The sequence below is a fragment of the Aquila chrysaetos genome, chromosome 2, assembly GCF_900496995.4.
Source record: "Aquila chrysaetos chrysaetos chromosome 2, bAquChr1.4, whole genome shotgun sequence".
Lineage (NCBI taxonomy): Eukaryota > Metazoa > Chordata > Aves > Accipitriformes > Accipitridae > Aquila > Aquila chrysaetos.
Genome location: NC_044005.1, coordinates 60861478 through 61005656, shown reverse-complemented (window position 1 = coordinate 61005656; position 144179 = coordinate 60861478). Strand labels below are relative to the sequence as shown.

Here is a 144179-nt window from a genome sequence, read left to right as displayed (position 1 = left end):
CCCTCTCACGACAGCGACTGCACCTACTACGGCATTATTTCTTTCAGCATGTTCTACTTTGTACTGAGGCACGCACTATCGTCTCCCTTAACCAGACCTGTGGATGACATCCATGTTACTGTTGAAGGCACCTTTAGGTCTTCAGTGGCCTGTACAAGGCCTTCTCTCCAGACAGTGTGGAGCAGTTTAATGGGTCAGTGCCTCTAAAGATGAGCCTTGAGCCTTCATTATGAAGTTAAACCAGTGACTTCAGTACTCAGAGGAACCATCTGTGAACCCTTACCAGAGGTACAGCTTCATAGTATTTTTCATTAAGTAGAAGTATTAAAAGATGTCCTGACCCAGCACTCACCATTTCTCTGTTTGCTGCCCCCCTAACTCACAACTGCACAGTCACCATATCCTCTGGCTGTGTCTGTGTTAGCAAGAACTTTGGCTCCACAGAGGACTGAAACAATTATTGGCCTCCAAATCTACACTGCATGCAGCCTGGGGGGGTTCCTTCACATAATATTTAGTCAGCTTCTCTGGACCAAACACCCCACCACACAAGTGGATGGGATGCTTGAAGCACGTTCGGTGGGCATCTGAGCTTCCCAACTAGCGTCCTCTGACAGGAGACGAGCTCATACGCACTACAGCTGCTCTGTCACTGAGCCAACCTGCAGCAAGTGGGGGTCATCATGGCATTAGCTTCAAAACTGCACTGCTGCTCCAAAGCAACCTGCTTATGCAGGCACCACCCCTGATGCACAGCAGCATTCACTGCCAAGGTTTTCCAGATCTCAAGGCACATCTTGGATCCTCCTCAGCTTTCTTTTACTAGCAGAGTACAGACTGTGTTACGACAGCTTCTTCTCCTATAAGCAACTCATGGCATACAGATCGGATACCTTCAGCTCATCTACTTCATCCATGCAACATCTGCAAGAGCAGCAGTCTAGACCCCACTGTTTGGAGACTGGCCTTTCATAACAAGCTGTGGAGCAGGCTGCATGGTCCCTACCATGCTCTCTCCTTGCTTCAGCCCACGTCCACGCAATGACTTGTATGCTCAGCTGGTGCCCACTATCCTCAGAGCTGGTAACCCCTCACACATTTGGCCACAGCCAATCCACCTGCTTAAGATGGCGAGGTCAGCAGCTCTGACCCTTGTACTTCCACACTTTGACTTTCAGATCAATAAGCTGCACCAGTTCTCCTTCAAAGCTGGGCAAGGGCTTTCACTGGCTACCACGAGTTACTCCATTTTGGCCACACTCCAGGCTATCCTTATTGTGGTATTTCCCTACCTGCCCCCTTAAATGAGCAGTTAACAGGGCTGCTTCCCTTAGCAACCATCTTCCTCATCACATAAACTTATCGTATCATTCCTTCTAATCACGCGGAAGAGCCATCAGGAGGATTCCCATCCCGTGTATCAGACTCTCACCCATACTCACCGTGTCCGCAGCGCTGAGCTCATGTCTCTCTCCTGCAGCGATGTCCCCTTTCAGTGTACAGCTGCACCCGAGCCCCACGGCAAATTCCAGCACCTCTCAGAACGGTTCTGGCCTCCTTTCGTTGATCTTTGCAGGCCAGGCCAAGTCCAGCTGAGTCCGTCTCAACTGGTCCATTGCCAAAGCATCTTGGCAGCCCTTACTGAAGGGGTGCCAGGAGGGAAGGCTTCTCAGGTTCCCCCTCAGCTTAGGTAGATTCTCCCCTTCTCTTGTCTGAGATCCCTGCTGAGCCCCGGTCTACCGGGCTGGTTTCTGGCTTCAGGCTGTGTGCCCTGGTTTGGAAATGGAGTGGACAACTGAGTCTTTTTTTGCTGCAGGTAGTGCTTCAGACCTGTTTGGTTCCTGGGAAGTGCTGTTGCTGTCCATCTTCTCCGACATAAAGGTTCTGGGCATACCTCCTCAGATCATTCACTGCAATTTTTTTGGCAGTTTCTTATATACTGGGACAGTTTGTTTGACTTCTTCCCTCCTGGTTTCTGCAGTTGTGACAGTGTTAGGTAAGGCTAGGCAATAGAAGTCCTCTGACAGCCTTAATTCCACATCAGGTTTCTGACTTTCGCAACTTTCTGATTTCCTTGTGCTGTTGGTATTTTTAGCTTTTTAAATGCTCACTGCCGTCCTGCTCAGTTAGTAACCTCCAAGCTTGCCAAAGATTCCTTGGCCTCCCCTGTCCCCGGAAAAGCTGCTGGTCCTCAGCCATCTGCTTTCTGGTTCCTTATTCATCTATTTTGAACTTGTTCCAGCTTCTGCTGCCCCCAAAAAAATTTACCTCCAGTCTCAGGCCATCTCCCAAGCCTTTCAGCAAAGCCTTCAGATGTTGCTTTAATCCCTTCTGCAAGGTCTCATGCTCTTTTCTCGGGTCTTTAGACCTTATTTTAGTCACTTGTGATAGCCTCCATTTCTGCAGGTTTTGTTCACAGAATTCCACAGGAAGTCTCAGTGCATGGCAGAGCACAGCATTCCTGTTTTCCTTTCTCTACTAGAAACAGCTCATTTGATATAAACTAGAATTGCATTTGCCTACTTGGCAACCCTATAACTTTAGTGTCTCATAGTCAAAGTGTGGTCAGTAATAGAAGGAGGTCTTTTTTTTTCCCTTTTGCATTTCTACGTAATGAACTTCTGGCTTCAAGCAGAAATCCTTCTGATTCATCCTTAAGGGCATTTTAAATGATTACAAATAATTTCCATTCTATTTGTAAACGCCATCAGCTCTTCCTGTTGGATATTCCTGCTCTTCTGTGTATAGCTGATGCTGCTATGTTTTGCATCCAGATATTTATTAAAAATATAAATCTTCTTGAGAAACTCCAGGAGTAATTTTCCTTGATCTGGAAGCTTGCCTTTCAGCATAGCCAACTGTCTCCTGTTCTCTAGCCAGCTCCTTTTCCACCTCATGGCTCTCCAGTGACCCTCCATTCCTCCCACAAGGTGTCATATGCTGGGCTCCCTTCACTAGAAAATGCTTCTGGTTTAGCTACAGGACTCAATTTCAAGGTTGATCCTAACTCAGATGAAGCTGTTGTCCAGAACCCCTTTACACTTCAAGGGGGGAGTAGGCATGCTGTGGGCACAGTTCATCTCGTCTTGACATGGGAGTCTGAAACAGGTCAAAAGAACAAGCGTTACAAGTGTTCCTCTGTCCCCCTTGAATAGAAAAAGACATTCAAGACACTAAAACAGGAGCAAATGCCTAAAGCTAGGTGGAATTATCTACCTTCTAGATATCTGGACTTCCCCAGAAATTCCTTCCATGATGCTTTTAGAGAAGATGGCAGGGGGAGAAACTGCACAAGCAGCCAAACCCAGGCTCCTGCACATCCAGAAAACCTCCTACAGTTTTGACTGGACTTCTTTTGCCTTGTCTCCTGTACTGATTGATTCCTTCCTGTGCCATTTTAGGAAATTTAAATTAAGTGGATTAAAAAAAGAAACCAAACCCACTTTCCCCCTTCTCTGTCTCTTATAAGTGCTGCTATATTGAACATAATTAAAAAGTAATACTAGTGTGCACCTTTTACCAGCCTTCTCAAAGCTGTATTAACAGTGAAATCACTGTGAAATTGCGTTTGCAATGATTTGTGTTTGCTTTGCTCCCAGTCACAGCCACCAAGAGAAAAAAAAATCACATGAAAAATCCAGTAAGGTTCCATACCAAGTACACAAATTTGGGCTGCAACTCCAGGAGCATCAGCTGAGAAAAAAACATCTGTAAGTCACCTTCTCATCCTTTGTATGCTTCTTATAGCTACGGATACAAGAATCTTCTCCCAGCCTTGAGATTTCATCCTGTCCATACTCTCGACAACATCTCCGTAAGTAAGTAATGCACTGCTTACCAGGGACTTTGTACAAATGCCGTTCAATATTGCCAGGAAATTCATTGCAGGAGTGCTGAAGTTAACACTGACACCAGCTCTCCACCCTCACATGCATTTTCATATGGAAGCTACAATGATACAAAAATATGTCTAAGCAATGGGGACCCTGTGTTCCCCTACCCAGAATGATTTCCAAAGCCTCCTAAAGATGCCACCTTAAATTTAGGAACCCTCCTCTAGTCGGAGACCAAAGCTCTCAAAGCCACAGGACTGCTACTAGAAGACAAAAGGCAGTAGGAAAACATATAAAAATCCACAGTAACTCTTGAACAGCCACTGCTGCTCCATAATAAAAGCATAATAGTGTGTGGCCCTCTTATAGCACTTTATCTGGGGATCTCAGTAGCTACACAATGGGTGAGTTAGTTTGTCTCTTAGCCTAAAAGAGAAAAAGGTCCAAAACAGAGCTGTGGGAACACAACGCCTCTCCAGGTCAAATCACAATTCTCTGGGAGCTCTTCAAAGCATGGAGAAAGCCCTACTCATGGAGTATACCTTGTTCCATCTCCCTTTTGACACAAGAAGGATGCAGAAAAGCTGAGGGTCACATGGAGCGCATCAGAAGCAGCTTGGCATTTCTTTGCTACTGTTTCTGTGCTGATACTTACTTTCAATATGACATATTTTGCATATTAAAAATATTAAGTAAGCTTGAATTATTTTATGGGAGAGCTTGAATTATAGGCTATATGTAAAAATAAAGTACCATCTATGCAATGTAGAGAAAGGTATAGGCAATAAGGCAGATGTGTGCCCTGTACATATTAAAACTTGTTTCTAAAATGTAGCCATTTTTTCTTGGTATTTCACATTTGAATTCTTTTTGGTAGAGAAATTCATGCTAACGTGAAGAAGCTTTTTACCAGAATATGAGGCGCAAGAATAAGTACAAGATTTTTTTAGCAGCTTGTTGGTGTTTAATGGCCTGGAACTGTGTATAGTTTATCCTGAAGAAGACCAGTCAATTAAAGTATTATTCACCCAATTGTTTTACTTTTAAATCTTTCTAAGGCATTTTGTACCACACGTTGCATAGGATATAGTCCTCTAGATATCCAAACAGCTCTTGATTCCGCATTTTTTAAAACTCTCAAACCAATGGCTCCAGGCAATAGGTTCTGCAACGTCAAAGCTGGGACAGCGTTGCTTTAACATAAACATCCTAGATTGCAGTAGCCCTTGTCTTTGCCTTCCTCCCCTGGAAGGTGATGACTTCCCATGTTCAAACAAAACATTTCTTCAATGCTAGGTCACTTTCTTGGTTACGACACTGAACGGGTTGGACTCGCTGTAATCACTGTCCTTGACATAGCTTACTCAATGTGTAGGGAAAAATGTCAAAACTAAACTGGTAAAGACATCCACCCAGCCAGTTCTCGCAGTAGGCTAAAAAATATACATGTTAAAATGCCAGGACCGTCTAGCGTTTCACTTGAAATTCTCCATAGCAACACCACTTTGGTACTGTAGTGGGAAAAAAGAGTATAAAAAAAAAAATCTAAGGTCTTCAAAAAGGCCCTTCAACTTTAAAGTGAATGTATTCGTGGAGAAATGAAGGGTCTGTTGTGCAGATGGCTGTTTGCTCTCATTGCTAGAAGCAGACAGTCTTCGGTTAGGAGGGAAGGGGAGTCCGGTAGCGTATTACCATGCAAAAGCAGCAAGCTCTGCCTATGATGACTGCAATATTAACTCCCAGGGCTTCCTGCGGCTGAGAGGCAGCAGCGGCAGCAGCAGCAGCGAGTTTCACTTGCCCCCTGCCCCCCCCCCCCCAGCTTCCAGGTTCAATAAAGATTACATCATGGAAAAAGTATGCCATGTAAGCCTGAGAATCAAAGCCGTCACAATTGGCGGCTGTTTAACTGTAATGTCGCTGAAACACATACTCCCCCTACGCGCACACACACTTTCCCCCTCACCCCTCCCATCCCACCCCGAACCCTCCGCGTCTCCTACGATTAAGGGTAGTATTATTGGGGAGAGGAAAATCTGATCAAAACTGTCGACCGCCAACTGCCGATTTTCTATGGATTCAATAAAGGCCACCTTAACGATTTCCCTAATTAATGGATGACATCTTTGGCTGGAGGAGAGGCGCTGTATTCTACTCTGCCTTAGTCTTTGTTAACCTTCTAATTAACTTTCGTAGGTCACCCAGGTCTCCCAAACCTAAAAGTGAAGAGAGCCATTGTGCTAGAAGCAGTAAACTTACTTTTTCTGCCTGGGTACTTAAAAGGGAGAACGATTATAGGCAGGGAAAAATAACTCCATTTAAACTCTTTGTGACTGCAGAGAATGCATAGGTCCCTGCCTTAGAAAATAATTGAAACACCTTTTATACCAATATTTGCATGCATAATAAACCAAATTAGCAAATATGCATCTAAATTCAGCTGCGGTTTCAAATTGATTAGGGATTTGGAGGGGGTTTTGGTCTTTTTTTTTTTTTTTTTTTTTTTGGAATGTGAACTTCAGTGGGTCAACAAAAGGAATTGGATTTCTTGAGCAAATTGCAACTGCAACAGCTACCAGCTTTTACACGGCATGAACTCTAGCAAAGAGTCTGGGCTAATGGTACACACACACACATTCTAATACTATAATATTAGGCCAGATTAATCCCTGTGGTAAGACCATTGAAGTCAATGGAATTGTATCAGAGATGAATTTGGTTCACTGCCTTTTGTGGAATCTAATATGAATTGACCATTGAGCTGGAGGCATCAAAGATGATAAATGCAGCCCTCTTTCAAACAGTCTGATGCAACCCAAAAAAGGGCAGGCAGAAGGCATTTAGGATGGGTGGCCTTTTCTTCTGTCTACAGCTTTCTCAGGGAAATTCTGCCCTCATTCACGCCCATTGACTGAAGTCAATTAAATTATTTTAATAAATTGTAATTAAAATTCACAGTGTACAATGAAAGATTGAAACTTCATAGCACAACTTGACTAATAAACCTGAAGTTAATTGCTTCTTGAAAGTAAAGATTGAGAGTGCTTCTTTGGCTTACGGAAGAGACATGAAATTAATTGTTCCTAGTTTTCTCTACTCAGCAGAGAACAGAGCAGAGTAGAAGAGAGTAATAATTGCTCCCCAATATAAACATACAGATGTACATCCCCGCACAAATATCTGACTGTGCAACCCATATTCCTGGACAGAATGTACTGAGCTTAAAATTTACATCGCAAAAAAAAAAGAAAAAAAATCTAGGACAGAATAGTTTGGAGAAATTTTTGGATTAACTGAGGAGGAAGTATGATATGGTGATTAAAAGATGCCTGAAAATCAGGCTACCTCCAGTCTTATCCCTCACTGCTATTGGCTCACAGTGGAAAATGGTCTCTTTGACCTTGATTCTGTTTCTCCATCTTTAGAGGAGTTACGTTTCACCAAAGCAACATTTAAAAAAAAAGCCTTGAACTGATCAGATACAAAAGCTGTAGACATGCAAAATGCAACATGCCAAACCAAAAGTCTGAGTTTTAGAATAGCCAAATTCTTTTTTTGATGGCTTTCTCCTGCCACCATGTACACATTTTCTAATGGAATAATTGGCATGTAAGAAGGCGTCTACTGCTTCTTTGCTCTATTGTCCAGTCAAGTGGTGCAAAGTATATTAATGATCCTCCCAAGTGTCCATTGTATGTCCTAGGAACAGCCTGTCAGTGGATATGTAACTCTGAGGAAATTTGAACTGTGCCACCTTTCAAAAATATCTTCAGTTAAACGTGCCTTCTACATTTCTGCCTGCAAGGGCCTGAAGGAGGTTTAGCATCATGTGGGTTTGATTGCATGTCATGGTTTAACCCCAGCCGGCAACTCAGCCCCACACAGCCACTTGCTCACTCCCCCCTGGTGGGATGGGGGAGAGAATTGGAAGGGTAGAAGTCAGAAAACTCGTGGGTTGAGCTAAGGACAATTTAACAGGTAAAGCAAAAGCTGTGTGTGCAAGCAAAGCAAAACGAGGAATTCATTCACCACTTCCCCTGGGCAGGCAGGTGTTCAGCCGTCCCCAGGACAGCAGGGCTCCATCACACCTAACGGGGACTTGGGAAGACAAACACCATCACTCTGAACATCCCCCCTTCCTTCTTCTTCCCCCAGCTTTATACGCTGCGCCTGATGTCATATGGTCTGGAATACCCCTTTGGTCAGTTGGGGTCAGCTGTCCCGGCTGTGTCCCCTCCCAACTCCTTGTGCCCCCCCAGCCTGCTCGCTGGTGGGGTGGGGTGAGAAGCAGCAAAGCCCTTGGCTCTGTGTAAGCACTGCTCAGCAGGAACGAAAACATCCCTGTGCTATCAACACTGTTTTCAGCACAAATCCAAAACATAGCCCCATACTAGCTACTGTGGAAAAAATTAACTCTATCCCAGTGTTATAGAAGAAATTTGATTAACTGTATTGTCTCTAAATAGTCTAATTTAGCATCAGTGGCTTGGCATTAGCAGCTAAAGTAGCTGAAGCCTTAGGCTGCAAGAGCTGAGCGAGAGTAAACTTTTTTGAGAAAATTACTGCTGCTAACAAAGAACTAGCTGAATTTAGCAGATATGAGCAGAATGAGGAAGATAAGGACCAAGGAGACAATTCCAAGAGAATGAAGTAACTTCAGAAGAAGGCCAGCCCAGCCACAGTGAAGACCAATAAGAAATCAAGAGACCACTGACCAGAATTAAGTGGTTGGACTTGGAGTTGGACTTGGGGATGAGGTGATGCGTGGTATGGGTATAACTGAGAGGCACGAATTGGGGAGGAAAGACATTGCCGAGGAAAGACAATCAAATTACATGTATGGGATCAAGATACAGAAAAGAAGCAGCACACCTTCCCTGCCTCTGGAAGTCACTGCCACCGGAGAGCTGGAGGACGAATGAAGGCCCAGGGCTCTACCCTGCTCCTACTGAACACCGCAACCGGGCAATGTTTTACCTGACCATTCAGAGGACAGACATTTTTGCAGACAAGTGATCCCGTAACAATGGTTAGGTATTGCCCTTTATAGCTTAATGAAAGCTTTCAGGGTCCCCAGTGTCAGGCTCTGCCTCAGAAGGAGTATTTGTACTAAAGCAAGGGGTTTTCAGAGAAAGGTGTCACGGTTAAGGTTCTCAGGGAAACTGGGTTCATTCTCAGGCACCAGCACAAACTTCCCATGTGACATGGAGCTGGGGGGATTCATCTCACCTGACTTTTAATATCCATGTGAAGATATCTGCATCTGAGCCTTATGGGACTGGATGCCTTGAGAGTCAGTGGAAGGAAAGACGTCATACAACTACTAACCCAGAAGTGCCTATTTTGGATGTCTGGTACGGGAAGGATGAACTGTGGCCCAGAAGAGTTTTCTCCCAATTGACTACGAAGAGTCCACATACCAAACTTGAACATTTGCAGTTAGTACTGCAGATGTCTGCTCTGTGGTCAGATGAATCCCACCTTCAGTCCCTCTGCACTTCTGTTCCCCATTTTTTAGAAGGAGATAATGATACCTCCGTCCTTCTATCTTTTGCCCTTTTTGCTCTCTTAAACAGTAAGGTCCTTAAAGACCTGTCTGGGATTCACCTGGTAGGAAGTAGACAGCTACTTTTAGGGTGTCTACTAAACTGGTACTTTTACAATGCAATTAATCTAATCCAAAATTCTAAAGCTAAAATAGATCTGAGGAATACATCATAAAAGTGTCTTTTTCTCAGCATAAAGCAAGATGGAGATAACCAATTCTGCAATTCAGATTTCTAAAGTCAAGTAAAATTAACCTCCTCTGTTAATACAATACCAAGCACAACAGAGGGATCTGATGAAAATAGTTTAGATATCTTGTAATACTGTTTTAACTGCCTTTGCATCCTAAATAATCCAATGACTAATTAATTGGGATAACCTTGTTAACACCCAGTAGAATAAAGTGTAAGACATTTTCCTCAGTAATGAACATAACAGACACTTTAAATCTTGTTATTTCAAACTAAATAAATGATCTGTGGAAATATTTCACAGCAATTGAGACATTCATTATCTCTCTTCTTGACACAACTCACAGGGTTGTGTGTACCCAGAACTGGACTTAACTTTCTGACTCTGACATTAAAGTCGTATTTCACAGTCTGTGAAAGAGGCAACAGCTAGAGGTTGATGCCTCCCTCCAGCTCAGCGTAACCTTTTCCAGAAGGAAACAATTATTTTTACCAGATAGCCTTGCAGAACCTGGTAGTGTGCAGTTAAATTAAACTATGCTCAGTTGTCATCCAGAAACAACAATTTCATGCAAATAACCGTAAAAAGAACTTACAAGCAGAGAGTGTAAACCTGGGCTCCTGAAATGCACTTAATTTGTCTTCTCACAACACAAAAATGATCTTTTTTAGGTCAAATTGGTAGTGAAGCCCTGGGCACATATCTCACTGAATCCAACTGCCTTGGCAAGACTGGAGTTGGACCTCAGGAACTGCAAATGTTCCAACTCCAGTATTATCGCCTGGACTAGAAATTCCACCTTGTCACCTTCTCAGCCCTGAGGGGTGTGATGAGCTGGCTTCCCAGCCCAGGAGGCTCATATGGGCTTTCTCCATCCTCTGAACTTTTCTGTGGAGGAGGAGCCCATGGTCTCAACAGAAACAGAGATGTCAGTCCTTGTCCTTAGCAACTTTAGAGTGAGCTCAACTCTCAAAAGTGACTTTATACAAAGCAGAGCAAGGCTGGTTTGTTGCCTCTTGGTGTTTCCATACCAATTGTGTTTAATTTACATGAAAAAAAAGATAGTTCCTCACCCTGCTTGGCACTCTGGCAGAGGCAGCCTGGGCTCTGAGAGGCAGGAGGCTTGATCACCTAGATGCTCTGCAGCAGTCTTGTCTTCACACTCAGCTGTCCCCCCACTGACGTTACACGTTCACCCAATGCACCTGAGCAGATGGACCTGCTTGGGGCAAGCACAGTGCAGCCCAGTGCAACTGGCATCCTGGTACGTACTACAGCACCTGCGTGTCTGGTAGACATGAAAAACCAACTCTACCCTGTCGCCTAACTTGTGCCAGCAAATACAGTGCCCAGTGCAAGGAACGCCTTAATAAAGTTTCGATGCAATAGGCCTGCTTCTCTTGGAAGGCAAGAGCCATCCATACAGTTCTTGTGGTATAAAAAAGCACAGCTCATATTCTTATTTCTCTACAGGCCCCTTTACATTGCCAGAGCTTTGTGGATGAGCTGGATTAGACTTACAAAGCAGTCTTAGACACAGAAAGGGTGACTGAGCTGCTCAGCATTGCCCAATAGCAGAGATGTAGGGAAAGCAAAGGCCTTATCTCCAAAATCAGGTATTTTAAGTGCCTCCAGGCTGATATAGGCACCTGTATGTTGATCTTGGGCACTGAAGAGAAAATCAGGAGTGAAAGGAAAGCACTTTGCTCAGCCCTAACAGGACAGCCTGTTGCTGAACACTAGACTTTCTAGGCAGGGAGCAACAACGACAGGCTCAGGAGGTAGGTCCATCTGTCCAAGATGCAAATCCTGATATCCGAGAAGTTTGGAGGATTCCAAAGGGTTTATATGGATGAAAAAGAAAAAAAGAGAATGCATAGATTCTTCCCTGGCTGTTTTATTTGAAGAGTCTCCTTTATATTTCCCAACTACACCAACTGAGGCAGGACTACAGGCTTTGGAAACCCTTATGGCCACACCTGAAACTAGAGTAATATGTCAAAATCCCTTGTATATAATGGCACTGCTATCTCCCCAGTTCTCTTTGCCTCACTGTGAACTGTTATGTCTGTCAGCTGTGGTGCCGGTCCCTTTCTCCCCTGTTTTCTTATCTGCTTCTTTATAGTGTGTTCCTGGTAACCCTTCTTCTCCTCACTGTTGCCAACTGCGTTTCTCTTGTTGATTTTTGCAGCTCGAGTCCTATTTTAAGAGCTTCAGGTTTCAGCTGCCAGCTCAACAGAGAGTCACTGACCTCACTGCCTAGCTGTTTCTGCCTTTTACACCTTGTGCACTCTCCAGTTACCTTTTGGCTGCTCTGATTTCTTTGTCTTTCTTTGTCCTCCCTTTAGCCTATCAATCTGGTGATAGTTACCCATAACTCTCCTCTCAGCTTGCCTTGTTGCCCTTCCACACCCACTAACTACTAACTCTGCCAGCCTCTACACTGCCTTATTTCATTCAGGCACATGGTCTGGTGAATGCCTCTGGAGCCTTGCATTCATCCTCTGCATCTTTGCATTTATCCTTGGAAAAAAGCCCTTTCTTCATCCACTCCCTGCAAGGGTCCCTTCAGCCTCCTCCCATCCCTAGTCATTCTTTGATTAGCACTTTCCTTCTCCAGATTCACCAGCATACTCTTTCTATGGATTGCCCTCTTCGTCTGTTTTCAAATAAGCCTCTGAAGTCTCTGCAAAAACAACCCTCCTCTACATACCATTATGCCTTTCTCATCTCCTTTACCTCTTATCCTTTCAAATGACTAGTTTACTCCCATTCTCTTGAACTCACCTCTCTGACACTCAGCAGTCTGGTTTTCAGCCACTTCACTCTGCAGGAATTGCTCTCTCTAAAATCACTAATGATGTCCTTCTAGTCAATTCTAACCGCCTCTTCTCCAGCCTCTTTCCCTTTGATTTTTCCAACACCTTTGACATATCAGACCATTCCTTCCCTTGGAGTTCCCCACAACTCAGCTGCTCTGCTGAAAATTGCCATCTTTAGTTTTAGGAGAGCTTGGTAGCTGACAGCCAGAAGCGTAAGAATAGGGGTACAGTGAAAAGGATAATTCTTTGTATTGTTTTCTGCACACTAATGAAGCTCTTCTTAGGAAACCATGAAAATTTTAAGGGCATATCCAACAGCAAGGAAAACCCCAGCACAAGATCTCTTTGCTTCCTATAGACCTCTATGGCAGACAATGTATAATATGAGAGATTTCATCTTTCGTATCATCTTCATCGTTTCCTTGATGGATTCTTGTAAGGAGGAAGAAAAGGGAGAATAATGAAACCAATAATTTCACCTTTCTACAGATTTGTTGTTTCATGTCTCTCTCTGTTTACTGATAAAAACAGATATGGATTAATTCTGAACTATATACAGATACACAATACAGACAGAAAGAGGATCAGCCTGGGAAGATAGCGGAGTCTTTCCAGTGTCAGGTTAGCCGAAAGCCAAAGAACATCGTACGCAGTGGCGTAGTGAAGGTCACAGTCAAAGGTTCGGGGCTGGGGGGTTAAATCCTACAGCTCAGCAATGAAGCCAGAGGCTCTTTTCAAGCTAGGCTATACTTGCAGAGCTACATGGATAACGTGAACAGATGTTCCTACTGTTTGGCTCTCACTGTACCCATTTTTACAAAGATAGTTCTACCTGAAAAGTGGACAGAATAAAATCTGTGATCACTTTATGTGGACCTTAAAAAATCAGAAGTTTATGCGCAGAGTGCACAGAGGCGTAACACATGAGAATTATGAACTTCAGATCAAACTGCCGCACTCTGTACCCTTCTACCCTAGTTTCAAGCTCTGTTTGCCTGCCATATAGTCTGCAGCAAAGCTGTGGATGATAAAACACACTGTGTTTCCCATTAAAGTAAGAATAGGTTGCAGAAAATGATGTTTAAAAAATCAGGGGAATTAACTTTAACTGTTGGATGGCCTACTCCCTCCCCTGTGTGTCAAAGCAATTAGTGAGAGTCAGATCAAAGGATCCACTCTGCGGAAAAGGGAGAAATAGAATCCAATGTGAAATGTCCCCCTGCAAAGACAAAATATATGCAAATAAATTGCAGGTAACTAGGAGATCTGATACTATACCACCGCCAGGAGGAGAGGGTCAGCAGTTACATCTGATAATAGCCTCTCTCTTTTATTTGGGGATTACCATTTTCCAAAAGAAAAGCTAAATATTGATTAAGTGATATCTCAAATACCACAAGATTATCAAAGCAATTACAGGGATTAACTTCCCGAAATGCTCCAGTATAACCTCAGCTGCAGAAACTGTGCCAACTTGGTAATGGCTATTAACAGCTGTATGCACAAGAGTAATCCCCTGGTTTTCTTTTGTCCTCCCTCTCTCTCTGATTGCTCCTATATATATTATAGTTTTTCTGAGTGCACGGGATGTACCACTTGGGAACCTCCTTCTGCATCCCCTGGTGGGACCTGCTTAGAGTCAGAGGAAGTCAAAGGTTATTCAAGGAGGACACAAGACATCTAGTTGTGTTGCCCACTTTCACATGAGAAAACCTTCCCTGCTAGAAGATGGCAGGAGACTTTGCCAGTCATGAAGTCCTGTATGGATATGCTGACTTCGATCACACTAACTAACTCAGTCTTGTTCCCTGACAGCGCTATCTACCTAAGGATTGAATGTGGTGCAGACACCTTTGAGAACAGCATCAGATGGCTGGAGATGTTTATCCCCACTAAATAAGAGCTCTAGCTTGGTCCCCAGCATGGTCACAGAGCCCAAGCTGCTTGGTAGCTTTCCATCCCCAGAGCCCACTCTCACGTTCATGCTGATGGGGACGGCTCGCTTTTGCTTCCATTTTCCTCCCCTCACTCTTCTCTTAGGGGGAGAAGCAACTTTAAAGCATGGGAGAGACAGACAGAGAGAGCATGACGCCCTATAATCCAACAAGTCAACTTCCCGAGCTCAAACATGAACTGATTTTTTTTTTCTTCCCTCGCCTTATAAAAAAGAAATTGACTTTTGTTTGGAGTTTGTGAAAAGTGGGACTCGGGGCCCAGTCAATGGGGCTCCCCGCAGCGCGGGCTGAGTGGAGCCATCTCGAACCAGTCAGCCGCGGCACCAATTAATCCGCTCTTTGTCACAGCCCCGGCCTCAGCAGCAGTGGCAGCAGTAGCAGCAACACATTTGGCCATTGTTCAGACCTTCATGCAACGGGATTTACCCTTTCAAAGAGGCAGTTTTGTCCCAAAGAGTTCGAGCGGAAGTTTCTCACTGACAATTTGCCCCAAATAGATAGATTTGTCAGCAGCAACCTTTAAAAGCAAAAAGCCATGGAGGAAAAAGGGGAGAAAAAGAAGTGTGTGGGGAAGAGCAAGTGCATCCTTGTCTGTCTGGGGGTCTGTCCTGAGCAGGTGGGGTGGGCGCAGGGCCTGAGGTACAGAAGGGCGAAATGGCATTGATGGGGGCTCTTGTTCACCTCAAGGCAGATGTAGCAAGGGAGCTAACAAGCTCCCAGGCTGTTGTATAGCTGCTCTGACTTCTAAAAGCCTTTCAGGGAACTTCTTTTACATGGCATTGTCATGCCTGCTACACAGCACTGTGCTAGGCTGGCCACGGTTTCCCAGCCTCAAATACTCCACCAGCAGCTCAACTCTGAGAGCAGCAGGCATCATTCTCCATGGTCTTGCCACCAAAATCTACATTTAAACCAATACAAGGAGTTTTCTGTAAACAGGCTGGTGTAGCTTTTCCTATGCTAGGTGCACTGGGGCCCATATCCCAGGCAGAAAAGCTGAAACAAACCCAAAGTTATTTCTTGCCCCCACACCAATGCCGCTGTGCCCCTTACGGGCATACTCCCCTTTGGACTTCAAGGACTGTTTGCATGAATGGAGGGTCGCTCTGTTGCAAACTGCAGCTGTTCACATGCACTGCTGTTGCTCCCACCCTCAGATCGCAGCACATCACAACATTCCTGGCTCACACGTGGGACCTGCCCTTCCCCACAACACCTCCCCACGTACTCCAAAACCAGAAAGGGAAAAGCGCAGGAATCTCTCTCCCCAGCTTGGGCTCCTGCAGATCCAGGTCCATGTACACACAGCCTCTCCCGGCAGCATGGAGACACCTGCTCTCACATTGGAAGGCAGCAGCTGGGAAGTTCCCAACCGTGTCAGATTAATCTCTCTTAATAACACAAATTTTGGGAAAAATGGAAGAAATATGCCTAATCTCACCTGTGATTGCACCTTCTGTTACGCCCAGTCAGGTGGCGAGGAGGTGGCTAGCAGGTTTCTGCGACCACCATGGTGCTGAAAACTAGAGTCCTGCTTTTTCCTAGGAAAGGCTGGAAGAGGTTGTTCAGCCTGACATACGTTGCCCTTTGCATACAAGAAACTATCATCTCATCACCTAGACATAAAGTATAGCCTGCCCTGCCCCACCCCAGAGGCCTCTGCACAGCCAAATTCGCAGGAGAACAAGTAGTTCTGCTGTAGTCACAGTGTTTATCTACTGCTATTCAGGCAGTTTGGCTTCCCAAACAAAGTTAAAGAAACCCAGTTCACTGAAGTAGATCTGCTGCAGCTATCTGATCAAAAGGAGAGGCATGAGAAATGGATGCAAGGCAGCTATACAGCCCTAAAACTTCACAATGAACGCTGGAAACTCCATTGCTGGGTGACAGTCGGTCCAGCTTTTCTGTCAGAGTACTTTGTCTCACTGTATCTTAAATGAGTTTGATCTACATTACTCAAAGAAAGAACCTCATTGTTTGAGTATTGCCCAACCCACTGGTGTTTATTTGATGGCCTTCCCAAGGCAATTCCTGAAAGACACAAGAAAAATGAAGGCCAAGTTCAAACTGACATAAAAAATGTCACCAGCCTGCTTTATACCCACCAAGTTCCCCTAAGCCTGCTTACACCTGCTCTTGGAAAGGGAAAAGGGTACAAGTGGCTGCAACCTAATTATAAACCAGCCAGAAGCAGGCATTGTTTACAATTAGGTTAGGGCCATTGCAAGTGAATTGGTTTACAGCAAAACTAGAACACACTAAGCTGAAACTGAAACATCAGGCTCCACACCTGAAGACACCAGTGGGTGTCGCATGTTCTAGGTGGCCTTCAACACAGGGGACAAAGAGTTCAACAAACAGTTGCAGAGCAGCAGTGTCCTCAGTTGCAGCAGATGGGTGTAAGACCTAAGACCTTCCCCATCTGCAGAGGAGCTTTAAAATACCACAAGGGCAAGGAAGTAAGGATGGACACACCTGGCAATGCTGCAAGGCACTGAGATGGGGTAAAAGTCGAGCAGTACAATTGCAAATATGTTCAAATACAGTTTTCTCCAGGAAGCCCAGCAGAGAGAGATGCCTATGTGGCATGTCTCCTATGGAGGCGTCACTCATTCAACTCTTCTGGAAATGCACGAGTAAATTAACACTGTTCTTCCCTGGCATGGGAAGAACACTGGTACGAGGGACAATGGTATTCCCTAGGAAGTTTAGCCGTCCCACCCTTTATTCCCTTAGCATGACTGGCCCTGGTCATCAACCAAATCAGCGAGGTTCCCAAGACCAAAACTTTTCTTCATCCTCAAGTAGTGATTTTGCCTGTGACTTCCAATAGAAGAAAAATCTAGCTACTGGATATGACAGAAAATATTCTACCAGCTACAGTGTGTTTACCATGTGCACAGAAAAATGAACAGAAGAATAACCTATTTCCTCTGTTTGTCTGTCAGGTGCTGAATCATGTCAACCTCATGCCAGCAAAAGTGCTAGGTGGATTTGAGCAGCATCAGCCAACACTGACTGCAATGATAATATACAGAAAATGTCAATAATAATCAGATGCTCCTGACAGTACAAAACCGGTTAATCAACCATACAGTAGATTTTTTAAAACTTCCTGTGTGTATTTGCAGCTAAATTACAGTATTTGGATCACTCTTGGGGTTTCCTAAACATCATGATTTAATATGCAGTACAGTCTCTGCACTTGTATTTGGAATAAAAGCATTGTTGAGCAATAATCTGCGCATTGGAATTCTACCGCTTTAACTAAGTGATCTCCACACAACTTTGCTTACCAGTATCAGCACTGCCATGGAACAGAGTAATTATGAAAAGCAGTTAATGTAAGCATTACTAGTTGTTATTACTCCACACGCACCGTTCCATGCTGAATTGCCATCCATGCCAATCCTCAGAGTTTTAGATTCAATGCTTCAGTGCTTTGTGGTCTGTATTGCAGCACAAAGAGCTAAGTCACAAGATAAAGCTCTGTCCTGGGATTCCCACCACACATTCCCCTTTATATTTCTTTATAAGAGCCATTCCTCATGGAAAAGAGGGACATACAGTTACTGGATCACATCTCAACAAAGAGATATTCTCTCCCATATCCAAGCACCTGTGATTCCCTAGTATTTACAGTGACAAAATGTTCTTGTGACAACTACAGCAAAGTTGCGTCTCACAAAATCACGTGAGGACATGAGTAAAAATATCTGAAGTCTCTTTTAAGAGCACTTAGACCTTGGAATCCTTGGGTCAGTAGCATGCAGTTGCCCCACACTGCAGAAAGCACTCCAGGCACCAGGGTTTGTGAACCAGCAAAATACATTGCAAGTTCAAGGACGTCCATTGTATTTGAATGGTGAAATCTTAGCTGAGGACTGACAGGACTCTTCAGGTCAGATAGGCTGCCTAAAACTTTGATTGTTCATGCCAAATTCTGCAGATCTTGTTGCACACCAGCAATCCTGTCGAAGCCCATTAAACTACTGCCTATTTCATATTTATGATGGAAGACCGCAGGATCAGAATCTGCCTCAGTGTATGTTTTCATTGGACTGCATTTCCTGTTCAGGTAGAACAAGTGCAAATAGCTGCAGGAGTTAAATCATTTTACAGAGGAACACAGCAGAGCTCTGCTTTCCTCTTTTCTTAGAGGTAAGAGTGCTAGATTTTGTTACACAGGCTGACGCCACTGGTTTTTCAAGCTCACCATCCTGGCCTCATCAATGTCTGAAAACTCAAAAGGTAGAAAACCCCAACCAACCTCATAATACATCTAGCTGGTTGCACAGTGACGCATACCGTGCTCTTCTCTGCTTGGACTTGCCAGTAATTGCTCTACCTGCAAATATATTCTGTGACCCATACTTTATGAAGCAAGAGATAAAGCAAGCATGTCTATAAATATCATAGACAGTCATAAAACTACTAAACTCTTCTTAAAAATCTATCTGCACCAACTGACTCAATACTTTCAAGCAGCACTGAATGCGATATGCTGACTCAATGCTGCATCTGGAAGTATTTATTTTTGTTGGTTCTAAATTCGTTTCCTGAAATAGATATCACAGATCTGGTAGCCAGCCAATATCAAGAGATATAGCTAAATTGAAGTCAATGGAGCTGAGCCATTACATTGCCAGCCAGAAATATGGCCCTTCCTGAGAGCATTCCTTGCTGCCACTACACAGTATTTTGTGCAATTGCCTCAAAGGTCAGCTTGTTAATAGGCTTCTACAGCAAAATTTGGGAGGCCAATCTACCATAGAAATGATTATGCTCAAAGTGCGATCAATCAGGATCATAGCTGAGGCAACTCTGTCCTACACACACACACACACAAGTGCTTAGGATGTAACCAGAGCTATTTGTTTAATACATGGGTAAAATGATTTTTAAATGTCACAGCATAGCTCCAAGATGTATTTATTCCTGGTAGTCAGCATTCTTTTGTTGGCAATTTAAACCTGTTAAAGGATAGACCCAATCTTATTTTAAGTTTTCTTTTACTGAGTTAATAATATATTTGCCCTCGTATTTGGACCTTTCACTAGTTTTATACAGCTGTGTCTCTACCGGCTTCAGTATTGATACTGTCTTTTGTGTTCATGTCAGGAAAACTAAAATGAGGCTGTTTCTCTCTAAATTAGATTGCAGCTGCTGCTACATCATTGGCTTATTACGACACTTTGATTTATATCTAACTAGCAAACTAACAAATAAGTCAAGTTACTAACTAGAGCCGCTTTGTTAAGTGCTTGTCTGGCATTGTCTAGATGGGATCAGGTACCAATGTAGGCGTATAAGCCAAGCCTGACATATCCCTTTCAAAGGCATACGTGATTAATGGGGCATTTCATTGCTGCAAGTGAACTCAGGCTTGTTCCACCCCTGAATACGAGTATTGAGAGGAAGTGCCGTGGCTTACGGAGATACTCTTTTCTCAGCTATCTTCCTTAGGTATAATTTTCCCCGCTGTTCTGCGCAAGGTGGCTTTGCTAACATACGCTCATCAGATGCACGTGTGGAAATAGAGCTATATAGTCACTGTTTCATGCAGTCATTAACTTATTTAACTGAGCACGCACACGCACAAGGGAGAAACTCGCCACTTTTTCACTGGCATCTGTGGGGAACGCAGGTCTTCCCCAACTTTTTGCCGGATGGATTACTCAAGATGGAGGATGGGCTGAGAGCTACTCAAGCCCAAAATCCACCAGAGGTAACTGGTATGTTCACTGGGACACCTCAGCACGCGGAGATCAAACACAGGGCACCACCGCCAGCTCAGGGAAAGTCATCCCCGGCTGCAGCAGGGAGGCAGCTTCGCTTTATGGAGGATACGTAAACATGATGAAATCCCCGTGCGCCAGGAGAGAGGGAGCATTCACAGGACAGTCTTTTCACTGGGTCATCTTTCTGTACCTTGGATTTTCACATTTTGGAAAAAAGCCTTTTCTTGCCCAGCCTGCAGAAAACTCACAGCATGAAGCTGTGGTGTTTTGGTTTTTTTTTTAATTAGCCACGGCTCTCAGCATGTCCCTGCAGCCCTGGAAGGCACACAGCTCCAGGGCATCCATGAGGTGGCACCAAGATGGCCGCCAGGGCAGTTGCCACGCAGCGTCCTCAGCCCCCGGGGTCAGCCATGTTGGGTGCGACAGCCCAGGCAGGGCACGGGGAAGGCCAGCGACGCCATCGCTGGGTGTACGGTGCGGGGCCCTCCAGGGAAGGCGTCTGTGAGGCGGGGGCTTCGCAAGGAAGACTCAATACCGCAAAAGAGCTCGTCAGGTGCATTTCCACCACCCGCCTGAGGAGCAGCCCGAGCTGGGCATCAAGCACAGCCATGTCACAGGCCAGGAGCGTGGCAGGGCAGCTGAGGAGCAGCACGGTCCCTACAGCGGCCTTCGTGGTGCCACTGCCCGTCCACCTGCCTGCAGGTGGATGCAGAAAGGGATTTGTGGTGGTGCTGCAAAAACACAGACCGTGACCTGCAAAGAAGGGAAGGCGCCTCAGACTTCAGGGGGGATTGAGCAACCCAGAAGAACCAAACCCGGCAGGTATTTACACTGCGAGGGTGCTGCCGTGCTCACCTCCCTGCACGGGGCTGCCTGAGGCGCCGAGGGACGTCCCTGGCTCTTCCCTGGCACGTGCACCAAAGGAGGAGAGTGGAGATAGCTTCTCGAGCGCCGCAAAGCAACAGCAGCTCCTCCTCCCAGGAGAAAATAGCTCTATCCTCTCCTTCCTTATCTCCTTTCCAAGAAAACGGGTATGTTAGATTTGCCTGATCTTACCCACCTGCTTCCCATCAAGAGAAATGGATGAAAACAGCACATCCGTATATTCTGCTGCTACATCCATACACCTCTGGCAGCTTAAATTTTTCCCTGCCTGACCTCCTTCACTTTTTTCTTTTTCCTTTTTTTTTGTTCACTGAAGATCTTTTGGCTCCCCATCCAAAGAGCAGAGAAGAGGAGCCAGGTAAAGGCAGAAAGAGCAGTGTACTTGAAGATGGGTTGCCTGTTGGATTTTTCTTGCTGCTAAGACTCCAACAGAAGAAAAGATACCTGGCAAGAGACCAAGGCACAACGCTGAGAAATATCACCATGTAATTGTAGTCATAGTCCAGAGTCCTGAAGGAGATATAGTGAAAAGGGAATACACGCCAGCTTCTGTGGCAGGACTGATAACTATTTGTACTTCCAAGGCATTACGAGGAGACAGCAAATTTCATTACTTTATTAGCATCTTCTGTATAGGTAGGACTGCCTAATAAACAAAATGCTAAATGTAATTGTTGCAGTTTAACCCAGTAGGCAGCTAAACACCACACAGCTGTTCACTCACTCCCCCCCCCCCAGCAGGATGGGGGAGAGAATTGGAAAAAAGGTAAAACTTGTGGGTTGAAATAAAGACAGTTTAATAGGACAGAAAAGGAAGGAAAATAATAATAATAGTAATTATAAAAGAATATACAAAACAAGTGATGCACAATGCAATTGCTCACCACCTGCTGACTGATGCCAGCCAGTTCCCGAGCAGGGGGCTGCCACCCCCTGCCCAACTCCCCCCGGTTTTATTGTTCAGCATGATGTCATATGGTATGGAATACCCCTTTGGCCAGTTTAGGTCAGCTGTCCCAGCTGTGTCCCCTCCCAGCTTCTTGTGCCCCCCCCCAGCCTACTTGCTGGCAGGGCAGTGTGAGAAGCTGAAAAGTCCTTGACTTTGTGTAAGCACTGCTCAGCAACAACGAAAACATCAGTGTGTTATCAACACTATTCTCATCCTAAATCCAAAACACAGCACCATACCAGCTACTAGGAAGAACATTAACTTTATCCCAGCCGAAACCAGGACAATAATCATAAATGCTAAATGGTAATAATGATAAATAGTAAATGTTAACTATAATTTCCAGCCTTGTTGGAGCTGGACTACTTTTTCACCCAATGATCGTGGAAACAGCTTTGATAGAAGCTGTAGTGAAAAGCTGGAGTGGGGAGAGAGCTCTTCCCTGTACTCTTTGAGGATGCATCCTGCCTTCACATTCAGGGCTGAGATATCTCTGTCCACCACAGAAACCACAGGAACAGCTCTGAAGAGACAGAGGACACACCTCATCTGATGCAGGATTGCAAAGCAACACCAGGCACAGCCCAGGGGACAGGGAAGGGCTGATGGTTTGCTCCCTCCTCAGTGAGGCGCAGCCCCAGCCCAAGTGCAGAGCCAGCTTTGGGTGTCTGGGTTATGTTAGTGGAGCTTTGGGCGGAGAGGTGGGTAGTCTGAGCTCTTCTTTTTTTTCCCTCGGCGGAGCCTGATGCTGTACATGGGAGGGAAAGCCCTGCTCATGCTCAGAGCAGCCCGTCTCTGGTGTGGCTGGAACCTGTGGATGCAGCTTGACCAGCCTTTCCAATGTTTTTCAGGTGGCTTTGAGTTTACAGGGCAAAGAATTGTGGCTGCTGTAGGGCCAGAGATCTGCCTTGCTAGTGCAGGGGGTGCCCAGGGCCAGGTTTGGGCCCTGCTGCCATTTAATCCCCTCTCTTTGTTTTGGCCTCCAGGCCCTGCTAATGTAGCAAGGTCACCTCCTTCCCTGTTGCTCTGAACATTGCTCAAGAAGGTGAACTTTTCCCTGCCTCCCTGGCAGCAGATTTGGAGTGAAAATCTGTCCGCATTCCCTGATCCACCAGTTTCTTTGCTTTCTGGGATCTCCCTGAGCAACTTCCCAGCCCTCTGGACAGTGTCCCTCAGTGTTAGGCAGGACCAGGCTTGTCCAGATTGAAGGCTTTGATCTGTGCCACGGATGCGCTGGTCCCATGGGGAGCGAAGAGCAGAAAGTCAGTGGGATCCCAGTGCTGTCCAGAGCCATCCAGCCCTGTGACACAGGTATGAGACAGGCGCAAGAGTGATCACCCATGACCTGGGACAGAAGGACAAAAGATGACAGGCAGAAGAACAGGGACAGCGTGTTTGGTGCTGGGCTGAACCACAACCAGCAAGGGAGAAGTCAGTTGTGGCACATTAACATATTGCGCCAGTGGCAGGGATGAGAAAGCAGCGACCGAGGGACATCCGAGGGCTTCACAAGCTCCTCAGCAACCGCTGGCCCTGCTCTCTGGTGCCGTTGCACGCCCTAGCTCGCATCCGCAGGAGAGATGCTCTTTCCTCCCTTCCCAGATGCGCACCTCTCCCCCACCCTTGGGCTGCTCTACCAGCTCCCACCTCACAGAGAGTTTCCAACAGGAATGCGAGAGCTCGGCAGCCTCTCGGCGAAACCAGAGCTGCTGATTTGGGACGGGGTCCCACCTCTGGCCCCTCGCCGCCCCCCTGCACCCCGGCCCCGGCAGCGCTGCTGGGACACTCGGGGGTGGGGGGCTGCAGAGGCGCGGCGAGCTCGGCGGTGCCCGGGGGTCAGAGCAACCCTGCGGGGCAGGCGGGGCCCTCTTCAATCCCCCGGGGGCCGGGAGCCCGCCCGCCGAGCCCGGTGTGGGGGGCAGGAGGAGTGACCCCCGGCCGCGGGCGGGCTCCTTTGCACGGCCGCCGTGCAACAGGTCCCGGCGCCGGGGAGCGGGGAGCCGCCGGCCGCGGGGCTGAGCTCGGCGGTTCCCCCCGCGGCCGCGGGGAGCAGGCGGAGGCGACCCCGGCTCCGGGCACGGGGAGACGCGGAGTTTTTGCGGGCTGGGGCAGGGCAGAGCGCTCCCCGCTCCTCCCGAGGGGGAAAACAACCCTCCCGCCCTGCTCCCCCCGCACACCCCGCCGTGCGCCTCCAGGAGCCAGCCCGCCCCCGCTTCCCCCGTGCCAGCCTCCGGCTCCCGCGGCAGGACGGAGGTCCGGCCGCCCGCCGGGAAGGCTGGCGGCCCGGCCCGGCCCGGCTCGGCCCGGCTCGGCTCGGCTCACAGCCCCGGCCCGCTCCCCGCCGGCCTCCAGCACAGCCGCTGCCCGGGCCGAGCCGGGGCAAGGGCAAGGGCAGGGGCGAACCGCAGGCGGGCCCCACCTCGCCACGGGAAAATGCAAAAGAAACGGGATCTTGATCCGTTCTTTCTGCTTTTCTTTTGTCTCCTCTTTTTTCTTTTTTCCCCCCCTTGTTTTTTTTCTTCTTTTTTTTGGGGGGGGGTGTCCCTTTTTATGACAGCGAGGGCACAAGGCGAGTGAGGAGGCGGAATCATCTCGGCAGCCGCTGCATTTTGTGTGGAAGCCGCTCGGGGGTTCATTAATATCATTAGCATTTAACCCCCTCCCTGCCCCCTCCCCTTCCCAGCGCAGGGTGACGTCACGCGGCGGCAGGAGTTGGGGGGAAAGCAAGGGAAGCTCAGTGGGCAAGGGGCGTCCCTCTCCCCTCCCCGCCGCTGCCTGTCACAGCCTCTCTGCCGATATTATAGGGGCCGAAGCCTGGAGCTCAAAGCGCAAAGTCAGCCAGTGTAATGAACTTCTGGAAACCTTTCCCTTTTTATACCATTCAGTTTCTGAGAGGCAGAGACAGCCTCCTCTGACGCCTTTTCCCCCCTTCCATTATTTTTCCAGGCTCTGATCTCCCTGCTCGCTGCACCGAGGCGCTCGGCGCAGAGCCCCGCTCCCCATCCTACCTTCTCCTTCGCCTCATTGTTGTCCTGGCTGCTGTGGCTCTCGCTTGCCTTCCAGGAGCGCGGTGGCGAGCCCACTCGCACCCCCCTGCACCCTCCCGGGGTCCCGAGAGCATCTGCTCGCAGGGGGGCAGCGAGCGGCCGCCGACTTTGGGTCATTTCGTTTCTTTTCTTTTTCTTTTTTTTTTCTTTTTTCCTTTTTTTTTTTCCTTTTTTCTCTTTTTTTTTTTTTTTTCCCTCCCCCCTTGCCGCGTCCCCGCAGCGTGTCCCCGTCCCTCGGGAGGACATCGCTGGGGAGCTGGGCAGCGGCGAGGATGTGCCGGCCCCCGCGGCGGAGCCAGCAGTGAAGCGCCCGAGGGAGGCACCTGCCCCGCGGAGCCGCCGCGCCGGCGCGGGGGGGGGGGCGGGCGGGGGGCGCACCGCCTCGCCCCGGCGCCGACACTTCGCCCCGAGTTTAACGACTCCCGGGGGCTTCGAGCATGAGCAAGCCGGCGGGATCAACAAGTGGGTAATAACGCGGTGGAGGCTTCGAGCAGCCTTCCCGAAACCGGCTGCAGTCCGGCCGGGGGGGGCGGGAGGTGGAGGGGAGGGAGAGGAAGGGGAGGGGGGGGTTGTGGTTTGGGTTTGCACTCCCCACCCCCCCGCCCCGAATTAAAAAAGAAGTGTACATTTCCATCCGGAGTGGCAACGAATATATAGGCTCGGAGTTGCCCCGACGGAGTTTGGGCCCGGGGCTTACAAAAAGCCGCTTTCCAGCTGCCCGGCCCGGCTCTCCGCGCCCCGAACCGGGGCAGGAGCCCGGGGGCAGCCAGCCCCGGGAAAGGCAGCTCCGCCGGCGGCGGGGAGGGGGCTGCTCCCGCCGGGGCGCGGGCGGGCGGTTGTCCGCGGGTCTGCGGTACCGGGGCGGAGAGGGGGGGAAGGTTTGGGTTTAAAGGGCATTGCGGAGTTGAAACGTGCTGTTTTTTCTCACGGACTTTATGCAATCTCCTGCGACATAATAATTTCTTTTTAAGAGTTTGAAACTCCGGTCACTCAGTTACACGGAATCGCGTAAGCAACTCGGTTGAAGGAGGATTTAAATGCAATACTTTGCACACCGTTTCCAGTTACAACAAATAATCCTGCAACGAGGAAAGCAGAAACAACTTAAAAGTCACATTTTCCTTAATCCTAAATCCATGCACCTCATAACTGGGGAATTTAAAGCATGACTAACAGCTCTTACAGAATGGCTCAATCCGTATAATCCCAATGGGACTTTCGGAGTTGGTAATATGCACGGAGTCAGTAACAAAGGGGGGCAAAAATACCCAATCCAATTTAATGTCTGACAAGTGATGGATCGGACAGTTATTTCCTCTGCGCTCCGGCGGGCTCCCGGGGTTGCGGAGCGGCGGAAAAAGGGCGGCAGAGCCGGGAGGGACCCGCCGCCGTACCTGCCACCGGCCGCCCCCCGCCAGCCCCGCGGCCTTCTCCTTGCCGCTGCCCTCCATTATTTTGACCCGGGTCCGCCCTTTGTCCGCGGGGACCGTGAAACCCCGGGGGTGGTGGTGGTGGTGGTGGTAGTGTGTGTGGGGGGGGTGCCGCGGCGCGGAAGTCGCGCGTGGAGGAGGCGGGGGGCGCGGAGCCCCGGCGCTGCGGCCGAGCTGCTGCCGGTTCGGCGTGTGTTGGTTTGCCTTCTTCCCCCGTGGGGCTGAGCGCGGCGTTTTTCCGCGCCAGCCCCCCCGGGGTGGGGGGGGGATGGAATAAATAAATAAAATAGTAGCGGGTCCGCCGTGGAGGTGATAACCGGCGGAGGGGAAGGGGGCAGCGGCAAAAAAAAAAAAAAAATGCGCCGCCCGAGCTGCCCGGTAAGTGCGAGGGGAGCCGGAGCGGGATCGGGCCCGTGGGCAGCCGCGCCGGGACGTTGTCGGGGCTCCTGGCAGATTTCTGAGTGTCGGGGAAGGGGCAGGAGGGGCCGGGCAGCCTCGTCCTCAAAGGACGGCGGAGCTTCTGCCGGAGACATTTTGCGGAGGAGAAAACCCGCCCGGCTGGACCTCTCCTGCGGCCGCACGGCGCTGGGCGACCCCCGGGCACGGCCGCCGCTTCGGCTGCTGACTCCGACACCCCCCCCCCCGGCCCCCGGGGACCGCCCGAAAGGGACCCCCAGGCCCGACGCGGCCAGGCCCCGCGGGGACGGGGACAGGCGGGGACTGCTCCGGGCCGGGGCCCGAGCCCAGTGGGCCTCGGCAGCGCATTTAGAAGCCCGACCCGCTGTCCCGGGGCCTGGGCGCCCGTCCCGGGGGTCCCGGGGGGCTCCCGGGCAAGGGGGCTCCGGCCTGGCTTTTCCGCCCGCCGGTGGGCGTCTAGCGATGTCAGCGGCGATGTCTGCCTGGGTGGTAACAAGACCCCATCCCGCCGTCCCCCGAGCCCAGACTAACTTCTTTCAACAGCCTCTGATGGTAATTACAGTAATCGGGGCTGCCATATATCCTTTAAGCAATTATGACACACAAAAAAAGCCCCCAAGGACCCCCTGTCGTGGGATGTTCAAAACGGTTTCCCAGCTGAACAGAAATCCCATTTTCTTAGCGCTAAACTTCTGAGACGAAGCGGTACCTCGGGGAACCGGAGCGCTTTTAAACAGAGTTAATCAGTTATCTCATGACCCCGTGTCAAGCTTACATTTTTCTCTTCCCACCCCCCGGCCTGCCTCTTCCCCGTCTACTTATTTCATATTTTGCCCTGCACGAAAGTTTTCTCGTAACAGCCTCCGCGGGCGCGGGGATGAGGGGGGGGGGTCGGGGGGACAGAGAGCGGCCGGGATTGCGGGGCGGGCGGCGGGACGGGGCGGGGGGCTCCAGCCTCTCCCTCCGCCGTGACCCCCCTCCCCGTCCTCCGCCTCGGCGGGGGCCGCGGAGTTGATCGGACCGGCCGCGCCGCTCCGACGGCTGGAAACGGGGTTATTTGGGTTTGGCGAGATGCTCCAGGTGCTCGGGCTTTATAGACGGAGTGTGTGGAGGTGTAAAGAATATATGGAACAACGTGTGTTTACATGCGTGGTGTGGATATGCACGTATATAGTGCGTATGATTTTTTTAAAGCGGCTCCCAGACTTGAAAATCCGCCTGGGGAAAAATGTTGTGTAAAACTAAACCCAAGAAGTTTCTTCCCTCTCCGCCGCCCGCTTTTAGCGCCGACGAAGCCGAGCCGGCTGCCCGGCTCCGCAGGCCGGCCGGGGAATCGGGGATCCCCGCGGCTGCCCGGTGTCCCGGGCGGCGGCCCCACGGCGGGGCCGGGTGCGCGGCCGCTGCCGAGGGAAGGGGGAGCCGGGGGGGGGTGTCGGGGGGGTGCCGGCGCCGGGAGCGGCGGCGGGCCGGGGTGCGCGGGGGCAGCGCGGCGGTGCCGGGCTCTGCACCGGGATGCACCACCGCCGCACGTACCGCTTCAGTGTCTCTCCCCCCACCCCCAGCCTGCCCCTCCTCCTCCTCCTCCTCCTCCTCCTCCTCCTTCTTTGTGTGCGTGCGTGTGGACCCTCTCCCTCCCCGTGGATGCTGAGGGCTGGAGAGGGAAGTCGAGCGCTTTCCCCCGTTGGCATTGTGCGATATCCGAATTCCCATGCTACACTTTTTGACGGGTCACTGGTGCCCCAATAGGCAGGTGGCAAGGAGGGCTTGTAATTACACACTCCCAGAAACCGTGCCTTGGCCTCAGCCCTCCTCACGGGCGCCTACCTGCAGCTCCAAAGCCGCGGCTTGCTCGCAGGCGGTGGGGCGGGGGGGCTTCCTTTAGCGGCGCTCCTTATTAATTGCGCAAAAGTTTTCTATTCTTTAACCTCTCTCCCTGCCTCCCTCCCTCCCACCTTCCCTGCCTCCGCCACCCCTCCCGCTCGCAGTCCCTAACCTAATCCCCGTCCCTCTCGCCGTGTTGTGTATAGCAGCTGTCGGGTTTCATTTAGGGGAGAAGCTGGCAGCTTGTGCTCATTGGAGGCAGTCAAACGAGTTTCAATGGGCAAAATCATTAAGTTAACACTTTATCTAATGTCCCTATTGTCTGCCAGCAGGCATTGTCTTAGAGCCTTAGCGCAGACATGTCTGAAAGTATCTCGGGCTCCTAAATTCTCCAGGGAGCGAGAGGAGCCCCTGGGGCCTGTTTCCATTCCCCCCCCTCACCGCCCCCCCAGCAGAGCTCCGCACCGCACCGCATGCTGCCGCCTTCCCCCTTCCAGCCCTCACCCCCACCCACCCGCAGCCGGGGCTCTCCCTGAACTACTTCAAAAAAAAAAAGATAGCGGCCCCGAGCGCTCTCCCTCGGAGTTTGGAGACCAAGTTTTGGTGAGAGGGACTGAATCTCCAGCTTAAGTTCTGGTAGAAGGGAAGAAGGCTGTTTGAGGCAGAAGAAAAAAAATAAAAAAGAGAAAAGAAAAGAAAAGAGAAAAAAGAAAAAAGAAAAGAAAAAAGGAAGAAAGAAAAGGGAAAGGAAAAGAAAAGCGAAGAGAAAGAAAAGAGAAAAGGAAAAGGAGAAAACAGAAGAGAGAAGCCGGAGAAAAGGCAGAAGCCGAGCGGGGTTTTGGCGGGTTTCTTGAACCGGGCTGCAATAATCTCTGTACCAGTTTTTACACCACCCTCCGAGCATCTGCAGTTCTAGTCAAAGCCTGTGCGAAGGCAGCGCCCGGCGGAGCGGGGGCTGCGGGCGAGGCGGAGCGGAGGGGAGCGGAGGGGAGCGGAGGGGAGCGGAGGGGAGCGGAGGGGTGCTGCCCGCCCCCCCCGCCCGCAGCCGCCTCCGCGCACAAAGGCGAGGCGGAAAGTTTTGCTGCAGGTTTTGGGGTGAAGAAAATGGCACGCCTCGTCTGCGGCAGGAGCCAGCCCCCTTTCGCTGGGGTTGCTGGGGGGGAGAGGAGGTTACTTGGCTTCCCGGTCGTTTTATTTTGTTTTGGTTTGTTCTGTGCCTCGGTCTCCTGACCGCTCTCCGTCCTCCGTTTGCCGAGCGCCAGAAAGCGAGGGAAACGCCTCCCCAGTCCCCCCCCAGTGCCCCCTCCCTCCGCATCCCCACTTCTAGCAGGCAAGTCTGCTGCTCCCGCGGCTGTAATCTTCCCTTCCAAAATGGGTCTCGGCGATTATAGAAGATCCAAATAAACGTAGCGGGGCATGAATAATGCTCATTGTAGAAAACTGACACTTGCTCAAGGAAAAGAAAGTTGGCTATAAAATCACTTCATTATTTGCTTGTACTGCGGCTCTGGGGCTAATCCCTCCGGAGGTCAGATTGCTGAGCGCTCGCTCTCTCCCTCTCTCCCTTCTCTGCTTTCAGGTCGCATTTTAGACATCCCTTGCAAAGTGTGTGGGGACCGCAGCTCCGGGAAGCACTATGGGGTTTACGCCTGCGATGGGTGCTCGGGATTTTTCAAGCGGAGCATCAGGAGGAATAGGACCTATGTTTGCAAATCGGGAAATCAGGTACCGGCCGCAGCGCAGTCCCCTCACCGCCTGCACCTCTTACCCTGCATTTCCCCGGGGCCCCCTGTTGCCCCCCCCCCGCCAACAGAAGCACCCGCAGCACCGAGACCCAGCTGCCACGCAGCCTCACCCCCCCCCTTCCCACGGGGTCCCGGGCCGAGGCCGGGCGCCGGGTGCCCCAGCCCGCCTCCCCCCCCCCCCCCCCCGGGACGTCCCCCCACCTCGGGCCCTGCGGCCGCAGCCCTGCGGGGAGGATGGGGCGGGGGGGGGGGAACGACGGCGGGGGGGGGGACACCGGGGCGCCCCGAGGGGGCGGCGCCGCCGTCGCTGTCTCGGGTGCTGAAGGCGGCCCGCCCCGCCCCGCCGCGGGGCCAAGCACCCCGGACCGGCCCGGCCCCCCCCCACCCCCCCCCCCCCCCCGCGGCCCGGCCCGGCCCGTCCTCCCACCCCGGCGCACCCAGGGGCGGCCCCCTCCGTGCCTCCCGCCGCCGCGGGCAGGGCGCCGGGGGCCGGCGGGGTGAGCGCGGTGGTCCCCCCGCCCCCGGCCCGACGGCTGGCTGTGTTTGCAGGGAGGCTGCCCGGTGGACAAGACGCACAGGAACCAGTGCCGGGCCTGCCGGCTGAAGAAGTGCTTGGAAGTCAACATGAACAAAGACGGTACCTGCTCCCCCTCTCCCGGCGCCGGGGCGGCGGGGCGGCTCTGAGCCGGGGAGCGGCGTGTCACCGCAGGGTCTCCCCCACCCGGGCCCCTAATGACCCCCCCCCCCCCCATCCCGCGGCAGCCTCGCCCGTTTCTCCCCAGACACCCCCCCCCCCCCCCCCGGGCTGGGGACGCGGGAGCGGCCCCCCCCCCCAAAAATTGCAGGGAGGAGGGAAGGCCGGCCGAGCGGCGTGGGGTACCCGGTGCGGGACCCCGCGGTGACCCCCTGGCCTCTCCTTGGTGCCCCCGCAGCGGTGCAGCACGAGCGGGGCCCGCGGACGTCGACGATACGGAAGCAGGTGGCCCTCTACTTCCGCGGGCACAAGGAGGAGAGCGGCGGTGCCCCGCACTTCCCCGCCGCCGCCCTGCCGGCGCCCGCCTTCTTCACCGCCGTCTCCCAGCTGGAGCCCCACGGCCTGGAGCTGGCCGCCGTCGCCGGCACCCCGGAGAGGCAGGCTCTGGTGGGCCTGGCGCAGCCTACCCCAAAGGTCAGCCACCGCCCCGGCCCCCGGCGGGCCTGCAGACCCCGCTCGCTGGGGCGCCTGCGACCCGCCGGCTCCTTCCTGCCTCTGGGGTAGTAGACGTGGTAAAGAGCAAGGCTTGAGGCCTTGCGGGTTGTGGTGGGGACTCTGTCGTTACGCCCCTAAAAGCTCTGAAGGTACGAGGTGCAAGGGGTAAGAGGCCCTCTGCAGACGGGACATGCAGAAGGACCGACGGATAACCTGCTCTGTACAAACCCCGTCTCTCCTACACCCTTACACCCTCACGGTTGCAGAGGGGCTCCTCCTGCCTGGAGCCCATCCACAAGTCAATTTTAAACCTTGTTTCAACGAGGATGAGCTGCAATCGCTGCGTTTTCTTCAGCAAAATGCCCATCTCCATAGTGGTGTAGTCCAGAAAGTGCTATCTGTACTGACCAAAGCCTGCAGCTCGTCCACGCAGGCACAAACGTGTCTAAGCTGGCTCTGCGCTTCTTGGCGGTGGCATTTCCTAAGCAGCCCAGTGGAAGCGCTGCTGTGGCCTCAACTGCACAAGAATTAGCCATCAGGTGATGATGTTTTTCATTAACCCCTTTGCAATGGCATTTTGCATATTTACAGCACCTAGAAAATCAAAGAAGAGACAACTTAAATAGTTCTCCGTTTCCAGAGTTGGCAGCTTGGGAGAATCCGTCATGAACATGATCACAACATATAGTTTTATATTATAATTTTGGAAAATACTGAATCAGAAATTATTTAGCAAGAAAACATAGCACATGCTTAAAATGTAGCTCCATTCCAGTCCTACTCACCCTTCAGGTAGTTACGCTTAGCTCTACGCATCTGCTTACAGCCTGTTGCAGTCAGGGAGCTAGATGAAGGTTAAGGCTAAACGAGTACTTACTGCTTTGCTGAGCAAGGCTGGAGTGCTCAATTGGCTTCTGAAGCACAGGTTACAAAACACAAATTCTTAATCGAATTTGTATTCTTCTAACTCTGCTACCAGAGGTGTGCTATTGTGTAACAGGGTAAAGGATGACACTGCATTTTGGTAAATTTTTTCCCCTCATGTAATAATTTCATTCTCTCTTCAACCTCCTCCGGAGAACTGTTTCTGTAGTACAGTTCATCCACATGGATGAGCAGCAGAGAGCAGTTTGGAGTGAGCCCACTGAAAGCAATGCCCTCTGCTTGCAGAATAAGAGAGTGCACACTGTATTGGGCATGAGCATGATGCACTGAATGGCAGCTGTAGGGGAGAGGAAGACGAGGCTGCCTTAGTGACATTGTATGAAGTTGCTTTATTTTCTTTTTGACATTAGTACCCGCATGAAGTCAACGGTACCCCCATGTATCTCTACGAAGTAGCCACCGAATCCGTCTGTGAGTCAGCAGCCAGACTTCTGTTCATGAGCATCAAGTGGGCCAAGAGTGTCCCAGCCTTCTCCACCTTGTCCTTACAAGACCAGGTAAGGCACCTGCTGTGGCTCAGAGCTCAGATTAGGTCCTGAACCTTTGAATCTGTAATGGACTTCAGCAGTTCTGAAGTTCAGGGCAGAGTTTTGGTCTGTCCCTGAAAACCACGCAGTGATTTAGAAACTGCTTTCCTTCAACTTTTATTTCATGAAGCAAGTGAAAATCAAGCCAGAAAAAAATCGAATATAAAGCGAGTATTATGGGAGGACAAGTTCTAGAGGAAAAGTCACCAGGCTGCAGACCAAGCTCAGTGTGCCAAAACTGCTTCTCTGCTTGTGGGGCAACTTTCTCCTCCATAAAATGGGGAATAGCACCTTACTTTGCTATTTTGGGATGAGCAGTGCTTAGTTAAGCACATGGCCTCAGGATATGACTGAGGTGATTTCTGAAGACCATTCCTCCTCTCCTCTCCTCTCCTCTCCTCTCCTCTCCTCTCCTCTCCTCTCCTCTCCTCTCCTCTCTCTCTCTCCTCTCCTCTCCTCTCCTCTCCCCTCCTCTCCTCTCCTCTCCTCTCCTCTCCTCTCTCTCTCCCCTCTCCTCTCCTCTCCTCTCCTCTCCTCTCCTCTCCTCTCCTCTCCTCTCCTCTCCTCTCCTCTCCTCTCCTCTCCTCTCCTCTCCTCTCCTCTCCTCTCCTCTCTCCTCTCCTCTCCTCTCCTCTCTCCTCTCCTCTCCTCTCCTCTCCTCTCTCCTCTCCTCTCTCCTCCTCTCTCTTTTCCTCTTTTCCCTCTCCTCTCTCCTCTCCTCTCCTCTCCTCTCCTCTCCTCTCCTCTCCTCTCCTCTCCTCTCCTCTCCTCTCCATTTACACAGCCAACATTTTTTCCTTATTCATGTTGGCTTCAGTGAACTTACTTACAATTACACCAATATGGTGGAAGCAGAATTTGGCCAGCCCCCAATATTTTTCACCATTAATTAAAATCTTCCCTAATTTGCCTTGTTTTCCTCTATGACAATTTGCCTTTGCCTCAAGTAAATCATATGTGAACCATACGAGCTGAAGCAATTTCTTAATGACTTGATTCTTGATGAGGACTCGGTGTGCTTTGTATAATGCACTAGTTTAAAAAAAAGTAATCAGATAATTATAAAGTGGAAGGGGGGAAATCTACGCAAAGCTCTAATCATAAAAGACGTCTAATACTTTGATATGATTGAGCTAATTTTCCAAAATGGTAACTAGAAACCTTGTGCCTTAGATGTTAGGTAGCAGTCATCAGAGGAACTAGTTCCCTTCCCTGGATGCATGTTGCAAGTGTTGCAGTTGATATGCAAATACGTATTTTGAACTGAAAGAAAAGAGCTTTGTAGGAAAGGAATAGTGTTTCCTACCTAAAGGTAAATCATGATGGTCACAATGTGATACAAAGCTAAGGTACATCGAAATGTTCCTTTTCTAGCACCAGACTCATGTTTTGAAATCCTTGTCCTGAAATTAGACACGGGGGGGGCCACTGCTCAGCTCTGGCTGCAGTACTGCTACGTAGTAAGCATGAGAGGAGCAATGAGATAGAGCCCGGGGGTTATACACTCCGTTAGGAAGACAGCAGTCCCAGTGCGGCATGCTGCTCTCCAGTGTTGTCTTCTGCTGCCGCTACTCCTGTGGAGCACTGGGTCTGTCGTGCCGAGCAACCAAAGAAACAGGCCCAAATATCAGGGACAAGCAGCAAGTATCCTGCTTCAGCAGTATCCTCAGTGCACAAGAAGACGCTGGGTCCATCTCTACAGCAGTGATGTCCACAGGAGGCTCCTTAGGTGAAGGCTTTATTTGACATCATACAGATGCATTTTCCCAGTCATCTCTGTTAGTGTGTGGAGGAGGGGGCAGCAGGATTTAGGAACAAGGGAGGTCTCCATTGCACATGACCAAGCGTGCCTCAAACAGCAAGGCCTGCTTATCTACCATAGATACCAGAGTGTTCCCATCATCTTTATATAACCCACTGCCTCTTTCATTTTCATATCAGGGACTAATGTTAGTGAATTACAGATTAAAATCCCAGCCTTTCCTTAACATCACCTTGACTCGCTGTACTTCATTGCAAGTCAGCTTCCTCAAAACTCAGAGCTGCTCAGCTCTAAAGCTTTGACCTGGGCCTCTTTCTGCATGATTCCCCTGTCATATTCAGGAGAGCTGGAGAAGAAATAACTCCGATTTTCATCACCTTATGTCATGAATAATCAGACGGTTGATTTTTATAATAGTGCCATTGCATTATTTAATTTGACAATGGCCCAGCTGTAAATGTCTGTATTTCTCTTCTTGTATCCCCAACATCTCTCCAAGAAGAGTCTAAAACCTTTTCTTGGATTTTACTTTTGTTTGTTTGTGCTCTTCCAAAAAGGAAGCACATTGGGATTCCAGGACTCTGTGACAGTTTCATCTCAAAGGCAAGGGGATAAGTAGAAACCAATTTGCTGACAAAACATAAGTCCAAGGATTGCTGTGTCACTACCCTCGGTAAAAGAGAGGCTGTGTCCCTTCCCCAGCTCCATGCAGCTAATCCCATCGTGGATTAGAGGCCACACAACAAAAATGCCATGCTTCAAGTTCTGCTGGCCTGCACACCTGCCCACCTTGTCCATAAGACAGATTGGCCCAATGCAGGTCACCAACAAAAGGTTGTACTTACAGGATGCGGTTGATTAAGAAGCAAAAACCAGTCCTTCAGAAAGCCTGGTATTTCTTGTTTCTATGAAGAAGGAGGGATGAGTATGGCTTCAGCATGAATTATTTTAATTGGTGGTTTTACAGACTTATGCATAGGCATGAAGAAAGCTTCAGCTATTAGAATAGTCTCTTATTTCTGAAGTCTTCTGACTTTAAAGACTTAGTAGGAAAGAACATATGAAATTGATATCTTCCAGGAACTACCATTCATTACCATTGTATCTGCATGAATGAATGACAAAAAAAGTTTTACAAAAGCAAATGAAAGGCTGGCGAATCATTTCCTATGTCATACAGAAACCTGCACATCCATCAGGCAGGATTATCAGGAGGAGGGGCTGGGTTCGCAGGCTGCAGCAGTTAGGATACTTACGAGCAGGTTCAGCTGCTCTCAGAACAGAGCTGAGATGGGCACTGCACCCTAGACGCTGCCTGCCCCCCATTTCATACAATAATCTGGGCAGCTTCCAGTGCTGTAAAATCCAACGTAATTACTTCAAACAGTAATTGTATGCAAACAGAGACAGAAATACTTTCCTGTCATGATTTCCTTAATCAGGTTATGTAGAAGTTCTGCAAAGCACGTAGCACAAAAAGGCACAAAATGGGCATAAGCCTGCAGTGACAAGCTGAGAGCAGAGACTCTGAGAGCTCTTCCTCCCATTCTGATTGGAACAGGGTGGTTTAAAACTTAGAATACTGTTAAGAGTTAGCACATTGTTGTGGTTTAACCCCAGCCAGCAACTAAGTACCACGCAGCCGCTCACTCACTCCCCACCCCCACCTCCCAGTTCCTATACTAGATGGGATGTCCCACGGTATGGAATACCCCGTTGGCCAGTTTGGGTCAGCTGCCCTGGCTGTGTGCTGTGCCAACTTCTTGTGCCCCTCCAGCTTTCTCGCTGGCTGGGCATGAGAACCTGAAAAATCCTTGACATTAGTCTAAACACTACTAGCAACAACTGAAAACATCAGTGTTATCAACATTCTTCACATACTGAACTCAAAACATAGCACCGTACCAGCTACTAGGAAGACAGTTAACTCTATCCCAGCTGAAACTAGGACACACATCGATAAAGGATTCACTTTTACTGCATGCTTCCTGTATCATCTATTACTTTCACATATATCTGATTCCAAGGAAATCATCATTCATTTGGTACAACATATTTTTTTACTTTATTCTTCCTTACAGACTCTTCATAGACTTAACATACCCTCCTTCCTATTTTCCTAAGAAGCTAAACTACTGATACTTTCAGGGACCGTAGCAATATTAATGCTTGCGGTTTGGGTTTTTTTCTGCATGAGTTTTGGGCGATCTGTTTTCACTGCATGGAGCCACCAGCCGATACCTCCTGAGTCCACTACAGTTCTGACCCCTCCAAATCTCTCCCACCCTCTTGACAGACATGAGGTCCCAGCAATGTGTACGCACCACAGCATGTCCTTTAGGCCATGAACTTCAGCTGAACTGGGGGCCATCCAGACCCCTCTTAAGAAGTGGTCTGGGCCAACAATCCATAGATGCCCTCAAGACTAAACACGTCTGTTCTAGCTTTGCCAGTCTGCATTACCAGGAGTCTTGTCTCCTCCTCAGATGCACCACTGCCTCTCCACGGAAATCAAAGGCATTGCCTCCAAACAGAGGAAAATGTGTCCTCCACACAACCGGACAATGTACAAAAATTGCAGAGAACTAGCAATGCTGTCAGCCTAGGTGCTTGGAAGCTCAGTTCTCTGAAAGGAAACAGCTCTTAGTGCCTGGAATTTCTGAATGATTTTAAGCAAAAAGCAGGAAAACAGGTGACACTGAGAAACCGTATGTGTGTCCAGATGCTGCGCTTGAAAGAGCTAAAGACTTGCTTAGTAAGGAAGGGGTTAAAGATACATATGTGCTCTAAAGCAGTGTTCCCTACAGAGTGATGTAATTTCAGGACGTTGTCCAGGCTTTTCTTCACAAATCCTGCCTTCCCGAGGGAAAAGAGGGTAATCCCTAGAGAGCAATAGGAGAGCACTCATCCAACTTGTCCTAGGACAGCTATATGTGCCGAGGGAGGGGAGGAGAGAGCCCACACTGTGCTGAGAAACACAGGCGAGTGTTCATGTTGTGAGCAAGCTCTCTGGGGCAGGAGTTCTCACTCTCCTTTCTCTTTCTCCTCTCTTTTGGTCCACAACATGGTGCGCAGTGAGCCAACCCTGTGTTTTTCTACAAGGCATAGACTTATTTCTAGACACCTTCTCAAAAAGCTAAGAGAAGAGCTAACAAATGCTGTGGGGAAAATACCATGACAGGCATTTAAAGTAGTTTTTAAAATAACAGAAATTTACATATTTAAATTGTTTATAAATCTATAAATTATACACTATGTTATATTGTACATCTATTGTATGACAGCTGATGCTTTTGGAAGATGCTTGGAGAGAACTGTTTGTTCTAGGAATAGCACAATGGGCCATTCCAGTTGATGCTAACACTCTACTGGCTGTATCTGGTAAGAATTGCACAATTTAATGACTTTGTTACAAAAATTACCATAAAAATACATTACTGAAAAAAGAACAACATGTAAAGAATAACAAATTCCTACTGAACAATAGAGCATACCTGTCATTTATAAATCTATATTTAAATGCAAATAATGTTGTTTTGTTGTATTCATGACTGCTTGCATTGTCATTTAAATGCAAATTACTGTGTTTGTTATCATCCAAGAGAAGATTTTATATTAACTTTCATACAATACAGTCAGTTTACATGGAACCAGATAGACAAGTGTGACAATAGAGTAGATATTGATACAGAGGATTTTGTCAGAAATCAATATAAAATAAAGCAAATGCCTTTAATATTATTCATTTCATCTGTTTCTGTTTTAGGCATGAACGGTGACAATACAGATTCTCAGAAGCTGAATAAAATTATTTCAGAAATACAGGCTTTACAGGAGGTTGTGGCTAGATTTAGACAACTTCGGCTAGATGCTACCGAATTTGCCTGTCTCAAATGCATTGTCACTTTCAAAGCTGGTAAGCGGAAAGAATCTCTTGCTCGCCTGGTCTGATAACTATGAGGTTGCTACTTTAAAGCAAAAATGATGTTTTAAACCAGACATAGCTTTGTATCATCCAACAGGTTTCCCGGTATTGAATTCCAATAGTCAGTGTTGCATTTTGAAAGGCTGAGAGCGGAGTGCTGGGGAACTAACGGGAACATTTAATTTCCATTGATAGCACTAGCTGAACTGTTTTGACCCACCCAAGAGTCAAGCTGATCTAGTAACTGATCTGCTTTCCAGTGCCTACACACAGTGGTTCCGAACTGAGGAGTTTCCGAAACGCTGCCGCCATAGCAGCCCTTCAAGATGAAGCCCAGCTCACTCTGAACAGCTACATTCATACCAGGTGAGCGGTGTCTTCTCTGAATATTTCTTGCAGGTGTAGGGGTAAAATCCTGCTCTCACTGTAGTGAAGGTGACATTTCCACTGACTGAAATGGTGACAGGGCTGTTATAGCACGTATACATTGGCTGTCAGCCTGCTGGGATTTGGCATTTCCTGATGAAACAGAATCATAGAAAAGGTTGGAGAAGACCCTTAAAATCATCCAGTCCAACCATTAACCTAACATTGTCAAGTCCACCACTAACCCACGTCCCTAAGTGCCACATCTGCACGTCTTTTAAATACCTCCAGGGATGGAGGCTCAACCACTTCCCTGGGCAGCCTGTTCCAATGCTTGACAACCCTTTTGGTGAAGAAATTTTTCTGAAGGTCCAATCCAAACCTCCCCTGGTGCAACTTGAGGCCATTTCCTCTTGTCCTATCGCTTGTTACTTGGGAGAAGAGACTGACCCCCACCTCACTACAACCTCCTTTCAGGCAGTTGTAGAGAGCAATAAGGTCTCCCTGCAGCCTCCTCTTCTCCAGGCTGAACAACCCCAGTTCCTTCAGCTGCTCCTCAGAAGACTAGTGCTCCAGGCCCTTCACCAGCTTCATTGCTGTTCTTTGGACACGCTCCAGCACCTCAATTTATTCAGACAAATGGAAAACCGCTAAAAGGAGAGATCTTCCCCTGGGAAGTGATACCTGCTCTGGAACACTTTGGAGTTCAGAAGGCTACATTTTCCTCTACATTTTATTCAATACCTCTATTAGTGGTGCTCAAAACATCACATCCCACAGCAGTATGAGTGCTTTTCCCTCCAATCCCCATATCATTTCCCCCATTTTGCAGACATAGAAATTGGGACAGAAGGAAGTTAAATGGCTCTTCCAAGACACTACCCTGAGTCTGTTCTCAGGTTGAAATGAAAAACCCAGAACTTGTGAATCCCATTTTAGTGCTGCAGCAGAGTGATGAGAATCATTGTTTGGGAAGAAAATCTTCCCCTTGTCTCATTCAGTATAAGTCCTGTGGGATACAGAAATCTTAAAACCGTGCTGTAAAAGCTGTAGGTGTCATCCCATAAAGCGTACCGGGGTGAGCCCAGGAATGCACAAAACGTACTACACAAAGTACAACCCCACAGTCTAGAACAGCTGGCTGTGAATAGGTCATTAGCCTCCTCCTATGGACCACTTCAGAGTGGTGGGACAGGGGAGAAGCCTGAAGAGTGCACCTAACATCTTCTGCAACAGCTGCTCTGGTTGGTTCAGGACTTCTGGAGAGCTGTGACAGGTCATGTGAAGTCCATGTCTAAGTCCTTTAGCTGCAGTGGAGGTCCATGAGACTAGCACAGTGGGAAATTGAGCAGTGGAAGAGAAACTTCTATACCATTTTTTCCTTCTGAATCTTTGATCTGCTCTCTTAATAGCTCTGCCTAGCAGAAGTCCACTCACTATCAGAGATCAGATGGCAGCAGTCTCTGAAGCACTTCTATTTAGTCTAAAGGGCATGGCATGGCCTGCCCTGGGGATGGGAACAAAAATGCAAATACTATCCAGTTATGGCTAGGTCAGAGCAAAAAGAATAACAGCTGCGTAGTAACCTCTTCTTGTTCTTACGGAAGGCCTTTCCCATGAAGATTGCTCCCTGGAGACTCTGAGTGAGACAGGGCCTGTTGGAGAGAGAAGCCAGGGAGGAATGGTTTTATATAGCCACACTTTCCATTCCAGGCATGGTGACTTTTCCGTTGCATTTCTGCGTTGCTGGAAATATTTAGCTACCGGGCTAAACAGTATCTGTTGTAAAAGATACCCTTTTACAAGGAAAAAAGTGCAGTCCACTGACAGACTTGTCACATTGACTCCAGTGGGATAGGGCTTTCGGCTTGCGTTTCATCCTCAGGCTTGAATTTACCTTTCTGCCAGTGTTACTGCATTATCAGCCCTTTGATCTCAGTGGAGTCCCTCTCAACAGGACGCAAGGGAAGGCAGACTGGAGAAGCAGAGTGTTTCTCCAAACAACCTACTCCTTCTTGTAGGGAGGCCACTGTAAGCAGAGGTTTGAGAATCACTGCTGTAAAGTCAGCATAAGCACAGCTAGAATACATATCCTATGTTGTGTTGGCTTCAAAAACTGGGAGAAAGGATGGAAAATATCCTATTACATGAACACATTACCTGGGGTTAAAACACAGCTTCCTTAACACAAAAATTTCTTTCCAAATGTCAATTGGTATTCAATGTATATGGCAACCAAAAGGGGGCAAAATTATTACCATGACAGTCCAGGTAGGTTTAAATTGCACTTTAAATGACAGGGTATTTATTATAGGTCAAGCTCTTCCCTGAACTGCATCAAGAACATAGATGTTGTATGAGGGACAAGTCAGAGCAGATCCTGTCTCTGTATTGCTACTGCTCTGAGGGAATAAACAAAGGAGCTAATCAAAACTCAGAGACATTGGTCTATATTCTGCTAACCTCCATTAAGAGAGTTTTCCTTGGGGTCAACCTTCTTGCTCACATGAGTACAAAACACAGGGTTTTAGCACACGTAGCACTCATCTGTACAATTTGTTGAATATTGGTCTTTTCTATAAAGTAAAAGACTTTCTTTGAAAAAATACTTAAAAACTTCAATAACATTTTTTCTCTCTCTGTCTCCCAGGTATCCCACACAACCCTGTCGTTTTGGAAAACTTTTATTGCTTTTACCAGCTTTACGTTCAATTAGTCCATCTACAATAGAAGAAGTGTTTTTCAAAAAGACCATTGGGAATGTACCAATTACAAGACTGCTTTCAGATATGTACAAATCCAGTGACATATAAATTACCTTAAAATAAACAATCAGGACGGACAGTTTGAGAAGAACTTTTACCTATGGAGAATAAGCCTCAACTAACAAAATCTACAGGAAGCATAAGCCTGGGAATGTTTAGCCTTTAAACCCATTGACAAAAAATACCCCAGTAGATATGATTCTGCTGCTCTGAACAGAATGATTTAGATCATGGAGAGAATGCTTTGTTCTACAGAAAAACTGAAAGTGGTTGGAATTTGGCTGCTATTCCTGTTACTACAGGATGGAGGCAATTCAGATGCCAGTCATAGTTAACAAAGACTCTGCTATTCTCTCATTTAACTGGCAGATCTGAGACAAAATGTGAAAGAAGGTACTTTAGCTTGTTCAGTATTTGGAACTGGGTGACCAAACTTGGCTTCTGTTGTAACATGAGATGCGGTGGCCTTCAGAACTGTTTTAAAAGTAGCCTATGTTGGGAAAATGGTTTTAATACGATAGGCAACATTTAAGACCAGGTTACCAAAACATTGCTTCTGCTATAATACATCATGAAGTGGCCTTCAGAACTGATTAAAAAGTAGCTTATGACAGCACCTGCATTCTTCCTGCAAAATGAACTGGTGATCTTTGATGCGGATGTCACCACAATTTGTTCAGTTAACATCTCAAAGACAGAAGAGCTTTATACACTTCCTCCCTGACCTTCCCTCCTTTTCTTCCACCCACAGACACACATTCACACACACACCCCCCCACCTGAAAAGGTACAAGTCAAGAAAGGAAGACTAAAACAGCAAAACCAAATACAATGGAGATGACCGCTTCAGTGACCTGCTGGCTGTCCCGTTGGCACAGTGCTGAAACCAAAGGCAACGGTGGCCAAACTCTTTGTCAATGAGATGTGCAGAGAAGTGAAATGACTATTAAAAAAAAAAAAAAAAATCAATGGAAGGAATTTTATTTCAAAGAAATAAAGGTTGTTGACTGATACAATGCTAACAATTTCCAAAAGTCTCCAATGCCTTTTTAGAAAACTCCAGGTTCTAATGTTGAAGCCTTGTTCGCCTACACCCTCTCACACACAAAAATGTTATAAGCTGCTTATTTGATGTATGAAAAATGTAGAAAAAAACATTTAAAGATAGCTGCTGTACTTTTCAAAATTTGATTTGTTATTAGGAACTAGCACTGAGAAAAATCAGCACTTGGACTATCATAGAATGAGTAAAACTTTTCCTGTACAAAGTGGATTAACTGATTTGTGAAGTTAAAAAGTTGTACTCATTGTATTTACAAAGAATAAAAATATATTGAATTTAAATTACTTGTCACTGTTCTTTTAATGCTGGTCCTTCTATTTCTGGATTAGTTTCTTCCTCTGTACCCTACTTACCAGGGAACAGAAATACCCTCTACTCAGATGGATTGCCTTGGATGCTGTGGAGTCTCCATCAGTGGTTTTAAAAAACAGGTTAGACAAGCATTAAAGCAACAGCTTAGGTGATTCTGCCTTGGGACAAAGGGACCTTGAGGTCCTGCATAGAGCTGTCTTCTGTAATCCAAATATACACCTGCTGCAAGGTTTCCTTCTCAAGGAGCTGACACAGAGCTTTTTCTAGGACACAATACCAAACAGATCAGAGGTCTAACCTAGTATAAGTCTTCTGTTTCATGTTATTACAATTTTTAATATTGGTGAATTGTGCAGCTAACAAAGGGTGATGAGTAGAAAAACACTGCTTCAGTTAAAAAGATTCTGAAGTTTTATTGAGGTGTCCAATTGTGTAATCACACCAAAGAAAGAGGTAAGCAACTCCCAATGCACAGAACAAGTTGGCAATAGGAGAAGGGAAATACAACATAATGTTCATATGGCAATGAGTGACGGAAGAGCCATGCACACTAAAATGACAGATGGAGATGTACAGTGTATATCAATGGCTCATTGGTTTTCAGTGTCAAGGTATACAGATCACCAGTGAAATCCTAGCTCCCTTGACTCCAAGCACAAAAATCTCACGCATTTCAGAGGTCAAAGTTTTCACCCCAACTCTCCTCCATTTGCACAGTCTGCTAGGTCTCACATTCTATCCTTTCCAAGACAGCCAGAACAAAGTATACAAGACCAGTCTTTGATGAGTCAGGTGAGACAAAGCATGGACTACAGGACTTTAAAACATCTTCTATACAAACTAGGATGGAGCACTTGGGAATGCATTTACCACAGGGCATAGCACATTGTTAGAAAGAAACCAACAAACACTTTACAGGTGCAGGAAGAACACTTCATAATAACCTTCAACCATTTTCTGCTCTCTACACTAAAAAGACCTGGACAGGGCAGAAAAATCAATTGTGGTTCCCCACTCTGTGACAATTCAGTTTATGAGCTAAGGAAGTTGAACCTAGTGCTGTGCAGAACCTGTAACAGAACACTCAATCAGATTCATGCTGCTGTCCCAGAGCAGCAATAAACATGAACCGCAACCATGCTGCAAGGCTACCACACTCTGCAGTGTGCTGTAGTCCCAGTCCCTAGATCACCCAGGCTAGAAGATGCAACAGAGCATACTGGCTTTCTCCCAGTTGCAAAGCAGGCAGGGCAATGGGTGCACTCCGGTCTCACATCCCCTTACCTGCAGGACCTAGCCCAGCTGCAGAGCAGACTCACAAACTGGGAACAATGCCCAGATCTCTGTGGTTCAGGCACAGCTAATCTCAGACCATGTCTTCCTCCCAGTACTGCAGATTGCACAGAAGCAGAACTAGTTACACTACACTAGAATTAGGGTCTCTAGTTAGCCTGGAAAGACTGAAGGCCAGGTGAAAGCCCAGAGTCCAGTGCAGATGTCCTGTCATCCTCAGAGGTTAACACTCCAAAGTCCTCACTTTGGAAATAGCAATACTTTGACATCAAGCATGCAGCTTTTCCCTCTTCAGCTGAATTCTTTCCCCCCCGCAGCAGATGATACAGATTGTGTCATCATCTTTTAGAGGTAAGATGGGGCATTTACTTTGATTTCTGAAAGAAGCTTCTCTCAGAAAAGATTTGAGAAAAACACTTTACTACATATCTAAACCTAAATAATAAAACTTCATATACATTTAGTCCTTCTTTCCCCATTTCCAAGAATAACTCAACTTTTAAATGTGATTCAACAACACAGGGAATTTTAGAATTGATTTTACATTATCAAGAACTTACTGAAAAGCTAGACTGTGTTGAAAAGCTAGACATCTCTGGGCTACAAGTGGGCTCTGTCAGTTTTGGTCCCTGGTTTCATTAATAGGACTGTTGGAGAGATTTAACACAGTCTTTGTTAAGTATGAGGGGGACAGAGCAATTTTTTTCAGCATCTAACTATTCAGTGTAACTAGTCACTAGTACTACATAAAATCCTCATTTGTCAGTTCAGTCTTTTACATCCAGATTTCCATAAATTAGGTTAATGGTCTTAGTTCAAAGAAACTAATAACTTCACCAGTAAGCTTGTAGGATGTTCTCTACAGTGATAAGAAGTATAAGAAGGAAAAAAGCAGCAGAGTCAAGTCTAAGCCAATGTGTACTGTTACCAAATAGCACAAAACACTGGATCAGATTGCTACTAGTGTTCTTGAATCTGTTTTCAAGAACATCTGGATAGGTAACTCCCATGTCACATTTGGATGCACTAAGGAAGCTTCTCCAGCCATAGAAGCATCTAGTGAGAAAGACAACTTCAGCAGTGTTGCCTGTGAACTGCAGTTCAGGCATCAACAACCTGTATTTCACCAGTGGTCATACAAACACAATACTACAGCTTCCCCTTCCTTTAATATTCAGGGAAGTGGTCCACAATCACCTCTTACAGCAGGCTTGTATGACTTCATGTCTCTAATTGTATTTGTAGAGCAGAGCTACTTTAATCTAGGACTGAAGTTATATATTACAGGTTATGTCAACATTCCTTTCTCTGTAGGATGGTATAATTTTCACTTGCTAGTTGAAGCTAGATTGATGCTTGTCATGCCAAGTAGAAAGGTACTCTTTTTCCAAACTTATTGAAGCCACAGGTCTGTTGACTGCCTACCATGAATAGGGTTCCAGCCTTGGCTCCACAACACAGGAATAGTCTTCAATACTTTTGTATGTTCTTTAACACTTAAGCAGTGACTGCCAGCATCAAAGGGTATTTAGTGCTGGCTGATAGTAACACAAGACTACATTGCAGAAGAGCATCACAGAAAGGCTGAAACACCAGGTCACTTATAGTCAAGTCCCTGCTTCTCAGAAAGCACGAGATACCCCACACTCAAGGTCAAGAGTGACAAAACATTTGAAGTGCATTTTCACTTTTATTTCAAAACTTTAGACAAGTTACTTTAGTATATAAATTTGATTTTTTCCTCTTACAGAATATAAAGATAATTCCCTCATTACTTCAGTATAAAGTGTTTTACAAGCTTGAAGACAATTGCATAAGTGTTTCTCACACAGGGTATCAGAAATAAAGCAGTCTTCCTACAGAAGTTCAGACAGATGACTACCTCAGAAACAGCATAGCAGTTTAGTCAAATACAAGTGAACACGTGACACTACAACTGTGCAAGTTCAAGTAAGGCCAAGTCAGTAAACATTGTTAAGTCATTGCAAATAAGAGTGGAAAGGTTTGTGAGACATTGCAAGGGGTGGATGGTCTCATAGTATAATACTCTTAAATCAAGGATTGAGAGGGATTTAGCTAGAAGACAAGTGAGTTCTTTTATGGTATAAAGCATACGCAAAGACCGAGCAGTGTACTGATGTTAGTGGAAACTTCGTGCCTGTTTATCCTCAGCATGCTAAGACAAACTACAACCTCTTAAAACCAAGCATAAGAACCACTAATGTTTCAGAAGATGTTTTCAGAACTCAAGTATGTCTTATTTTGGATGGTGTGTAGTTTTTGTCTATTACTTCATCTTGTAAGAACATGTGAAGACAGCGCTCATTCTGTGCCAGTGGGTGGCCTGCAACCCTAGAGAGGAAAAAACAAGCATTAGTACTAACAAATCAAGTCTACTTGCAGCTAGTCAGCAGAGCAAAGTTTTATACCAATAACCCATGGTTCTGCACTTAGGTGTAGACCCACTTCCAGTTCACTGCTGGCGACTAGAATGATGTCTGGCAGCAAGACTTGTCATTCTCCCCCAGATGAAGTTAACCCATAGGAACCCCGAGCTACCTCTGATCATCTGGAAGCATGTTACATTATCATCTGTCACCTGCAATTGAGGGGACTATCAAAGTGCCCATCCTAGCATTAGGAAATGTAGAGTTAAGCAAGCCAAGCAGCTTTTTACAGGTCTTGATGCCTTTGACACAGGACACCTTTCTAAAGGCTGCTTAACCCCTCAGTTCTCCACCTAATTCCATAGCAGCTAGCCCAGGCAGAGTTAAAGGCTTACTCCACCAGGGGGTGTGAAGGTCTTCTGAAGGCTCTGACACTGTTCAGAGCAGTGACTTACCATGGTCACTATTCCTAGCACTACAAGCAGCACTGATGCCCAGCCAGAGGGTACTGGCCATTCTGTTAATTGCAGGTGCCTTGAGATATGAAACGTAAGAGACACAGAGCTTGTCTGCCCTAGACTAGACCAGCATCTCTACTGTAGATTTAGTTTTGTTCCACATATAGACTGAGCCACCAGCCTTTTAACAGTAAAGGAACTGAAACTGTATTAGAAGACACTCCCAAGCTTGGAAGAAAACAACAAGGTATTGCATTTAAACCCTTAAAATACCATGCAGCCTTCTGTGTAGGTAAAAATCCAAGAGAATCGGAATCCCTGGAAGTTGATCACTTATGCATATGAAAACCTAAAGCAGTTTGTTTTGAAAAAAGTTACATCCAGTTTGGTCCACCAAGACAGGTTGCTTCCTCTAAGACAGAAAGCCCCCCATCCTCCCTAGGACAGCTTGTGTCAGCCTTATGGCCTCCATATCTGTCAGACATTTCTACTCTAAATGGAAGTTACCTAGTGGAACAGGTGTAATACATAGTTAACTCCAGTGGCTCAGCATCAGTACTTCCAAGCACTTCTGTGCATCTTCTCCAAGTGTATCTATTAGTGCTTATTTCACCACAGGACAGATTCACTTGTCACTACTTACTTGTCATTGAAGGTGTCCTTTAATGAGGAAGCTGAGCTCTCCTATTCAGCTTTGATAGATTATTTCAAGTGCAGTCATAAAACCTATCAATCTTGCCAGGTTTTACTAAATAGGCAGCAGTCCAAAACACTAGTTCAGAAGGAAGAAAGTCTGGAATAACTAGTTGGAGTTTCTTAGTTTGAGTTTCTTACCCCCATCAGACTGAAGTTGCTGGCCTTGAACTTCAAGAGAAAGATATACAGGAGAAGATGATGAGGCAGCAGCATATTTCTTCTCCCTTTCAGGAAGGCTTGCAATTTGGTGGCTGAATTACAAGACTAGCTCCGATCTCTCAGATTCAGCTCTTGGTTTCACATGAATACCTCACTCTGCATTGGCTTTTCCTTAGAGCTCTTCACTAAGGTGACCTTTACACATAGCAGCTGCTACTTCAAGAATTTTCATGTATCCCACAGTCGGGTTCAGGCAGACAAGAATGCTGCAACATAGCCACCCCTGTGAATGTCATTCTATGTAGTATTGATGGTAGTGCCAGCAAGCTGGCTCAAGAGAGCTCACTCAAGTAAGCTGCACTGCTGTGATTTAGTCCCTCTTAGATTTTAGATCTAGAGAGATAAAGCTTCTCAACAACATCTATCTTAACACTCCTGGGTATCAAGAACTGGCATTGGTACACCAAGATCTTTTTTGGATATAGTGGTATCAGTTATCTGAGGGACTCTTCTCTAGTTCTAGAGGTAAAGACTAGCTTTGAGAATGCAGCAATATGAATGTATTATGCAAATTACCTTCAGGTCTAAGTTCACTAGTACCCAGAGTACTTGGTAGAAGCCTTAAAGCTTCTACATAGTACAAAACTTTAATTAGTAATATTTGCTTGATGAGTTGGTCATGCCATTAGAATAAATTGATGAGGTTGAATAGCTAGGAGTTGTGCCTGAAGAGCCTTGTTCCAGCTGTACTCAAGTCTGCCACTACATCAATATCTTCATTAACAGTCTGCTTTTATGTTTCAAAGGAGGAAAAATTGACTAAGAAGTTTTGCAATTCCACAAGATCAACCTATTACTTGCTGTAGGACTAAACAAGTGATACCAGTAAACTGGCCACTCCCTTTCTGTCAGCTATACTGAGTTTTTCAGATTCCATTTAAGACAACTGTTGTACTATCAGCTGCTTCAGAACATAAACAGCCCTCTTCCCCCACATATTGCTAGACTCAGCATACAAAACTTTCAGTAAGTGCACTTCGGCATTTAGAGTCCCAAGCCTGTGTGGATAAAAGTTGTACTTTACAGTCATGACCTTGATTGTACAGCCTTAACCCCCCCCCACCATTCCATCTTACTATAAGCATATCTGCCTTCATGTAGTGTAAATGCAGAACTAGATGCCTTGGAAATTGATTCCACTTGTCTTTGAACAGAGGAAAGAGCAGTCTGAAGCATTTTACCTGCTCAGAACCATTAGCAATACCTGTAACTTGAGCTAACAAACAACTATGTTAAGAAAAACTTAAAAGATTTCATACACACTTACTTGCACAAGACAGACAATTTTAGTAAACTAGTCACTTGCAACTCCAAAGATACATGCCTGAACTAACTAACAATAACTGACAAGCAAATTGTTATAAGTTCTGGTTTAACTCAGACATCCTGTGTCCCTATTAAACAGCATTACTATTGAACAAGATTAGAAAGCTAGTGGAATTGACAAGCTTGAACTTTTAAAGGGAGCAGTCCCAAATCCAGTTGGTCTGAACAGTGCTGGCTCTAGAGACCAGAAGAGCTGGTTAACTGACGGTGTTCCTTCCTACGCACTGTTTGGATCCACATTGTTAAAGAGATTAAAGTAGCTCTTCAGGTCAATATATGGAGAGTGGTTAGTAGTGTCAGATGGTAGAAAAAGAATCATAAGACTTTGTTACTATAATTTCTGCTCACCCTTTGAAAGGCAGTGACAAAACCCCAAGCATCTATTTCAAACTATGTAGGTGCATACCTCAGGTAGTGTTTTTACATCTTCATAAAGATTCTCATGATGATTAGAGAAAATATGCATCATTACACAAGCTGATAATACCTCACATCTGCAATCAAAGTAAACTGCTGTAAGCCCATTGTAAGCTCCATTGTTCACCCAGTGGAGGATACCTTTTCAGAAATGAAAAAGTAGAACTATTTTGAATGCTATGATTTTAGTAGTAATTTGCATAAATTAACAACAACACTAACATTCATTTCAGCTGTTTAGGTAAACACTAAGACATCTACACTAAACACTGGATGAGCAATGTTAGTATGTCCTACTGCAAGATTATGTGAAAGTTATTACTCTGAACTTAGCGCAGCTACCATAGTTAGAGGATTAGCAGCTTTAATTAAATTTTCTGGAGCTGAATTCTGGGTTTGTCTCCCAATAACTAGACCAAACGCTTACTTGTTTATGAATTGTTCGAGAGCCTGCTTTCTTTCCTCTATAAAGGAATCATCAAATATGCCATCATCTCCTCGGAAAGGGAGCTGACGGAGAAGAGCTTTTCCTGGAAGAGGTGGAACCACAACCTGAAAGATTTAGAAAAGTGTCCATAAGTGCAGCCTGTAAGCAAGTTTATATACCTCCTATGCCACCTCTTCCTCCTAGAGGACCCAACTGAATCGCATCCCTAGTGAAGCAATAAAACGTGACAAGAAGAACAGTATCTGCCCATGGAGGTAAGGTAAATTCAAATAGTCTAACTCCAAATTAACTCAAAACCATGAAACAGCCTCTAGCATTGTATAACTGAGATTTGCTGAAAGACTGACAGTCTTTTAGTTCTAGACATTTTCAACCACAGTATCTGCTCTATATGATATATATGCTTTATAACAATATAACATTTCAGCATCAGTACTCTTCGTATGTCTACAAAGACTTGTATTTACCTTCCATTTTACCCACCTTGCTTTCTCTTTCTAGTTCATTCCTTAGCCATTCAAAGTCACTGTATCTTCTTCTGACTGTAGATTCTTTCAATTTGAAGATTGGTAGATTTGTCTGAAAACAAGACCGTAAGCTATTGATTAGACAAAATAGAAGTTTTGATAAGCAGAAGCAAGAAACAAGCTGTTAAGCTACAAATTAGTTCCACTTAAGCAACAACAGTTTTGAGAAACACTCAAGATACAGAAATACAGATAAAGCTCTGTAAGCTACATGAGTAAGCTGTGCCTCAAGCTGCTTAACTGCAGGCCTCATTTATAGGGCATCCTAATCACTGGTATTTTGCCACCATATCACCTAGCAGATTTGCTGGCCACTTGAGATGTTTCTAAGGTTGCACAAGCACCTGCTACTCTTACTGTCTCAGGTGCTGGATTCCCAATGCCAATACATGTAAAAAATTGCAGGTGGGAGGAAAGTCTTAATCCACACAGGCTCCTCTTACTGCATTCAAGGGAGTGTTTCAGGTACCAGCATAGGACATTAATCAAGCTTCCTGTACTTTTCTATTACCTGACACAACATGGCCTCCAACATCTTCAAAAGCAAAATCAGCAAGTCCTGCAGTGAATCCATACAGGACAGATGAAGCCAAAGTTGTGACAGTACAAGCTGCCAAGTTTGGATAGCTCCAAAGAAGCCAAGAAGGCTGAGATGCAACACAACATACAGTGCTGATGAGATAGGACTGTCTTACTACAAAGTTAAACCAAGCAGAGCTTGATTAGACAGAACTTTCCTGAACAAGGCTAGCAGTCAGCACCCAACTCAACACCCCTGAAAGAGACATCAACAGGGAGCCAGGCTATAATGCTGCACAAGACCACGTTAAATATGCGAGCACCGATACATGTCCTTACATTAAGTTGTGTGAGAGCCTGTATTACTTCTGTTCATTCTTGGGGTACAGTGTTATCCCACAGTTGTAAGCCAACTTGCACATTATTTTAAGAGTAGACATTGAGGGAGCACTCTCCTAATGACATCCCCAGAATGGAAAGCACCAAGACCACACTCTGAAGCTTACATGTCATTGATATGGCAAACTGGCTAGAGTGTTACAAAAATGTTTATAGGCATTATGACCTACTAGAAGCAAGACCAAGAGCCTGTAATTACCATACATAAACAGCAGTAGCAGAATAAAGCTTACTGTTGTCAGATTGCATATTCACTGTCTTAATACACCTTTAAAGAAGACTCTTTAGGAGTACCCTAGGAAGCTGATGTTCACATGGGACTACAGTTATCCCCAGTCTTCCTGTTGGCAGAAGCACAGCAGTCATTCTTGGCTAGTGGCTTTTATTTTTTTGTTGTTTTATTTTAAGTTGTAAGCCATCTCACTGAGCTTCTGGTCGCAGTTTGAGTGGGTATCTCTGTACAGTATAATTTGTAGGATGTATGCTTAAGCTATCATTGAGTGATACTTTTGGCTGCTCAAAACAGGTTTAATTGCAGACATACTCTCCTGCACTAGGCAGGCCTATGACTATGGGCCATTGTATTACCTCCAGACAATAACAAGTTTTTTAGCTGCCACAGTTCAAAAGTACTTGAGAAGTTAGTTGTGTACTTTCACATTATGCTATTTAGTCCATGATTTACAAATGATAAAGTACAGAACAGTATTTTCTTATGAAATCTCTTATTGCTAAATGTTTAAAAGTAATCAAGCTCTCCTTCCCAGGTAAAACATTGTTGATTGTACTAGTGACTAATAATAGTCTTAAGTGCAATTTTATTATGTCAGAAGTCAGGCTTTATAAACACTCTTGTCTTGAGGATAAGAATACTCTACTCAAGAGTGAATGAAGCTAGGTCCCCCAGAGTACATGAAGGAGATTCCCAGAAGTACTGGATTATTTTTCTCTGATTTCAGCTACTGGCTTTTTAAACAGGTTCAGCCTTCCACATTACAATATCAACCCTTTGTCAGTGTCTTGGGTAGAAAGTCCTTTACAATATTTAACATATAGGCTCTCACCTGCAGAAAATATTCCATTCTGCTCTCAAGTTACTTACAAGAGGGATTAGAATTGAATAAAACCAGCTAAAAAACAATGAGTCCCCAGGTCTTCAGGAACTCTTTTCATGCTTCTGGGCATGAAGTCTATAAAGTTAATCTCTAAACAACATATCAGGCTTACAGGTATAACATCAGGTAGAAGTGCCAATTGAGTTCATTTTACCTTCTACAATCCCTTTTGAACTTTTGACATGCTAGCCCAGCTAGCACGTTGGCAGAAAGAACTGTTAAGAGTACTTGTTTTCCCTCTAGGTTCCAAAATCTTCTTCCATTTTGAGCATAAGCACAGGAAACGTTTAAACTGAAGAGTATGTTACAAGGCTCCCATTAAATTAAGTGGCTTACATGTCACAACTTGACAACTACACACTAAAGGAACATGCATGTTCCCTGTCATTTGGTCTGGATATGAATTAGAACTATCTGTTGAGATCAACTTCTAAACCTTGTGGTACTTAAAATCCAGAAACTGCAGCAATTCACCTTCTAGAAATCAGTACTGATAGAGCAGCGTTCTTCAGATATGCAGCTGTTAAAAAGGATCTATTTTAAAAAAGCAATTTGAGAGTACTCTTTTATACAGCTTAACCTATTCACATCTTAGGTCCCTATTTTTAACTCAGGATATATTCACATCTGAAGTTACTGCATGTGCCTCTCATTATGGATTATTACCCCGTTTGAGCAGACAACTTTTTCCTTCAGTAGGAAGGGTTTTAGCACGTCCTACTGCCTGTCTACCATAGGTAGATGGTTTTCATTAAGCAAGCCAAACAGCTGCTGAAGCACAGGCTATCACTGGGCAAGAATTTGGTAGAAGGACAACCCTAGTGTGTCAACAGAAACTTTCAATTTCTACTGAAGTGTCACTTTAAGACCATACAGGATATCAAAAAAGTTATTCTCAGCATCACAGTTTATGTTGAAAGTTATCCTTGTTTAGTCACTGAGGTGCCAGTAGCTATTCTGAACACTGTTCATGCTTTGTTTGCCTACTAGAACAGAGATAAGAGTAAGGCACAAAACTTGAAGTCAGGCTAGTTTCATTTTTACAAACATTTCTCCCCATGCTCATTCAGCATTATAGTGTTGGCTTTCTGGCCTGCTGAGCTGCAAAGTCTACTGTCATGAAACTCATGACCCAGTTTGGCACAGCCCCTGGAGCATAGCTCATTCCTCTGATAAATTCAGCGTAATTACTGCAGCAATTTGTTTTTTCTACAGTGTAATAATTAGTCTCATTTTTACCAAAACATTTTCAACAACTTCCTAGTCCAAAATCATGCCTCTTAGCAGTTTGAATGCAAGCCCTCAACCTGAAAGGATTATGCATTACCTAAGACATTAGACAACCATAAGTTACTAGTCAGAATTGCAGATAAAGCATAATTCCAGAAGGACCAATAAACCAGCTCTGCAGAAGCGCCACATAGCCCAAAATCCTAAGCATAGAAAGATGGTAAGACAAGACAGATTCTGTCTCGCACTGCTTCCGTATCAGACTATATGTAGATACCCACTAGGCTTTGCCTACTGTCAAACTAACAGTCTGTATTCTGCTGGGTGAGTTAATGGCCAAGCCAGTACACTGAAATAAACACTGTTAGAACTGGTGCCAAGTTAAATTACATAGTTAAACAGCAGATGACAAACCCAGACCCTTAAGTCACTCCTGCATTTCTCCACTCTGATGCCAAATGAGTTTCTACAGTCATTTGGCTAGTGTTCAACAAACTGGTAATGGGAAGCAGTGGTTGCCTGCTAATAGATTTCAGGGCAAAACCTGTATTCACAGCAAGCATGTTTCTTCAGCTACATTTATGTTTTTGTAACATATTCAAACTCTAAGTCCAACTCCAAGCTCAGAAGGTTCCCAATTCATCTCAGAAGTAAATGACAGTCCTAAAGACAGTAGCTTGGATAACCAGGTAACAGTCTTCTAGCTGTTACTACAGTCAATCCCCAAGCTATGCCCAGTTAGAAGTCCAGAAATTGTTTGTGTATACAAGTGAGGAGGCTTTCACAGAATGCAAGTAGGCCAAGTACTAGTCAATACTGTCCATTCAGCTTCAGATACACAGGTCTCCAATGCAGCCATTATGGCATACAAGTTAGCTTAAAAACAGGAGGAAAATTAGAGTACTTTACTTAAAATACATTAGTTTACAATTCTAAGTAATTCAAGTGTTCTGTTATCTAGACTAGATTAATTTATCCAGAGTGGAAAAAGCCCTGCAAATAGCCACATTTGGTCCTACAAATTTGTTCCCACACAAATGGAATGCAAATAGGATTTGGGTTCCCTCAAAGAGCATGCTGACACACCACAAGATTGACTCCAAAGGTAACTGCAGCCCAGTCCACCCCCACAACTGCAGAAACTCCACAGCTGTAGTTGTCTAGGATAGTTTGAGGTAAATTGGATTCATTTCCTCATCTGCCAATGTAACTCAGCAGCAGCACTGCATTGCCCATGTCTCCCACTCCTAATAGACTGAGAATAAAGCTTCACTGTTGCCATAGCACCTACTTTGATGTTGTCTTCTCAAGTAGGTTATGGTAGCCTTGATACAACTCTATTTCCATTAAAATAGAGTGAAAGAAAGCACTCAGCGCACTTTTGATAGAAGTTTGTGGCCTTGACTCTCAAAAGCTAAATTCAAGCTTCTTACTATCTCTTCATACAAGCTGTAATCTTTGTCAATAGACTACACCCTTTGGCTACATTTACAGTCAGCCAACAGGAGCTCTGGGGTATTACAGTAAGTAGCATTCAGGGTGGATAAAAAAGTATTACAGTTTTCTTAACGCAAGAGCCTGCTGTCCTTTAGTAGAAGAAACTGGCTCCAGCAGTCCACTGTTATTGCAGAAACCTTGCCAGTGGTTTGTTTCCGTCCCAACTTGACATAAGCAGCTACCTCCCCATTTCCTACAATTATAAAAAGCAAGAAAGAAGGCAAATGTGCTCTAAACTTCAGTTGCTAGGAGTTTAGATTTTTGCTGTGTACTTTACTGAAGGAAAACCTCTTTCCCCACTGCAAAAGGTCAGATAAGGGGTTGTTATTTTTCTAAGTTTCAGTCCTTTTGATCAAAGCAGAGTTCTACCTCCCCTTTTATCCACTTGATGTCCAGGTCTATCTACTACATGCAAAAAATCTGAAGTTAACAGAACACTGAAAAATCTGACCATATGTATAAACCCAAGTTTTAAACAATGCTGACTTAAGCTATACCAAGAACTATAGAGCTTCTCACTCCACAATACTGAGACATGGAGCTAGGGTGTTTTCCATCTTAAAGACTAAGGCAGTGAAATCCTAGTAGCAACACAACAACAAAGACTATCAGTCTTCAGACAAGAGTTAACCTTTGCCAAGTCCAATGCCTTGAGCTCAGAGCTGCTCTATGAAAATTAGCGTAGGGGTGTCTGGGTTTTTGCCAAGCAGCATCTATCATCACCTGATCAAGTTCACCAACATCATAAACAGCTGAATTATGGTGTGCCATGGTCAAAAGGCTCAAAGCAGGGTAAGTCTAGAAAAACAGATTGTTTACTGATTCTTTATTCTTCAGGTTCCATGCTCAGAAGCCATAGGTAAAAACAGGAGCCCGCTTTAAGAAGGACACACACAGGCAAAGACTTTTATAACACCCAGGCAGAATTAGTAATTATTTCTGGATAATTATTTCAGTGTTAGCAAGCCAAAGCCTCCTTTGAAATACCAAATATTCCTTTTAAAAGAGAAGGGACTGCTATTTTTACACAATTGCAAGGTGTAACTGCCATTTGCTCTGGTTTGGCCCGCTGTAATGTTACCATTCATTCCTCATTGAGAATGACTGAAGAGGGATCACATTAAGTTGATGCTTTAGCATCGTTAGGTGACATCTACTAGCTATGGTCAAATGGGGCCAACAAAATTGCAGTGGATTGCTGCAATTGATAGTTTTTACCAGGAACAAAAGTTTTAATATGCTTTGCAAACTAGAGACAGTCCAGTATCCCTACACTTCAAACATGCAAGAAACAAGCAATAAGTAACTAGTATAGAAGTAAGCATACTAAGCAAAATATTCTCTTCGTATTTCCAGTTTTATTGGAGCAGTAACATTCACATTAAGTAGGCACCTAACAGCTACAGAAAGGCTGATAGCTCCTCTTCATTAATTTGTAGCACATCTTAACACTTAGGGGGTGCTGCAGCTTAGGCCCATAGAAATAGTCTCTGAAGCTTTATTTCCAGGTATAGAGGTGGCTTTAAACCACTTAAGATACAGCTTCATTTTTTTTTTCCTGGATTTTAGAGTAAAGCTGCTATACACTAGCTAATGGTTACACTTTCAAGATCAGCTTTGTGGCCAAAACAAACGATACTGTCATGTGCCCCAGAAGATCCTCTCATGACAGAAGTTTTGAGCTGGATTCTCAAGAAATAGCCACAGAAGGAATACATTCACAGAGCTGTCTTCAGTCAGTAAAATATTTGGTTTTATACCTTGATCAGAACATTAGGGCTACTCAATCCTTCTTACATCAAAAAAGTCACAGCAGCAACAGCAACTTCAGACACTACACTCAGTACTAGAGCTTCATAGGGCATTTACATTATGTACTTGCTAAAACAGCCTGCAGTAGTGCAACTGGCATTGCATTACCAAGTGAAAAAACTTTAAAGAAAATAATTCCCCTACAGTTAGAAGCTCATAAATCTACACTGCGTTATTTATTCCCCCAGATAAAAACAATAGAGACCTGACTGCTCTAAAGTTCAAGCTGACACTTTCTTGGCAAGCCATCTAAAAATAAAGATGTATCAAAGTACTCTGGCATCACATGCCTACCTGGATCACAGCCATCTGTCCTACAAAGATTAGTCATTGTCCCATTTGATTTGGTCTGTTCAGCACTGTACTAGAGTGCACTCTTAATACATGACAATCAAGGCCCACATTGTATGCACAGAAATAAAAAGATTCCAAGTCACCAGTTAAACTAGTATACTAATAAGAAGCACTATTCAGAGACTTGGTTATTTTATTTACACAGTAACAGACATCAACACTAAACTAGTTCAGTACCTTTGGACTAGGCTCTTGAACTTAGTTTAATCAAAAACCTCTACACAAAAATCAGCTGCTCAGAGCTAATACATGCAGTAGACTTGTAAATCCACTCTCCTTGCTTCAGAAGTTTTTCATCCAAGCCATTCCACTTCTCTGTCTCCCTAGTCAGTGTCCTGGGAAGTTCTTAGCCTTCCAGATATGCTTTTCTGAATTACTGCTCGATGGAACAGTTAATGTTTGTAAAGATGCAGTACCTGGGCTGTAGAGCAGAAAAATAAAGTCGCCTGAAACAGTGCATTTTTATTCTTTGAGGAGTCTAAAAATATCTAACTGGTAGCAGTGTCTAGAATAGGGTATTAAAAGAGTAATTAACTAGAGTTAGAGCAGACTTGCAGTGTGATGCCAGATTTGCAGTAGTAGAGAAATAGAGAATTAGTGCTGATTATGCATCCCTAAACACATCCACACTGAGTCAGTGTTTAGTCATTACTCCACCACAAGCTTCACTGACTACGAAACTGAACAATGCTGATGTCAACTATGTGTAGCAGCGATTTGATTCTTCTCATGGTGGGAGAAGAGTCTGCAACTTCAAACCAGTGCCAAACACATGAAGGACAGGAAATTTGGTACTGTTCAAGGACAGAACATTTCAAAGACACATTCACCAGATCAAGAGTGCCACTTTGCAACACCATGGCATAAGACAAGTGCTTTCTGAGCAAGTTATACTTTCAGTTCATTTACTGTCTTACTCTGACTTGATTTGATCACAGAAGTCAGACTCAAATCAGTCATACAAGTTAGACTACTACAAATATGCTGAAATGCAAATACTGTATCCAAGCTACATCTTGAAAAAAAGGGTTAAGACAAGAACAGACTTTCAAAAGCAGCTCAAATTTAGCAGTACTTTGATATACTTCCGCAATCCTTTGAGACCAATACTATTCTTAACACTGCAGGCACTTTACAGCCTGTGTGTTCATTTCCTTCCCCACACTGGGCATATGTAGTCAAGTACCTCTGAAGGTCTATAGAAGTCTGTGCAGAAGATACAGAAAAGGTGACTGCTGCCTTGAAGAGCACTGGCACCACCCAAGTGATGCATTTCACACCATCTGGAAGCACAGCAGCAAGGTGTTACCTTTCTACACCTCAAGACAAGCCACTGAGCCATGGAACCTGGAGAAGCTAAGGTGTGCTTCTCGCTAAGGTGCGAGTTTAGTGATGCTGATTAGAGGCAACAGGCCATTTAACATTAAAGAACATAATTAAGATGACAAAGGTTTTTTGTTTAAATTTGATTTGACTAAAAAGAATTCTTTAACTACTTGGACTAGTAGGTCCTGTAACAGGTATTTTTTTAGTTCTGTCAGTTTGAATATTAATAATATTATTGAGTATTAAAAATAACTTCTCTGCAAGTTCTCACTAACCATAAACAGATAATTTAACCTTTTAGTCTAGGTGACAAACCCAACTAAAATGGGCAGCACAGAAGTCACTTTTACAGAAAAAATAACAGATGAAACAGTGTTAACAAAGGGCTATTTTCCCAAACGTAGCAAGTTCCTGGATATCCGTATGCTTTGTTGACAGTATTTAACCAATGTGCTTATCTCCCATGGCACTGCTTTTACAGTGGGTGTACAGCTCTGAAGTGTGTCACCAGTTGCTAGGATCAGAGCTTGCTTGTAAAGCTTAAGTCTTGCCCCCTTAAAAGATTTAGCAACTGAAGCTACTGCACAGAATCTGAGCAAAGATGTTCCCGTTGATCCGCTTACCAGGAAAACTATTTGTTTTGACTACAGTGGAAGTCAAATGATACCTGGAACTGGATTGAGGACTGCAGACATGCTATAGGATAATGTTTGTTCTACCTTTGTTTCCCGGAATTTAGAGAGAAGACTGGCTTACAGCCCATAAATAGTAACAGGTATTTCACATGCCCTTGTTGGAGAGTATTGACATGCACAAGCCCACCCTGAAAAGGTGTAACAAGTAGGAGGGAACAACCACCACCCCTCTATTGGTGGTTCCTGAGTGAACAGCTAATAAAGACTCATGAGAAACAGCATATAGCATGCAAGGGTATTTATACTGAGAATTTAACTGTTGGTTCACACTTCACCTCAAGTGGTAAAGGCAATGAAGTAGTTTGTATTACTTTAACAGGCAGTCTAGTTGATTACATTAGTTTTAGCCACTGCACAGTCACCTTACTGTGATCATCTAGATACCTTTAGATGACTTTTATCAAGTTTTATTTCACTAGAAAAAGCACTTGGAGCTTTACACCTTACTGTATTGTTCTCCTTTTTTAGCTCACCCTAAGCCTTCAAACAAAGGATACCTTAGAATGGTACAAACTCGCTGCCTAACGCTGCTGATGGAAAGCAAATTCTCAACTACCCTGTCAAGAACATGACCCACTCAAATTTGCCATTTTAGCACTGCAGGATGGCATTTTCTGTCATTTACCATTACTGAACAAGATCTTTAACTTTCATTGCCAAGCTGCACTGGCAGTGGCATACTGCTACACCATGTGCCTTATACTGGTTACTACAGTAGAAAGCTTTCTGCCATCACCTTGTCCAGTTTGCCAGGAACACAATGTTACTTAATGCAAGTTCAGGCTCAGAAAGTCAATACTTTGGCCAACTGACCATCTGTGAAGTAAGCTGCCCCACTGGAAGTGCTGTACAGGTTCTACCCGCAGCGCTCTTAAAGAGCTTAACTGCTTGTGAAAGTACCGTATGTTTACCACAATGCACAGCCATCCTACTAGCCTGCAGAGACACATGCTATGAAAAACTTTCCTAAGTACTGAAATACAATTGACTTGCTTATCCAGTAGTCTACTGCTGAGCAGTCTACCTAAAACTTTTGAGTTCCCCATTAGGCTTTCCAACTTCCACCAGAAGTTCATGAGTACAGTAATACAAGAACTGAAGCATGAGGTTGTTCCACTTATTGTTTTCCAAGCAACAGATATGCTTCAGCTGCAATATCAGTAGACAGCTTGCCAATAAAACCTTTGGAGGAACTCTGCAGTATTTCACACAAGTACTTTTTGCAAGATATTAATTATCAGACATCAGTTCAAGAGTGCTAGCAAGCTCAGTCTTCTCCAAAAAAGTTAAGCTTTGAGATTCACAGAAAACAATAAAGATAGAATTACCCTTGGATCGAGTTCATAAACACCACGACAATGGTACAAGTCTAATTGCATCAATGCAAACTTGAATCTCAGTGTCCTCTGACAATGTTACTGGCTTAGCATGATCTCCAGCCATAACATGAAGCTATCAATAGCTTTTACAAGAACTTGGCAGCAGTTAAGCCATCCATTTCTGCACCACTTAACATTTTAAGGTGTTAGTTGAAGACATAGCTTTCCAGATATGACACAGGTAACTCCATCTTCTCACGTTTGTCCTGCTGCACTGCTGGGGGAAACTGCAAATGTCAGCTGCTACTTTCTGTGACCACAAGCAGTTGTCAAACCACAGAGGCAAGCTGGTGGCTATTGTCTGCCACGCTCCAACAAGCAGCTTACAGTACGAGTACATTCTACCTTTTAGAAATACAATACTACAGCAATTCAAGTTTGAACTCTTCTCCCCTGCTGTAACTTGCATATTAGCAACATGGTCTGTGTTCTGCTGAGAAGCAGTTAATTGATACAAGTTTAGACAGCGAACATAATTCTGCATGACTTGTATTACCTGCTCTGTAGCCTTCTAGCATACAGAGACCCAAAACTCAGTTTTACAGTTCATCATAGCTATGAATGTATACAGCATGGATGCACTATGTGTACAGTGGTGCACAACTGGAAAGGGAATGATCATGTATTATAAGAGATAGTCCTGCATACAAACATGCAGAGATGCCAGTAAGGAGGGTGGAGGAAACAATGTTTATATAGCAGTCAGACTAGGAGGAAGAATACAGGAAGGTCACAGTATTATCACTGTGTACATTTTTTCAAGTCACTTCTAGGTCTTCATTACAACAGGAATCCAGAATTTTCTACCCCAAACAGCACATGGGCCAAGAGTAATCTGTCTCAAAACTTGCTTTTCTGCTTTCCTTTCTGCTGAAGAACTTCAGTTGGGGATTTAAAAAAAAAGTTATTATTTTTTTAATCCCAGTAAATTTGGTCTCATTCCCAAGGCCATATCATAGCTAAGTCCCTTTTGTATCATCTTCCCTGGATCCAGCAATTCCAAATGCTCAGTCTCATGGAAAGAAAAGTCATCAGGAACTTAAGGCACAAATGCTTCCCAGCAAGGTAGAGTTACATCTTTCTGCTAAGTGGACAGCTAGGGTCCCGATAAGGGCAGTGTAATGCAACACAAGTCGGCAAGTTCTAGTTTGTCCTCACACAGAGGCCAAACACAGGCTACAATTGGTTGGACACATCCTGAAACATGAGCATAGCTACTGGACATGACAATTTAGGAGCATCAGAATTAAAGTATCCTCCCTAGTAGCTTCAGATCTCAGTTGATTTTGCTTTTTTAAGTAAAGTTACACTAAGCTGAGAACTTGGACCTTTAATACCAGTAAACGCACACAGGGTTTTAGTCTTGTCTGAAGAATTTTAGTGACCAAGGCAGCAGCCCTCCAGCTGAAGCCTTCCCTGCCATGAAGGCATGGGCACTCCAAGGTGTCCAGTGAAAGAAGAACTCATATTGCAGTGAAGGTGTGCAGTGGGTCAATGAGGCTTCTTCACCCTCTATTACTGCCTGTAACAACTGACCAGGTTCAATCAGCTGTGACAGAGTAAAGCTATACAAGGTAGTAGACTCAACCACAAGCTACAAAAAAAGATAAAATTGTACGAGGTTATCTTTCTCAGCTGAACTTATGCCTGGCAGCGTAGACTAAAAGGGTGCCCTGCCTCAAGTCCCTGCCAGCCACAGGCAAGGACCATGCCGCAGATATTGCATTTTTTTGTCCGCTACTCCAGGCCCTGTTTATGAAACTAGAAAGACCAGGAAACATAGTAATGACTTCACATAGTTTTTTTCAAGCTTAAGACTACTAGCCTTTGGGGCAAGTCAGTGAACATGGCCCTTCCAGCTAGGAAGGCATCTAGTGCTACTAAGAAAAAGTATTTGATAGCACACGGTGAGAAACAGCCCCATTTATTAGGCACTCAATTTATATTTCAGGTACAAAAGAAAACAGGAAGCCCTCCCCCGTATACACTCACCTTATCACTTCAGCTAGCGTTGATCTAGCACATGTGCCCACTAGACTTATTTACACATTTCCTATGGGTTTTTGAGGCAGCTGGAATCCTGAACTTGACCTCCTTCTCTGGGCAGATCCACCCCTACTACTACACCTCAGAGAGCTGAGAGTTTGCCCTCTTCTATTTACTTCAAAACAGGCAAGCAATTGCTTGCAGTACAGCAATATTTCAGTCTGATAACAGCTGTGCACAGCAGTGCTGAACCAGCATTTGTCCTTTGGTTATCTTCGCCGAGTTGCGTTGTCTTCGCTACCACCAGACCCTCGGAGTTACCAGCTCCCGTCGCTCGCAGAAGCTGGGGCCTGCTCTCAGGCCGAGGACGAAGCCCACTGCTGCTCTGCCATCACCTCCCCACCGGTACTCGCCGCATTAGCTGCGAAACCGGCCCTGAAGGACACGGCGGCGGCAGCCCGTCACCGCCACCCCGGCCCGGGGACACCCCTCCCGGTTACATAAGAGCCGGCCGGAGCCCAACACCGACACACAGGCCCCGCATTCGCCTTCTCTCGCCTCATATTTGCTTCCCAGGCGCCGGGCCCCGCCGCCGGACGGGGCGCGCACGTAGCCCGCGGAGCTGCCCGCTGGGCGACCCCGGCCGCCCGCCTGGGCCGGGGCGGCGGGCCCGGCCCCTCGGCGAGCCGCAGCTAGGCCGGGGCCGCCGCCAGCGTCGCCCCCGCCCCGCCGGACCGGACCGTGCCCTCACCTTGACGCGGATCTCGTAGGTGGTGAAGCGGCCGCGGCCCACCCCCACCGTCTGCGGGTTGCCCACGTCGATCTCCAGGAAGTTGCTGGGCGGCCCGTAGGCGTCGTTCAGGTTCTGCGGCTTGCTGATCAGCCGCCGGGTGTCCGCGATCGTCTCGGCCATGGCGGAGCGGGCGCCTTTCTCCCCCCTCCCCGGAGCGCGGCAGGACGTGAGCGAGGGAGCGAGCACCGAGCGCCGCCGCCCCGCGCCGCCCGCCCTCTTATCGCCCCGCGGCCAGCTGACTGCCCGGCAACGCGCACCCACGCCGCCGCCGCCAGCGGATGGGCCCGCCGCCGCGCGCAAGGCAGGCTGGGATTTGTAGTCCTCGGCGGCAGCTCCCCTCGCCAGGGCCGGCGCGGCCGCCCGCCCTCCGAACTACAGGTCCCGGCGTGCGCGGGAGGTGCGGGGCGGCGGCTGCGAGAGCTGGTTTCTGGGGCCCGCCCGACAGGCGGGCGGCGCGACGGGCCGGGCGCGGGCTGAGGGGCTTGGCGGCGCGGGGGGTTCCGTGGGGCGCGGGGAGGGACTGGCGGGGTCTTCTCGCTGATTCCTCCCGCTTGGGGCCCGCAGTGAGTCCCCTCCTCTCGTCCAGGGAAGGAGCCCCTGTGCGGCGGCGTGTTTTGGGGGGGCAGGATTGTGCGGTGCGGGTGGCCCCGGGAGGCCGCGCCGTGAGGCGACCCCGGGGCGGCTCGGCTGGGCCTGGCCCCCGGTGAGGCCGAGGCCTTGGTTGATGCGGTTGCACGGATCAGGGACGTAGACAGACAACGGCGATGCGATTCGGTCAGCACAGCGGCAAGCTAACCGATTTTTTTTAAACCGAAGAAGGTTTTAACAGCACGTGGCAATAATGGTACATCACTCCCGGCTGCGGCTTTTCACCTGCAGCCCTTAAAGAGTGCAGAAAGGAAGGATTGCTGTTCATTACAGGTGGGGCATCCCAGGTAGGTTAGGTTGGTATATTAGCCAGAAGCATAACCTAGGTCTCGGTGTGAGAGAATAAGAAGTGGTTTTTGCAACGGCATTGTCAGTGGACATGCACAAAACTACGTATCAAGATCAGGGAAGAAGGCAATGCTGTAACCAAGATATGAAATGCTGAGAGCCAGGGTGAAAGGACTGGATAGGAAATGCTGTATATGCAAGGTGTTAGGCAAAAGGAATCAGCCAGGTATAAGTGTATGCTGGAGGAGATGCCTACCAAGAGCTCTGTATTGAAAACAAAATTTTCAAGGTTATTGACCCAACCTGAAAGTGAGATGGCAATGTTGCCTTTAGCAGCCTTACAGCTTTTAAAAAACCAGCAAGTTCTTGAATTTTCACAAATTATACACATTTAATAGCGGTATAACCAAGTGGCCCAGTTTTTATATCCTCACAGCTTACGAATGTAACAGTTTGTGCTCATTTCTTACAAAGGAAAGGGTAAGAAAGGAAAACTGTGTTTCCAGAAGGGGAAGGTGGTTTAGGACATTGAAGAAAGATAGAAAAAAGAACGACAGAATGGGAGAAGGGGGGCTGATGTGATTGTTCCCTCCCAAGACATTAGGTCTTTCATTCTTCTGTACCTGTCTCAGGTAGATGGTGTGCTATGATAAAAGAAATGTTGCCAAAAGAAGTGGAATGCTTGCCTTTTTGGTGCACCTAAGACATCAGTGAATAGAAATTACATTAACCCATGGCTAATATTTCTAAATGACTCAGAGGTCTTCCAGAATTTTTTTATATCTCATAATAGTACCCCTCCAATGATTAAAAGCATATATCATTTTCCTTGTGAAAGTGTTCTGGGGTCACTATGTTCTATGTCTACACAACATTCTATGCAGGTAGAATGAGACTGTAGGAAACTAGTTATATTTTTTTCTAAAAATCTGTGTCTAGGCAGTAGGCAAAATAGTAGGCTGCCCACAAATCACAGCTGAGAGATTCAAAGTTAACATCTGGCGAGTTTGGTTAGCAGTTGTCTGTGTTAAGAAAAAGATAATCAGAAAGCAGAGATGAACCCAAAGTACAAAAATAGCCCATCCACATAACCAGTATGCCGTAGGTGGTTTGCTTGGTAAATTTTCTGTGAATTTCCTGCTCATCACTCCTCCAGTATTATTTCTCCCCCTTACTAGTGCACCTTCCTTACATCCTTTCTTTATGCTAATAGCTGCCAACTCTTCACTTTATAATTATAAACAGAAATGAAGCTGACAGAGTTTTATAAAGAAGGAGTGGAAGGGAGCCTTACCTGAATTATACTAGTTATTAAACTGGTCTTGCAGCAAGGCAAGAAAAAACTCATTAATTCTACTGAGATTACATATGCATGCATCTGAATAAGCTTTTGTTTGTTACACAACCTGTGCTACCACATCTGACTGCAAATGTGAAGATACGGCAAAGCACTGGTATTGTCTTAAGTAAGTATAATGTATTGTGTCTCCTGGCTAAGCCTGGTTTCATTTTCTATTCCAAAGAAACAGAAAAAGTGCCTAATACTGTACATTTGTGAAGTTGGTGAGCCTATGGTGAATCAAGAATATAATTTGTTCTAACGCTGGATAAATAACTAAGAGTGAGGCTTAAGCTGAATGCTTTTCTCACAGCATACCGTCTTAGCACCATTGTTCTATCTGCTTTTCCTAATAGAGATAACTGGTGGTGGAGAGCTGCTGTATGGAGGCAAGCTACAGGGAGTGAATGTTTTAGTGCCCGTGTGTCAATAGCATTGGTAAGTAAGGAGATTACAGTGATTTGGTGAGGTCTCCCACCTCTGTTTTTTTCATTGAGGTCAGATACAAATCCTCTGACCTGGGAGACAAAGGGGAAGATGCCCTGCTTCATGGCTAGCCCCCCCTTACATCACGTGAAAGCATACATGCCGCGGTGGCTGATGAGGCAAAGAGAAGGAATGAAAATGAGGGAGAATCAGAGTCCCGTGAGCCTCCTTGTTTCCTTCCAACCCTCAGAAAATGCATTTGTTTATTTTGAATTGTGTTTTGGGTGGTTTTTGCGATCCATGAGACTGGAGTTACACTATCTGTAGTTGTTTCTGCTTGCAAAGAAAAGAAAGTTTTAATTCTGTTTCTGACATGAACTTTGAGCCAAATTTCAAATCTGGAGGGAGAGAGGTCAGCTGTGTTTGTAGGTCCAAAGATTAGATGCAAGAAATCAAGCATTTAGAGTAACAACCAAGAGATTAGGTACTCATGGATTTGTTACTCCACGTTATTCAACTATGACACAAAGATTTTCTGGCACAACTTGAAGTGGCAATATGAATACCAGAGTCTCATAGCACATACCCACAGAAGCAGGTATTAATGGATTATTAATTCTTAAATTTGGTATAGTAATACCTCTCAAGTAGTTTTTTGTTTGTTTCTTTGTTTTTAAAAGAGAAAGTCACATTTAACTGGAAAGGAAACCAAATCTCTCCGTTATTCGGTTAGGGTTCTCCAGCCTTCTGCCAAATGCCCATGTTAACACATTTTAGTCAACACAGGCATATTTTGTCAAAACTTGTGGGGAATGCTGACTCAGCATATGGCAAAACCCACAAGGCATTGAACTAATTGTGCAATGCTTTATGTGGAAAAATGACTTCCTGATTCCTGCACTAGCTGCCAGTGCTTTGAAGCATGGTGTTTGAATGTCTGCATTGTATACTTATCATCCCAATAAAAATATTAAACCTATAAATATAATTTGTAATATCCACATATTTTATCTATATATATATTCAGATTTAACTATTGTATTCAGTTCCTCTTCTCCCTTTTTATACAACATTATCCCTTTCCACAAGGGATGGTTCTCATATCCTTCTAGATTCCTTAACGTTTAAAATGTCATCCACCCCCTCACAGCATTCATTTCTGCTGTGAACTCCTTGTTGTGAGAGAAGCTGAGTAGCGTCCGTGTAACTGGAAAATTGCGCAATGAATTTATAGCACATTGAGCTGTTCGAGCTGACTGAAATGCAAGCTGTAAACAGATAGTGAAAATGGCTTTAAGTCCATACATTTGGGAACATTTCTGCAGCTTTTTTAATCTGAGGCTTTATAAGCAACATAGACTATTAATAGCATATTTGATTGTCTTGAAATAGATGAGGTTAATATCAAGTTTACTCCAGGGTGTTTTGACATAATCCCAGGAAAATGCCTTTTGTTGGAAACTATGTTGATGGAAACTAGCCACAAAATCCATTTTCTTAGAGTAGGCTGAATGGTCAGTCCTAGATCAAAAGTACGTTTACGTTTGGGAGCCAAAGATGTTTCCCGTGGTGGGAATGTCTTGGAGCCTTGCAGGCAGGTAAACCTTGTCCTCCGTCTGCAGAAACTCAGAGGGTCTGGCAGAGACCCAAAGACCCTTGGACACATACATCCCCATGGGGTTCAGCACATCAGGATTGCTAAAAGGAGTGCAGTTTATACCACTAGAAGCCAGAGGGGGCTTCTGGAGGGGTTTTATTATACCCCTGATTTTTATTCCTGTTAAAGACCACCTCTGCTTTTGGCTAGCTGGCAGACTAGTAATGCAGCTGGTTTGAAAAATTGTCAATTTAATTTCTACGCAGTTGCAATGTCACATTTTTGGAGGCGAGCAAGGGGATAGGTACAGGGAATGAAGTATACAAGCGTACCACAGAACGGATCTGTATCTGTTACAGGACATTAACTATGCTAATCTACAGAAGTATACTTGAAAGTCCCATTCTTTTAGGTTAACACCAAAACGTGGTTGTGCCAAGTGCTTACAGCCAATGCAGATTCAGTTCCTGGGGTGTGTGATACAGTGTATGGTGGGATTTCAGAGTTTGTCAGTGTATAGAAAGCTCATAGCATTGCGGAGGGTTTATTCATTTAGGTAGATGATGTCAGAATAGACCCAAGTGGGAAGTTTTTCTATGCTCCCTTGGATAACAAGGTTAAGAAAAAACCAGTGACAATTTAAATAAATCAGATGTTTTTGCTGAAGATTATGCTGTCATTTTCTCCAATTATTCTTGACATTTCACCCATTCGTATTGTGATCTGAGTTAATAATGGAAGAAAAAACGGCTCTTGTTGCCTTGTTTATTCTTTGTTCTCAAGGAGATAAGCTGTTTATAAAGATAAGTTATTTGTTATTTAAATCACTTTTACTGAAGTTGTTTGTTTCCTTGTTTGAGTTTCTAAAAATATTGCAACAATTGTGAAGCATCTTTGAGACGTCTATTCAATTCACTATGATTTGTACTGGAATTCATTCCTAAATGGGCACAGGTGTTGATAGCTGTAACATGCTAGAATGAGTCAAAACCAATAAATGCTCAATAAAGGAAAGATGAAAGAAAATGCACTGAAAACAGCTCTTCTAAGATGTGATAAATTGGCACTTTAGTTCACTGCTTAATTAGGTATGTAGCTCTGAAGATATGACTAGAGCAACTACATATTTTAAAACAGCTGAACATGTTCGAACATAACTGTAATCACTGTTAGTATTTTCAAGATTAAAAACATTTTTTTTAAATTTAGCAGTACCATTTAGGATATAATCAACTTCTGTTAGCAAGCAATTCTATAGTGCCCTGATGTAATATTTTGCTATACTCTTTATGAAAAAAAAAAAAAAAGAATAATAGTCTGTGAAAATTACTTGTTCACTTTTTCATGTTGAAATTTAACTCTAGAATAAGATACAGGAATTATGATGTTGCAAACCCAAAAGTCAGTTAAAGCATTTCCTTTGCACTTTTACCATGAGCAGGCATTTTGTTATCTCTTTCTTGCACAATGCACTCCATAGGCAACATCTTCTGAAGCCCCATCCTGACCTTTGGGTGCATTTCTGACGGGAATGGAGGGCCAGCCAGCCAGCAGGCGAGTATTACGGTTAGTGATTCCCGAGTGCCAGTGCCTTTCCGTTGGAGCGTAGGCTTTTTGCGTTGTGCCTTTCTGTCAAAAGAGCTTCGTAGTCACAACGGAGGCGGTTGGGTCAGACACCAGGTACCTACCAAACGAGGCAGGCGGTCGGCCTTCTCCCAAGGAGCTCTCAGGAGCCCCACGTGGGTGTCTGAACTGGTGCTGCCAAGGACGAGACTTACGGTGTGCTAAGCCCACACCGACAGTATGGGACTGAATTGGCCTCCAGGTTTTGCATTCTCTTCAGGGAAATCTGCTTTTACATTAATGTATCTTGCTGTTGCGGTTTAAATATTTGTTCATGGGCATGAAAGTGGTTGTAGTGCAGATAGGCTGTAGCTGACCAGGAATATTTGTCCTGAATATTTTACAAATATTTGTCCTTAATATTTTACGGTCCATGCTTTTAAAGGTAAACAAACAACACAAGCTAGAAATCACTGACAAATGCAAATTCAGCTGCCAAAACTCCTCAGTGACGGCCAAGCTGGCCTGAAAGCAGCTGCATCGGGTGCGGCCATGGTGAAGCATGACACAAATCACAGGCGATTTTGTGAGGCAGGCTGTTTGGAAAATCGGAGCGCGTGGATACGGCAGCCAGGTACTATAAATGGCACCAGCGTGGCACTCGGTGGGTCCCTGAAGTGCGGTTTGTCCCGAGTGGCCGGGGCGGCTGCGGCCGGCTCCTCAGGGGCTGCACCACAGCCTGCGGCTCGATTTTGGGGGCAAAGGGAGGGAGGGAAGGGAGCCGGGGACCCCCGCTGGAGCGGCTCGCCCAGCACCGGCCGAGGCCCGGCTCCTCCGAAGGATGGCGGTCGTTGCCCCGGCGGGACTCCATTTCCCAGCGCGCCGCGCGCCCCCGCCGCAGAGGCCGGGCTGGGCAGGGAAGATGGCGGCGCCCGTGTCGCCCTTGGTTACTGCGCGCTGCCTGCTGCGGGCTTCGGCGCGGCGCGCCGCCCGCCTGCTACCGGCGCGGGCCGCCGTCCTGCGGAGAGGTCAGTACCCCGGCGGGAGGGGGCTCGCCGGCCCTGCGCCAAGCCCTGTCCGCAGCCGGGCCAAGGGAGGGCGAGCGCCAGGCTGCTGGAGCACCCCGTCGGGAGGTGCACCGTGGAGCGGCCGCGGGAGCCGGTGTGTCCCTCCCCGCCGCACCGCGGGTCTCCCCGCCGGCGGAGGGGGGGGGCCGGGCCGAGGGGAGGGGGCTTGCCGGTGCGGGGCGGGCGGCAGCCGCCGGGACGCGCACCGGGACCGCCGCGCTGGCGTGCCCCGTCCGTGTCCCCGTGTTCACCGGCCCGGGGCGGCCCGGCCGCCGACCCAGCCCCGGAGGGGCCCCGCGTCCCCGGGCGGCGCGGCCGGGGGCTGGTGCCGGGAGTCGGCCGCGGTCCCCTGGAGCGGCGGGGCATCCGTGAACGGCCCCGCGACTTCCCGAGTTAACGATACCGCTTTCCCCTAGCAAACCCGGCTTCAGCGCGCTGCCTGGTGAAGCGCGTTACGCTGCGGCTGCACGGGGAGCTTGGCGGGCGGCGAGTGCGGTAGTGTCTGCCAAAGCTTTTACTGTGCTTTAGGATGCCTTAAGGGACTTTTTTTCCTCTTAAGGATCCTCCGGTGTGTAACAACAGCTGAGCTCTACGCAAATTTGTGGGGAAGTACGTTTTGTTAACTTGAGGCTTAGGTTAGAGGCGAAGGTCTCTCTTCTTCAGTGAGAGCTATTCGTCCTCCGCCACCCTGACAAAAGTGTGAGAATTCAGTAGACATCAGGTGGGTCCCAGGGGTCTGAAAGTCAGTCAGCACATCTCGGAGGACTGATAAGTGTTCACATACACACGCTATATTGCGATTGTGCAATTTTTATACATCCTAAGGAAAACAGACAAGCACTACACTTAGTACTATAGTTGTATATGTTTTATTTGATATTGGTCTAACACTTTAAATTCATGTAGATTTTTTTTTATAACCAACATACTACTATTTTAGAAAAGTTGTCAGAGCAAATCCAGTGGCTTTAGGGATAGTTCTTCAACATCCATGTTAAAGGGAAGGTAGTCCTTGCATATGTTATTTGAGGACATCTGCAAGGGCAGCCATCATTGAACTGATTTATAATCTTGTTTTTATGATCACTGGTTTATAGTTTTTATTTGTTTTTGTGATTTGCTTTCCACACTTTTGTGAATTCCTTTAATTAAGGAAAAGGTACAAGTAGTATTTGTGTAAAGTTGCAATTTTGCTGATAAAGTTTTCTGTCTTTTTCTACTTTCATATGTAGGTCAGATTGTTAAATGGGGTGTGCATGGAAATAGTACAAGTAATCTTATTTCAGAATAATGTCACAGGCATGTATGCAAAAAAGCAGAATTCTAGTTCCAACTCTGATGATTCTCTAGAAGCTTAAATACTGCTTCATACTGCCGCAATGAACGTACTGCAAGAAGGCTAAACAGGGGTTCAGTGATACATCTAAGGTCATATAATGAGACAAAGATGGGAGGACAGTCCAAGTCCTTGTTCTTGTATCTTGGCTGCAAACTGCCTTTTCTGATTTAAACTGCTCATTTCAGCAGGTATGGTTTGGTTTTTTCTTTTTTCCATTTGTTTTCCATAATATTGGCCTAACATTTTCAATTTGTGCAGGTAACTTAGCCCTCCCTCCCCCCCATATGATTGGTTGGACAGACTTTGATTTTCTAAGCGTTCTATTAAGCTTTGGAAAGTAAATAATTCTTTTCAGATGGCCTCCTCTCCCACTCTTCTCATCAAGCATTGTAAAATATTTTGAAAGGAGCAATTGTTTGGTGTTATTATAGGACTATAAATGTATTTTCTAATTTATAACCAACACATGATCTCTTTCCTGAGAAGCTTACATGCCAAGTCTTTTTTCTTCTGCAGGTTTATGCATGTGCTTAACTTATCGAAATCCTTGTACACTGTGGGGCAGTTTACCTATTTGAGACTGATTCTGCAAACCTTGCGCATATATATAATAAAAGATGAGACAAGAGAACATTATTATTATCTGTAGGTACTAGCATGCAAAAAACCTGTCTTTTCTGATATTTTGCTACCTTCATGCCCATTCCTCTGCAGGAAAATAACTTTTGGAGCTACAAGACTGTACCATTGGCCTTTCCCATCACTGTGGTATCATCTAAAAAGGAAAGATTTTGCAGCAGTTCCATTATCAGCTTAATTATGAGTTTAGCGGGGTCTCTGATACCACCATCTGCCTGTTGATAAAAGTGCCTTCTAACTTCAGAGTCCTTTTCTTCTATCACAGCAGCTGTGTTTCATAGGCAGTTTTAGGAGCTTTACGTTAAGGGTTTGGGGGTTTGAAGCAGTTTGGCTTCACAGTGATCCAAACTAATATTCAGAACTTCAGTTTGGATTGTTGAAAACAGGACAATTTTTAAAAGTTACTTTCTATTACCTTTTTTTTCTCTGCCCTCCCCCCCTCCAAATTCCAGTGTTTGTGAAAAGCTCTCAAGGCAGAATTCTGTCTGCAGAGCAGTAAACAGATGTGATTCCTGTATGTTGCCTTAACCCTGGTTTAGCAGAAGCTGTTCCCGCTTCTTGATTGTGACTGTCAGCAAAGGTGGCAGTTGGGTGATTTTAGGGTTGTTAACTTTGGGGCAGTTGTAACCTCCATGAGTTTGGTTTAGATGCGGTTCTTGGACAACTATTAGATAGAAATATTTTTTATCTTTAAGACAAACAGTGAATAACCATTACAGCAAAGCATCATAGGAAATGGTTAATTCTCCATCTCTTATGTCTTCAGAATATATTTTCTGCAAAATATGCTGTAATCAACAAAATTCTTGAGTGTAGTTCAGGGGTAATTAGATAAATTTAACTTCCCTTATACTTAGAAAGGTCAATGTTGTCTTCCAGCCTTAATCTCCACGAAAGAAAACTGTTTCTGATCATTCCCATGAGGGAGTGGTTTGAAGCATACATACAGCACGAGGGTTAAAGGTAATTTTTTTTTTTTCGTCAGTCCCCTGAAGTGCTTTTTTCAACTTTGTTTCCAGAATTAATAATACACATTTTCATGTGTACTGTATGTGAGTGACCCTCTAGTGAGTTGAATATTGTAATCTGAAGCATGACTTCCTTTTGCAATAAAAGGAGTTCAGTTCCATTTGTTTGATCTTTGCTTCTTTAGCTGGTTATTATTTATCTGTCATGGTTTTTCTTTTTCATCCCATTAAAGGTCTACAAATCTAATCATGTGTTTAAAAGATGTTTAGTTTGAAGGCAGTAAGAGATCTTGCAGACCAAATTTGAATTCATCTGCGGAAGTACAATAGTTTTTCTCTCCCAGAAGTGAATAATCATCTTAAATTCACATGAAATCTTTTTGTGCTACTAGAAATCTCATAGATTAATAAATTCAAAGGTGTCAGTTTCTGCAGTCATGGAAAGATAGCGAAGATGAAATTCATGTCAGGGAAACCCAGGTTCTTTTCCTAAGCCCTGAAATATGGGGGAGACAACGACCTGCTAGGATTTTTGTCATGGGAATTATCTTCTGACAGATTTTAAACAACGTTACATAATGAAATCCAACTGCTAGGAAAAAAATAAGGATTACGAGGGTGAGTGGTGTTTATCTCTGTTACAGTTCTGTGCTCTCAACCTCCTGGCTGCTGTCAAGATCAGTTTTTGGTATGCCACAACCTAGCTTCCATTTCAGATTGTCTTATATAAATAACTCTAGTGCCTGCCTCAGCTGTGACTGTTGCTTTCGTAAGTGGTGTCATTGAAACTTGCATGCCTTTTTCCGATGTCATCTCAGACATCAGTTCTAAGTGGCAGTAGGAAAACATGACAACATAGTGATTAGTTTTTCAATTTGCTGTTCTTTTTCCAGAGCAGAAGTTCCCTGGACTTAAGAACACTTTTTCTTTTAATGTAGAGACTTGTCTTTGCAGTGGTAAATTAATGCCAGTTTACTGAAGGTGTCTTAAGTTCCCTACTTTAAAGGAATTTTTTTATAATTTCAGACTGGCATTTTCATTAGGCATTTATACATTAACAAGTTTTTTTGGCTTTGGTGAGATTTTCCCCTTGGATTTCTCCAAGGCAGGACTTTTCTGTGTGTATCAAGTAGGTCTTCACTGCAGCTTGGTCTGTTATCCTTGGATAGACAAGCAGAAAGGCAAATGCAAACAGCTAATTTTATGGCTTGAAATAGAGATTACACTTAAATATGTTAGGAGCAGAAATTTAATAAAAAGTTGCAACCTGGTGGCAACTCTTGAAGAAGCAGGGAATGCCAGGCTAAATGTGCTAACGTCCAACACTGTCCTGCACCCTGGAGGTGGGAAAGATAGGTTATGGATAAACGCATGTCTGTAGTTTTTACACTGTTCTATGTAAAACTAGATGAATAATGAATTGACGTTGCGCTTTTCTGTAGTCGTATCTAGAACACTACATAGAGGTAGAAGATGCTTTTTCTGTGTGTGACACTTAAAGATTTCAGAAGGGAACTAATAAAAATTGAGTTCATGTAATACAAAGATAATGAAACAGGAAGAGATAAATTTAAAACCATCTTTTGCCATATGGAGGAGAAGGCTTTAGGACTACGATTAATGTGGTGAATCATGGGTGATTCCTATTCTAACGGTAGTTTCCTTGATGTAAAATTATGGAAGGTAATTGCCTTGGTATTCCTCTGCTATGTATTAAAATTTCTGAAGTTTCCTTTTCTTCACCAGTTTGGGAATAGATTACTATAGAAGCATAGTTGTGTGAATGATTTTATAATTGGTCTCACAAAATGAAGGTTAGAAGGGAAGACCCACATTTTTTTCTGTCTCTTAGGGTAGTTTACCACTTGAACAGCTGTCTTCTGCCGATTTACCTCTAAAACCCCTATATGCTCTTTTCTTTTTAAGAGCATATACCTTTGTTTAGCAGCTACAAGTTTGAGTTTATGGCTTACCAGTTCCTGGGTGTCTCCTGGTACTGTGTTACAGTGTATCCCCATCATACTTAAATCCCAGCATTCAATGTTATTTTAGGAGAAAGGTGAGTGATTTGTCCCATGACACCCTCTGTCATCACTTGTGCATACTCTCTATCTCCATCATTTGTTAATGACAGAGTACATACTTTCACTCCCAGAATGGTTTAGCTGTAGGTACATGTAATCTGAGACAAAACCCATGCTTCTGAGCTGTCCTACTGGTGTGCTTTGTCCATGGCCAGGCAGGTCATGAGCTACAAACCCTTTCTTATCCTAAATCAGCTTTTATTTGTTTTTTTCTCCAATCTTGGGGTAAGGAGTAGGAACTGGTGGCTTTATAGATATAATGGTACAATGGGGCACTGGCTGTCCCTCACACTGGAGCTCTTGGAGCCATCAAGCTCTGCGTGTTGCGAAGGCACGGATAGTTTAGAGGTGCAGATCGCAGGACTGAGGTTAACTTTATGTGGGAGTGGAAAGGTGGAAAACAAGATGAAAAAACTCTGAGAGATAATCTGTGCCTTTCCCCCTTCCCATTGGAGATGGGTCAGGTGTTGCTGAGCTGTTCCTGATAGATTTTTGTCAAATTTATTTTTAAAATTCACTCCCCATCAATGAAAGTTTTACAATTTCTAGACTATTAATTGATTTCACTGCCTTAATTACAGTTATTAAGGTAACCATGTAAATACAGTTTATTTCCTTTTCTCGGTACCTTGTGTGTATCTGGAAATAGCTATGTGCTTTTCTTTAGTCTTCTCTAAAGGTTTTACTCAAATTTTTGCAATAACAGACTTTGAACTTTACTCTCTTTATGTGATCTCTCTAGCTAGGGATGAGCTCGTTACTTTTAATTCAGAGCAGTAACTCAATTCCTTCAGGGCAGGAGAATTTGGTGTAATTATTGGCTGCAGATGTAAACAGTGACTGCCTTGCTTTGGAGAAACTAAGGTGTTACTTGCAATAAACAAACATAATTTGATCTAATTGTTCAGTTTTATCCTTCTCTTTTATAACTATATTAATTTAATTTTTCTTATAACAATTTAAAACTTTTCTTGTGCCTATTACATCTTCTCTGTGGGTTGTGACCCATGGTTTAACAAATAGTCCTTTAAATCATCTTCTACTCTCCCATTTAGTTCATACCTCTCATGAAATATGATGTGAAAATTGAGAAGTGTGTTCCAGGGCAGACTATAGCAGTATTGAGTAACTGTTTTTTTCATGTGTGCTTATATTGCCCCTCATATATATACATCGGAGTACTTGTGGCTCTTTATTTTATTGTATTTTTTTCTCCGATAGTGTTAATGATGGTGTCTCACTGTCAGTTTGTGATCTGGTGTAGCCCCTGGATCCTTTTCTACAGAGCTGCTTTTTAGCTGGTCATTCTCCCTCTTTTAAGTTCAGTTATTTATTTGCCCTAAGCACCATACTTTGTCCCTGTTGAATTGCATCCTATTTGTATTAGAGTCTTTGTCCAGTTTATCAGAATTGCTTTGCCTTCCAGGGTGGGTGCAGCCCCCTCCTGACTTGCTGTTACCTGTGTTCCTAGTCCATGTACTTTATTTTGTCATATACAGGTCATGAATGGAAATTCTGGATTGCACCAAGCTGAGATTCTGAGCCCTCTCTGAAACTCTACTGCAAATATATACCTAGTTTAACTGTAGTAATTATTCATTACATAGTTTTTCTAGCTGTTTTTATACCTGCTCAAAAGGAATTTCATTTGCAATTTACTTTCCTGCTTTATATATGAGAATGCTATGTGACCCAGTGACAAAACAGTTACTGCAATTAAGATATTTTTTCCTTTACCCACTAAGCATGTTACCTGGTCAGGGAGGTAAACTTGTTGATCTCAGGCTGTTCCTGAGGAGCTGGTGTTGCCCTTTATTTGTTATGTTGTTATCTTGTTAAGTTCTTTTTTAAAAAAAAACAACCAACCAAACCCAAACCCCATCTGTTTGCACTTGTTCCAGTATTTTTGAATGTTTTGAAGTTGTGTTGACTGACCTATGAATTTCTGGATTTGCCTTTCTCTCCTTTTAAAAGACAAAAAATGTTTCATTTTCCTAGTGTTTTGAAGCCTCACCTGCCTTCAGTGAGGCCATTGTGTTGCTTAGGAAACTTAACCTAAAGCATTTAGAGATGAACTTCCTTAGATCTCACAATGTTCAAAATATCTATGTAGTCTATGATATGCATTTTTCCTACTCAAATCTGTTTCTTTTATTGTTGCTACAAATCGTGTTACATGTGATTATACTTAGCCTTTTAAAAGACAATGCAAGCAAAGAAGATATTGAACACCTTTTCAATATAGTCCATTGTTAGATTTCTGATCTTACCAATTTAGCAAGCCTTCTTTGTAATCTTTATGTTTTTTTCTTTCCTAGCTATATCTCATCTTATGCCTGGCAATTCTGACTTTTTTTTTTTTTTTTTTTTTTTTTTTTTAAATGTAATTTAAACAGAATTCCTGCTTGGGCATAGCCTTGTCTCTTCTACACAGAAGATAATGCCAGCAGAGCAAGCTGTGGGATTGCAGGGCTTCACAGCTATTGCCTTGCTTACTGTGGTCTTTGACTCTTTAAACTTGCTTACAAAACTCCTGTTTTGGTGTCCACACTAAAGGTGTTTACTACTAAAGTGAGAAGTTGATTTAGTGAAAAACAATAGCGTAACATACTCTAGTGGTTGTATAGGTAAGTGATGTATATATGTCTTTGCGTAGAATATTAAGAAAGTGTGTTGTCTATGAATATAAGAGGATGCTTTTCAGAACTTCTCTATTAATAATCTAGTTTTCATTTTACAGCTTACACAGCTCAGGCAGATGAGAAGACAGTCCCTGGTCCTCCTACAGATTCTAATGCCAGAGCCTTATTGGTTTGCAATGGACCTTTAGAACATTACGACTTTCTGATTAAGCAAGAAGAGCTGAGGAATGATAAGCAACAAAGAATAGTTGTGCAGCACCTGCAGAAGCTGCATGAGAGCCTTAAAGGCTACAGCATCAGTTCAAAAACTCTTCTCTCAAAGGTGAGGTTTATAATGATAGAAATTTTTTTTTTTTTTTTACATTTATATTTGCTTATAAGAATGTGCTTAAAAATACATAAATTTCTGTCATTAACACAAGCCTTATTTTTGCAGTTGGGCATTTACAGATAGATCATTGTTTGTGTTTGGATCTCTGTTCTTTCTTTTTTGGTTTGTAAAATTCCAGTGGCACTCTAGAAGCAACCAAATTAAATATTATTGAAATAATTCTATAAGAAAATCTGATATGATTTTGGTTGTGTCCGCTGTCTGCCTTTCCTAAAATGTCATTTGGCTATAGGAGAGAGGGGCATAGACCAGGTTTTAACTCTCAAGCACTGGTGTAACACGTGTCTGTTTGGGTTACTCATGCTGAATGTTGATGTTTCGTGTTCTAACAGATCTTCCATGAATGTAAGTGAAATTAGCCAGCAGAGTCTAAATAATCCAAGCTAAATAATTTTGCTTTGCAGAACATTATAATATATATCAGACATGACTTTTTAAAATAAAAAGTCCATTCTTTCCAGTGTTGCTATTCTCCAGCTGAGGTAAGGAAAGAAGGCAGAGGTGTGATCTGCACCCCAGTTGTGTTTTTGGGGGCATTACAGCTCCTTTTCAAAGTATTAACAAAAATTCAGACATAACCCTGTTGCACAGTGCCTTAGCAACCATAGTGCCTTAGCATTAGTAATGCTAAGAGCCTGCTGTTGCAGCTCTGTAACTTCCCTGAAGCTGTTGAAGCAGTGTCTTCCAGAGCCTCTGTGACAGTATTTTTCATGCCTTGTTCCCGTGCTGTTATTTTCAGATTGTTGCTCTTGTGGCCTTGCACCTGCAAATCTTGATAGTGTTATTATGGCAGGTTCTCGTGGGAAGCAACTAGAACTGGTGTGAGAATCCCCCCTCAGCTTTCTGTGCCTCTTGTTTTGTAGATTTAGTTTATATCCCAGAAAACCAAACATAGCGCCCAGCAAAGTAGATAAGACATTTAATTACTAAGTAAATATTAGGCAATCATAGATGTGCACAGAAGCTGAACAACCAGTGAATATGCTTCATTTGCACCTGATTAACATACTCCAGTCAGCACAAATAGTCATAAACATGGTGAAGGGAAGCAACAAAAATAGGGTGTTTGACTGAGTCTGATGATAAAAGTATAGTGCTGGGAAAAAAGCATAGCAAAATATTCATTGCCATCAACATCTTCACTTTCCCTGCCTGCGCTGGAGAGATACCTCCCTACCCCTAAGAGGAGGATGTCTGGAAGCTGTCACTGCTCTTCCCAGCCGGCCACCGAGTGTTTCTCTTTTTCTTTCTCTTGCACTACTTTTGTTTTTATTTTTCATCAGAAGTAACTTTCATATTTACAGTCAAGGTATGCTGTCAGCTGCAGACCTTGCTAATAAATCTCCATGTCAGCCTTTCTCAGCATCTGTTATGCAACACACCTCATCTCATGGGCATAAATCTAAATATCTAACTCTATTGAACTTGTTACCTAACCATATACTCCCCATTACAACCCCAAATTCTCCTATTACCTGGCACAAATACTGTATTTTGTTTGCATGGCAAGCCTAAATGACCAGGGAAGCCAAAACCTGCAGGGCTCAAGTGCCTTTAAATGACATGCTGTCCTCTGCCCTTTAGGTACCAAATGACAACTTACTACTTTAAGGCTCTTGCAATGTATATTAGCTTCAAGGCATGAAAAACATAGAGAAGAGTCAGTGGTATGAAAATGAGTATTATACCTGTAAACAGCCTGTGTTACGCCTGTAAATGTGCCTGTTTCAAATAGGCAAGTATGGCAGGGTGCAGAGCATTGGGACACATGCTTGCCTATCAGACTGCCTCCAACATCCGTTGAATGCTTTAAACTCATATATGTAGCTGGAGATCATGCATTTGCTAATCCTGTCCTTGACTGGAAATGCTATAAATGTCTCCCTGCTTCCAGATGAAAGGAAGCAGACTAAACACCTAAGAAGGAGCTCTTTTGTTGTTGAGATACAGTGAGAAGAAACCTGAATGGGAAATAATTCCATGGAGCAGAAGTCAGGCAGGGAAATAATTCCATGGAGCAGAGGTCAGGCAGTCTGGAAGGAAAAACATGAGTGGTCAAGTACAGGAAGTAAGGCAAGACTGCTCCTAGAGGTCAATGAGCGTGTCTTTGGAAGTTCTGTTCTGGAAGCAGTTGACCCGATCATCATTATGGGTCCCTTCCAACTTCCGATATTCTATGACCCAGCTTTAAACAGGGGGGTTGGCCACATGATCCCCTGAAGTCCCTGCCAAGCTCAATCATTCAATGATTTTAACTTTGATATGGCAATTGGAGCCAAACAATTGTTTGGGGTATATTTTTGCCTGCTCTGGCTGGTGAGTCAGCTCATCACATTACTTAGCCTTTTTACTTTTGGGATTTCTTTAATTAAAATTACTAAAAACATAAAACCAGTGTAAAAAATGATATAGTCTGAAAATTGTATGTTTATGGTATTTTAAAACATTTGTATTGTATGTGAGTGCATGCCTATGGATCCATGTTGTCTTGATGCCTTTGTAGGGTAACTCTTGAGTCTGAACAAGCCTCCTGATTCAGTCTGGTCAAGTACCAAATAAAAAATAGAAATTCCCTCTTTCAAAAATGGTTAGTGCTTATCTTTGGTATCCAAAGCAATATGGCAGTGTGCCTGAATGAGAGCGCTGTTTTTGCGTAAGTCTAAGGAGATTGAGCTGGATTCATCTTGCCAAACTACTTCTCTATGTAATCTAGCAGGCCAGAGTTTTGTATCTTGAGGATGCTCAATGTGAAAAGTTTGTATTTTCATCTGTCTGGGCTTCTTTTTCAGCTTTGGTGTTGGGCTCGTAATCTTTTAAATTACCAATCACAAAATTGTCTTTAGACACTGTACCTGGACTGTAAAGGAGGAAGTCACTCAAAAGGAAGCCAGTTACCTGGCTTGCTCCTGCATTATCTTTGGACATACTGCCATTCTTTTATTTGTTTTTGTTCTTTAGAAAAAAACGTTATGATAAAGGCGTTGGTCTTACTGTCAAACCTGAGCATCAGTAGGCTACAGCGTTTTGATCTTTTCTGGTAAACTGTTTTGGGCATTTGGGTATTCAGTTCTAAAAGCGCTGCCTTTGAGAATAGTTTTGAGACCCGACTTGTGTTAACTGGTATGCCCTGCATCATTATAGTTGTTAGAGCAGGTGTCTTGTAATGGCTTTGTAGATCAAGCATTATGTGGGTTTGTTATTTACTGTTTCTTTGATTGGGAAGCATGAATAGGGAAGAAAGTCTCTATTGCAGAGAACAAATACTAATCTTATTCTATTTAGGAAATTGTGATGCTACTTTGTCCCTGTATAACAGAGCTAATCGCAGTAAAGCCAGCCTGACTGACGCTTTCTTAGAAGGAAAAAGTCAAATGCCATTTTTTAGGTTGAGAACGTGGTTTTCACTAGTTCATTTAAAGCACTCCTCTCTTTCATTTAACATTACTTCAATTCCATGCTTTAATTTTAAACCAGCTTTTAAAAATCATTGCATGGCTCGCTGATACCTGGGAACTAATGCCACAGTCAGTGAGAAGCAGCTGTAGAACTACTTGCTATTGGGATAAGTGTTGCAGTTTGAGGTTTTTCTTCTAGGGCTTTATATCTCTGTGGAAATCTTAAGAAGATTGATAACCAGGTTGAGCACTATAGTGCCATACATCAAAAGTACATCAAAATCAGAAAAGGAGGAGAGTGGTGAGTTTTGTGTAAATCTGTTAAAGCCTGCTGGCTTGTGTAATTAAATCAAATCATACCATGATTTACGACAGAGAAGAAGTCAAAACAGCTTTGTTTCTCTTCTGCTCTCTTTGAGGAAGTTATTTGCCAGTTCAGACAGAGCTCCTTTTGAGATAAAATGAAGCCAAATAAAGTATGGTTTAAATTCTAGTGCAGGCCAGGTTTTGCTTCAGCAAAGCTGTAGTCAACATTCTTAATGAAGGTTTTCCCCAGAATAAGAGTCACAGCTGTGAATAGGTAGTTGGTAAAATCATAGCCATCAAGCACTGTACTACCTGTAGACACTGGTATCATATGCTTGTCATATGTCTGCATCTCTCAAGGAGTTTTCTAAGTAAGCAAAATATATGTTTGTTATGATGGATTTTCAGGGCAGGGATGCTGTTGCAAACTTGGTTCAGTTTTGAAGAGTAGAACTAAGGCTTTTCATGCCAAGAAGAGATGAGTACTGTTCTCTGGAATTGGCCTGGGTTGAATAGGATTTGTGTAGGCTTATGAGTGGAAGTAGTTCACGTAACTAGTAGAAGGAAGTACTAATGATATAGGGCACAGGTAAATCCTGTATTCATGGATAGCTCACTGGCATTTTCCTCCCATGAAGGCCTGGTACTTTGCAACTTTGAGTATGCTAGGAAGTAAAAGATAAACTTTATGCTATAGATGTTCAATTGTTTTTACGATAAAATGATTGTCATTGGTTTTGCTTTGTTTTGTACTTAATGGGTTTTAATACAAGTAAATGAAACAAAATGATGTATTTTAAATTACTTAAGGACTTGTTGGAAAGAAGTCAAACACTTTAATCAGTTACGCATAGTAGTTTGTAGATTGACTTTTTGCTTTTTCAGGAGGTTTCTAGCACCTTGACTAACCTACTTTTAGTATGAAATCTCCTGCATTGAAAAGAATGTACTGGCAGCTTTTTAGAAGTAAAAAGTAGTGGTGCCTGGCATTTCAGGCATGCTCATTTTTCCTGGCTCTGTCATTGAAGAGAATGTGTTTGGGAGGTTGCAGTGAAGAAAAGCGAGAAGAGAGAGAGAAGCCTGTCTCTATCAGCCTCTTCTGTAGTCTGATATCCCTTATTTTATTGCTTGATTTCTTCTGTGGTAGAATTGCAGAAGCCTCTTCTAAATTAACAGTTATTCCAGAAACAGAAACTTCTTGCACTTCTGAACCATTACAATGGTCTGCTTTGTTTTTAGTTTTGTTCTTCATTTGTCACTTTTTATCTAAATAGTTTTATTCCCTAAAAATATGGTAAAAGTAGGATTAGGGAACAAATATTTATATCAGATACAATACAAGCATTTTAGTCTCTATCCAAGACACTTGCATTACCTTACAGGCCATAGCTTTCTGACATCAGTAGTCTGGGGTGAGACACACACCACCAGCCATTTCCTTTATGATAATAAAACTCTGTATTTTTTTTTTACAATGTAGGTTTTTTGGGGCATCAGCTTAGAATGAATTTGAAGGGAAAAAGCAATTAGTCTTGCTGCAAACCAAGTAGGCTTCTGTTTTTCAAAATTATTACTCAAATTTGAACAAGGACTTTGATCTTCAACTTGGTGAAAGCATGGCCTTGTAAGTTGAGATATTTTGAGATCCTCTCAATTGAAGTTCAAGGCCGTAAGAGTTTGCATAGATGTTTCAGATCTCTAGATTTTCAAAATAATACCAATTGGGACATCTTAAGTGTTGTTGAGTTGCTGTACTAATGACTTGAAATAAGCTCAATTATAAGTGAGGTCATGTTTTGAAAAGAGGTATGAACAATAGTAAACACCATTCAAGACCTTGAAAATGTCTTCAGTTACAACAGCAACCAAAAAGGAGGCCTGAAAGAGTGGGAGAAAGAGGCAGTTTTGTTAGTGTTTAAAAAAAAACCAAAACATCTGCTGTTTGGAGACTTGTCTTTTGAATTCTGCATATTTTAATTCACCACCTTAGTATTGACATGCATTTTCACTTACAAGGTTTTCAAATCAGAGTGTAAATATTCCCAGGAAATGATTTGCTTGCTTCTGGTGTCTGAGGTGGGGAATGTGGGAGAAGGTGGGAAGACGTTGCACATTATTAAAGACATCTAAGAAAGAATAGGAAGTTGTCAGAATGAAGGAGATGTTTTGACCGATATAATTCCTTAGATGAGGTAGGATATTGATTGATTAAAGTGCAATTTAAACAAAAAAAGAAAAATCTGATGCAAAGCAAGGCATACAGTTTTGAATCAGGAATGTGTAAAACATGTTGATGGTAGAGGAGAGAATTCTGTAAGTCTGGCCATGCTAATGTGTGTATCCTGTTGTGGAATTGTAAATATTTTAGCATATGAATGATTTTCAAAGAAAAATCTGTAAGTCATCTCATCTATAAAAGGAAAAACGGCTCCTGCTGTAGCATGTCCTGATGATAATGAAACTTGGTGAAGGGCTTAAGTTATGCTTTCTTAAGTTATTGCAAAGAATGTTATGGGAATTAAGAAACTTGGAGGACTCAAGGGGTTTGACACATTTGTGGTGATGCCCTTGTTTGAAAGGATGTGGTGAGCATTCAAAACATATGTCTAAGGATTTCAAAATTCTCCCCTTCAAACTCAGATTTATGCATCCCTTAATATTTTTGGTTTTGTACATTTTAAATATTAGCTTTAACGTCCTTAAATCTTATCATTGTTGCAAAAGCAAATTTATTGTCAACCTATTGAGCATCATTATACTGAGACCCCAAATATGCCTCAGAATAATATAGAAGTGAGGAGAAGCTCATTTCTTTAGTTTGTCTTTCTACATCTCCCACTTTTTTCCCTTCCCTTCTTGAAATAAACAAGACTACTCTTATTTTAGGGTCACTGCAGGATCTTCTGCATTAGATCTCTCCCCCTCCTTCTTTGGAGTGTGTATTTCAATAGAACCAAGATCAGTCTTCTGCTTTCTTCTCCCCCACATACCGCTGACTTTCTTGATTGCTTGCTGTGCTCTAAGTTGAACAAACAGCATTGATTGGATTTTATCAGAAATCCTAGTGGAAGTTACTCTTTTTCTTATGCAACTAACAGGCTTCAGAAGATGAGTGAGAATAATTTAAAAAAAAATTAAAAAAAAAAAAAATCCATTTTATTATAATGCAGAATAGCTTAAGACCGGTAAGATGTCTGAGGTTTAGTATTAAAAGTCCACTGATCGAGTTTACTTTTTTAAAATAAAATACATGTTAAAAAAAAACCAACGCAAGAATTTAAAAAGAAATTCTTAGTGTTGTACAATACCTGACAGGATTGCGGAAGCAAGTATCCTAAAAGTCTCAATAGTGGCACTTCTGGCAGAAGTATATGTAAAATATTTCCTACAAACTTCTTTAACTGCTCAAAGAGCGTAAGAGTTTTTTTGGCATTCAGTTTGCTTTTAGAGATGATCAGCTTCAGCAGTATCCATCCTTTTTTTTTTTTTTTTTTTTTTTTTAGCAATTAGATATCACTCAAAAATTGCTGTCTTCACAGAAAAACTTAATTCCATTTTTTAAATCAACTGGAAGTTGATTTAGACTTCTGTGGAGTCTAAGCCATTATATTTGTTTCCATTAGCCAAAAAAACCTTTTTCTGTAACATGTTTTCTAGAAGTGGTAAGTACTGGAGTGAGAATAAAATATGCCTAAAAAGACAAGCTTCAAGATGGTTAAATGTAATTAATAAACACTTTACAATGAAAAAAATGGTATAAAATGTAGGTGTTACTAGTTGTTCTGGTTATATAACCTTTATGAAGACAGATAAAGCGGTACTCTAAACATTGATTTGTTTTTCTAGCTTTGTGTCATTCCTCGTGAAACTGCAAATCACATTAATGCTGCCTTTTTATGTAATAAATTTAATGTAGTCTTTTATCTTGTTAAAATGACTGTTGTTAATCTCAAATTAAAAATGAAATTCTTATGAATGTCTCTCATTTGGATTTTTTTCCATTTCTTCTTTCTTCGCTGTGTAACTTTAAGCATCAGTAATTTTAATGAGTACAAGCTCTTAAAAAGTACACACTGAAAAATGTTTGTCAATTAAATTGTCTTGCAATGCTTTCAAAGCACTAGCAAATACTTGCAGCCTTGTCTATTAATGGAATGGTTTGAGAACATCTGAAACCCTGTTCAGCCACAGATTGATGATACAAATTTGTTATTATCCTATTAATATAGCTCTAAATTAAATCTATAAGTGGGTCTTATATAGGCTATGCTTGCATATTTTCTGAATGAACTGATACTATAGGACCTGAGACATTCTCTTTCTGCCTTCTGGTCATATATTTTCTTTAATTAGTGTTTTGCTGCTGACTCCCACGTTTCTTTAACATGGCACTGTATTTTGAAAAGTGCTTTAGATTCAAGTTGTTTAGCAATTACCCAGCTCCAAATGAGACCACAGAGTTGCAGCTTTAATTTTCTTCTGTTTTGGCTCAGCTCATAGAACTCAGCAAGTGGAGCACTTGAAAATAACCAAATACTCTTCTGCAGTGTTTTTGTGGATGTCAATTCAGTTTCATGGATTTGATGAGGATTTTGTTAAGGTTTCAATTTTTTTAGAAACTCTTTCTTTTTAGAATTATACTTGGAAGTGGCTATACACAATACTGAGTGGGGAGGAGTGTTTCAAATTGAAAGTCTTGATGTTATTGCAAGTTTTTCCATAAAAATGTGTATTTGAGTAAAACAGAATAAACCATCAGGTGTCATAACATATGTCCTGAGTAATATTAAGAGATTAAAAATTCTTAAGCAGTATTCATTCAAGATAAACATAACTCACTTGAGAAAATAATTAATAAAAGGCATACTTTGAAAATAACCTTTTATATATATGTATATGTGTACACACACATGCATGTGTACATAGGTACATATTTTAGCTGTGACTCCATTGATTTTAATCATGTTTAAAACCAGAGATGATTCTGCATTTAAGATTCAGAGTGGAGAGAAAGGGGACCTACAATACTTACTGGCTTTGCAATAGTGATTTTCTAAATCCTAATGTTTTATATCTTAAGCAGACCTGCTTTAATAGGTATATAGTGCATATGTCTATGAATACTACAATTCTGCTTAATTTTATATACTTTTTCCTAGGACTGTTTGTTCAAATCACTTAGTGAGGAAAAGGATTTGTTTTGATGATGATGGATTGGGAAACATTTAATAATTTTATATGTGTTCTGGTAAAAAGGCCTGTGTGCTAGGACTGGGAATAGAGATATTTTCACAATGATCTAAAAAAACCCCAACTCAAACCCTGCATGTGTGCTTGGACTCTTTTATAGAATTCGCACAAATAAAACGTTAAGATTGCGTATCAGTTCTCAGCTAATGATTTATTCAAGGTTACACTTTGCTAGCTAGTGCTACTTCGGTGGTTAAGTGTAGCTACTTTCTTACTTTACCACAGCAATGTGCTTGCTTTTATTTTACCCCATATTTGTATTTATTCTTTTTCTCTTGATTTGCAGCTCTTTGCAAAAAACAAACCCCCAAAAGGTCTTTATGTCTATGGAGATGTTGGTAAGTTTCAGTTGCATCAATTTAAATGGAATTTTCTCTAAATGCGGGTTTATTAAAATTCTGAAGTGTCTAAAAGCTTTATGTTTATGTAGCATTATTGCTTTAATGAATTTCCAGGATTAGTTTTCTTCCACGTTTTGATGTTATGTAATACAATTATACTCTGAATTCTGGAAGCTGTTGGATTGGACTACATTACCATGTGTAGTTTTTTCAATGTTACCCACTCACTAATATTTGAGAATGCCATTTAAGAATTTGGGAAGTAATTGAGGGGGCCACAGAGAGAATTTATATATTCTAATTGCAACAATGTAGCATGAAAACTTACTCACTTTTCAAAAGGAAATACTAAGGATGTTTTCTGGATGCATATAGAGCCATTTTTGCAACCTTTGGGCCATCTCTGTATGGATCAAAATTTTAAAATGGAAAAATAAAAATGCAGTTGTTCCAAGTTTTTGAACAGAAAATATAACTGTTCTTCACAAACAGTCTGGTCTTGTACTTATTCTGTGGAAGAGTATAGTTTCTTTAGTTCAAAGCTAATGAAAAATCATTATTGTAATCAGTACATACTGTTCTTAAATTAACTACCTGTTGGGTGTTTTTTTTTGTTTTTTTTTATTTGAAGGCACAGGAAAAACAATGGTGATGGACATGTTCTATTCTCACTTAGAAGTAGAAAGGAAAAAGAGAGTCCATTTTCATGGCTTCATGCTAGATGTACACCAGAGTAAGTGCAGATGCAGGTATTTACAAGAATTTTATGAAATATGGTATCTATAAAAAAAAGTCTGTCTCATTCTTGTATTCATATTAATCGGTGTAACTATAAGTATTTAAGCAAAAAATGTAAAAAATAGGAGAGAAGTTAAAGGATTTTAGCATTGTCTGTCATACCAGAGTAGATATTAATTGCATATTATTTCTCAAGTATCTTTTCTGAAAGATTCTGTATACCTGATTATATAGAAAACTTGGGTGTATATTTAGGATTAAATCCTTAACTGTTTTCCAGTTACCAATTAGCTTACATGCAATCTGAAGAAGGCAATTGCTAAAATTGAAACAGTAAAGGTTAAATTCAATCTGTATTTTGAATAAGCAATAACTAAATCAGGTATAAATACCAAGGAGAATGAGAACTGTTCTGGTTGACAAACTTAGTAATACTATCAGCAATTTAGAGGAAAAAATAATAGAAGGATGCTCATCCTAACTTTCAGAAAATTTTCTGACAGGGTGAATAAGGCACTTTGTGTTGACACATACTGTTTTAGATATTTTAAAACTTGCTTCTGTTTCTAAATTCTATGACCTTAAAATACTGTGAAATTGTTAAATAATACTGTAATTTACAAGTATTGTGACACCTGCATTTTTCTTGGGAAGCTTTCATCGGTGTAGACAACTTCTGCCACTTTCAGTGCCCTCTTTTCTATCATTGTTGGGTCACTGTTGAGATTTTCTGTTTCCATTTCTTGTCATTTGTGCTTAATCTTAACAAAGGTAGCTTCTTACTGCAGGATCTTTGTTTTCTGAATGTTTGTTTAGTCAGATGGAATACAATCTATGAGGCAGTAAATTATGAATGTAATAATCTTGCTTTGTACCAGTACCATCATCTTTACATTTAAAAATATAACTGTGTTGCTATGTCTGAGTTCTTTTAACTAAATGCATTCTAAGCATGCCTTCAGAGGATGCCATGCACAGAGCTGTGTCATTGATTTGTAAACACTGTAAGGGTTTTTCATACTCGGAGATAAGATTAAGACAGAAAATGCCAAATTACAAAGTGAAACTGAAACTAAGGTCATGAATTGGAGCAAGAGAAAACTAATTTTTATCAGTTTTTAAAAGATAAAGTATAGGTGTGTAGCTTTCAAGGGTTCTTTGATTTTTGTTTTACATATTTCTAAACAAGAAAATATGAATCGCAGAATCTGTGAGCTTTTAATGGTTGCCTGGATGTGGTTGAAAATTGTTTTGCCCTCTTGAAATTGGACTAAATTGGAAGCTTTCTTATTTTTACTGGACTGGGTTACTTTTTATTTGGTAGCTAAATAATTTTGTTCTCCCTGTCTTAGAAAAAGCAATAAGAAACATTTGTTCTTTTCTGTTTTATCAACTGAGGAATACATCGACTTAAGCAGAGCTTGCCAAAAAGAAAGGCAGGATTTATGGCCAAATCATATGACCCAATTGCACCAGTAGCAGAGGAAATAAGCGAAGAGGCTGCTCTCTTATGTTTTGATGAATTTCAGGTAAGAAGTCAGAGATTACTCCTGCACTTCAAGGGAAACTTCATGAAATTACTTTTGATCTTAAAATATGACACTTGTTACTGCTAATATAGTGTTTGAATCACTGGCCAGTAGTGAACTATAGAAGTTGAAGTGTAGAAGTCATTTCACAGTTTTGAAGATGGTGTTTGTTTGGTTTTTTTCCAGGAGATAAGATGCAAGTTGGGGGTGTAAGTCTGCTTGTAGTGCTTTCATTTACCAGTCTGGTTACTGGTCATACAAGGGGGTATTGGAGTTGGTGACAGGCTTACGAGTACCTCAGGGGAGGGACCATCATCCTGTACTGAGTCTGTCCAGTGCCCAGGAGAGTAGCTGTCTGATGCTTGGCATGCCTGGTCTTTGCTGTAGTTCCTGTAAGGCAACAAAATTGTCTCAGTGTGATTAAGGATGTGGAAATAACTTGTCAAATTCAACCTAAATTCTTTCCTGAAGTTATTGGAGCCTTTGGCACAGCAGTGCCAGATTATATCAACATAATTAATATTTTAAGAAACTGTTATTGAATTAAATGTGAAAATTAAAAATAAACTCATAAAATTATCATTTCCCAAGCTAACTTGGTTGTTTCCTTTGTTTTACACAGCTTGTGAATTTTGTTTTAAGGGCACGTCACAAATTTAAGTGTAGAATTGCTGTATAAAAATTTTTAGGAAAGAGGCTAGAGGTATTTGGCAGCTTTAATCAGCTGAGATTTTTATAATTCAGAGAGAAAATGCAGAACAAGTTAAGAACAGATCCGTGTTAGTTCTCAAATCACCAATAGTAAAAGAATTGTCTATTAACTGTAAATTGTCTGTGTTACGCTCTAATACATTACTGAAACGGATAGAGCAATTTATATCTCTTGCTATTATTTTACAAGCCTGTGCACCTGAGAAAATAACTGGTTTATGATCAGCTCCCATGAAGGGGATTTTTGTAGCTGTAAAGTAGTAGGTGTTCTTGTTTTAAGTTACTCTTGCATTTTTTGACAAGGAGGAGTACTTTGATCTATGGTTTCAGAATGGGTGGGGTCATTGCAATTGCTGCTGTTTGATCATTTTAATTGTGCTTTATCTAGTGAATATGAATGCTGGGCTTCCAAAACTAGCAGTGTAAAACCTAAATACAGAGACAGTTATATTTACACTATGAAGAAATGGGAAGGTTTGGAGAGGGCAGGGAGGAGCGTTAACTGTCATGACATCAAATGCTCAAATGGTAGAAAGAGCCATCTTTGCTGTACCATATATTAGTGTAAAAACCTGCTTTTCTGTATGAATGCCCACTGCTTTCATATCCTGGTGGTGCCGTTTCCAGACTGTCATGTTTCCACATTTTAAGGGGAGAGACTCTGGTATTTCTTGTTTCCAAATTGATAGCCTGCTCCCCCTGCTGACTTGCTTGAAGTACATCAATCACTTCAGTTGTAAAAATCACCTGTGTTTTTGACGGTGGGTCACAGTTGGGAAAGTAATGCAAGAATTATACTTTAAACTGTGTTTCTAAGACTTTGCATTCTTATGTGAATTTTAAAAATCTACTTGTTCTGGGTGTACTAATACTCTAAATTCACAGATTTTTGAATAGCTGGATTTCTTGACTGATTTTCTGTAGCATGGAACATTATGCAGGCTTTGGCTACCGAGGAGGAGTCCCAGCTTTCTGAAATTTTGCAGAAGGCACTGGGATAAGAAACCTTCTGCTTAAATAGTCATAAAGTAGTGCAGTGACTGGAAGAGCAGCTCACATGGTGACACAATTAACATTGATAATAAAGAGCCATCTCTATTTGAGGATGTTTGCAGCTCTTTTCCCCAGTGGATATAATGGCTTGATTTCACTGCAATCTGATTCACTCATATTTAAAGAATTGCTAGATTAAAATGAAACTGGAAAAAGCTGGGGACTCAGAACATACACTGCTCTGACTTGCAGGCAAAGCTACTGTCTGTTTTGACAGATGGAAAGTCAAGTTGGGTCTATACTACTTTGGCAAAATATTTGTGTGTGGAGGAAATACCAGAAAACTATTGAGATTTGCATGAAACGCTTCAGGTTGCTTACAGATACCTGTTGGAAAAAAAGGATAATAAGCTGAATTTATTTATTTATCTTAAGATCAGACACATAGACGAATGATACAGTAACAGCAAAAAGTAACGTTAATGCTCATATTTCAGAGGAAACCAAATGCAGAACTTCAAAAGATAAAAGCATTGCTGAGGTTGCACATTCCTCTGACAGTGGGCTAAAGCACAACAGAAGGACTCTCTCTGAAGTGAATCTTGTTGCAAAGCCTAGAGAACTGTCGAACTAATGGAGAGTAGACTAACTGATGTAGAAAAATATTTCAGTACTTTTAAAGTAGTTTTGTGTGTTCCAAAATATTGTTGTATTAAAAAAAATTAAAAATTACTGTGTCTTAAATGTTTCTTTTTGCAAATACTGTGTGATAGCCAGGACCTTGGTGATGGCACTAAGCTTCTGAGTTTGTCCCTTCTGAAGCAGGTGCTTCATCAGCATTTGCCTGAGCCACAGGCTCTTGGGTTATTAAAGCATTGCTACTTCTTCCTGATCTTTGTCATACAGTTTACTGTAAATATTAAAGCCTTTTTTTTTTTAATTTCATGAAAGTCTTAAGCCAATCTAAAAGTGTCCTCATTTTGAAGAAAAACCCTAGAATTAAGCCATTTGTAATTATAAATTCGATGTTTTAGAACACAGAAGCTGGCCAATAAAAAGGGCCTAGTTATTGTTTAGTGATCAAATAACTATACACAGGTAATTAGAAGCTCTAATTCTGGCGTGTGACTGTAACCTATGTTAGTTAGTATCAATAATGAAAACAGAATCCCTATTTCTTGGTAAGCTGAATGATCATACAGTGTTAGGCTTTATATACCATCAGTACCACTTGGACTTAAAGCAAACTACAATTTAGGGAGTTTTTACTAACCTGCATGCTATTAAAAGCCTCTAATAAAAATTAGGCTCTTATTTTTGTGCTAATACTAATTGCTGATAATACATGCTTATGTTTGTCATTCATTAGGTGGAACTGTACCAATCAGTGGCTGACTGAGTCTCAGGCACTTACACATGTAAATTAACTATTAGCCTAGTGTTTTTTCTTTTTTCCCTTTTTTTTTTTTTTTTACGTGAGTCATAATGCAAAACAGCACTAGGTCATAAAAATCTTTTCTCTTAAATGCTAATGAAATTTCTCCATTTTCTCCATTAGCAGGCTCTACTTATTGGTAATTTGTAGCCTTTGCTTTTGTTCTCTGTTGCAATGAATACTGGAGACAGTAAAAACCATGAGAAATGACAATGCTTTAGTTACTGTCTTCTACCTGCTTTACCTTGTAGAAATTTTCTGTCTTTCCCAAGCTGTATTAGATAAAAAGAGCTCATATTTGCATCCCAGTTCTCAAAATGGTTCTCTTGCTTTTTGACAGAACTTTCGAGAGGGGTTTTTTTCGTAATGGAGTTGAAAACATGGGAATTTTGCATCAAATAACAATTCTCATTAACAAGAGAATGTTATTGTGTTAGTTTGTGAGCATTAATGTTCTTTCCCTCCCTGTTTTCTAAAGGTAGCATGCCTTGTATTTTTAAATAAATCATTTTGTTACAAACTTTTTTTATATAATACATTTTTTAAAACTTGGCTATTGGGTTTGCTTTGTGGTACAAGAAATTCAGTTACCCCTATAATGCACATATATACTGATTCCTTGTGTGTCTTTTTTATTAGGAATGGGGGAAGTTCCTAAATTCTAGTATTCAAAAGAGATAAATTATTGATAGGTGGGTGTATAAGCAGATATATTAGACATATAGTACAATAGTGAATTACTACATGCTTTTTGGAATACCGGATCTTAGTGATCAGAGATATGCAAATCTGAGGGGTGTGTTACTGATTGTATAAAAGTTTGTTTTTGAAAAAGGAAAAAAAAAATCCATATTAATGCATTCCATAGAACTCATTAGAAGAAATCTTTGGAAGAAGGAAACTGGTGTTTATATCTGGTTCCTTATGAACACTACTGCTTCTAAACTAGCTGTCAGAAATGTAACCTAAGTTTTTTACTGTCTCTAGTGTAGAATTAAATTTTTTTGCTGCCCAGAAAGGTCATTTAGAAATGGGGGAATGATGGGGGGTGGAGGGCTGGTGGAGTAGGGAAAAAAATTATACTGGTTAAAGTCTTTCTGTAGATGTATTACTATCACAACATACACATCTAAACTGGTGAAAGCATAGCAATCTGTTGTGTAATGAGTGTGTATAACTCTCAGCATGCCACCACTTTTTTATTTCCTCAGAATTGGGGTCTGTTTTGATAAGTCAAAATGCAACAAGTGTCTACATAATAATCAAAGGGAATGTAGGAGAAACAAGTGTAATGATAATAGAGATGGTTTACTTATTAAGGTTGCTGATCTCAGCTGGTGAACTCCTGTAAAATATAAATTGCTGTTGTAACAATGGGCTTTTTTCAGAAAAATCTATTACATTTTTTTCATTTGTACAGAGTGGTTTCTATGTCCCTTTTATTTCTTGGTACTGTAAAGCAAGTTTGTTAAACTAAACTTAAATATTTAAAGAAATTTTACTTTATGGCTTATTTTTTAGGGTTTTTTTTTTTATTTTTTTCTTCCCCAGTATCACTTGTCCCACCCATTTTTATTTTTTATTCGTGTTTTGTGTCTGAAGGTTAGAAGAGGCTGACTGTGCTGGAAGTGACTGCGTGCCTTTTGATTATTCATGGACAGTAATAGAAGGCACTTAAAAAGAACAATGAAATTGCTTATTTTTGTGATGGGCCATCTGTTGAATTGTTTTTTGCAACAATCACACAATAGTATCTATGTCATATCATTCTATTTTCAACAGCAGCTGATTATGTATATAGTTGGCTACTTGTCTTTATTTCTGAAGTCCCATGACCATTTAAATTCACCTCTGCAAACCTTTGCCTCAAAGGTAATAGAAATGTAAAACAGCCGGTGTGTATTTTCTTTCTGTCTTTTCATGTTTTTTCTGTTTTTTTCATGCTGTTTCTAATTAATTAGGCCTCTTAAATGTTTAGGTCTGTTTTCTGTGTCTCCCACCTGTAGTTTTATAATAGAAGTTAACATGGAATCATTTAGCAATCGGTAAAGAAATGGTGGAGTTCCGCAATAAAGAGCGGGCAAGTTTTGAAAGACCGTGGTACATTCACTGCTTATTAATTATCCCTTTTATTTTTTCTCACCAAGCAATAATGAGAATCTTTCTCCATGGCTTTCACTAACAAGCATTTTTCCTAGCTACAAAGCCACTTGCGGATCTATTGCGGCGGAAGCTGAAAGCAAGATAAAACAAATGTGTTGTCTTCTACAGGTCACTGACATTGCTGATGCCATGATTCTGAAGCAGCTTTTTGAAAATCTGTTCCAAAATGGGGTTGTCGTTGTGGCAACATCTAACAGGCCGCCAGAAGGTAAAAACAAACATGCTACTAGTATTATCCTAATACAATGAATCTCAGTATCTTACAAAACAATCGTATTAAAATCATACAGTATTTAATACTACTAAACTCCAAGAATCTGAGATGTTCCGATTTGTCCTGCTTTTTTGTGTTCTTAAGGAAGAAAGGTTTTTCACTAACTCTTACTGCTCCCTTCTCTCAAACTCAAGGTGTTGCTCCCCCCACCTCCTGTGTTTTCTGATCTTCTCTATTCTGTCCAAGCCAGTGGGAGGGTATTTGGGGACAGGGGAGTTGAGGAGGGGTGAAATGTTTCCTCTGTTTTGGATGTATTCAAGGATAGGAAAAGATCATATTCTGCAGAAGAGAGGGGAAATGAGATTATATTCCTTCCTGGTTTCTAACTTGGAAACTTGCAGATGTGATCCACCAGCTCAAAGGAGAGCCCCTTATCAAGATGCCATTCTCACAGCCTGGATTGAGGTCACTCATTGGGAATTACTTAGGTGGAGAGTTGTTTCTATTTCTAACAATATTTGTGGATAAAGCGTGATTAGCTAGGTAGATCCTTCTACAAAGTCCCCAAATCTGTATGGGTTTTAACCAAGCAGTAATTGTAATTTTTTGCAGAGGAGAAAATGTTTGTTGTACTGTAGCATTAGCAGTTAGCATAATGCATGCTTTCTGTGCAACTTTTATGACACTTCAGATTAATTAATTTCAAATGTTTGCAAAAAAATACTGAAGAGTTACAGTATTAACTACCAGTTAATTTTTCTACCCAAATTGATTGAGTAAAAGAGAATCACTAAAGATTTACAATGCACTTCATGTTTAAAAAAAAACAGGGGGGGAAGAAAACACTCAAATGTTTTTATTAGAGGGGGAAATAATTTCCCATTGGTTTATTTTCCTTGTTTGAGCAAACAAGATGAAATCATAACTGCTGTAGCTGGGTTGACTACAGATAAACTGGACACTAGTGCCTCACTCAGTTGGGAACCATCCTTGTGTTTTTTGAAGTGCTACTCCTTAAAGTTCAGGAGAGATTTTTACTGTGACTTGGGGATTGTATCCCACATCTTAAATTGAGATGTCAGTTTGTGACCATTATCATTGTATAGGGTTTTTAATACTTAAGTCACTGTGTCAACTTGAAAGACATCCACTTGTGCTAGCTACCCAACAGAGGATGTCAAGAATAGTGTCTCCAGAACTGAGCTATGTTGCAGTCCAGATGTTCGTCAATGCCTGTCTCTTCTTCCTTTCTCACTACTCCTGCGTGCTCATGGTGTGTGTCTGAAATCCTCCCACAGGAAAGAGAGTTTGGTTAGCATACTATGCTGCCTCAAGGTTTAAGACTGAATTGAGAGATTTGTTTCTTGTGGATACAAAGGGTAAAAGTAGCTTTTTTATTAGAGAGCAGATGTACCCAGCTGCTGACTATTAGTGATACTCTTAACCATGTTAAACTTCTGCCCCAGGGAATATGAAGGAAAATACTCAGGTGCAGTGTTTGAGGAATGCTGGCTTCATTTCTCCACCAAAATTACTGTTTATTTTTCTCATCCTCACAAAACAGAGACATAATACAAAACTCACAGCCTTATTAACTAGAAGAACTAACAGAAGTAGCTGTTTTATAGTACTGTTACATGTTCATTAATTTTTGCAATTAAATATGCAATTGGCTGCTGTTTTAACAAGTGTATAGCTATCATGATTTGCAGAGTTACGAATGGGAATGATACATGGCTTCATACAACTTTGTTAGAGTGTGGAATCAGCTTCACTGGTAATTTTCCTAAACGTTTCAGTGTATGTATCCAATTTTGTGAAAACCATTTTGTAGGTGTCCTGTTGGTTTCTCTTGCATACTGGATCTTCTGGTTTGTCATGCATACTGGATCTTCTGTCCACCATGACGTGTTGGCAGAGCACAAAAGCTTTAGCTTCGTTGTACCCATCAAGCATTATGCGGAATATAGGTAGTATTAATAGCCTGGCATGGTCTTTACCAGGAATTTTGGTGACATATCTGCCAGGTGTCTGTATTCTCTTATTTATTCCTCCTGTCAGTCATAGGTGCTGCACTGCCTTTTTATAAGGCTTCCTAATATTAATGAAAAAGAGCAGCCCATTGTACAGTTTAAGTAATAACATTTTCAATGAACAAGTCATTCTGTTATGAACATGTTGGGCAGTTGGATAGTTTCCAGAGAAGAGAACTCTATGCTGTATAAAATACAGAGATAAATAAGATAGAAAATGCTGCTTTGCAGTTTGTTTTTATAATTGTCTTTTTGTTGAGTGCAGATTTGCATTTTGTTACATAACATTCTAATTTAAAAAAAAAATTCTGTTGTATTTTTAGCAACTTTGCATAAGTTTACATATTCATTTAATTTATTCCCCCCCCGTAGGGATGACCCTTTTTTTTTTCCCTTTGGAAAAGGGAGTGTGCCTGGTAGAATTGCTAGAAGATAAAGTGTACCACAGTACACTGAATAAGAATTATACTAAGTTTGTAAACTCAAATAGCATATTTTTAGTTTATGTTGGGTTTTTCCCCTCTGCCAAATACTTGGGACTTAGCAGTTCCATAGTTTTGGCCTTATAATCATATGAATGTATACCCAGCATTACAAATCCTTTTTTATATCCTTACTTTAAAACATGCTGGTCTTATTTCTTCTGCTAAAATCAGTTATATGTCGTTAAAGATTTAAGTCATCTTTTACTCCCTGCCTTTTTCAGACTTTCTCACGATGTTCCTTTCTTCCTTAAGAATGTATTGAATTTTCATACAGCAAAAGAAATCAATTTCAGCTCTCCTTTTCTGCCTTTTGTTCCTCCTCTCTCCAGCAACACTGAGTTTTATTTTCCAGACTAAAAGACAAGCTGACATTGTTATTAAGACTAAGTAGCAAAATGGTACTGATTTCCTTTCTTTCAGATCTCTATAAAAATGGTCTTCAGAGAGCTAATTTTGTACCATTCATTGCTGTGCTGAAGGTAAGGAGAGTCACTTGTTAAATGCTTTCCAATTTTGCCTGCTGTATTAATAAATTAGAGATTTGTACAGGATTGCTTTGATACTAGTTTCCAGATAAGATGTATAAGCTTTAACTGTTTGGGGCAAAAATAATTCAAGGTAGGGCAAAAAGGAGCTCTTTCTCTATAGAATTAACATGTCTTGAAAGCTGGACATTTTTAGTATGACAAAAAGTTATCTTTTTGACCAAGGTAGCAGAATTTGTTTGTTTGGATAAGACTTTCTTTCTGGTGTGTATATGCTGTGTAACATAGTATTCCTCTAACAGTTATACTGTGGTGTACTTGTGGGCATCTTACACTTACTATGCTACAAAAACTTGGTGTTCCTTTGGTGTAAGGAAAGTAGCGTTCGGTATGTACCCCTCAATTACCTTGTTTCTAGGTCTTTCTCGTGTGTAAGTGGTTTTCTGAATGGGTATTTGAGGCTTCACATAATGTTCAACAAGCAGCAGTTCTGAAGCAAGCTTCCTGGAGTCTGCATGTTGTGGTGCGGCAGGCTGTAAACTGTAATTGCTTCATTTAGGTTAAAAAATGGAGCATCCTTTCTTGATGTGAATAATACAATCAGTGCTTATTTTGCTATTAAAAAGAACATATGGTGAACTCACATTTTTAAGTTCTGGCCAAGTTGCATTTAATTCGCAAGCTATGGTTGTATTGTTACGTTATTGAGGGCTAGCATATAGCTCCTGTGTCCTGCTCTGTCTGGATTGACATGACATGTAAAATGGAAATAACAGCACTTCCCTACCTCACAGAAGTATTGCCAGCATAAATATATACATAATGTTAAATATATCAATATCTAAGATAAAAGAAAGGTAAGGTAGAGTTTAGGGTAGGTTGGGCTTAGTGAAATCCTAAGATGGCTCAATTGCCTAAGCACCTTTGAAAATCCTATCTAATGTTGACATTTGAGCAGCTACCAGGTTTACTGAGTTAATATGCCATTGACATGTACGCAGCACTCCTATGTATCTCAGAATGGCTGTGTATGAAGTCAGGGAGGTCACCAGTGAAAGTAGTTTTTACCTGGATGACTTCAGAAAAGTAAGAAACATAAAAATAACTGAATATCCACTTCCACTTCAGATTCTTGAAAAGGGTTTATTCTGTAGCTGACTTCATTGGATGCAGGGAGAGGTCCTGATCATAGAGCATTTTGAAGAATGGTAGTAGTTTCGTATGCATTTGCTTTTTGAAATGCAGCAACCATGGCAAACCTTTCTTTTCTATATATCTTTCCTTGTTGACTCTTAGTTTTCTTCCTTGATAAATGTAAGGCTCTTTCATTTCACTGATGATCAGACTTAAAGAATATCTCTCATGTATGCTTATTTGTAGTTTCCTTTTTTCTCTTTTTTGCTAGCTGAAGAAAAAAAGTGAAATGTAGTTTATGCATACAGAACACCTCATCAAGACTGGGAAAATAATCCAAATTTTTACAAGGGACCTTGTGGATAGAATGCTGAGAGAAGCTCTGAAGGTGAATTGGTTTAGAGCTGCGACAGGGGATAGAGTAGTGCAAAAAGAAACAAGTAGCACAAGCCAGACTAGAGGTAGATGGACATTGCCATAATAATGAATGAAGGGAGAAAAAACTCAACGCTCTATTCACAAGGGCCTTTCTAAAATTCTTGATTACGTGTTGTTGTTCTTTCCCTACATTTTTGTGTTTTAACACTGCTCTAAATGTATCTGCCTTTAATGTCATTTTAATAAATGTTACCAATATAACATAATTCTTTCCCCAAAACATAATGCCTGAAAGGTGGATCGGAGGAAACTTATCAACAAATGCTTCTCTGACCTTACTTGGAAAATGGAAGGGCAATGGCAAGGTATTAAAAATAATAATAAAAAATTTGCAAATCTGCATTTTGAATTTAACACATCAGAAGTAGGCATTAAAAAAACCACACTGGAATGTATTTTAAAGTAAGATTTTAACAAGGGACCTTTACATTACAAAGGTGTGGATAGAACTAAATTGATTCTCTGGCTGTGGTAGTTTGAGAAATGTATATTTATGTCTCCCCAATGTGAGTATAATCTGTATCATGGCATTGGTGTTAATGGATTGGAGTAGCTTCTGCCTCAGCTGTTTATAATTCTGTATGTGACTTTAGGAAATGTAAAGATGATAACTTCCAGGGTTTTGCATGGAAATATAAAGGAAAAATATTACATTGGATGCTTGCAGGTGTTTGATTTACTGTCTTCTCTGCCTCTACCTCACTCCAAGCCATATGTGTCTGTGGTAGTGGCAGTCTCATCTAACCTGTTCCCTGGTGGTGGCTTTGACAACTTGGACTAAATCCTGTCTCGGTTTTCTCTAGGGTCAGAGCCTCCTGCAGGGCTTTTATTTGGGGTTTAGTGGTGGTGAATGGGTGGGTTGGTTTTGTTTGTTTGTTTGATTCGAAAATTAACTTTTATGATCATAAATCTTAAAATAAGGCTTTAGCACTAAAAGGAGTTCAAGTTCAACACAGGATCTTTGAATTCCTTTAAATATTCTTGGGAAGATGGGGTAAATGGGAAGTATTGACAGTACATTTCTGTGAAGAGATACTTCACTTGAAATAGATTTCAGGCTGTTTCCATTCCTCATAAATGGAACACATAGTTCCTAGATACCCTGGTAACTGTTACACAAAAATCTTTCCCTGTCTTCAAATGATCAAAAGAAATGGTTTCTTTACTGGATCTAGCATTAGCCATGTTCGTCCTTGATTTTGTTGTTGTTTTTATTTTCTTCAGCCTATATAATTCCAGTATCTGTATTTGGGTTCATATTTCTTACAAAGATAACTACAATCCCATTTCTGTGGAATAAGCAAAAAGGTGAAACAGCGCTCTGGGGAAGACACAGTTATCTTGCAAAGTTTGTCTGTATTGCCTTTCTAGGTGGTAGATTACAGGGGGCAAGTGACTGCTGAGTGCCTGCAGTGGGAGATGCAATTGGTGAGTTCCACTTTCTAGGGCCATGTAAAAGCTCCAGGTCTGCGTAGTTGGGCAGGCCAGTAAGACAGCAGCTCTTCCTGCCCTGTGTGTGTCCCCTGCCCAATTCTGAACCTATCCCAGTAAGTAGTTTGAGATGTAATTTTTCAGTGATTCTTTAGTCCTCTAACTTAAAGTGGTAGTTTGGATAAACAGGGAAAAACTCAATTGATTGGTTCGTTTTTGTGGCTAAAATTCTTTGGGACACAATATTCTTTATGGCAGGGCTTTGTTGCTGCAACAGATAAGAGTGCTTCTTCAGTCCATGAAATTTAATAAAGATAGAGCTTTACAGAGATAAGAAGTATTAGGAAGGAAAATCTTTTAATTCTATAATTGCAATTAGATTCAGTTCCTTCTGATTGAGCTTTTAATCTTGTGGCATCTCTTACCAAGCATTTTAAAGTGCATGGAACGCCTAAGTGGTTTGTTGTTGGGTTTTTTGGTGTTGTTTTTTTTTTTTTTTTTTTTGGCAAAGGCAGTTCTTGAAAAGAAAAACATTCATTGCTCACAGTTACTTTGTTCAAATGCTTAGAGCAGAAATACTCAAAAATTGTTAATCTACACCAATAAGAAATATAAAAATTTTCTAAACATTTTAAAACTGGTTTACAAATAAAGCTATGTATCTTTAACAACTTGATATAAGATCTGCAGTTAGGCTCTTAAAAAAAAAAAAAAAAAGAGAAAGCACGCTTTGTTTTACTGGTTTGGCAGTAATTTTAGCAACATTTTAATTTTTGCAGACATTTAATGAAGACATTTATATCAACCCTGAACTGTTCTGGAATCCTAATTCTAATTCAGCAACTAGTTCAATGCTTAATTCTTCAGACAAACAGGAAGGAAAGCACCTCAAATAGTTTGTTGTGTATAATCTATAACTTCAATGAGCAGTTCTTGAGTTTCCAAAGGTTTCCTGGAACCATAGTGTGAAGTTTTAAAAAGTCAAGGCATGTCAAAATACCAAATATGTAACGTCTGCATTTTCTCAGGTTTTCTTCTTGCAGTGGACCTGCACTGCAGTAAATTCTGACTGAAAGTCAGGAAGTTTTAGGGCTTTTCATAGCCTGAGTATACCTTTAAAAGGTACAGTTTTAGAATAAAATGTTTGGCTTTGGCTACCTGCATTTTGCTTTAACTGAAGAGAAAGAATCAACCAGAAGCCTGTTGTCAGTAGGACATGAAATTACTGTAAGCTTCCTATAGTGAACTTTTTTTTTCTTCTGCTATTAGGGACCATTGTACACTCTTCTTGAATAGAAAGCAATGTATTTTTATACGCTGTTTTGTTCACTGTCTCAAAATTGGTTGATGTTTATTTATGGACATTGTTGTTTACTCTGGTTGGTTTTAATTAAAATATACCCTTTCTTTCAAAGCAAGAAATGGACGAATTTAAAAGTATTTTCATTTTTCAATAACTTAGTTTGAATACGTGAGAAATATTTGTTTAAAACATTTAGAGCTGTCCCTAAGGAAATTGTGGGAGTTAGTTTTGTACAAAGGCATCTGGTAGATATAAAATGTCTTTGATGGTGCACTCGGCTTTTGTCCAACCACCTGTGTGAGAAATGCAGAGATTTGTTGATTGGCGGGACTGCCTCTACCCGCCCCCCCCCAAAGTCATCTCCTTGATGAAATTGATTTGTCAGTTTGTTCCAGTCTAATGGTGTGATAGCCCAGCAGCTTTCAGTATGTTGAATAGTTAAAACCTGCTTTTGAGGTCAGTGTCAGCCACTCTGACCCCTGTGAACTGTCACCTGAGTCAGAATTGCAGGGATTAGGCCTTTGATATTGTGATGGCTTTGCCTATCAATTGACTTTTTCATTACTGAAGATGTTGGGCCTTTTGTTTCCCTTCTTAGTATGTAACCAAGCAAACTCCTAAGTAGAAGGAGCATTTGTTCTTGTTCTCTCTCTCTGCAAGTAATAGAAGTACTCATCTTTTGTGAAGCGTACCTAATTAAACATAGAAAAAATTAAAAATAGAAAATATAGCATGGTGGCAAGTATTTTTGTGCTGAACATCAGTATAATTTCTGGGTAATTTTAGTTTGACAAATTTATAAGACTGTCAACTAACAAAATGTTGTATATAGAAAGCAAGGTGTCAGATTAGAAGTTACCAGCCCTTTCTGCATTCAGCCTTCTAAGCCTGTGTACGTGTTAAATTTAAACACAAGGATTATTTGAATTCTGTAGTTCAGAGCACTTAACTCTTACAGTATTTTATAATGTACCTCTTGCTTTAGCATGTTCTCTAGATATTAAGCTGTTCAGTTTGTTTACCTTCTACGTCTGTCTTAAACACACGCATGCGCTTGCTCCTAGATAGTTTATTTAGGTGCAGATGAAAACTTTATCTTAGGATAAACTAGTTGCTACTGTAGCTCAGTCTCAGGCTCCCTGCCTTCTCACTTCCTTTAATTGTTAGGATTTCCTGAGTTCTTGCTTGGTTTGTTTACTCCTTGATTAAAATGAGTAAATCAAAGCATATCATAGATATGGAATAGTTGATTCCTGCTGTATCAGGGTAAATTAGTCTAATTACACGTGGCAGTTTTATTTGCTTGTGATGTAATGTGAAATGAGGTCCTGCCTCCCCTCAAAAAGCCCGAGCCAATTAATAAAGCTTTTAAGCTCTTTGTCACAGGCCACCGTGGAGGTCTGCAGAGAAGAACTTTAATCCAATAAACATTTCATTTAGATCATGAAAAGAAAGCATGAGGAGAAGCTCCTACAAGAGAGGGTGTTACCAGCAATTCTTGCCACGAAGAGATGTGAGGAATTTGCCAAATTAACCAAGAAGCCTTCATATTTAACACATAAATGTGTCAAAACTAATAATAGAATAATTTAATTTGAGTTGAACCTTATATTGTTAAAATTCTAAGAAGCCACAACTGTTTTCTTCAAAGACTTTACTGTTGAGTTGGATGGACAGGGCAAGGGGAGGTTGTGAGAAACCCAGATAGCAAATAACACTGGCCGAAGCTGGTGGAAAGAAAAAAAAAAAAAAAAAAAAGGGAATAGATAATTAGGTGTAATTAGTGTGTATGAATTGTTGTCTCCCTGCCCTTGGCTTGAATAAATTTCGGAGAAAAAAAACCTTAGTGGTGAAAACGCTTTGATGTAAGAAGAGTCATTGTGGTTTGGCAGCATAAAGGCAGTGTTTTATACTTCTTACATAATGGTTGCGATACAGAAAGAGTGAATGGACCCAGCACCCCCCAGCCTGCTTTACAGCAAGGACTTTTGGATTCCCTTGAAACAAAATGCATCAGAAGTTTTCAGTTGTTGGTAATGAGGTAGCGGACCTCATCAGAGCTAAGCGTAAGCCATCTTTAGCTTTTGTTTAGATCTTAATCACTTTTTTTTTTTTTTTTTTTTTATTCTGGGAAATCCAGTTTTGTAAATCAATACTACCTTTTTTTTTTTTTTTCCCCTGCCTGCCAACAGTTCTGGCAGGAGCAAAGGCTAATACTGGGAAAAGAAATACAAATCAAATGTTAAAAAGAAAAACAACAGCAAAAAAGAAATCTAGACAAATAACTTCATCCAGGGTATAATTCCAATGAAGTACATGTATTAGGGGTGAATTTGACCCTTAGCTTACAAAACATCATGTTATAAATTCAGAGTGAACTCTTGGCATTTGTTTTTCACAGACACCACAGCTTGTTTATTAGGAGTTTGAAAGTTAACAGTCATTATTGGTTCTTTAGCAGAACTGAATGTTACACAGTGGTTTGTGGGTTGGTTTTAGGTTGTGGCTTGTTTTTTCTTTTTTGTATTTATAGTTAACTCTGCAAGGAAGATTTCTTCTTAGGTGATGTGAAATGGGGAGAGCTGTTCAGTGTAATTTGTATTGCATGGAAGTTTACTCTGCCATTCTTCTGCTCCCTGACTGGAAAAAGGAGAGGCTACTTGTCTCCTACCCAGCACAGCCACATCTGTACCTCCTGAATTCTTTCACTTTTGTCTGAATATCTGAAATACTATTCACAGAACAGTACATTTTAAGAGTCTCTGTCTTTATTCACGTACCATTATTTTACAAGTTAATTGTCTATTTTTCCTCTTCTTAGGGGGTAGCTGATTTGTAGCTAGACATTAAAATAAGTTATTGAAAAGTTGTACAATAGATCGTATGTTCCTTGTGGTAGCAAGAATAGTGGGGTTTCTTAGTTGTTAAAGTTTTGAAGGCTGTAATGTAAACTTGTGCAACTTCCATTGAATTACTTTTTATGCCTAAATTTATCTCTGCTAAACTCTTCAGTTTAAAGTTTAAATATTCTTGTCACAAGTGTAAGAAAAAGATTCATTTTAAAAAATTATATTTGGCAGTATTTCACTTCCCGGATCTTTGTGCTCTAGGTCCATTTAAAAATAACTCACAAATAAAATGTTTGTCATCCAAAATTAACCTGAGCGTGATTAGTTTCATTGGTATTGTACAGGATTCTTGGATGACATTTTGAAAGTTTTCCTCAAAATTTGTTTGTTTTTTTGGGTTTGGGTTTTTTTTTGTTTTGCTTTGTTACAGTGTTTACAATTGGGACAAACATGAAGTGTCTAAGGCTATTGTAGCAATTTCCCATATTTTGTTATTGCAGAAGAATATAGGGGAAAAGACTAAAAAAAAAATCAGTTAACCCCTTAAAGCATTGCACTATTTTGTAGAACAAATAGCCTTTTGTACTTGAAGTTGATTTGATCTGTGAAAGGCAACACCTGAATATCATGTAAAGCTAAGTAATTATGACTGATTGTAAGGTTTTTTTTTTCAGGTATAGGTCACAGGAAATTCAGTTAGGGTAGAGTATGTACAAAGCTAAGAAATATGCAGATTTTCTGTTGTAAGATCGTGTAAAAATTATTTACAGTTAATACTTGCATAAAGGTTAGAAAGGTTGATGAAGTGATATTTAGTTTTGCTTTACTATTCACTGCGTGTCAGAATGTAATTATGACTGATTCATGAAACTGTCTTAGCAATGAACCATCTTTATTAAAATGCTGATCAAGACAAGAGCTGACAGTAATAAAGAATAGAACATTTTAGTCTTGTTGCTTTTGAATGATTGCTAATTACCCCAGAGGTCATGTATAGTGCTTATGAGGATTCATTGACATTTTCTTTAAAGTCTACTGTTTCAACAACATCTGAACAGGGAGACAAAAACTGTATGCACACCCAACAACACTTGGACCAAGTTTTTATCCATCACCATACCTGATGATTCCCTTTCTCATTGTCCCTCCCCCTGAGGACATCTCATTTCCATGGATTGGTGTAGCAGAAAGTTAAGAGTGTTACAAACTTGATTTATACTCTCTCTCTCTCTCTTTTTTTTTAATTTTTTTTTTTTTTTTTTTTTTTAATAAGGCAAATTTTAAGCATGGATAAAAGGAGCAGCCCTTTGAAGGTCCTGCACCTGTATCACGCTTGCTTGTGACTAATGGTCTGGTTTGATCTCCTTCTAGAGCTGCACCAGAGAGGAAACACTGCACTTAACTTTGTACACTTCTCAGCAGGCTGTGGACAGACCTGCCCAGCTCGTGAGTCCCAGTTGGACCAGTTTCACATTCTGAAACGTGCTGGTGGTTGTCATTTGCTGATGACTTTGAGAGTATGCCAAAGTTAAAACCTGTGGGTATGCTTTGCAGGTCAGAAATAGTTTTTTCATGACACACTGCATTTTTGCTTAAGAGGATTCTTGTTCTACCACAGTTATGAATCATTTGGGAAAATGCCAATTGTAATGGTATCCTTTGGATAGAGAAACCTTTTCTTGAAATCGCTTAAGAATTTTAAGAAAGAAGAAATAATATTCTAGTTGATAATCGAACACTACATGGAGTCAAATAAGGAAAAATAAAAATGGTTAAGTTTACTGAGTTCTGTTTACCTGAGGAACGCTTCCTCTGTTGCTGGTTGATGACTCTCATCATGCGTCTACATGTTGTGTAATGCAAGAGAATTTTTCTCTCTCAGGCTGGGTGTAAATGTATGAGAGGAATGATTACCAGTGAACAATCTCATTATTTTCTGATTTGCTGGGGGGAAGGAATATTAGTGATCCTGTGTATTGTTAATGGAGATCAAATCAGCAGGACAGGTGTGGGGTGTTTTTTAATGGGGGGGGGGGTTGTATGTAAGCTAATACAAAGAGTTAGATGCTGAGGATGCATTTGAAAAGGGAAGGTGATACTTATGTGGAAATTATGATTTTTTTTGCTCAGAAAGAGTGGTTAGAAGTTGCACTTCTCAGTTAGGCATGGCTTGGTTATTAATAGTAGGTGTTCTGATATGCTTGTTAAGAACTATACGAGAGGCCAAGAGTATTACTTGTGCAGCTTTGCATGCCTGGGGATAGGATGATACTCTGCTTGTGTGGAAGGTGTATTTGATACTGCAGATGCAGTGCTACTGCTGCATTTGCAGGTGTCTGGTTTGACCCAAGTGTGAAAGGCTGAGGAAACTCAGCAGGTGTGGGAATTAAGGTAATGATCATCCCAAGGTGAAGCACTCTCAAATCTCTGTTCCCCTACACCTTCTCTGGAGGTCCTCTGATAGGGTTTGTCTTGCCCTATGGGCTGACAGGGTGATTTGTATGGGTTTGTATGTTGGTTTTTGGTTTTTTTTTTTTTTAATGCCATTAAAATTCAGAGCAGAGAATGGCAACTGCATTGACTTACAGTGGTCTCCGGTAAGGTTAAGAAATACCTGCTCAACCTGCATTATCAAGGGTCATGAACTGATCACAATATTTGAGCTCATAGGGACACATGGTATTTAGTACAGTGTCTCGTGTACTAAATGTACACAAGCCCATGTATTAGCATTTCAGGTTTTTTATGACACATGGGAAACACATGTCTTGAGAACTTGCTGGTTATCTAGTTAACTTTGTCTTTTGAGATTTTCTGAAACCTTTGTTCCTCTACTTAAGGATCTATCATGTTGTGTACTTTAATTTCTTCAGCAGTGAAACATTTTAATAGCTACCATTCTTGATTGCAGCAACAAAGGAATATTAGAGGAGCTTACAGGAAGAAAAATGTATTTATATTACTCTATATTCAATAACTTTCTACAGTAGGTATACTGAAAGTCTAATTTTATCTATTCTATCTGAAAGTTTTCATTTTAGGTGTTTTGTCTCGAGTTGAGCCTTGAGGCTTTGTCTTTTTTCCTTCTGGAATAAAAAGTTTTTATGCCACTTCAGTGGAAATGACTGCATGATCATGCTTTATTTTTAACTTCCTAATTGCGTTTTCAATTCTGTAATTGTATTTGTTCTTTGTACACATAAATACATAAATGACTTCAAAATAAATTGTATGACTAATTAATTTTATGCATTTGAATTGAATAGGGTAAGTCAGACTTGAAACATCTCAATAGAATAGCAAATCTGTTGGAAACTGTAGATGGTTCCATAAGAACAGACTAGACTAACTGTAGCTTCAATTTTAAGTATTTATTTCAAAAGAAAAGTAGAAGTTTAGCCCAAGTAAATGAAATCTGAAAGTTTAAAACTCCATCTTAAAAAAATGGAAACCAATAGTTACAGTCGTGGCTTTGACAATTAAGTACTAACAATCTGAGCACTCCAGTTAGTTCTTTGGCTGTTGATTAGGATTCCGTGGTGGTGATTAGTGAGTGTGAGGATGCAATCACATCTGTAGGGTTTAATCAGTCCAGTGCTGGAGAAGTTAGTCCAAAGTTGAAGAAAGAAACTGGAACTTCTACATGTAATCTTAGTAGGGTTTTTCCCCAGGCTGCAAAAAGATGAAGGGTAAAAAGTAGAGAAGCCTACCTCCCCTGCCCCCCACCCCCAAACTTGCAGGGTTTGTAAATGATAGTACTGATTTTCTAGTTCCATGATGCAGGAGTATAATGTCGTTGACACCTCTGAAGGTGAGAAAAGGTGCATGGTGGTACTCACATATGCACCCTCTCTGAGGTTCAGTATTTCATTCTTACAGTTGTGAGCAGTATTTGTATTTCCATAGTGTGCAACCATGTATCTGTTTTTCATTTTTGTAAATCTAGTATTTTAAGTGTTTTGCTTGAATGTTTACAATATTTTGGTGTGCTTTATTTTCTTCTATTATACATTCTGATTATATGCTGTCTTTTTAACATTTAAAGCATTTCTCTTGAAAAAATAATTTACAAATATGAACATTTTGCCCTCTGCATCCTGTGAAGCAGATAAGTGAATGTTTATGTGTGTAGAAACAAAAGAACTGTGGTGGGTACCCTTGTCTACAAAGGAAACCCCAAAAGGAAAAACTTTTGGATCTCTGCTCAGCACATAGCTTCTCTGTGACCTTTCTGACTCTGGCTTTGAGTAAAGGTGACCATGTGCTGAATCCCCCTTTAGAACTGTCTCCACCCGTACATTCTTAACTTGGAGGAGAAATGCTGTTGTTATTGCCTGGTGGTGCAAACAATCCTCCCATTACCACCTTTTCAGTTCACTGGTACTGCTATCACGCCCTTTCTCTTCTCTACTGCATAGAGCTCAGTTTGCATAAATAGCATTGCCCACACCAGTACATGTTTGTATGCCATTTTGTTGGCATTAATTTCTTCCATATTATCATTTAATGGTTGATTTCTTTATTCACACTTCTGTTTGATTTTTTTTTTTTTGTTACGTTATTTTCCAATAGCACCTATAGATCTATGCTCTACTGTGATATAGTCACGCAAGGAGAAGGTTGTTCCTACTCTACAAAGGTTATAATCTAACAACAGCAATCATGTTTTAAAGGAATGTTTTCTGGGAACATGGTGCTACACAGATCATAATGTTTTGTTTTAATAGCAGGAGCCATCCATTTTATGAATACAGTGTCTAACAGAATAGGTGTGAGTGAGCTCTGAAGTGTCTCAGTAGAAATAATTAATGATGAACAGCGGTAGATACTTATTCAGGTGAAGCTGTAGAAGGGTTAGGAAATTCTCATGGCTGTTTTATTTTTGTTTAGAACATGGGCTCTAAATGACTGGAGTACCTTCCTGAACTGAGCATCAGTCTGGAGAGGCCAAAAAAAAAAAAAAAAAAAACCCAAAAAAAACCAGGGAGGGGGGAAGAAACTGGCTTCAAGGTCCGAGTCAGTGGTTCTTGAGACAGTAATGGATGAAAAATATGCTAGACATTCAAAGTAAAATATAAACCAGAATTTGACTGAGAATGCTGGTTTGAAAAATAAGAGGCAGAACTGTATTTGAAAGATGGCACAGAATTAAGCAAAAAAAACCCAAACCAAAATTGGAAATTAATTAGGAAAATTCAAGGAGCAGGATAGTAAAAGGCCAAATGTTTACCAAAGGACTGAGTATCCCTATGTTTCTGTTAACTGGCTCCTACTTCTATGCTTATATCGTGTGTTACAGAAAACTGCTGTATATCAGAATTCTGGTTTTCCATTTTGTTCATGTTTGGTTTAATTGACTTTTGCCTCCTAAGAAAGGACTGTAATAACTGTATTTTATACATCTCTGACCAGGATGCTGCTATTGCCTTTCTGGCTGAAAGGTCCTATAGCCCAGAATATCTAACATGTTTTTGAAATAAACCGTGTAATGTTATATCACACTAGAATCAGTAGTAGTACATTATTGTAGACATACAAGACAGGGTTTATAGGGAAAAGAAATATCTTTCATTTAGGCAACTGTTTGTAGCTTAAAAAGGGCCCAAAAACGTAAATAAGCTTTTGAGCACACAAGCTCTTCTTAACTAGTGTCACTAATGATAGCGATTTTTCCTGAATAGTGATAATACTAATTACTCTGAAGAAAGAGAAAAGGGGAGGAAGACAGGAGAAATGAATCTACTTCATAGCTATATTGGTGCTATTTACACCTACGGTTCTTAGCTCCAAAACTCATTCACTATAATGTTAAATCATGGAGTCAGTCATAAAAGACTGTCAGTGCATTTAAGGAGTGATAAATTTGTAAGCAGGACACAAGTGGACTAAAATACTGTAGCACCAAGTGCTGATTTGTATTTCAGCAAGCTGCAGTGGCCTGCATAATATAGCCCAGTATCAGTCTGTATTTGAGTGCACAGAATGTCTGCTGTACTCAGCAGTCATTAGCAGCTGAGCCACAAACACTGCTGTAAATATCAGCACAATAAATTTACACCAGCTACAGTGTTCAGGTGCTCTTTTTTTTTTTTTATTTCAGCCCTACCATAACCATACCACGCTTTTAAGTATATGTAGTTGTGTGTTCACTCTTCACTCTGTATGCAACACAACACCCTGAGAGAGCAGTAGAGTTTGTAAACCCACCTTGAAGGCCAAAGAGATGAGACTGAATTCATGCCAAATTTCCTATCTGTTGTTTCCAGGAAAAAAGCCAAAATGATAAACAGTGTTACTAAATATCTGAGTATTTAAAGTTAATCTAAATAATCTCATATTCTGCATAGCTGTAGTAATAACGTGTTGCGGTTGGGTTTGTTTTTCGCCCCCTACTAACATGAAGAAAATAGTACTTGAGCTAATCTACTACTTTGAAAAAATAAAACATTAGGCGGAAGGATTCTGAGCATCAGTGCCTGGCAAAGAAAAGCTAAGTATACCAGCTTTGCTGTGAAATTTCAGGAATCTTCCTTCTAGATTGACTGCCAGACTGATGCTGAAGAAAAGCTTAAACATCCTCCCTCCCTTGTGCATATTATTACATGCCTCTGGAACTTTTTTCTTCTGCTCTGTTATTCTCTTTCTTTGTAAGCTTTCACAAAAAGAAAGGGAATAGATTATAATAATATTGTAGCACCAATGCTATTGTGTTTGCAGTAGCCTTAGCCCAAGATAATGATTTGATTAGCATGGCTTTTTCACTTACCGGAATTAAAGATACATGGATTTTCCTGGGATTCTGTGCTTTCAGGATGATTTTTTTTCATCTTCTTTCTTCAGCTGTATATCTTTGCAGAGAAGTTGGAGGTTTAAAATAGGTATAGAGCCTTCAGTAATAGCCAAGGGTAAAAAAATTAGTGCAATGAGTCATCATAGTCACTCCTGCAGATATTTGTAATCTATAAGTCCTATGCAACACATTTGTTCAAAAGGGCCATTGTTCCTTAAATCACTGATGATAGTTCTTCTAAAATTCAAGGGGTTTTTTCCTGCAATGTAGTTGCTAGAAATGAGATTTGACATTTCCAATTTTGTTATTTGAATGGCCTCAAGGAGGCTTTGAAAAATTTGACACAGAATATGAAACGCTTCACAAGAGTATTAAAGATAAACTAATAGTTCATAGTGCAGTGAAGAAGTAGATTAATTTAATGGATTCTAGCAATCCACAGAATTTTAATGGTGTTGAATTACCTACAAAAAAAAAGTTTTATTGCTTTAATTAAATTATTGATAGAGGTATATTTTCTAAAATATTAAAACTTTTCCTCCCTTTCTTTTATAGCTTCTTTTGCTTCTAGCTGTGTAACACCCAGAAGTTGTGCATGTTGGCAGTAGTAATAACAGATAAGCAGAGCTATTCCCTTTGACCCAGAGGGTGTAAAATCTAGATCCCGCTGAGGTTAGGGAGAATTTTGCTCTCAGTCTCAGGCCTTGAATCAAAAAAAGCACCCTTCAGTACAGCTGGTTTTGAGTTTTCTAACAGAAGTAATTATTGTGACTACTCAGGGACATCTGTATCACACTGGGAATCTTACAGGTTGTTTAAAGGGAAAAAGAAAAGAAGATCCTTTTCTGAGTCAATTCAGACATCACAAAAATGAAACAAAATCTTTTTGATATAGAGCTTTGTTTATTCCCCCTTATGCTTCGGTCGATCTTGCAGCAAGACTTGGTTCATATATTTGATGTTCGACTCACAAAATTTTTTATCTTCTTAGTAGAAGGAAAAGATAAAATTATTTTTAGCTTATAAAGTAGAAGTAGTTTCAGTTGTCTCTGTTGCTAGAATTTGATTGTAGTCTCTTAAAGTTTTATTGCTCCTAATTTTCTGTGTCTAAATGTATATTCTTTAATGTGAAAATAATTATTTTTACACACTCCCCCAACAAAGCACTACGCAGAGAGAATGAGTAATATCCACTGTCGTTTCATTTCGTGTGCTTCCAATCTGTATTAATTTTCTAGTTGATGGACTTTTGAAAATGGTTACTTTTTTGTTTTGAATATGTGAATGATTTCCAGCTTATTTCTTTGCTTTCATAAATGTAAAGGAGACTTCAGTTTTGTGATCTTGAATTTCAGTTTTGCAGATGAAATTCATGCTGATGGTTTATCACAGCACTGTGTCTTCTCTCTAACACAGACAATAGTAAATACAGCTTTGGTTTGAGGAGAGCTTTTTTTTTTTTTTTTTTTTTTTTTGTCTCTGTAGAAATACTGCAGCACAATCCAGCTTGATTCTGGAATAGACTACAGGAAACGAGTGCTTCCTGCTGCTGGAAAACTTTACTACCTGTAAGTTTATGTATGATATGGTATTTGTCCTCTTTTTCCTTCTTATTAGCCAGTAATTTTCTAGTCAATGGGAAATGAAAAATGTATAGTAGAATTAGCAGAGTGTGACTTTTCCTTTCTTTGCCTTCTGGTCCATTTTGTTCAGCAAACCGCCTTCCATTATGCCTTGATATTAACTTCATTAAACTACATTTTCAGTATCGACACTAGCATCATTTATAATGTGTGACTGAATAAAAACTAATTAGATTTTTTGGGGAGGTGTGGTGTTTGGAGAACTGAAGTGACAGATGGTTAGAAAGTAATGAATATCCTCTTGTAAGAGATTGCACAATTCTCTTATAATAGAAGAACATCCTTATTGTATTTAAGTAATTAAGTATTTATAGAAATCCAATGACAAGGATTCATTTAATGTTGGGTGTTTCCAGTGCTGTGGATTTAAAAAAAAACCAAAAAACCAACACCCTCCTATTTTGACAGATTGTGTCTGTTTATCATGACAAAATTTCTCTAGCACTTTATTCTATATTTGCAAATAAATATATTTAAAAATACATTCACAGTGTGCTTATGGTTGCAGCGTATATCTGCCTAATAGAAACATCCTCTCTTTTTTTTTTTTTTAAATACTTTGAAACCTTTGCATTGCAGACATTTTTCTATTTCGTATTTGTTCTTACAGTATTATTTAATCAATAACAACCTGAGCAAGGTAGACAACAACAAGTTAAAATGAGATTTATAACTGTTGTATCTTTCAAACCAACATACTATATCAATTTAAAAATCATGTTTCCATTAAGAAAGGTGCAGTATTTTCATTGATGTATCAGATATTTGAAATGAAGTATGTCCGTATCACTTTATTATCAAGTTAGAAATTGTAGTAGTTTGTCCAGAAGGAGGAGTACTGCTTAGTAGAATTACAACAGGTAACTCTTTCTGCTTCTGGAAGGAAATGACAGAATTTTATATATGGAAAACAGGGCAAATGCACGTTCTGTATCTTCAAACAAAATGTGACTGTATGAACTCAAGAAAAGTAATTCTTGTTCTATATTCTTGCCTGACTCCACTTTCTTAAAGTTTTGCGCTGTCTGCTTGGAAGTACTGTTTGAAGCTACCACTGTTATCTTGGCATTGCTCATCGTGCCTCTTGTTCCGATGCCTACGTAGCTGTCTTCTTACGGCCCAGCTTATTGCACCCGTTGCACTCTGTGACTTTCTGTTCGATAATTGCGGAGAGCACCTACGATATTCTTTTCTCACTGTCCGTACTCTGAAGAAAGGAAAAGCACATGCATGGTTTCTAGCAGGTAAAAGGCTAAACATGGTGCCTATGGCATCAGCTGACAGAGGAGAAGAAATACGAACAAGTCCCAGGAGTAGTACCCAGCCAAAGTATTTCATGGTGTTCTGCTGTAAAACTTGTGATTGAGTGAATGGCAGAGATTGGTGATAAGTCTGTCTCATGTTCTCTCATTGGAAAGGTGTTGGTTACTTCTAGAGCTTGTTGTGTAAATCATTAGGAAGCAGTGGGGAAAAAAAAATAATTAAAAAAAATCCTGTAGCTTCCAATGGAGATAAGATACTTATTTTATCGTCCTTTTTTTTTCTGAGGGAATCTCTTTCATTCTTCTATTCAAACTTGTTCATTGGAGCTTTCAACCCTGAAGAACTAGCACAGTATGTGGGGATATTTTTGTTCTGTTTTGTTTTAATATTAGGTACTATACAGTATTTTGCTACAGATATTTGAAATTTATTTACCAGTCTTGCCCCCAAAAGAAAATGTTCTTGTCCAACGTGTTTGCATTCCCCCATTAATGGTGATAGTATCATCATGACATTTTTTAAAAAATCCTCTTGATGCTTCATAATTTGTGTAGTCTTTTCTTCATTTAAAATATGCAACTAAGCGTTGTTTAAAGCTGTTTCATACTCATCTGAAAGGAATCAGTATAACACAATTACAAGATTTCTGATCAACACAGCTTTTGTGATCTTAGTCTCGGGTGTCTGTTTTCAAAACAAACTTTCTTGGCATTTAGGTGCAAATATCCACCTAAGCATTGTATTCAGCTGTTTCTTCTTGTAGCCTTTACATCAAACTTTTTGATGGTTATATGCATACTCTCCAACATATATGCACTCTTTCCCCCTTTTATGCCTTTTTTTTCTGTTTTTATCTGTTCCTTTTCATTTGTTGTTTTGTCAGAGGAAAGCAGCACACAAGTATCAATGTTGAGAGAAACTTCTTTTTTTGAAGTTACAATTTTATGTAATTTCCTTTTCAGAAAAGGTTTTTGAAGTGTTTGAAATGGCACCTGCAGAAGTTTGTAGAGTTTTTTTTATCCAAATTCTTTGTATCTACAAGGTTTGTTATCGTTAAGCTTGAGCTAAAAAGTAGTTATTTTAGTTCTGCTGTTAACATTTTTAAGGTGCTTAAGGCCTAATGAACAGGAAAGTAACTGTGTAACGTGCTGATCATCACTTGTCATTTAGAGGAGGTCTAGAACTGTGTGAAGCAATGCAACTTGAGTGCATCCGTGATCTGTAAAAGTAGACTTTTCACACCAAATGAGATTATACAAACTTCAGTGAAGTGTTTTATATCCTAGTTCTAGTTTATTGTCTACCGTAGCTTTAATTTACTATTCTCACCTTTCAAACTAGCTGAGAAAAAACAAATAGTTAGAAATATTATCTATCTTCTTTAAGAATGAAACACAGAAAGGCTGGCCCTCTAACCCATTCAGTGACAAAAAATATTTTCTGATCATGCTGATTTATAGTTCTTGTGGCAACCAGAAGATGAATATAAACTTTACTTCAGCTCTCAGCACGGATATTTTGCATTTTCACTGTCTGTGGTTGATCTTTTCCCAAATAGCATTGGGGACAGAGTGGGGGAAACTGATAAAATTACTAATGGGGAGATCATGCTGGTATGTTCAATTTCGTAGTTTAATTTTGCAAATTGTCTGATCAATACAATCAGTTGACTTGATTTCCCCCCACCACCACCCCGAAAGCTGCTCCAATATTTAATTTCACAAAGTCGCCTCTCAGAAATTTCAAAGGATACTTCTTTAGGTGCTTGACTGCCTTGCCTTGTCTATTTGCTCTTATTTTGCATGCAAGATAGAGCCAGAAGCCTTTTTTCTCATTGTGTACACATAGTGTTAATGGATCTGCTCTGCCTGTATTGCTTCATTACTGGAAACAGCTTAAAACACAGAAGTCTTTCAGTGTATGCAAATAAGGCAGAATCATCTACCTGAGAGTTAATATTCTCTACTTTTAAGTGTATTCTAAATCTAATGTTTGTATTTAGAGCATAACATCCTGTTCTCTTTTTTTTATGGGCAAAAAGCTAAGCAGGCTCAGGCAGCTGTTTGATGTTGGCTTCAAGTGTTATTAATTTCATATTCTATTATTCTTTTCACTGTAGCACAAGTGAAGCTGATGTGGAGGCTGTCATGGATAAGTTGTTTGATGAGCTGGCTCAGAAACAAAATGATTGTACGTAAGTTAATTTCTCTTGAAAGAGAATACATTTAGAACACAATGCCCAATCTCCACTGACCAATTAATAAGTTCCATTGCTGTATATGGGTTGATGCCACACTCAAGTGGCAGTCATTGTATCAGCATTTTGTCTAATTTATGTGTTGAATCATGTGCTATTATTCATCAAGCTATGCATTTCCTATCTGTAAGAGATGAATTTTATAGTAATTATCCAGAGAAGATTGAGTCTTTGTTCATGTTCCCATAGTAACTAGACCAAGGATTCTAAAAGTGCAAGGCAGAGAGCTGAGGCTGAATAAAGCGTGTGGAACCATTGCAGACTTCACGTTTGAAGAGCTGTGCGACAGAGTGAGTACCCAGTCAAATCTAGATCAGTTAACACTCAGACTTTTCACAGTTTAAAAAAAACCCCGACAAACCCCAAACACAAAAACTCGGTATTTTCCCAAGTTGTACTAAATTAAAAGGGCTTTTTTTTAACTTGGCAGAAAGATTTTGAATTTAACAGGAGGAAAAAAATGAACTCCCCAAAAGAACAATAATAATTTTCTTTTTAATGATACAGTAAATTCACTCTTAAGTATATCACAGATTGTCTTCAAAAATCCTAATACGGTATGTGCCTGGGCTAACATCATTGCTAGTATGTTAGTGGTCACAACATACCAATATGTAAATAGCATTCAAATACTGTTTTTAAAATCTGGGGTTTAAGTTGCTACTCAAGCAAAGGAGTAGTAATGCTGGCACCACTAGAGTAAAGCTGTTGATGCATGCCTTAGTTGTGACTAGCTGTATAGGGGCTGTTTAGTCCCAGGCCTTCTCAAAATTTGCCAAATTTTGCTAAATACTGCCAAATTCTCTGCTAAACATGTGGGGTGTGATTCCTGAAAAGCTCTCTTTGTATATGACCTCCAGCGGGTTTGAAGACAGTCCCCCAGAAGTTGCATAGTACTTCAGTGACCTCTCTGCTCACACCCGAAGTTATTGTTAAATGATCACAACTCTAAACTGGGCTGATAGCACCTTTGATTCAGGATGCTGACCAGTCCTTTGGTTATGACATTGTTTTCACTTCCTTGTAGCTACCAAGTTGATAACTATTTGGACAGAAATTTCACTGGTTGTGTTTCAGACTGTAGGTTTTAGGCTTTGTTAGTTTTTAGTTTCCGACAAAACCAGTTAGCCATTTGTGAGAATGGAGGTATGTCATGGGTAGAACAGCTTGCTTTTTCACTGAAAGTTTTGAGTCCTTTTCTTCATTGTGCCTCTTAACGTATCAGGAAACTATGTTTTCAGCAAACACTTGTGAAATTCTTTAGTCCAGTAAATGCCTTATGTACTTAAATGGGATGATAAATTGCTTCTAAGAAGTGCTCTGGTAGCTCACATGGCAGTGGCCACTACTTTGGGTCTGAAGGTTCTGATCTGGTTGAATAATTATGTGGGGTTCAGACCCCACAGAGCTGAGGTGCTTGGTTTGTGCTCAGAACAAGTAAAGAGAATCCATATGAAATGTTAAACATCATTTAACAGTAGTGTTCTTATGCTGATCACGCAGGACTTGGGGAGTCATGCTGTCTCGATTCAGATACCTTCTGCAGATGTGTTATGATAGTCTCTAATGGAATAATCACATGCTTAAAACAACACAGCAGACAAAAAATGTTTTTCTTTAACAGCTTCCTTAGTCATCACTTACTTTCTTTGCATATGCCTCCATTTGTTTCTACCTTTAATTGTTATATACAATTATTTATTTTGCCATGAATTTTCCCTTCAGATCACTGATGTACCTTCATAAATAATACGTTAGTGTATTGGTAAGGTGGTATCACTGTGCTCACTTCATAGATAGAGAAATATAGTCATGAACTTCAGAATTGTCCATTAAATTTGGATGAACAGCTTGAGTTGCCTTTAATATGTTTTTTTTTTTTTTCATGAATGTAAACTTTTATAGGGCTTCATAGCAATAGTAAAAAATTCCTATTGGTATAAGCTGCATTTAAGACCTTGCCTGCTGTGTTGCTCTGTTTGCCCACCCTATTGCCATTAAAATCTGCTAATAGGCAAAAGAAAAATTCAGTTGTCAAACCATGAAGCCATGTTCCTTCTTTTCATGAAATCTTTCAACTTTTTGATGGAAAAATTTGTACATGCATTATCTCTTTTTAACAGTCAGAATGGGAAGTCATTCCCACTGATGCCACAGAAGAAGTAGGTAGGATCCAGAAGTGTGCACTGGTGGTTTGTAGCCAGAAAAACCCCCAAAGTCAGGAGACATTCAACATGACAGGAAGTATAAAGTCATTCAGAAATATTCAAGTAAGCTGGCTAATAGTGGGAACTATTTGTGGAGGGATAAAGCAGAAATGGGTAGGAGACATAGCTACAAGGTATTTAGTACTGCTTGTGGTGCCAAATGTTAGACAAGTTGACAGGCATCATGAGTGCAACTATTAAGAAAAAGGAAACTGGAAGGCTGAGAAAGATGTAATGAAAAGGAAGATCCACAAAAGAAAATACTGGAGGAGAATTTGTTGGATTTGGCTAGAGTGAATCTGCAGGTTTCTTTGTGTAGGACATGGGGACAAAGTCCCATGGGAAGCCAGATTGTGTGAAAGGATGCGGGGTGGGGAATCTTCTTAGGCGGAACCTGTAGCAACCAGGAAGGGGCTTAACTGACAGCCCAAGCAAACCATCCTAGGTAGATAAATGCAATTAGAAGTTGGTGTCATAGGAGCCAATTAAACTTCTGACAGAATTGAAAACAAGATTTGCAGTTGGGTTTATATCAATGATAAGACCTGGTGACAAGCATGATAAATGGGAAATTCTCATTAATGAGAAATTGAGAAAATGAGATATAATTGATATTATTGAAATCTCATGGGACAATTCATAAAACAAGAATGTGAAATCAGTGCTTACAGCCTACTTAAAGACAGTGGCTAAAAGAGCTGGAGGATGGTATGCAACATTAAAGACACTGGTACCTGCCTTAAAGTTAATTAATACAAGGATCTTGAATACATATCAATCAGTCTGCTAATTAACAAACCCAAGAGGGTAGTACTCATAGGGGTCTGTTGCAAACGGAGAATGAGGTACATTGCTTCTTAAGCAGTTGGCTATAAAAAGCTTATGAAGAAAAAATACCATTATATGGGAAGCTTATGCTGTAGATGAAATGCAGGAAATGGTGAAATGTAATTAGCCTGAAATTGCAAATGATAATTTTCTAGCATAAAATGTACTGCATCCAGTACAAGGTCGTTTGGTTTGAGCAGCTTTATGGGAACTTACAGTGATGAATTCATCTAGAAATTTGTGTTGCGTAGGGACAATCTTCTCCGTAATTTTCTAACATTCAGTGTAACCAAAAGATACTTCTGAACAGTGAAATTACATATTTGAGTGTTCAGGAAAAGTAATTTTCAAAAGCAAAAGGGAAGTATGACCAAAACTAACTGGAAAGGGAAGTGTAAACAACAACAACAAAACCCAGGATGGACTTTTTGAGGAAGAAGGTAGTACAAGTATGTCCTGTGTCACTGTCAAGACAGAATCAAATAACTAGTTGCCATTCATTCTATATTATGAAGTGCAGGAAAATTAAAGAGAAACTAAAGATTATGGGCAAATATTATGTCTGCTCAGCTGTAAGGCTTGTTGTTGTTAAGTAAAATGGGAGTTTTGATATGGTTTGTATTATCTGAATGTTATTGTCTTATTCTTAGTTGGAGATGGGTGAACTTTTAATAATGATGTGGAAAAAGGAAAAGGTTTTGCAAAAAATACTTTTCTAGGTGAAGCAGAGTGGAATACTTGTTTCACTAAAGGGTAATAAAATAACTTTCAGTCTGTTAATAGTTAGTTAATATGTTAAAAATAGCCTGCAAATACATTTTGAGTCATTGGAGTCCTGGAAAACTAGGCTGAGATCTCTAACTAGCTTTTTATTTTTGAGAAATGTTGGAGTGCAAGAGAAATTCCACAGCACTAGAAGAATGCTGCTATTTGCCTATATTAAAAAATAAACAAGCAAAATCTATGCAAGCATGATGACCAGTATAACTGCAGGCTGTCGGTCAGATTTTAGTCCAGAAAGGGTAACGGAGAAGCTGGTTCTGGATTCACACAGTGGATAACTAAAGAATGGAAATGAAATTAATTCCAGTCTCCCTGATTTTGTGGAAAAGGTTGAGTTTTGTAGATGCTGTTCTTACTAAGAAATTGGCATTATGCAGTGTCAAGAAACTATTTGTTAAATGGATGGATAAGTTAGTTAACTAACTTAGAAAAAGAATTGTTACTGAAGGATTGTTGTTGAGTGTAGCATTTCTAATGAGTATATTTTTATGTTAAGCCCAGTACAGTAGTTATTTTCCCCAGCAGTTTTGAATATAACATAAATGCTAATACAAATTTGCTGTAAATACAAAGGGTGCTGTGTGTATGGGGGGAGGAGCAATGAAAACAAGGGTGCTGTGTGCAATTTATTTCTCAGCAGAACTGAGATTTTGGGGAGGAAGGAAAGGGTTTGGGTTTTTTTGGCTTTTTTAAATCTAAGCAAACACAAGATTTTGCCTCTAGAAATTTGGAACACATGTCATACCCACAGGAGGAGGAGACTGTGTCCTAGGCACAGTGACTTGGAAATAGATTTAAGTGTTGTAATGGACAAGCAGCTCAAAAGCAGCTTTTGGTCCAGTGTTAGAGCGTTTAGACCTAATTTCATCTGGGTTGGGTAGAGTAGAAATAAATTGGAGGGTAGAAGGATTATTTTAATTTTGAAAACATCTCAGATTGATGGCAGAATGTTAGGTGTGTTTTTGACATCAGAATTTTAGAAAAGACATTGAAAAACTTGAAGAGGCTGCTGAAAAAGCCACAAGTCATTTCAGCTGGAGAATTTGTGCCCTCACATGACAGACTTACAGTTCAATTTGTTCAGCTTATCAAAAAGAGGACTGGAAGATGGTTTTATAATGTACAGCTATTTCCACAGGAAAAAAACCAGGTATTAATGGGCTCCTAAATCTAGCAGAAGAAGGTGTAATGAAAATCAGAGACTACAGAGAGATTGAGATTTAAAAAAAAAAAAAAAAAAAAAAAAAAAAAGCAGCACCCATTCACACAGTTGGAACAGTGAAGAAAGTGGCAGAGCCTCCTTGAACTGTGTTTTGGGTCAAAACTGGGTGTAATTTTCAGAAGAGGTGTTTGTGTTTGAGCTAAGTACTAGTTCTTAGGCTTAGCTGTCTCTAAAATTCAGGAAGTTGGAGGATCTCATGATCTCTTCTGGTCTTAAATTGCCTGAAACTAGGGACCTGAGGGACTCGGGGTCCCCGCTGCCTGTTGGCAGCTGTCTCACTGCACCTGCACGTGCCGTGAACAAGTTCAGCAGCCGACAGGGGAACGTGCCCAGCCCATCTCGGGGGGCTCAGCCCCCTCATGCTTTTGGGAGTAGGCAATACTTAGCCTGCTACCAGTCGGTGCAGTGAGTTCAGACTGTGTTTTTTCCAAGGCTTGTAGCTTCCTTGGATTTGAGTGGGGTTTCACAGGATGTGTATAAGGCATTTCGCTGATGCCAAGCACTGTTTCTTCCAAATTTGACATTCCTGGTCCACAGCATGGAAGCACTACAACTTCTCACTGAGCCACTGCTAAAGGAAAGTCTAACTTGAGGAGCAAGATCTGTAACTCACAGAAATACAGTAATTATTATTGTAATAATAATTAATACTGAAACTTTTACGAATAAATACTCATTCACACACACAGATGCATGTTCATATGAAGTCAGTTTGGGGCATCCATTCAGAATGGGAAAGTTTCAAGATGAAAACTAGTTTCCTAGTGGAAGGTGGATATCAACTCTATTCCTACTTTTGTTTACATGTTTCCTGTCCAGTAAATACAAGATAGCAAGATTTTTTTTGTGTGTGTGTGAAAAAGTTTATGCTGTCAAAGTCTTCTGACAGAACAACTCAAAATATAGTCTAATTTAATTTAGTTAATGCAATTAACTTCAGTTAAACTTATTTCCTCTGTTACATTTGGTTCATAATTCCAAAAACATTATTTAATTTAAGGTAGAGGGATAAGTGAGTGTAATGGAGGGAATCAGTTTTTTGGGGAAGTTATTTTTGATTACACTGAATTGTTGCAGTATTATCTTGGAGTTGCAATATTATTTTCTGGAGTTTTCTGAAACTGACATATACCATTGCTCACGTGGTTCTCAATAATCGTTGTGACATTAGTGGACAACATTGTACTCAAAACTTGATAAATTGATTTCTTTGGCTATTCATAACCCTTAATGGTTCCAGAAAGAAGAATCTAAGTTTTGCAAGAGTCAATGTGTGAAAGGATGGATGCTTTTGTTATGTTGGAGAAAGAGCTTATTACCCAAATGACTCTGCTTTCACATTGTTGTGACAATATGTCTTCTGGTCTGGTCTTGGGTAAGTGTTACAGTGCAGTCCGGAGGGATAAACATCCAGACCTAAAATGTTACATTTGTTGGTATAGGATTAAGGAGTTGTGTTTGAAATTGTTCAGACGATTTACTTAGTAACGTTTGTAATACAATATTTCATATGAACAGCCTGTAAAACTTTTTCAAATTCAGTGATGTTTCCTTTGAAATAAAATAAAAATTCTTTTTTAAAGGGAAATATTAAAACATTTTCCACTTCGGAATCACATGATTTCATGAAACGTCAGCCAATATATAGTAGATGAAAATAGCAAATCAGCAACTGGTAACTTTATACCATTTGAAACATCTCCTAGCTTTAAGTAGAATTTTCAAAATAGCTGCTTTTGTAATTAATACTTGAGGACCTTGGGAGATAGAGTTGGTGCCTTTCTAGTATTACAGTCTTTTGTTTCTTGTTTCACGTGTTAGCATCAGATTTTTTCACATCAAGAATATAAGGAGTTATTTCTGTCTAAAATAATGTATCAGATATTGGTAGTTACTGGTTGTCCATTAATGTTTATAAAAACAAAATACAGAGAATATATTGTATGCAATGCTGATGTGACACGCAGTTGACTTGGTAGAAAGCATCTTGTTACATTGTTGTGTGCATCGATTTTTAAATCATAGTTTCCCAGTTGAGGAAAATCCCAAGTTTTAGCTAATTTAGTTAATACCAAATTCATACACTTAGATTTTTTGCTTTACTGGCTATGTGAACACATGGAAAACAACAACAACAAAATGCTGCATGAGATGATATTGGTCTATTTTAGTTGCTTCAGAGCAAAATGAGAAGCAGTTTTTCAGATCTGACACGCCAGGGTTTATGTGGCAGTATGGCACACAGTAGCTTTTGTCATGGCTTGAAAGTAGTTACCTGCTCACTAGAATGGAGTCCTGTAAATGTGCTTCTCCAGTGTAATCACTTAGGAGAACTATGCTTGTTTTTTATCAAAATGTTTGTTATCATACCATCTTTTCGAAGGCCCCATAAAATGAACGAATGTGGCCGGAGAGAAGGCTGGGAGAGGCACCAAGCAGAACACGGACATACCGTTCCTGAATTTTATTGCTAATTTTAACTTCCCCCATTCTTTGTGACCTTTAATTAATTTCTTCCTGTCAGGTTCTCCATCTATACGAGGGATACATTTACCAATGGAGTTAGATTGTTGCAAAACATAATTAGTTAATTTTTTCATTGAGTTACTGTGTGAATGAAAGATTGCCACGATAGTCGATTCTAAGGAGCTGGTTGTTGACAAGTAAATTCAGTTTATAATTGTCCTTGACAAATTCTAGAAGGCTTTTTGGGTGGTCAGATCTGATAATTTGAACTCAAAAATGTGTTTATAAAAAACTTATTTTTCCTTATCCCTTTTCTCAGCAATTGTATGTATATCTGAAGTTCAGATGAAAATACTTTTAAAAATAAAATACACATATTAACTTGATTTTAAAACCTCAATATCGTAAACCAGCAATCATGCAAATGTAAGTCTGTCTTACCCCATCAGAGTAGCTTCTTTTCTCTGTGTTTACACATAAAGGATAGTGTTCATTATGCCTTAGAAAAATCACCCTCTGCCAGTCCTCTTTCTTCACTTCCCTTGTAAAATTTTGTTTAAAAAATGGTAATTGTGACAGTTTTGCTTGAATCTTGAGTTGGCATAAATAATTTAGATAACAGTGTACATTATATGTAATGTTCTAAGGTCCTAAGGGAGTAAGGAGATACAGTCTTCCTCACAGCATTATCTTTTACAGTCTTCCTCTCACTTGTGTGTAGCAACTACTGCCCTCTTCTGGGAGTACTGACTTCGTAGTGTACTCAAACACATCCCAGCCTTTTCTTTACTAAGGTTGAATAACTTTGTTTCGTGGATCCTACAGTCTTTTCATTAGGTAATTAAATATACCCTTTCATCCAGCTGCCAAGTACTAATGAACATAGTGTCTTAACATGATAGGAAAGTCTGTCTATAAAACTGATTCCGTGAATGGGTAAACTAAAGAACAAACAGTCATGTTAAATGCAAAAGGCTTAATACAGAAATGCATGGAAGTTCATGAACAACAAGTCACTGTTACCTGGGAAAGTATATCAGCAAAGTATTGCCATATGCATATCCTATTCCTATATTCACCCTACACAACTGCTTCTGGCCACTGTTAGAGGATATGGGGCTAGATGAATCCATGGGGTTTATTATTTTTAAAGTAATTTAAATAAGGTCATGTTTTCAGTTTGAGCTGGAGAACAGAGCAAGGGAATTTGGATTACTAACCATTAGCAAACATACTACAGCATAACAAAGCTAAGAAAATAGATTTAATATCTATGTTGTAAAAGGTTATCTTACTGTGATTTTTTTTTTCTAGAAGTTGTTTAACATTTCTGTAATTGGCAAAATACAATATTTGTGTAGATTAATACAACAAAGAATTGGCAAACATTTTCTGTTAGGTTGTTGTTCCATTGCAATAGGTACACTGTACAGACCAGGAAGAAGATGTGGTTCCTAACTTGCATAGCTTGCACTTCAGAATGAAAGATGTAACTAAGCTTTAAAAAAACAGAAAAGAAAAAAACTCACCATTTTCAAAGGCAATAAGTGATTTAGGAATGCAAGTGTCTGTCAGTTGAATATCTTCCCCTACATGATGACACAACTCAGCTGCATATGCAGTTTAATGATTCTGAATCATTTTGAGGGAATTACCTTCATTAAAAACTGCTAAATGTAACCACTGTGTAATTTGGTGTCATCTTTAGGATTGTAGGATTGTCGGGTGTAGTTGTAAATAAGCATACCATGGAGTTGTTCAGAAGTGAGCACTATTTTCAGTAACTTTTTAGAATCATAGTTTTCCTTAGTTTGATTTTGATCTTAGTTTTATTCCCAGCAGGAGATTAGCTTTTGCAGCTTAAGCTCTGGACTGAAAGTCTAGCTTTTCTTAAAGCAAATGTAGCTAATGATTTAATCTGTTTCTACACCACCCCCAAAAAAAGTTGCCTTACCTAACTCACACATATGTTTCATAAGATACACTTGAAGAAACTTATTTCAGTTAGACATATTGTAATGATGTAGTATTGTTCGTCAAACCTCCTTTCTTTTTCATACCTCATTATATGTGTATCAGGGCTTAATTTTAGAAAGCACTCCCTTCAGTGAAAGCTGCATAAACCTTGAGGTTTTAGATCCTACACTTTATAGACCAGGGAATACATAAAGACAAGATTTTTTAAGCTGATTTTACTTTTAAGTGTTTGCCTTTTTAATTCTTTTTTTTTTTTTCCTTAAATGCCTGAATGTACTTTTTTTTTTTTTTTAAAGCTTTGTTGACCATGGTTTTGAAATCTTAAAAGTAAGTGCCAATATTTAAATAGACCTATAAATAGAATGACCTATAAACCTAATTCCCACAGTTTTTAGGTTCTTTTGAAAACTTAAAAAATCACAAGATCACTTGAATTGTGATCTAGTAGCTTATTTAACGGGAACTTACGTGTTATTTTGATATATATACACTTCTTTCTTATGGCCTTTTTGTGTTTTACCTACTTATACCTGTTGAAATTGTTTGTAGGCTTGTTTGCTTACTGTACAAAGCAAAAGAAACCTTTTTTTTTTTTTTTTTTTTAAGCCTTAACTATTTTTGGAGACCTTTTTGTTGACAAATGCCATACTTTGGAGTTGCAACTGGAAATTTGGCAGTGAGGTCTCTGGGAGCAGAAGTATGGCTTTTGCAGTTCTCTAGTCTGTAGCCAGCTTTGACCAGCTGGTAGGTCTTTGAGGCATCTCACTTCTTGTAGGTTCAGTGTGGATCTCTGCTGCTATTTAGTAGATAAGCTCTTCTAAGGCAGGAGTGATTGTGCTGAATGATGAATAAACATAGGAGCATGCTCTAGTGAGACTGACATTTCAACTCAATTGGGATAAAACAGGGAAATGGGCAAATACCAATGACTAAAGCAGGATTCATCTGTGTGCAAGAAAATGACCTTAAGCAGAGCAGGTGCAGAAAAGGTGTGCTTGGGAGAGTCTAGGCTAGAATGGCATGCATGTTCTCCCCACAGGAGGGGGGGGGGGGGAAGTGAGAACCTTATCCACATCAGTCACCCCAAGTAAAGACCAAGAATGGAAAAAGCACTATTTCATTCAGTAGATAACACTGTCATACATGAATGTAGAATTCTTTATTAATTAAAAAAAAAAAAAGCTGGAAGTTACAAGCATCTTCTTAATCAGCAGAAGAGCAAAGATCTGAAACAACTTTCCACTATGAGAAATGTGACTAAAAAACTTCTGCCGTAAGATCAAGCAAAATCAGTTCTTACCAGGATTCTGTGATGAGATGACCTGAGATAGCAGGGAGCTGTACTTGATCCCGAAAATATCTTCTACCCCACGGTTTATAGATCTCAGATTCCTGCTCTACTGATCCATGTGGGTGTCAAAGCTGGAAAACCACTTACACGAAGGATGGGCAGTAGGTATAAGATAAGGTGTTATCAACACCTAAATGCGGTTAGAAAATTCCAGAATGACTGTTGCTTGTGTTACCTGAGTTTGTCCCTCCTTCTGCATAGGCACTACAGTAATAATCATTGCTATGTGATATTGTAATTACATGATCACATACAGCTGAATGCTGCCTTGAATAATTGGCTTCTGTCATAGTCTGCACCAGAGTTAGTGCATGATACTACTCTTATTTAAAAAAAAACAAAAAAAACCCAAAACCAACCAAACACCCCACCACCCCCCAAAAAAAAAAACCAAAACAGAAAAATATGACCAAAACCCCACCTTTTTGCTGTTGGCAACTGTAATCTTAATTTTCTGGACATTCTTCTTGAGGCGCCGAGTCCTAGACTGCCATAGTCATGGCTCTAACTGAATTCAGTGGGTGGTGTACTTTGAATTGGTAGTGTTCCATGAAACCTGAAAAAATCAACTTTCAGAGGTCCATAACCTGACATCAAGAGTTCACATATGCTTTTAATTTCTCTGTCTTCTGTTTGTAAAATGGAGACAGTATTGCTTTCTTGACTCACAGCTGTAGTTGTAGAGATAAATTCATTATTGCAGATTGAAGTACCTAGCTGTTGTGGTAACAAAAGCTAAAGCAGAAATGCATAATTCTTCTTCCAGGCAAGCATTTGAAAAGTTGGTAAAGAATGAGATCTTGTGACACACCAGAAGTGAGGACAAAACACATGTTGATAAGTGTGCGTTATATGAGAACCACTGTTGTTCTTACTGGTAGGTCAAGCATCCTGGGGGAGGGAGAAGCATCAGTTAATGTAAGTCAAGACTGTAGCATATATCCAAGAGATAAAGATTAATGGTGCATAGGCAACTGCTCTCTAACATCTGTGTCTGACTTTTCAGCTTTAATAATGTTTTTAAAATGTAGCTTTCATGTGTACAATTACTGCTGGAAACATCATTGGTCTGTTTATTTTTGGTGTCTTCCTGCTTAGTAACTAAAACACACATTAAGGAATATTTTAAAAGAAAGAATAATGAATCAATTAGTGAATATTTTAACAAACAAGTTGTATAGCCTAACGTCAAGTAGTGTTAAACAAGTTAAAATAATGTTTTTAAAGTTGCAGGCCAACTCACAGTGCTTAGTTAGGAAGCTCCAAAACAAAACTGCATGTTATTTTAATCTTTCCTTATTATGCCCTCTGATATGATCTTTAATTACACAATGAAATGCCTTTTCTTTCCCACCAGAAACCTTCAGTAAAACTTGATAAGAAATTGCCGCCTTAATTAAATCCTCAGTTTATTAATAGTGCTTCAAATGAACTTCTCATCTTTGCCTGTAACTTACAGAACTTTCCAATAGATTTGCACTGCCATCAGTGTCTTTAAATTTTTTTAACCAAGTTAGCCGTGCCCTAACTATCTTAGTTTTTATTTAAAATTCAGCATGCAGCTGCATCACAGATCATGCCTTGGGTTTTTCTGTTCCTTTCTTGAATTAAGATCTTGAAATACTACCTCAGTGCTCTGTTTTATTAGCCCTACTTATCACTTTATTAGTGATAGAGTGTGGCTCCTTTGGAAACAACAGAAAGAGCTCTGTAAGTTTTTGTTACTGCTTCATGTCTAAGTTGTAAATATTATCTAGTCTTAAACTGAATTTTGGTTTTAGGAAGTTTTGGAGTGTTAGAGTGTGTGCACTGAATTATGCTTATTGTCAATCACAACTCTTCAGGATGTTACTGGAACTGGCCCTGGAATATCTTCCACCATCAACAAAAATAAATTTTCTCTTGAGATGAAATATCTTTTTCTAACATAAGTAGAGTGTTCTGTATTCTTCAGACAGTCTCTAAAAGATGAGCTACTTTGCCACTGATGAGTCGACAAAGAAAAAGGATGCTTTATACTCTAATTAAATGGAATATATAATAGAAACAGGAGACAACTAACTCTTAAAACAGTCCACAGAGAGGTCCAAATAATAAACATCCTACTTGAACTGAGATGATGATAGCTGAAAATGCATTAAGTAGACAGAGAAACAAAAACAAATGAAGGTGAGAACTCAGTGAAGCAGGCTGAAGTGGAGTAAACACTTTGTCAGGACAGTAGCCCATGTTAGTGCTAATGCGTTTTGCATTAGTATGATGGCTATAAAATACTGACTCCTGGCATCAGAGTTAATGACAAAAATCTGCAACAATTTTACCTTATATACACATGCAGGAACCGTAATACCATAAGAAAGATTCTTATCTGTTAATTTTTCTTTTTTTTTAATAATATTGCAGCATGTGAAAGAACTGGTAATAAATGGTAAGTGACAATTGTTAGGTAAATGTGTTACGGTTCTGAAGTTGAGTTTTGATTGGTAACTAGTGAAACAAAAAAGATCAGATGGTACCAGAAACACACACCAAATCAAGTTGTTATTTTTAGAATGTTGTTCAGAGGACTAGATTAATCAGGCTAAACTTTTAATAAGAGGATTACATATATCTGTATCAATATTAGGAAGATTTGTAGCTTCATTTGCAACTTCAGAGGAAGTAATACCTTCATGTGTGCTAGTGACTAAAATGAAACACTTTCTGTGACTGGTTGAGGTTCATAAAATAAATTTCAGCCCTGGTGGGTTATACAGAGGACAATGCTAAGTGTCTAAAATCACTTGCCACTAGTCTTGTTACCTAGTCCAAGCCTGTATTGCTGGCAGTCAAGATCCAGCCAATACTTGATGCAAGGTGAGGAAAAAGGGCCTGTAGGCAATACTGTAAAGGTGAGGGCAGGGCTGGTGGCTGCTGAAACAGCAGAAATCTGCTCCTCAGTGGAGCTTCTGTATATGGACTGTACAGCCAGAATCTCCAGCAGTGGTGTGATCTGGCCTTGAAGACATTTTCCCTGACGCTTTCCTCTGCAGCACAGAGTTGGTTCGTGGGTGCTTGTGCCAGCCTCGTGCTAGTTTTGCAAGGGCAGCAGGCCAGTGAGAATGTGACCTGAAGCTGTCAGCGTGCCCCTGCATCATGGTCTCCTGCATTTGGAGCGTTTTGAGTGTAGCTGGTGAGTTAGAAAAGTTGAAGCAATTGGAGGCAGTGTGGAAATTGGGCCAATACCAAGGTTAGAGGAATACAAAAAGGGCTTTAAGCTGTCCCCAGAGCATTTGCAAATTTGCTGGTGGTTCCTTCTTTTTACAGTAAGTAGAGTAAGGCAGAAGAAAATTAAAGGACTTGTTCAAGATGAGAGTAAGTCATGTTGAGAACAAGATTAAAAGCTTTGTCTTCATCTCCAGGGTTATGTCTTTCTAAACTCTAAAAGGAGAGAATTTGAGAACACCTCTATGTAAAGAACTACAGCTGATGCCCGCTGAGTCATATATAAAAACAGACTGGCTGACTTGGACTTTCAGTTGCGTCTCACCAGACTTGAGTCTTGGCAGGGAGGTACAAACTTACTCTATTAAAATACTCATGGCTGCTAGGCTCAGATCCTTCTGATCGTAAGATTTTGGAGTCTCCAAAGGCACATTTCTGCCAACATTTACAGAATATTATCACTTAGCGCTGGTGTAGGTGTTTCAGAAAATCTTGTTAAACAGCTTGAAATGATCTGCCTTTTATGTCCTTAATTAGAGGAATTTTTGAATTGCCTGCTTTTTGCCCTGCTGAAGTAGACTGAATTCTTGTTTGGCTGTGATAAAGATGCATATTGTAACCCTCTATGAACTGTGGGTTTCTGTCTGTATAAAAAGCAAAAGAAGTATTCCATCTTCCTTTTTTCCCATATGAAATGCATTAGCCTTGTTTTTGTCTTCCACCTGTTTCTTCCCTCCAACTCCACAGGTTTTTCATTTTCATGTTTGGATATCCACCAAGGTGCCCACCAGGTTCTTAGATGTATAGCTCAGTGGTTGGGCACTTCAGTTTGCAGATTTTGTGAAAGTTTGAAGCCTTTAATTTTTATTTATTTATTTACTTTAGGAATCAGCTTTTAGTATTTGATACTTTGTATTTGAAATGGGGAAGATGTATTCATATGGTTTCGGTGAGAAAGTGTGTCATATTGGGGCAAGACACAATAGAATAATTCCTCAGGGTTTTGGGCTTCAGCAGAAGAGTGCTTGGGCTCTTCATGTGATAAAAGAATGAACCTGAATAGCAGTGATGTCTGTGATTTCTTATCTAAAGAGAGACGTGAGGAATTATTTCCTTTCTCACGTGCAGTTAGGTCACTGCTGTTGTCCCTCTCAGGTACTCAGTACATGGGCATACTTGATCTCCTCTGTACTTAACAATACTTCAGTCCTAAGTATGGAATAAAAACTACCATTACCTAAACTGTTTGCTTACCACCAATCTTAAAATCTCCATCTGTGTTGCTTTTAGTGCTTCCACTGTTTTCTTTTGCACTTGATATGATTGTTGTCCAGCCAGTGATCACTTGTATCTGATGGTGAGATATGCGGTGGGCTAGCTCTGTGATGTTTCCATCCAGCAGTTCCTTTCACTTTCTTGAACTTTTTCATGCTTTATTTCATCAAAACATTTTGAGTTCAGCTACTCTCAGTCCAGATGAGACTTCTTTTTTTTTTTTTTCCAGAGGTGATGCATGAAGCTGTTGCTGGTAGCCCTCATGGTGATTAGTTTCTTGCTTTCTGGTTAAGAAGTCTATAGGCTTGGTCTACAGCAAATTTGTCTAGCAATTTCAGTTAGAGAAAATATTTTTTTATTTACTGTTTTTAAGATATTAGCAGTATTGCAGTGCTTTATAACCATATTATACTGTTGGTACAGCACATTTCATTAGCTGGGAAGGGAGTTGTGACATTATCATGCAAAATGCTGCTGATCTTCCTCTGTGGAGTAGTTGCGTCCAAGATACTGAAGTACTTGCACAAGTAAAACTAATGGGACAAGTTTCAGGAGTATGAAGTGTTTCTCCTAAATACAATGACTTAATAGCCAAAGATAAAGTACTGTCTGCAGTACTGATAGGGTATATCTTGCAGAAAAAATTATCTTCCATGTAATGAAAAAGTAATTTTAAATGAGTGTATTTGATTGTATACTTGAATGAGCTACTACTATTTGTGCGTATCTTCTGTTGATGGTTTAGATACACAAATAGAAACTAATAAGTTCTTATTAAAGATTTTTATTTCATCATTACAGATGAAACCATGAGCAAAGGAACTGCTACAAAATTGTATTTTTGTCTGTTTCCTGTTGCTTTCAGTACTTAGAATGTAAGATTTTTATTCACTCTGGGTTAGTCTTGGGTGAACAAAATGCAGGTCTACTTATAATTTAGTAACTAGCCTATGCATTTGCATTTAAAAATCTTGCTGCTGGAAAGCATCCTAATAGCTGTTCAAATTATGCTTTAGGTTGACTTCATAGCTTAACCATGTTTTTTCTTTTCTTCTATGGATTATGGTTTATAGTGATTTATTTTGTTTGAGGTTGTCAGATCATAACATTGTCAGGATGCAGAAGAGCCACATTTTTAACTATCGAACACTGTTCAGGTAAAGGCGACATTACGAATGAGCACCCATATATATCTATGCTAGTAAGGGCAAACAAGTGCTGCTGAAGGAAGATATGAAGAAACAAAAATAAGAATATGATCAGAACTTTACACCCTCTTTTCTGTAATTGTAGTATTTCAAGATCCAGTGTTTATGTATCATTCTATCATGGGTTTCTATTTCTTATGGTTTGTTTCATTTCAGCCTCTTGGGGCCAGTGACTATTTGGAGATATCAAAGCATTTTGACACAGTCTTTGTTCGTGACATACCGCTTCTTACAATGGCAAAGAGGACACAAGCTCGTCGTTTCATTACTCTTATTGATACTTTTTATGAACATAAGGTGAGAACCAAGCCTTTCCTATATGTATAGGTATAATACTGGGAGCCCTAAACCCTGACTGTTATAATTGGTTTGAAGTAAGGCTTTCTGTAGTAATGATTTGGAAAACATAAGCAGAATGAACTAGCACTGCAAAGAAACATCATTCCAGCTTCACAAAAAAGGCTTCATTGCAGTAAAGGCAAATAAGCAGGTATTTTTTTGATTTCTGTGAGTATTAAACATGACCATAAATATAAGCCTGAGCTCATTTGCCTTTCTTCAACAGGGATGTTATTTCTTTCCTAACCCAGGAAAACCACAGAAGCCATGTCATCATTTTAATAATGAAAGATTGTGCTGCCAACTGTGCTGCAGTGAATTTAAATTTTTTAAATTTTAATCTGTATGGGCAGTTGGTTGGGAATCAGTGCCTTCCTGAACAGGGTACAGAGGAGTTAATAGCATAGTTACATTATTAAGTTTAAAGGAAACAGTCACTGTAGGCTTTACATTAGGTTGCAGAACTGCTAATGGAATAGTAATGATAAATGCAGCACTTCATGTGGATTTACAGAGGTTTCAATCATAGAAGCAAAATCAGTGCTACTAAAACAAAGAGAAGTTCATGTTTAAGATGATTTCTTAAAAGTAATACAAGATATGAAACCCTATCTTATGTGTGATTACATATGCACACACTTAAATATTTATGCAATCAGGAAATATCGATTGAGGTTTTTATTTTTTCAAGAATGTCCTGGCAAGATGATCAGAAAGGCCTCGATTCAGCAAGGTATTGAACTAACTAAGCGTATGAGTAGTCTCATTCAAGTCAGCCAGATTCTTTGTGCTTTATGATTTGGAAATGGATGGTTTCTAAGAGGATATGCTAATATTTATAAACTAATAATAGTGTGTTAGAAATGGGGGGAGTGGTGGTCTGCTCTGTTGATGTGCTGTCATTAAGAATTGCAAGCAAACAGCTGCTTTCTGTTACTTCCTCCATAGGAATAACACAAATGTTAAACTCCTGTCACAAGTAGTTGCTTGGAAAAACTACCTGAGAAGGCATATTTGTGGAGACTTGTCCGCAGTGCAAGCATTTTGCCTGCATGCTCTCAACCAGTGTCTCTCTTTGTAATAATATTTCGGTCTGTGTTCATTGCAGCCCCCCAGAGATACTGTATCTCACTGCACGTTGTATCTCCTCCCAGCAGGCATGAAAACAGCATCATTACTGTTATTAGCAAATAGTGTGCACTTGAGTAGCATAGGTGAAAGCAAGAGTGGTTCCACTGAGCCTTCTGGAAAATTTGGCATTTAAGCATTCTTTAGATGGAAATATGTGTGTAGTGCACTTACCTACTGAGAGGAGTCTAACTATGGGGGGAAAGGAAGCATTGGTTACTAATACTTTATAGCTGTTATTTTAGAAAGTAAACTTGATTGTGAACTCATTGCCTGTGTAGCAGATATTTTGAGTATTTAACAGCACAGTTATGCTGTTTCCTGAGTAAAAGTTACATGAGTTGTTATTTAGAAGAAGATCCTGTAAGGTTAATATTCCAAATGACTAAGGTAAATTTGTAACAGCAGTGCTAATAAGAGAAAGGGAAAATACCCGAGAAGAAAACCAAGGTCGTAATTTGAACTTTGCTTTTCATAAAACATGTATTTTATCGGTTTTCTGTAAAGCCCAAGTGATGATATTGTTGCCTGTTTTCCTTCTCTCAGGTGCGTATTATTTGTTCTGCAGTGACTCCGCTCCAAAGCTTGTTCCTGGTAGAACATGACAATGGTGAGCTAGAGGACAACAGAGTGTTGATGGATGATTTGGACTTGTGCCAGGTACATGATATTAACATCGTCTCCCTTTTGTAACAAAATTGGGTTTGGTCTCATCATTACAGCAGCATTTTAGGAAGAGGAATCAAGTAAACATTTAACTAGCGATTTTGCTGCTTTTTCTGCAGTGTATCTGTCGCTCTCATAATTGCATGTTATGTTATTTATTCATAGTCAAAGAAAATGTCACAATGTATAGAACCATTTTGTGTAAGTTTTAGGGTCATTTTGATTGTTAATCATTATATCTGTTCAATCATGTATGAAAATACTGATTTAAGTTTAGCTCCTACATTTAAAATACAGAGATAAAAGATGGTCTGTTCTACCACTTCCTAGACTATATAGGACTGCCTCACAAACAGTACTATTTTGCATGTTGCTTATTCTGTTTTTCCTTTTCCCTATAACCTAGTTATTGTTAGTGAATTTTTAAATGATTTGTCTAAATCAGCATACAATTAATCAACAGAAAAGTGAAAATAGACGGTTAAGGTGTTGTCATGTTGTTTTAAACCCGAATTATTGTTTTGCTATGTTCCTTCAGAGGATTACCTAATAATAGGTGTTTTTCTTTAATTTTTGGATGTTACTTTTATTTTTTTGGTGCCATGCTGCTTTCCTGTATTGTCAAAGCCTGTAAAGCACTCATCCTTAGGAGTTAGATAGGATGCACTTCAGTACAGCTATGTCTCTCACAGTTCTGTGGTACTGTTTTTGTGTATTAATGTAGGATTCTGCCAAAGGACTCGCCATGTTTACAGGAGAAGAGGAAATCTTTGCCTTTCAGCGTACTGTCTCACGGCTTACAGAAATGCAAACTGAACAGTACTGGAAAGATGGGGACAGAAGCAAAAAAACGTTATAATTAAAAGTTTAATAAAATCACCAAGAAGTAAAACTACAGAATTTGAAAGCTTTTTAGCACAACTGAAATAATAATTGCACTTTATCATTTGGACCATATTTTCTTTCATCGGTTGTTTTTTGTGCTTAACACATGAGGACTCGGGGGTTTTTTCTGTACCACGAGTGTGTGGACATGTGAAATTTTGCCTTCATTTTCTTTTCTGTAAAATATAACTTTGATGTTCAGGAAGTTTAATGGGATTAGAATCTTTCTGGAGAATTGGTCTAGAGACAAAGTTAATGGGCTATGCAGGGTTCACAGTAGATTTATAATGTCATGTGAAGAGGGTACTTTGTGGTTCATGCACTGCTTCTGACATGTACAATGCAGTTTGCACAAAAGAAAAATGAAATGCTTTCTTTATGAAACTCTTAATATGATATTGTATAGGTCCCTGCTAGAATCCTGGAGATCCTCTGTAGTGTATTCGGGGGGGGGGCGGTTCTTATTTTCTGTGTGTAGCCATCTGCTGACTTCCAGGCTCTAAGAGTTTCATGTAATCAGACTTGCTCAGTCTGGTTCATTGAAAACTAATGGATTGAACTAAGAGAGAACCCTGAGGAGGAGCTTGAACGTACTTGAAGCTGCACAGGATGAAGATCTAAGTAATCACGGATGGGAAAAGAAACTATGGTAAGACAGGGTATACTGTAACATAGAAGTGCCAGTTAATACTCTTCCTAAGTTTTGCGGTTCTGGGAAGCCTGGATATGCTGCCTCTACACCAGTGACGTACCTCTACCCTGAATTTTCTCAGGCTTCATCTGTACCAAACCTTCCATTGCTACTAGCACACCTGCCCTGATCTGGGGACAGTAGTATACAGTACTACTGAGGCAATCCATCGTGCTACAATAGGAATGTGTTTTATGGAAAAGATGGGATATTAACTGATACCTCAAAACACATCACCTATCCTCATGTTTGTAGTTGGAAACTTTCTTTTAGGTAAAAATGCAATTGTGTCATTCTTGGTTTTAATCTAACTGAAACAAAATATGGTATTGCAGATATTGGCTTATAGTGTATTTTTATAAAAAGTCATTTTAAGACCATATTTAGAAACCCTGAATAGGGAAAAACATTATGCAGATGGACTGAAAAGTTTGCCTTAATTTCTTAGGGACAAGATATATAACACACTGTCCCCGAATTTGAGGATTTTTCTTGGATTTTGCAACATGACCCTTTTCTTGTACTCTATCTGTTTCCAAAAATATTCTTCTCTGCCTTTGTTAAGCCTGATTAAATTGTTTCAATTGTAGCCCCCATCACAATTACAGAAAGCTTTTAAAAGGGAGTTTTGTGTGGTAGGGAGGACTGGAGAGGTCCTGTGCACTTGCATGTATTATGGTAATACAGATGCTTTGGAGGCATGTGCTGAAGTGTGGTTTTCTGTTCCAATCACTTCTGTTTGTCCTGGAAGTTACTTATACTGGCTATACCTGTTCTTCAGAGAATTTTTAAAAGCCTCTATTTATAGTTTACAACTTATGCAATTATGTTTTTATTCCCACAAGGGTGACTACCGTGGAGAATTTTAATGCATATTTATGAAAACCCCAGTCAGAATACATTGCTTATACTTAAGAATATCCGAACAATTGATGTATATTTTCAGAGATTTGTATTAGGTTTCTCAACAGAGGGACTATTGAGATTAATGTATGTGTGTCTGTATGTACACACACATATGTATACTTAATTTATACATATCTATATAAATATAGATAAAACTAATATATGTAATTTAAATGTGTGTGGTTCTATATTTATACATGGCAATCTATACTCATCAGCCTGGGCCTGTGCTGATAACTCTCTGAAGCTTCAGCCTTGACTTTTTTTCTAGCAGCATTCAAATGCCTCCTGAACCAGAATGTAATGTGGGAAAATGGGAGGTGGTGGTAGATACCCTAAAGCACCTTTTATCTGGATAATTATTTGCATTCTTTTAAAAACCGTTTATATGTTTAGCCTGTATGTCCTCTGTCATGCGGTACAGGGGAAGTGCAGAACACAGGTGAGATGTTTGGGACATGTGAGAGAGGAGGTCCTGGCAAGTTTTGCGTTCCCATGGATACTGTCTGGGGCCAGGGAAGTGAAGTGTTTCTCCACAGTCCGTGTGAGCGATGGCCGATCTCCTTTAACCAGGGGGATCCCTGGAGCCCCCTGGGCAGATGGTTGTGTTCAAACTGCAGCTTTGCCTACTGGTGTTTGAGGCTCTTCTGCAATCTGAGCACCCATTGCAAACTTGGATACTCCAGGTTTGTGGAAGCTCCTAAATGCAGTGGGACTGATGTATCGTTGAAAGCCTCCGAGGATGTAGGTGAGCTCTGTCAAACCACAGGAGGGAAGTTCCTGAAAGCTTCCAGAGCCAGCGCTGCTTCCAGGGCATATTGCTAAAGCCATAGTGCAGTTTTTCCTTGGCCAGCAAGGAAGCTGTCTGTTGGGAGTCATTGGTAGCTGCCAGCTGTAATCAAGGAGAAGAAATGGGGAGTATTCCAGAAGTGTTTTGGGGCTGAAAACAAGAAAAGCTGCTTAAATCATTGTACAGTATTTGTGGTTGCAATCCAGAGTGTGGATTGCCACAAAGAGAGATTGATGGGACCAATTTGTCAGCCAGCCCAGATGCCAGGGCAGACATCCCCGCAGTAACCACAGAAGCAGCATATTTATGTCTGTCTACTTCCCTGAAGAAAGTGAAGCCCTATATGCTTATTTTACAATGCTGGTAATGATGCTGTAGCATGCATAAAGTCTCTTTCCAATAGTGAATTTGGGGGGCCTTCTTCTGAGGTCAGACAACTTCCAGGCAACTGGTGCTGGCCAGAATCTGTCACTGGGGCACGATGGACAACACTGGGTATGTCCTGCCCCAGGGCACTGGGTCACCTACGCTCCCAGCAGTCCTGTCCCCTACTGCCTGGCTTGCTCCTCACTGCTGTGAGACAGCAGCGGTCTGTGACTTTTTATTCCCACACTCAGATGTTGTATTTGCCAAAATGTGAACTGTGAGATGCCTGTGAATAAATTATGCACACTCCTTAATGGCCTTAAAATTGCTGGACTTATGCTGGATGCTTCTATCCCAAGTTGAAGTATTGGCTCTTTAGGTTTTTCTTAACATGCAAATTCATGTCATCTCAGATCTGCAACAAGTCTTTATTTCCCTTTTAGTCATTCAGCAAACGTTATTGCCAAATTATTTTTAAGGGTCTTTTCGAGTAACCTTACTGATGTGGTATGATATTTTGCTGTCACAGGAAGTAAAATCCTTGTGATTATGGACCACGTGAAACATTTCATGTTGGTTTATAAAGGCCACGTCCTGGCTGAGAATCTCTCAGCTAACTTGTTTCAAATACTTGATTGACGAAGGAATGTTCCCAATGCCCAAAAATTCTATCCATATAGACATTTTATCTTTAAAGGTGTATTTTCATTTTGTGTTCTTGTGCAGTAGCTCTTACTTGGCTTTTTTTTTTTTTTTTTTTATAAATAATGCAATTGTCTTTCAATGTTACTGGTTTTCAGTATTTACCTTTGCACAGATCGAGGGAACAATTGCAGTGTTTTGGGTATAATGAGACAGCCTTCCAAAGGTCTTTGGAGGAATTGAAGGTGCACTTACTGCTGTTGTCGCTTTTTGATCTAAAAAGGAAAACTATTAATGGCTTTTTTTGAGTAAAGGTGATCATAATGATACTATAGCTGGATAGATGTCACCAATTTTGCAGCAATTTAAACATGAAAAAAAAAAACCTGACCAGGTTTCAAACAGTGCTCAGCATGGTCACCAGCCATCTAACAAAGGAAGAACAGTCTCTCCATCAAGACCTGTCTAAGAGGATAAAGATCCCAGAGTTTTCTTTCTGCAGTTACCTGGATCTGAATATTCCTGGTGCCTCAGTTTCCCTGTTGATAAAATGGGAATGATATTACTTTTCTTATTTGCTAACACTGGAGTGCTGCCAGGCTTCACTCATTAATATTCTAAGATGCTTGCTGAGGCTCTGGGATGAAAATACTTCAGTAAAGTATGTAAATAGTGCAAAAAATAATTTAGCTACTCAAAGTGGATTAGTTTCCTTGTTTGGGTTACAGAATTAATGCCATCAACTAAACACAACGTGCCTCTTTGTAGTGATGTTTTGGGTTTTTTTTTTAATCATCTGTTCTAAAGAAAAAAATTTTGAGGTTTGTGATTAAAACCCTAACCAATTCATGTAGTTTTTCTTCTACCTGTAACGACAAACTTCGTGTATGATTCATTACAACCTTAGCTCCTGTACTTGTGAAGTGCAGTGGCTTTGTAAATTCTGTTGGGATTTTCCTTGTATGCTGAGAATTTTTTTTTTAAATACGTAATGTTGAGTCTAATATATAACAAACTGAACGCTCCTAAATCCTTCTGTTATTTGAGAAGAGTTTGTTGTAATAAAGAAAAATCAATAAATCCAGATTTTACAAACATTTCACCTATTACTCATGCTATTTTAAGGTATATGTTCGAATAGATAGGCCTTGTGTTAATTACTTAGTGAGATTTTTTTTTTTCTTCTTTATCTCTGTCTCCAGGGGGCAACCCAGACTGGCAACACTGGCCGTTTCTGGGCATTTGGTTGCCTGGATGAGCTGTAGCACCGCAGGCCATTGCCCTACACGTGGCTCGGCTTTTGGTAGGTGTATCCAGGGCTTGTCAGAAAGGTCCTCCTTTAGAGGCAGTCGAGACTTGTCCTCTGTGGTTACTCCTGCCAGCAGCCCTAATTTTTGGGTTTGGAACACTTTTATCCACCTCTCTGACTCTTTACTCCAACAACTTGAGGTTGAGGCGCTCCAACTGAGTGCAAACCACAATGAAAGTGCTCTTTTCTTCTGTTAGTTTGGGATTCTTACTGTTCAAGATCTGCTTTCGCTGTCAGTCAATTAGTTCTGCAGTTAGCTGTCACATGTGTTACACAGCTTGGAAGATTCCCCCTGGGAAGCAGTTAGTTAACATTTAGGCAGGCAGAGAAGTCTCCGCACTGGCGGGTTGGGAGGGTCTGGGGGTCCCTGCAGCACCCCGGTGCAGGTGCCCTCCTGCAGCACCTGTTTGTGTTGTCAGTGCGAGAGCAAGGCTGCAGCATGGCACTTCGCCATGGATGCTAGTGGCAGATAGACAGACAGTTCTTGCTGACAGATGGCCAACAGTGTTTTACAGTTTGGGCTTGAGAAACCAGTGGTGTAAAATTTTTTTAGGAGGGGTTAAGTTTTGGGGCTATTGCTATACCTTCTACTGGAAACATTCCCCATTTCTTGAAGAGAGGGATCGTCAGGCTGAGTATCAAGCTGTGACCAACTTGCTCCAGTATCTTGCTTGCAGCAGTGTAGTATCCAATGTTTGAGAAGAGCATCCAGAATATTTCTTAATATCCCATTACAGTTTTACACAGGTTTGTGAAGCAGGAGGCTGTATCCTTGCCAATGGTTGCATGCCTTGTTACTCATGTAAACATTGGGTCCTTTTCCAGACTGACTTAAGATCTTTTTTTTTTTTTTTTTTTCCCCTCAAACATCTGCAGCAGTGAGCTGTCAGGGTCTAATTAGAAATTTTGCTGAAAAAAAAAGAGTCCTTTTGCATGCTTCGCTGCCTCTTCCCAAAACACTTCAAAACCAGATGCAGTCAATCTGCCTTTGCAGTTTTGTTTGTCCAATGGATGTTTCTCTCGTATCGCCCTCATCCATTTCCTCTCAGAGATGAGCAATCCCCAACGTGTCCATCTCTTGTCAGAGAAGACTGCTGCTCGTCTTGGGATACTTAATCTTTTTCTGTTGTTCTGCAACCTCACTTCTGACGTAGGAGCACAGGTTTGTGTGTCTCAGCTTCCCCGGGACCCCTGGGCTCGGAGTTTTCCTGCAGCTTGGCTTTGGGCCTCGAGAGCTCTGGCACATAGGAAATATGGGGGGGGGGGTGGTCTCAGTGTGCATCCATGCCCCTGCAGAATGGGAGAAGTTTCTGACCTTTGGGTTGGGGCAGTGCCTGAGTTTGCCTTTCTGTCCGCCGAGAAGGAGGACTTGCAACGGCAGTCCCTTGCACGAGAGTAGAGGGAGGATGGAGCAGATGGAAGATGCAGGCTACTTGCTCCCTATCCAGCCTTCTGCATTCTCCACATATTTGTAAAACAACTTTTGTTTTAAATTGAATTGAATTCTAAGAGTGCCATTGAAATACAGAAATGCTTCTCACTGACCTATTACTCTGCATTCATGTTGGTAAAATTTTGGATGAGTTTCTATAGTCCTCCCGCCAGTTCTTTGTCAGGGTGAAGGGTTTAGTTGGCTCTGTTAATCCAC

The 144179-nt window shown here is 41.4% G+C and overlaps 3 protein-coding genes across 9 annotated transcripts; 2 read left to right on the top strand and 1 right to left on the bottom strand.

The window, feature by feature from the left end:
• Positions 1-25114: 25114 nt before the first annotated feature.
• Positions 25115-43204, top strand: NR2E1 (nuclear receptor subfamily 2 group E member 1). The gene is made up of 9 exons (XM_030037846.1): positions 25115-25430; positions 30216-30361; positions 30931-31018; positions 31314-31549; positions 32866-33012; positions 38089-38185; positions 38571-38720; positions 38990-39095; positions 41746-43204. The coding sequence occupies exons 1-9, from the start codon at positions 25406-25408 to the stop codon at positions 41906-41908; spliced, it is 1158 nt and encodes a 385-aa protein (XP_029893706.1). The 5' UTR covers positions 25115-25405; the 3' UTR covers positions 41909-43204.
• Positions 43205-46198: 2994 nt separating this feature from the next.
• SNX3 (sorting nexin 3) lies at positions 46199-64390 on the bottom strand. 6 transcript variants are annotated; one of them, XR_005934150.1, is made up of 6 exons: positions 64070-64390; positions 50963-51058; positions 50459-50583; positions 50021-50108; positions 48208-49286; positions 46199-46880 (listed from the first exon to the last, which is right to left on the bottom strand). XR_005934150.1 is itself a non-coding variant. In XM_030037865.2 (5 exons), exons 1-5 carry the CDS (start codon positions 64229-64231, stop codon positions 46851-46853), a joined length of 501 nt encoding a protein of 166 aa, XP_029893725.1. In that variant the 5' UTR covers positions 64232-64389; the 3' UTR covers positions 46199-46850. The 6 variants fall into 6 exon arrangements, 3 of the variants coding, with proteins under 3 accessions (XP_029893725.1, XP_029893734.1, XP_029893744.1); XR_005934151.1 differs by having other exon boundaries at positions 50102-50172; positions 64070-64388; XM_030037865.2 differs by lacking the exon at positions 48208-49286 and having other exon boundaries at positions 64070-64389.
• A 6408-nt stretch (positions 64391-70798) lies between these two features.
• Positions 70799-142319, top strand: AFG1L (AFG1 like ATPase). 2 transcript variants are annotated; one of them, XM_030043929.2, is made up of 13 exons: positions 70799-71000; positions 78810-79033; positions 88340-88391; positions 89026-89127; positions 90531-90661; positions 96072-96171; positions 99116-99174; positions 114611-114693; positions 118151-118221; positions 118478-118578; positions 134966-135106; positions 136823-136936; positions 137667-142319. In XM_030043929.2, the coding sequence occupies exons 1-13, from the start codon at positions 70814-70816 to the stop codon at positions 137799-137801; spliced, it is 1500 nt and encodes a 499-aa protein (XP_029899789.2). In that variant the 5' UTR covers positions 70799-70813; the 3' UTR covers positions 137802-142319. The 2 variants fall into 2 exon arrangements, with proteins under 2 accessions (XP_029899789.2, XP_040974288.1); XM_041118354.1 differs by lacking the exons at positions 88340-88391; positions 89026-89127; positions 90531-90661 and having other exon boundaries at positions 70811-71000.
• Positions 142320-144179: the final 1860 nt, after the last annotated feature.

Bases quoted from the DNA above. Each gene is read 5' to 3' on its own strand.
- NR2E1 (XM_030037846.1), top strand. From the start codon at position 25,406: ATGAGCAAGCCGGCGGGATCAACAA. The intron at 38,186-38,570 runs GTAAGAATTGCA...TTTCTGTTTTAG, and splicing joins CACTCTACTGGCTGTATCTG to GCATGAACGGTGACAATACA. The intron at 39,096-41,745 runs GTGAGCGGTGTC...TCTGTCTCCCAG, and splicing joins AACAGCTACATTCATACCAG to GTATCCCACACAACCCTGTC.
- SNX3 (XM_030037865.2), bottom strand. From the start codon at position 64,231: ATGGCCGAGACGATCGCGGACACCCGGCGGCTGATCAGCAAGCCGCAG. The intron at 51,059-64,069 runs GTGAGGGCACGG...TCTTGTTTTCAG, and splicing joins CCTACGAGATCCGCGTCAAG to ACAAATCTACCAATCTTCAA. The intron at 46,881-50,020 runs GTATGCACCTAC...TTTCCTCTCTAG, and splicing joins ATGTAAAAACACTACCTGAG to GGTTGCAGGCCACCCACTGG.
- AFG1L (XM_030043929.2), top strand. From the start codon at position 70,814: ATGGCGGTCGTTGCCCCGGCGGGACTCCATTTCCCAGCGCGCCGCGCG. The intron at 88,392-89,025 runs GTAAGTTTCAGT...TTTTATTTGAAG, and splicing joins TTATGTCTATGGAGATGTTG to GCACAGGAAAAACAATGGTG. The intron at 89,128-90,530 runs GTAAGTGCAGAT...TTATCAACTGAG, and splicing joins CATGCTAGATGTACACCAGA to GAATACATCGACTTAAGCAG.